Below are 121,896 nucleotides of genomic sequence, written 5' to 3'. Positions count from 1 at the left end.
TGAAACTTTTATTTTGCTTACACTTATTTTCAGCTTGGAAGAATATTGCAAGGGCTAAGATTATCACTCGTGTATCGTTTCGATCTCTCTTGTAAGACGAGAGAAGCTCTAAGAGAGATAGAGATAGAGATGGCGCAGAGATATTGAGAATACGATGAAGAGTCACCCGCACAATATTGTGTCTCCACACATCAAATATTTTCCCACGCATGAATGAGGCCAAGTCGCCACCGATCAGCCAACAAAAATAGATAGATACGTAGAAACATAACACAAGATTTAGAACATGGGGATAAAATAAATGGTATCTAGTGTTGGACGCAAAAGATAATTAGAAATAAAATATCAAACTCAACAGGGATGTTCTACTCGATAAAACTCCTAAAGAATATAAGTTGCCACAAATTTAAGATGATTAAATAGTACAGTCAGTATGCAATAGGTTTACAATTTGTCTCCAGGAAGCACTTGCAATCCTAATTTTCGGCCACATCGTGGGGCCTTCCCCGCACGGCAGCAACATAGGAATTATAGAGAGCAGTAAATTTCTCCTTGTGCCGGAAAAGAAATTTGTTTATGAACTTCTCGTCAGTTAGTACCAAGACAGACATAAGGCTATGTCCTTTATCCAGCAATTTATTCTGCTCAAGAAAATTCATAACTTCATACCGAGGTCTCATCCTCTTCTCCAAGCTACGTGAAAGAATCCCAGTGTGACGAATGATACATTGCAGCTCACAACCAGCTTCCTTCATCAGGAATGTAATCTTGTCAGATATGTTCTTCATTGAGAGTTTCAAAACACATGGGTTATTCCTGAGTATGGCAACGATGTCTGGCTGGGACCAACCAAAGCTCTTCAAGGTTGCAAAGGTAGCATCACACTTAGATCTGCTCAAGTTCAAGAGAGCAAGAAGTGCATAAGAAAACATTCCACAATCATGTGGCACACCCAACTCCACAACATGTTCAATAACTTCCTTAATAAATTTGTTTTTTCGAACAACAAAACCCGGATTCAACACCACCATACGCGCGATGCATTTATCACTGATGCCACATTCCCTTAAGAGAGATATATTGGGCTCTATCTTCCGAGCTAAGTTAGAAGTAAGAAGAAATCGGTTCCTACTGCAGGCTTTCAGTAACCTCTCATTAGAACCAAGTAGTGACTTCAAGAAGTTCAATTTCGGTTGGATATTCTGAAAGAGTATAGTCGGACATTTTGAAACCAACTGAACTATTTCAGTATCAGAAAATCCCATGTCCTGCAAAGATCTCATCCTGGGCTTCAGTGTAGTCTCTACCTTAGCACGCAGCAACTTGGGTGCCTTCTGGGTAAGTTTCATGACTTGTGCATCGCTCCAACCATTCTGCTTAAAGAACTCAATGGAAAGACTCGAAGAACTTTTATGACAGGTGTGATACTTGGCTGTTTTTGCAGCCTTTTCTGAGGAAAGTTCACATGATTGAAGGGGCTTGACCACTATCAAGTTGGAACTGTGCTCTGAACTTTCGTATTTGGCAGTGGAAAAGTTAAACAGGCTGCAAAGTTGATAGGAGGAAAGATAAACGGAGGAATTGTTACATGGGAAAAGGCAAAAGCGCATTTTTTGCATCAAAAACATCATCTTTTGAAGCAGTATCGTGTGCTGTTTGCAGAAAAAAACAAATAAACTAATCTAATCGCTGCCCTCTCTAATTCCCAACTCCTCTTCTACCTCAGATCAAGCACATCCAAACTAAATATATTTTCTGTATCTGCTTCCAACCAAAAGGAAGTTGGAAACTTCCAGCTGATCATCTGTATGAGATAAAATTCCTCACGTAAATCCACCTGCATTCAGTTCCCATAAACCATTTCTTTCAGAAAATGGTGTTTGAGTGTTGATTAAGAGTACCTTTGATCATTTACTTATTATCATGCTCACATCCAAGCAATTCTCCACCACTGAAATGATGTCTTGATATGACACATGCACACTGACACTACCTTCCACTATTTATCTATTGTAGTTAGTAGCTTCAGAAACTGCAAAGCACACTTTATCCCTGCAGATATTGAAAAATGATATCAAATGTATTTTCATCAAATATGCAGCATAACAGTGACAATGGCATTTACTATGTTGATTGTATACAGACGATATTCAAGTTTGTACTAATAGGTTGAACATCAGTCAAGGATTTGCAATACTTCAACATTCAGATTAGGCGGAAGATGCATAATGCTTTGTCTAACATCAGATTCACTAATGTCCTACAACGAAAACATGAAACATTTCAAATGAGCATTTCCAGAATAATTGATCCTTTTCATCATGAATGCAAAGAGATGATTCACTTATAGGTCTAACAAGACTGGCAAGTAGAAAAGACATTGTTTGAGAAATTTGTGGATTGGATCAAATTTGAGAGGATTAAGAGAAAGAACACTCTAATCAAGATGAACTAGAGACACCCAACCGTCATAATCATTCGACCAATGTGCAAAAGCAAAGGAATAGGCAAAGAGGAAGACAATAGCATCGGTCGCACCGTTGAAAAGAATCGTGTTGGACGACGAGACACCTTCTCAATCGCATTCAACAATCCGCTCCATCCAAAGACATGATAGCGACGTAGACAGAGTACCTCGACCGATGATGGCAGCAACGCCAGAGATGGTCACATCTACACAATTTGAGGGTGGTGCATGAACTGAGAAACAATATTTTACACATATCACTCAGGATTCAAATCATTAAGCTCGACGAGATATTGGTCATGTTTACACATAGAAAGGAAAGTGAAAAACAGTGGATGGTTTTCAATAGATGCGATAGAGCCTACACGACATAGACACAACGCAAAGCTCATCATATGCATAGCCATCATATTATGAAGAATCTTACAGCCAACAACAATACAATCATGGCTGGTCATTCTTCTCCGAGCAATAATGCGATGATCGATCTAATGACACGAAACAACAAATCAGTGGCGAAAGTAGAAGTTCTAACATTCTCCATGCTCCACACCAATATATGTCACAACAATCCTTGCCTCAAGAGCTGCCTCAAACACATGATTCAAGACAATCAAACTACGACCAAACCACATTAATGCACTAATGGCATACGGTGTATCAGTATACTATGTCGCGGGATCAATTTTAGGATTGGGTCTAACAAACATATCAAATTTATATATAGATATAGAGGATTGAAGACCCCGATCCACAGTCAGTGGAATCCCGTCGTTCTTTTTGGTGGTAGAACCAAGTATATCCATCGATTGATTACTTGATTCAATTGAATCTTAAAGTTTAAACTGTTTAACTAAATAATCTAACAATTCATCGATTAATTACTTGATTCATTTGAATCTTAAGGTTTAAGTTGTTTAAATATCTAAAAAATCAAATCATTTCTTTATAAATAATTTAATATTAACATAATGACGTTTGAGAACGTACCACAAAGATATTCCTTAAGGCACGAAAAAGATGTCACTATTGTTTCTTAAATTAGATTATTTTTGCTAAAATTATAGTAAATTTAAATTTATTTTCAACTTAAAAACTTTAATCTAACTTTTTATATTTTTGAGCTATCTTCGATAATTTTTCTATATCATCAATATGCCCCATCGTATCGACATGTGCTGACATATAATATCTTGGCACATACCATACCGATGATCAATTGATACACTAGTATAGATCGGTAAAGTGAACCTTGGTTCATGGTATCAAAGCTTGGTTTCAACAGAAATTGTTTTTCTTCTTTCAATCAACCTTAATTGTTAAATTTTTTTTCCTCTATTCTGCCACACTCCAGATTAGCCCCAACTGTTCCTTCTTCTCCGTTTGTTTATGAGAAACCTACGCTACAATGTCTAGAGGAGAGAAAATTGAAACCAATGCTTCCATCTCCAACAAACAGCTTAGGTGGCAATCCATCCTTGCTGATTATAATACATAAACTCAACAGAGAGAACTTTCTTCATTGGTCTTAGTCTGTAAAACTGTATATCTGAGGAAGAGGAAAGATCAACAATTTGACCAGATCAATGACACCTGCAGAGGATGATCCCAAGTTCAAAGTATGCGATTATGAAAATTCCATAATCACATCATCATTGACAAACTTTGTGAAACCATAAATTTAACAAACTTTTATATTTTGACCAATACAAAGGAGTTATGGGATAACGTGATCGAGACATTCAAATAGGGAATTCAACCCAAGTATTTGAGATTACAAGTAAGATCAAAGACCCAAAAGAAGGTAATACTAGTGTTGCAAAACACTTTAATACCTTGAAGACACTCTCCAAGAGCTTGATATTTTTTATGATATTGAGTGGTCATGTGCTACTGATAATGTTCAAGATATAAAAATGCTTGAGAGGGCCAGAGCCTTTCATTTTTTGACAAATTTAAACAAAGAACTAGCTGAAGTTCATGAATGAATATTGGGAGAGGATCCATTGCCATCCCTCCAAGCTATATTATCTGAAGTTAGGAGGGAGGAAAGTCTAAGACAGGTCAATATGGGATCTCCCACTCCACCTATATTCGAGGAAGACGATTGACGGTGCTAAAGAGAGTGTAGGACCTTATTATCTTGAAGAAGACGTTACATGAAGTAGATTGATATTTCATAAAGGAGAAAATTAAAGAAGGAATTGTCTGCATATCTTATATTCCTACAAAGAAGCAACTAGCAAATATTTTTACTAAAGAGCTTCAAAGATTTTCTTATTAGGATCTAACTAACAACCTAAGAATGATTAACATTTTCGAACCAGCTTGAGGGGGAATATAGAAAATTCCATAATTAAGCATTTTATAATAACATAATTAAGGGAATTTATCCCCTATTTTGGACCACTCAATCAATATTACATCCGCCCACATTACAGGAAAAGAATTAGAATAAAAAATTGTATGGAATCAATTTGCTTAGCTGTACAGCTTGTAATCAACCTATCTATATCTTCCTTTGTATAAAGAAAAGATTAATGAATGAAATAAATTATATTCTCTTGTGTTCATCTTAGATATATTTATAAGTAAAACGGATGTGGAATTGTCAGACTTATACATGATTCTATTGACAAAATAATATAATTTTCTTTGGCCAGCGACCCAATTACCATCTCTGCTATCTCTTGTTCTATCTTTTCCATGCATTTTTTTCCGTCAAAAGAGTGTCCAATTCTATTTGCTCTCTTTAAAAGCAGCACTTCTCCTGTTGTCTTTGTTATCAACATTATTCACCTTGTAGCTTGCTATTTCTCCAAAGTAAATTCTCATACATGACATGCATGCATTTTCAGAACATTCCAAGAACCAGAAATTAATCGTCAGTTGTCAAAAAAAAAACATCATTGGAGATATTGTATGATAAGAAAATTGCAAAAACTGAGCACCATATATGACCACAGTACCTGGCTACAATCAAGTTACGTTAATCTAAATTAATATATCAAAATTATTTTTTATGTCCTCCTTAATGTGTTTCAATGATCAGGAAATGAGTATGTAAAAAAGATCACTTGTTCCATGCTACTGTACCAATGTTTAAGATAGTATTGTTAAAGGCACTCGCCCAAGCTCCGCAAAGAACTACCCAATATAAAATAATAAAAAATATAATTAACAAAAAAGCCAGGCATTAAAATAAAAATTAGAGAAAATGAGTTTAATCTAATTTCATATTCAAATCATCACCACTAAATATCAAATTACATTGATTTAACCATGTAGAAAACATTAAAGTGCTAAATTATCCTAATCTAATAATAAGATAACTATAAAAAAGAAGATTAACATCAAAAATGACATTTTCATAATTATAGTAAAAAATAATAATTCAAAATTAAAGCAGTCACAAATACAGAAAGGAGTAGTGAGGAGGAGGAAGAAGACGAGGCTGTGGTCTGGGAGCAGCGAGGAGGAGGGGAAGAGGGAGAAGAGGTCTGCTAAGGGGGTTACGACGTGGCGAGGGGGCGAGCTTGCGACGAAAGGGGGAGAGGGAGGAGGGATCGGGGAAGGGGGGGGGGGGTGGCGCGCGTGGGGCGTGGTGGGGGCGGGGGCTGCGATGAACAGAGGGGAAAGAGGGAGGAGAAGGGAGTGTTCGATGGCGAAGGAGGAAGAGAAAGAGAAAGAGAAAGAGAGATACCGGGAGGGGAAGACGCCACCGCCAACTGTCGCTGTTTCCCGATGGAGAGGAAGGCAGCCGTCGTTCACTGAGGACACGCCGCAGTCGCCGAAGAAAAAGAGAGTTTGGCGGTCGCTTCGATTAGGGCAGGGGTGCGCCGCGGGGGTTTGGGTGGGGTTCGAAATATGACTCGGGTTCGATCCGGATTTTAATCATTCGGGCGCCGGACCCGTCGAACCTTCTCCAGTTGAATTCGTGGGGCTCTCACCCCACTTATCGGATGCTCGTGTAACAAAACAGTCGATGCCATACTAAAATTGAAATGTCAGATTAAATTATTTTGGTTGCCAAAATAACTAATGCTTCAGTGAAGCCACAGTCTTACTCTGACCGCTGAGGCACATATCGACCGTCTCGTAGGAAATAAATGAAAAGAAGAAAAAATGAAGAAGAAAATCTATCAATGTATTATTTATTATTTTAGGTTTGTGACTGTTTCCACACTCGTTCTTCCAATTTCTGAGTCAACATCAGTACGAACAAGCCTCTAAGTAGCTGAGATAGTTGCTTTCAGCACTACAGCAGAGAACACACTATGCTGACATAAAGGTTGTAAGGTTATACCTAATCAAATACATTGAGATTTTGGATCGATTTTCGGGTTTGGAGATCAAGTCAAATTCTAGTTGCTTATCCAACTTGTACTTTAGTGTGAGTCAAGTCCTTCGGACCATTTGTTAGACCCAACCGAGGGTTTAATTTATGTGCAACACCACTCGGGTGTCCAATGTCTGGTGCTCAGCATATGCATCTGCTCGTCGAAACGTCACATGAATAAAAAAGCATACAAGATGTACATGTGAGTCAAATCCTTCAGACCATTTGTTAGACCTAATCGAGAGTTTAATTTATGTGCAACATCACTCGGGTGTCCAATGTCTAGTGCTCAGCACGTGCTCGTCGAAACGTCACATGAATAAAAAAAGCATACAGAATGTGCATGTAAGATGCTCAAGCTTTGCCTCACCTGAGTGATTAGGCGAGCGCCGAACGCCCAGTATTTAGGTTAAATAAAACTAAGACAATTTAACTTAAAATTCATGATATTTAATATATACATATATATATGTATATATATAAATATAAAATGACAACTTCTCTATCTTGTTATTATCAATGCATCATTGCATATATTGTCAACTACCCTTGTCGTGTACTTGATTCCAAATTTTCCGAGCTTGTTGGGGACTGCTCTCCAAGTTAGATTTCAAATGTTTCGTCGCTGCTGTGATGTTATGATATTTCAAGTGGTTGAACCTTTAATTTTGCTTACACTTCATTTCAGTTTAGAAGAATATTGAAAGGGCTAAGATTATCACTCATGTATCGTTTCGATCTCTCTTGTAAGACAAGAGAAGCTCTAAGAGAGAGAGAAATGGCGCAGAGATATTGAGAATATGATGAAGAGTCACTCGCACAATATTGTTTCTCCACACATCAATTATTTTCCCACGCATGTCTGAGGCCAAGTCGTCACCGATCAGTCGAGAGAAATAGCTACCTACCGTAGAAACATAACACAAAAGCTTTAAAACATCCGTAAAAAATAAAAAGGTATCAAAAGATAATTAGAAATAAAATATCAAAATCAACAGTGATGTTCTACTCAGAAGAAACTCCTGAAGATTATAAATTGTCACAAATTTAAGATGATTAAATAGTGCAGTCAGTATGCAATAGGTTTACACTTTTGTCTCGAGGAAGCACTCGCAATCCTAATTTTCAGCGACAACATGGTGCTTTCCCTGCACAGAAGCAACATAGGCATCATAGAGAGCAGTAAATTTCTCCTTGTACGGGAATAGAAATTGGTTCATGAACTTCTGCTCGGTTAGTGGCATGACATATAAAAGGCTATGTCCTTTATCCAGCAATTTATTCTGCTCAAGAAAATTTATAACTTCAAGTCGTGGTCTCACCCTCTTCTCCAAGCTATATGAAAGAATCCCAGGATGGCGAATGATATACTGCTGCTCACAACCAGCTTCCTTCGTCAGGAATGTCATTTTGTCAGATATGTTCTTCTTTGAGAGTCTCCAAACACATGGGCTCTTCCTGAGTATTGCAATGATGTCTGGCTGGGACCAACCAAAGCTCTTAAAGGTTGCAAAGGTAGCATCGCACTTAGATCTGCTCATGTTCATGACAGAATGAAGTGCATGACGGAACATTCCACAATCCCGTGGCACACCCAACTCCTCAACATAATCGATAACTTCCCTAATAAATTTGTTTTTTCGAACAACAAAACCCGGATTCAACACCACCATACCCGCGATGCATTCAGCACTGATGCCACATTCCCTTAAGAGAGATATATTGGGCTCTATCTTCCGAGCTAAGCTAGAAGTAAGAAGAAATCGGTTCCTACTGCAGGCTTTCAGTAACCTCTCATTAGAACCAAGTAGTGACTTCAAGAAGTTCAAATTCGGTTGGATATTATGAAAAAGTATAGTCGGACATTTTGAAACCAACTGAACTATTTCAGTATCAGAAAATCCCATGTCCTGCAAAGATCTCATCCTGGGCTTCAGTGTAGTCTCTACCTTAGCACGCAGCAATTTGGGTGCCTTCTGGGTAACTTTCATGACTTGTGCATCGCTCCAACCGTTCTGCTTAAAGAACTCGGTGGAAAGACTTGAAGAATTTTTACAACAGGCGTGATACTTGGCTGTTTTTGCAGCCTTTTCTGAGGAAAGTTCACATGATTGAAGGGGGTTGACCACTATAAAGTTGGAACTTTGCTCTGAACTTCCGTATTTGGCAGTGGAAAAGTTAAACAGGCCGCAAAGTTGATAGGAGGAAAGATAAATGGAGGAATTGTTACATGGGAAAAGGCAAAAGAGCCTTTTTTGCACCAAAAACATCATCGTTTGAAGCAGTATCGTGTGCTGTTTGCAGAAAAATACAAGAAAACTAATCTAATCGCTGCCCTCTCTAAGTCCAACTCCTCTTCTACCTCAGATCAAGCACATCCAAACTAAATATATTTTCTGTATCTGCTTCCAACCAAAAGGAAGTTGAAAACTTCCAGCTGATAATCTGTAACGGATAAAATTCCTCACGTAAATCCACCTGCATTCAGTTCCCATAAACCATTTCTTTCAGATTTAAGTCTCTAAATGGTGTTTGAGTGTTGATTAAGAGTACCTTTGATCATTTACTTATTATCATGCTCACATCCAAGCAATTCTCCACTACTGAAATAATGTCTTGATTTGACACATGCGCACTGACACTACCTTCCACTATTTATCTATTGTCGTTAGTAGCTTCAGAAACTGTGAAGCACGCTATATCCCTGCAGATATTGAAAATGATATCAAATGTATTTTCATCAAATATGTGGCATAAGAGTGACAATGGCATTTGCTATGTTGATCGTATACAAACGATATTCAAGTTTGTACTAATAGGTTGAACATCAGTCAAGGACTTGCAATAGGTACTTCAGCATTCAGATTAGGTGGAAGATGCATAATGTTTTGTCTAACATCAGATTCACTAATGTCCTACAACGAAAACCTGAAACATTTCAAATGAGCACTTCCAGAAAAATTGATCATTTTCATCAAGAATGAAAAGAGATGATTCACTTCTAGGTCTAACAAGACCGGTAAGAAGAAAAGACATTGTTTGAGAAATTTGTGGATTTGATCAAATTTGAGAGGATTAAGAGGAAGAATGCTCTAATCAAGATGAACTAGAGACACTCAACCGTCATAATCGTTCGACCAATGTGCAAAAGCAAAGGAATAGGCAAAGGGGAAGACAATATCATCAGTCAGACCGTTGAAAATAATCATGTCGGACGACGAGACACCTTCTCAATCGCATTCAACAACCCACTCCGTCCAAAGACATGACAGCGAAGGAGACACAATACCTCGACCGATGATGGCAACAAAGCTTGAGATGGTCATGTCTACACAATTTGAAGATGGTGGATAGACCGAGGAGCAGAATTTTACACATACCACCCAAAATTCATATCATTAAGCTCAACGAGATATTGGTCATGTTCATACATAGAAGGGAAAGGGGAAGACGGTAGATGGTTTTCAGTGGATGCGATAGAGCCTACACGACATAGACACAACGCGAAGCTCATCGTATGCACGACCATCATATTATGAAGAATCTTACAGCGCGAAGCTCATCGTATGCACGACCATCATATTATGTGGATTGGATCAAATTTGAAAGGATTAAAAAGAAGAACACTCTAATCAAGATGAACTAGAGACACCTAATCGTCATAATAGTTCGACTAATGTGCAAAAACAAAGGAATAGACAAAGGGGAAGACAATAGCATCAGTTGCACCGTTGAAAAGAATCATGTCAGACGACAAGACACTTTCTCAATTGCATTCAACAACTCACTCAGTCCAAAGACATGACAACGACGTAGACACAGTGCCTTGACCGATGATGGCAACGATGCCAGATATGGTCACATCTACATAATTTAAGGGTGGTGCATGAACCGAGAAGCAGCATTTTACACGTACCACCCAGGATTCTGATAATTAAGCTCGATGAGATATTGGTCATGTGTATACATATAAAGGAAAGGGGAAGACAATGGATAGTTTTCAGCAAATGCGACAGAGTCTACACGACATAGACAAAGCGTGAAGCTCATCATATGCACAGCGATCATATTATGAAGAATCTTACAGTCAACAGTAATACAATCTTGGCTAATTATTCTTCTCCGAGCAACAATACGATGATCGATCTTATGACACGAAACAACAAATTAGTGGCGAAAGTAGAAGTTTTGATATTCTCTATGCTCCACACATATATATGTCACAAACATCCTTGCCTCAGAAGCTGCCTTGGACACATAGTTCAAGGCAATCAAACTGCGACCAAACCACATTAATACACTAATGGCGTACAGTGCATCAGTATACTATGTCGCGGGATCAATTTTAGGTTTGGGTCTAACAAATATATCAAATTTATATATATATATATAGAGGATTGAAGACCCCAATCCACAGCCAGTGGAATCCAATCATTCTTTTTTGTGATAGAACCATGTATATCCATCGATTGATTACTTGATTCATTTGAATCTTAAAGTTTAAGTTGTTAAAATAAACAATCTAACAATTTATCGTTAATTACTTGTTTCATTTGAATCTTAAAGTTTAAGCTGTTTAAATAAACAATCTAATAATTCAAATCATTTTTTTGTAAATAATTCAATATTAACATAAGGACGATTAAGTACGTACCACAAAGATATTCCTTAAAGCTCGAAAAAGATGTGTCACTATTCTTTCCTAAATTAGATTTTTTTTGCTAAAATTATAGTAAATTTAAATTTATTTCCAACTTAAAAACTTTAATCTAACTTTCTTCCTTTTTTTTGAGTTATTTTCGATAATTTTTCTAAACCATCGATATGCCCCATCATACAACACATACCGACATACAATACCTTGGCACTTACCATACCGATGATCGATCGATACACTAGTATAGATTGGTAAGGTGAACCTTGGTTTATGGTATCGGAGCTTGGTTTCAATAGAATTTGTTTTTCTTCTTTCTCTCAACCTTAATTGTTAAAAAAAAATTCCTTTGTTCTACCACTCTCCAGATTAGCCCCAACTATTTCTTCTTCTTCGTTTGTTTGTGAGGTACCTATGCTATTATGTCTAAAGGAGAGAAAATTGAAACAAATGGTTCCATCTTCAACAAACAGCTTAGGTGGCATCCATCCTTGCTGATTATAATACAAAAACTCAACAGAGAGAGCTTTCTTCATTGGTCTCAGTCTGTAAAACTGTATATCCGAGGAAGAGGAAAGATCAACAATTTGACCATATCAATGACGCCTGCAGAGGATAATCCCAAGTGCAAAGTATGCGATTATGAAAATTCCATAATCATATCATCATTGACAAGCTTTGTGAAACCAATCAGGCATGGTCCTTTGTATAAAGAAAAGATTAATGAATGAAAGAAACTATATTCTCTTGGGTTCATCTTAGATATATTTATAAGTAAAACGGATGTGGAATTGTCAGCACTTCTATTTGCTTAGCTGTACAGTTTGTAATCAACCTATCTATATCTTCCTTTGTATAAAGAAAAGATTAATGAATGAAAGAAACTATATTCTCTTGGGTTCATCTTAGATATATTTATAAGTAAAACGGATGTGGAATTGTTAGGCTTATACATGATTCTATTGACAAAAGAATATAATTCTCTTTGGCCAGCGGCCCAATCACCATCTCTGCTATCTCTTGTTCTATCTTTTCCATGCATTTTTTTCCCCTCAAAAGACTGTCCAATTCTATTTGCTCTCTTTAAAAGCAGCACTTCTCCTGTTGTCTATGTTATCAACATTATTCAACTTGTATGCATTTTTAGAACATTCCAAGAACAAGAAATTAATCGTCAGTTGTCAAAAAAAAAAAAACATCATTGGAGATATTGTATGATAAGAAAATTGCAAAAACTGAGCACCATATATGACCACAGTACCTGGCTACAATCAAGTTACGTTAATCTAAATTAATATATCAAAATTATTTTTTATGGCCTCCTTAATGGGTTACAATGATCAGGAAATGAGTATGTAAAAAAGATCACTTGTTCCATGCTACTGTACCAATGTTTAAGACAGTATTGTTAAAGGCACTCGCCCAAGCTCCGCAAAGAACTAGCCAATATAAAATAATAAAAAAATATAATTAACAAAAAAGCCAGGCATTAAAATAAAAATTAGACAAAATGAGTTTCATCTAATTTCATTTTCAAATCATCACCACTAAATATCAAATTACATTGATTTAACTATCTAGAAAACATTAAAGTGCAAAATTATCCAAATCTAATAACAAGATAACTATAAAAAAGAAGATTAACATCAAAAATGACATTTTCATAATTATATAAAAAATAATAATTCAAAATTAACAATTCAAAATTAAAGCAGTCACAAATACAGAAAGAAGTGAGGAGGAGGAAGAAGACAGGCTGTGGTCTGGGAGCAGCGAGGAGGAGGGGAAGAGGGAGAAGGGGTCTGCGAAGGGGGGTTGCGACGAGGCGAGGGGGCGGGGGTCTGCGATGAACAGGGGGAAGAGGGAGGAGGAAGGAAAGGGGAGGGGGAGGATGGTATCGAGGAAGAAAAACAAAGAAAACTTGGAGGAAGAGGGAAGAGAGAGGAAGGAGGTGGAGGATGGTGTCGGGGAAGGGGGCGAGCTTGCGACGAAAGGGGGAGAGGGAGGAGGGATCGGGGAAGGGGGCTTGGCGCCCGTGGGGCGTGGTGGGGGCGGGGGCTGAGATGAACAGAGGGGAAAGACGGAGGAGAAGGGAGTGTGCGATGGCGAAGGAGGAAGAGAAAGAGAAAGAGAGATACCGGGAACGGAAGACGCCACCGCCAACTGTCGCTGTTTCCCGATGGAGAGGAAGGCAGCCGTCGTTCACTGATAAGACGCCGCAGTCGCCGAAGAAAAAGAGCAGTCGCTGCGATTAGGGCAGGGTCGCGCCACGGGGGTTTGCGTGGGGTTCGAAATGCGACTCAGGTTCGATCCGGATTTTAATCATTCGGGCGCCTGACCCGTCATAAGCAGCAAATTTTCTGGAACTAATTTAGTTCAAAAACTGATACAGAAAAATGTGAGATCCATTTGTTTTTTTGTTGTGCAAAATCTTACATATCTTTTATGTCTATTCAAAAAATTTTAAAAGAATTTTACACCGTTCAATATCATTATCGATTTATAATCAATGATTTATAATCAATAGTTACCCCACAATCATCCAATAATCTTCTTTGTCCACTTTTTTGAGAATCTTTCATTAAATTAAAATTTTAATAACTAAACATATTACTAAAAAAATAATGATATTGTTCCTTATTTTGAAGACACCAAAATAGTACTTACATGAAAATAAAAATAAAAATTCAACAAAATTTCTGACAAATGATTGTACCAAGTTAAAATTAGATATCTTTAATATCCTTTCAAAATTTCTGACAAGAATTTTATTCTCTGCAACATCATTGTCAGCTTATAATCAGTAGTCGCTCCACAACCATTCAACAATCTTCTTTTCAGTACTCGACCACAACTATCTAATAATCAACTAAACATATTGCTAAAAAATTAATGATAATGTTTCTCATTTTTAAGATACTAAATAATTCACAACTAACTATAGATATATGCCATAGATGTGTTCATTTTATCACCTACCTGGTAATTGTTCTCTTAATTTAATTCAACTATTATTATCAAAAATTAAATATGCAACCAATGTAGCTCAAATTCAATAATCTTTCTGGACCTGTGATGGGTGCTCAATTTGGTTACCTGTCTGAAGTAATTGACTTTCCCCCACACCAATTTCTGAGACATCAGCACAAAAGAATCAGTACCTTTTGTTGTAGAAAAAATAAATAGAAGAACAATCACCATATCAACATGGAAGTTATACTCCAACAAACTCTTGGAGAATTAAAATTGTCACAAATATAAAATGATTAATTTGCAATCAGCATGCAATAGGTTGACACAGTCTTAAGGAAGCACTTGCAATCCTAGTTTTCCGCAACAATGTGGGGCTTTCCCTGAACAGCAACAACATACGAATCATATTGAGCAATAAATTTCTCCTTGCCAAGCAGGAAAAGGAATTTGTTTCTGAACTTCTCTTCAGATAGCAGCATGACAGATAGCAGGTTATATCCTTTATCCAGCAATTTATTCTGATCAAGAAAATTCATAACTTCATATCGAGGTCTCAACCTCTTCTCCAAGCTATATGTAAGAAGCACGGGATGGCAAATGATATATGCAAGCTCACAACCAGCTTCCTTTGTCAGGAATGTCACCTTGTCAGATATGTTCTTCTTTGAGTAATTCCAAATGACTGGATGCTTCCTGAATGCAGCAAGGCTGTCTGGTTGGGACCACCCAAAGCTCATCAGGGTTGCAAAGGTGGCATCAAACCTGGACCTGCTCAGGGTCAAGACTGTTGAAATTGCATGAGGGAACATTTTACAGTCACGTGACACACCCAACTCTTCAACATGTTTGATAGATTCGTTGATACATTTGTTCGTTCGACAAAAAAACCTCGGTAGTGCCACCACCATCTGCATGATGCATTGCTCACTGATGCCGCATTCCCTCAAGAGAGATATATTGGGCTCAATCTTTCGAGCCAAGCTAGAAGTAAGCAGAAACATGTTCCCCCTGCTGGCTTTAATTAACCTCTCATTAGAACCAAGAAATGACCTCCAGAAGTTGATCCTCGGTTGGATGTCACGTAGAAGGAGCAGACCCGGACATGATGAAACCAGCTGAACTATTTCAGTGTCAGAAAATCCCATGTCCTGCAAAGATCTCATCCTGGGCTTCAGGATAGTCTCTACATTAGCAAATATCAACTTGGGTTTCCTCTGGGTAAGCTTCATGACTTGTGCATCACTCCAACCGCGCTGCTTAAAGAACTCAATGGAAGGACTTGAACTTGATAGTTTGTTTTCACAGATGCGATCCTTGGCCCTTTTTGCAGCCTCTTTTGAGGAAAGTTCACATGACTCAAGGGGGTCGACCAATGTAAAGTTGGATCTATGATTTGAACTGCGCTCTTTGGCAGTGGAAAAGCTAAACAGACTGCAGAGTTGATAGGAGGAAAGATAGATGTCGGACTTGTTACAAGAGAGAAGGCAAAGGAGCCTCTTCTGCACCGGAAACATTAGTCTTTTGAGGCAGTATCCCATACTGTTTGCAGAAAAATACAAGAAAAGTAGTCTTATTTCTGCCCTCTCCAAGTCCAAATTCCTCTTCTACCTCAAATCAAGGACGTTGAAAACTTTCAACTAATCATCTGTCTCAGACAACATTCCTTTACCACTCATGTCAATCCACATGCATTCAGTTCCAATCAGCCATTTCTTTCACAGATAAGTCTCTAAATGGTGTTTGAGAATTGATAAAGAGTACCTATGATTAGTTACTTATTATCATGCTCACATCCGAGCAATTCTCCACCACTGAAATAATGGCATCATATAACACCAGAGCACAGACACAATCTTCCACTTATTTTTCCATTGTAGTTGGTGGGTTTAGACACTACCAAGCATCCTATATCCCTGTAGCAATTTAAAAACCATATCAAATGTATCTTCATCAAATATGCTGCATAAGAGTGGCAAAGGCATTTACCATGTTGATCGTATACAGATGATACTCATGTTTATACTTGTAGGTTGAACATTAATAACTTGCAAATGGTACTACAGAATTCAGAATAACAGGAAGATGCATAATGTTTTCTCTAACATCAGATTCACCATTGTCCTATAACTAAAACCTGGAACATTTCAAATGAGCACTTCCAGAATAATTGATCCTTTTCATCAAGAATGTAGAGAGATGATCTAGTTATAAGTCTAGCAAGACTGGTATGTAGAAAAGACACTGTTTAATTAATTAACAACAGTAATTTGTGAGGTTCAACATGCTAAAAAAGGCATTGTTGATGATGATGAGCAACTTAACAAAAAAAACAACATAGCTGGAAGACCAGAGAAAGGCAATAAATTTTCTGAAAAATGAATAAAGAGATACGAAAACTGCCTCAATCAAGAAATGCTACTAGTTTATTTGGTTCTATGCTGATAAAAGAACTTAATTTATGATAAAGATTGTTCAGGTAAATAACTTCAACTAAAGTAAAAAATTATATGTAGCGTCAGCTACATATCATTAATGAAGAAAAAAAAGCCTAGATCAGTGAGAATTTGCCAATAAAACCAGCAAGTGCAAACAACCACAATAATAACAAAAGCCATGATGTCCAAACTATTCATGATCAGCCATATGGATCTTCTGCATCATTGAACTCTGTGTAAGAAAATATCTGTAGTTAAATGAAGAGCATTAAAATCTCTTTCTATTGTCACCTGCAAAATCTCCTTCAAATCACCAACTAAACCAGCAAATACAAGATTTGACATTCCAAATATAAGCAGGCCTGTGTGTTTTGAGGTGCCAACAAGCCTCAAGTAGCGGAGATAGTTGCTTTCAGCACTACAGCAGAGAACACTATGTTGACATAAAGGTGTAAGGCTATACCTAACCAAATACATTGAGATTTTGGGTCTATTTTCGGGTTTGGAAATCAAGTCAAATTCTAACCAAATACATTGAGGTTTTGGGTCTGTTGTCGGGTTTCGAAATCAAGTCAAATTGTAGTTGTTTACTCAACTTGTACGTTAGATTGAGTCGAGTCCTTTGTATGATTGAGTCAAGTCCTTTGTATCATTTGGGGTTTTGTGTTGAAATTTTCTGATGTGCTTGAAAAGGAAACTGCAAAGCAGTAAAGATAATAAGAAAACTAAGAGGTTTGATGAACCAAACGCTTCATCAAAATAAGCAGTAGCTGTTGAGAGAGCTTCTTTTGGGAAACCTAGTTAGATTAGTATTATCTTAGGTATATTTTTATTTAAAATGCTTCACATAAGGAATAGTCAGACTTGTGCATGATTATATTGACAAATAATTATGATTTTCTTTGGACAGTGACCCAATTATTGTCTCTGCTATCTCTTGTTCTATCTTTTCCGTGTTTTTTTAATCTTTTTCTCTAAGACTCCCCAATTCGCTTTGCTCTTTATAAAAGCAGCACTTCTCCTGCTGTCTATCTTAACAACAGTATTTAACTTGCATACTGTGACTTGCTATTTCTTTGAAGTAAATGCTCATGACATGCTGCTGACTGCTTGTTGGGAGGGTAGCGGGTAACTATCGGGGAGTAGGAAAGGGGAGGGGAAGATGTATAGAGAGGGCGAAGTGGGGTGTAGAGGAGGGAGATGGGGGCTGTCGGGGCCGGAGCAAGATAATGGAGAGGGGGCTGTCGGGTCCGGAGTAGGAAAACGGAGAGGGGACCGTTGGGATCGAAGTAGGAAAACGGGGGGCGGGGACTGTGATGAAGTGGAGGAGGGGGAGGGATCGGGGAAGAGGGGCGGGGGGCTGCGATGAACGGGTGAAAGAGGGAGGAGGGAGGAGAAGGGAGGAGCAGGATGGTGTCCGTGAAGCGGGAGAGCTGCGACGAAAGGGGGAAGAGGGAGGAGGAGGGAGGAGAAGGGATTGTGCGACGGAGAAGGAGGAGGAGGAGTAAGAGAGAGATAGCGGGCGCTGTACCGTTCGCTGAAGGAGAGGAAGCCGCAGCATCCACCGTTCTCCGAGGAAAACGCCGCAGCGATAAGAGCCCAGCGGAGGAAGATGCCGCCGTTGCTGCCGCCTTTCGCCAAGGAAAACGCCGCAGTCGCGGTCGCTGTAGAGAAGGAGACAGTTTCACCGCTGCAGTTAGGGCGCAGGTGCGAATTTTGAGGATGCCGTTCTCATCTGGTTCAATCGAACCAGAGATCCAAATTGACTCGACTCGTGCTCGACGCAACCTGAATCAGGCGGGCGCCTGGGCTGCACCCGGTTGAACTCGCTTCGCCCGGCCCATTTGTCGGGCGGCCGGTGACATCAACAGTGAAGTGATGGCTTCCACTTGCCAATAAAGCCATCGGATTTCACTTGCCATCGGTGGTGAAGTGATAGCTTCCACTTGCCATCGGATTAAGAAAAGAGCATCGGAGTGTTCAAACTTCAATAAGTGCTTAACAAATGATGCGATAAATGATAAAAGATTTTTGGGGTATCTATAAGGTTTTTAATTTTTTTTCTTCTAAAATTTCTCGATAACTAGTTATTATTTGCTTATTGGAAGGACTAGTTTATTTTCTAATTTTTAATATTTTAATTATAAAATAACTAAAGTACCCCTAAATATAGTTATTTATATGGGAGAGGTAAATTGGTCATTTGACACTCCTTCGATTGTTGGGCGAAGCACAGATTATTGGGCCCAATTGTTTAAGCTCAATTATCCATCGATAACCTATTTGATCGAGGTTTATTTTTTATATAAAATATCATCAAATCGATGGCTTAAATAGGAAGCAGAATCATCAATTCCGTGATCGTTGATTCTAATTTTTTGAACCTAAGAACTTGAAATAAATCTTGGTCGATTTCGATTTAATTTGCAATCAACGAACTCTCGATTCTGGTTTGATTCAATTCAAATCCGTCGTATTTATACCTGACTAAATGCATTGTGATTTTCCATAAATGAGTTACACTATATTTGTTCAGCACATTTAGATCGTTTGGGGTTTTGCTATGTGTTTGAAAAAGGAAATCATAGAAAGGTAGGGAAGATAAGGAAACTAAGAGATTTGATGAACCACACACTTCATCAAAATAAAGCTTATCCTTTTCGTCGGCCACCAGTTTCCTTGTCGCCTATCTCATTTTTACTTTCAAATGCAGATTCATTCATAATGGATTTGAATCCAAGTGAAATCAAATTAGTTTACAAATCAAATGAGCACTTGAATCCAAGTGAAATCAAATTAGTTGACTTAAGCTCGGTCCAACTAAAGTTGAATCAGATGAATGTTTGACCTGCCCAACACTTCTCGAGTCTCATGACAAGGCGCCTAGGTGAAAGAAAGAGTAAGTGACTTCACTTGTTTCAATAAAAAAATTATATATAGCTTTAGCTATATTTCTATTTTTATTGAGAAACATCACTAGCATTATATTGATGGAGAATTTGTCGATATAATCTACAAGTGCAAACAATCATAATAATAATAATAAAAGTCATGATGTTGGAACTATTTAGCTATATGAATCGTTTGCACTCTTATGTAAGACAATGTATTTAGTCAAATTAAAATCACTAAAATTTTATTGATTTTAATTTGACTACATATATGTTGTCTTACATAATTCTCCTTCAAATCACCAACTAAACTCTCAAATATAATATTTGATTATCAAAATATAAGCTGAGCAACTTATGCTTAAGATAGATATTTATTTCAAATACCATAGAACACATTGATCCATGGCGCAAGGTTGCGTGTTTGAATCACATGGGGTTTAAACCCCTCTTTTTTTCTTTTTTTTTTTACTGTTTAGAACATTTTATCATCATAATTCTCAGCTTTTCGTTTTACTTCACGGAATAATGAATTTGTTATCTAGACTCTCGATGAGATAGAGTAACCAATGTGTCTGTAATGTAATAATTTTATGTTGACACTGTTGTGTTGTCTTATATAGTCAACAAATTCTCATTATCATATTTTATAGCAATATCCTAACCAGATTATATAACTAACTACGAGTTCTGTAGAGAAATAGTAGTGCTCAACTTTTTTAACTTCAACATTACATCAGTTTCTTAGTTGATCATCTGCAATCCAACTTTTGTAGAGAGCATATGAACACTACATCATGAATTCAGCTCTTAGTTCTTGAATTATAAAAAAATCTCTAGCATTCTTTTATCAATTTGATTCTAATACGATAAATAGACAAGAAAAAACAGCTTTGTTGTTGGCTATAGAGCTTCGATAGATATCCATAGATTATCTCCACCAATAGCTAACCTTTTAGAATTTGAGCGATTAATCTATTAGTAAAATTGCTCTAGATGGATGCTGGTAGCCACCTTAGCTAGCTGACTTGGTCGCCCATATTTGAACATCAAGTTGCCGTGATGCCTCCTCCAAAAACTTCTAAGCTGGTTCATGAGAGAGGATGAGTCGCCCTTGGGGGAGCTAAGGGCACGAAGACATTGGAAGTAGTCACCCAAGGCAAGCATCCTCTGTGCTAATTGGCGACTTATGAGGATGTTGTACATTTGCTATGAGGCCTGTTGTCGAAGGTGATATGCATGTTTCAATAAATGAAGTCAATGATGATTTCACAATAAAGAAAATATGTAGTAACAAATTCACAAGATAAACTAAGTTGTCATATACTTAGTTTTTATTGGTGTATATGAACTTTTAACAAAGACACATATTATGAAAAGAATAATGAAAAACCTACTACTGACATTAGAGTTGATATTTGCATTATGCATAACTACTGATGTTATGCATCATATGCCCAACAGAGAGAGTGAAATATAAAAAAAGTTTGTAATTTTATGTAAATAGGTAATGCAAACTCTTGTAGAAAAGGATAGATAACTTACGGATGCATCCCAATAGGAGTAGTCTGTCATAATCACTTTCAAGCATCTTACTTAGATAGATAATGATTTTATTAACCTTACAGAAAAATGATTTTTATCAAGGCCTAACGAGAAAGGAGAAAAGACGAAAGTAGTTAGATGATGTTGCAAAATAAGAGATCTTTCCGATGATCAAACACATAAGCGAAGAGTGCTAGAAAAATAATTTAATAAGATAATTATTCAAAGTACTAAAAGTTGTTACTCGCGGTTTCCACAAACCTTTCTAATTGAAAGCTTCAGGCTAAAGGGCCTAGAAGAAAAAGATCTTTTTTTTTGAACTCGAGTTCCTCTCGGGGGTGAAATATTTTGTTAGCAATTTATTTTATTTTTTATTTTTAAAATAAATAATCATGTCATCAAATAAATAAATCATACTTATTCATTATGATAAACATAAGAGAAGAAAAAATGATTGTCAATGACTTATGGAAGGGACTTGTCAATGAATTATTGACTAAAAAGAAATATGTTGTCATAGAGTTTTTAATGAGTCAGAATAACTTGAATACATAAACCTTGACATTTTCTAATTTTTCAATCATCGGAAGGAAGAAGAGTATCTTATGTATAGCATTATCATCCATTCGACTAGGACATAAGCATCAAATTTTCTAGAATTTGTTTGGTTCAAAAACTAATGCAGAAAAATGTGAGCTCCATTTGTTTTGAATAGATATCTTTTATGCCTTTTAAAAAAAAATTATACTCTTCAGCACCATTATCAACTTATAATCAATAGTTGCCTCCACAACTAAACAACAATCTTCTTTGTCCAATTTTCGAAGTTCTTTCTCTTACAATCTTTCATTAAATTGAAATTTTAGTAACTAAACATATTACAAAAAAAAAATAATGATACTGTTCTTTATTCGACACCAAAATGATAATAAAACGTTACAGGAAAAAAATGAAGCTTCATAACATATGTAACAAGCAAAAATTTCAGATACTATACTATCCTCTTGACAAACTAAGAATTAGTAGTCAATATTTATATATTTTTAAAAATAAGTAATAGATATCTTTTATATGCTTTCAGAACTTTTGAAAAGAATTTTATATTCTTTAACATCATTTCTAGCTTATAAGAAAAAGTATAATTATTACTAAAAAAATAATGATACTTTTTCTTATTTTTCAGACACGAAAATGATAATACAACATTACAATAAAAAAAAGCTTCATAACTAATTGCAGATATATGTCATAGATGTGTTCATTTTATTACCTACCAACTAATTGTTCTCCTAATACAATTAAACTGTTATTATAAAAAAAAAACTAAAGATACAACCAACGTAGCTCAAATTCAATAATTTTTCTGGACCTGTGTGCTCAATTTGGTTCAGATGAATTCAAACATACAAATAAATGCACGACTGTGGCAAAATGCATGGGTCTTAATAATTAAATGAAACCAAACGCGGGAGACATGTTGGGTCTATTAGATCGCACAAGCAAAGTCAAACATATAATCTAATTATATAACAATACAGATGTGTATCAAATTTAATATAGATCTGTTGTTTAATGCGTTAAATTAAACGTATTGCTCTTAATTTTTTAATGTGAGTCTGGATATGACCAGAACAAATATGTTAATAGTCATATCCACATCTGTTGTTTCCTTTCAAGTATGTTCCGTCCAAGCGGCTCTTACATAATTCTTTGAGATGTCCGCCTTCAAAAGAAAGGTGTCCTTATTACTTAGATCACAATCATCTAAATGATAGCACAGTTACCAATATGCCTTCACAACAATTAACCTGACCGAGACAAAGTTGACACTGATCGATGGACTCGCAGAATTAGCCAAATATGGTAGAAACAGAACACATAAGCTTGATATTTTGGTTACCTTTCTGAAGTAATTGACTTTCCCCCACACAAATTTCTGAGACATTAGCATAAAAGAATGAGTACCTTTTGTTGTAGAATAAATAAATAAAAGAACAATCACCAAATCAACGTGGAAGTTCAATTCCAAGAAACTCTTGCAGAATTTAAATTGTCACAAATATAAAGTGATTAATTTGCAGTCAGCATGCAATAGGATGACACTTTGTCTTAAGGAAGCACTTGAAATCCTAGTTTTCCACAACAACGTGGTGCTTTCCCTGCACAGCAACAACGTAGGAATCATATTGAGCAATAAATTTCTCCTTGCGTAGCAGGAAAAGGAATTTGTTTCTGAACTTCTCTTCAGACAGCAGTATGACAGATAGCAGGTTATATCCTTTATCCAGCAATTTATTCTGATCAAGAAAATTCACAACTTCATATCGAGGTCTCAACCTCTTCTCCAAACTATATGTAAGAAGCACGGGATGGCCAATGATATATGTCAGCTCACAACCAGCTTCCTTCATCAGGAATGTCACCTTGTCAGATATGTTCTTCTTTGAGTAATTCCAAATGCCTGGATGCTTCCTGAATGTAGCAAGGCTGTCTGGTTGGGACCACCCAAAGCTCATCAAGGTTGCAAAGGTAGCATCAAACCTGGACCTGCTCTGGGTCATGACTGATAAAAGTGCATGAGGGAACATTTTACAGTCCCGTGACACACCCAACTCCTCAACACGTTTGATAGATTCGTCGATATATTTGTTCGTTCGACAAAAAAAACTCGGTTGTGCGACCACCATCTGCGCGATGAATTGCTCACTGAAGCCACACTCTCTCAAAAGAGATATATTGGGCTCAATCTTTCCAGCCAAGCTAGAAGAAAGGAGAAACATGCTCCTCCTGCTGGCTTTAATTAACCTCTCATGAGAACCAAGAAGTGACCTCCAGAAGTCGATCCTTGGTTGGATATCACGTAAATAGAGCAGACACGGACATGATGAAACCAGCTGAACTATTTCAGTGTCAGAAAATCCCATGTCCTGCAAAGATCTCATCCTGGGCTTCAGGATAGTCTCTACGTTAGCACGTAGAAGCCAGGGTTCCCTCTGCATAAGCTTCATGACTTGTGCATCACTCCAACCACTCTGCTTAAAGAACTCAATGGAAAGACTTGAACTTGAAGATTTTGTGTGACAGGTGCGACACTTGGCTGTTTTTGCAGCCTTTTCTGAGGAAAGTTCACATGATTGAAGGAAATTGACCACGGTAAAGTTGGATTTATGATCTGAAATTTGGTCTTTGGCGGTGGAAAAGCTACTAAACAGTCTGCAGATTTCATAGCAAGAAAGATGGACGGTGGACTTGTTACATGGGAGAATGCAAAAGAGCCTCTTTTGCACCAAAAACATTATATTTTGAAGCAGTATCACACACTGTTTGCAGAAAAACACAAGAAAAGTAGTTTTATTGCTGTCCTCTCCAAGTCCAAATGCCTCTTCTACCTCAAATCAAGCACATCCGAACTAAATATATTTTCTGTATCTGCTTCCAACCAAAAGGAAGTTGAAAGCTTCCAACTAAACATCTGTATCGGATAACATTCCCCTACCACTCACGTAAATCCACCGGCATTCAGTTCCCATTAACAGTTTCTTTCAGATGTAAGCCTCTAAATCGTGTTTGAATGTTGATTAAGAGTACCATTGAACATTTACTTATTACCATGCTCACATCCAAGCTATTAACCACCACTGAAATAATGTCTTGATAAGACACATGCACACTGACACTACCTTCCGCTATTTATCTATTGTAGCTAGTAGCTTTAGAAACTGTGAAGCACACTATATCCCTGCAGATATTGAAAAATTATATCAAATGTATTTTCATCAAATATGCTGCATAAGAGTGACAATGGCATTTACTATGTTGATCGTATACAGATGATATTCAACTTTGTACTAATAGGTTGAACATCAGTCGATGACTTGCAATGGGTACTTCAGCACTAAGATTAGGTGGAAGATGCATAATGTTTTGTCTAACATCAGATTCACTAATGTCCTACAACTAAAACCAGTAACATTTCAAATGAGCACTTCCAGAATAATTGATCCTTTTCAACAAGAATGTAAAGAGATGATTTTGTTATAGGTCTAACTCGACTGGTAATTAGAAAACACACAGTTTAAGAAATTAACAACAGTAATTTTCTGATGATGTGCAACTTGACAAAAATTACAACAACATAGCTGGAAGACCAGAGAAAGGCAACAAATTTTCCGAAAAAAGAATAAAAATGTAAGAAAACTGCCTCGATCAAGAAAAACTACTAGTTTATTTGGTTCTATGATGATAAAAAAAACATAATTTAAGAGGAAGACTGCTCGTGTCAATAACTTCAGCTACAGTAAAAAATATGTATCCTCAGCTATTTATCATTAATGAAGAAAAAAGAAAGTCTTTTATTTGAGAAGCTTCACTGGCATAACCTAGATCAGTGAGAATTTGCCAATAAAACCAGCAAGTGCAAACAACCACAATAATAACAAAAGCCGCGATGTCCAAACTATTCATGATCAGCCACATGGATCTTCTGCATCATTGAACTCGGTATAAGAAAATATCTGTAGTTAAATTAAGAGCATTCAAATCTCTTTCTGTTGTTACTGGTAAAGGCCCCTTCAAATCACCAACTAAACCAGCAAATACAAGATTTGACAATTCAAATATAAACAGGCCTGTGTGTTTTGAGGTGCGAACAAGCCTCAAGTAGCGGAGATAGTTGCTTTCAGCACTACAGCAGAGAACACACTATGCTGACATAAAGGTGTAAGGTTATACCTAACCAAATACATTGAGATTTTGGGTCTATCTTTGGGGTTTGGAAATCAAGTCAAATTCTAGTTGTTTACTCAACTTGTACTTTAGGGTGAGTCGAGTCCTTGTATCATTTGGGGTTTTGTGTTGAAATTTTCTGGTGTGCTTGAAAAGGAAACTGCAATGCAGTAAACATAATAAAGAAAACTAAGAGGTTCGACGAAACAAACACTTCATCAAAATAAACAGTTGTCATTGAGATAGTTTCTTTTAGGAAACCTAATCAGATTAGTATTATCTTAGGTATATTTTTAATTAAAATGCTTCACATGAGGAATAGTCAGACTTTTGCATGATTCTATTGAAAAATGATTACGATTTTATTTGGACAGTGACCCAATTATAGCCTCTTGTTCTATGTTTTCCGTGCTTTCTTTTTCTCTAAGACTTCCCCAATTCTCTTTGCTCTCTCGAAAAGCAGCACTTCTCCTGCTGTCTGTCTCAACAACCGTATTTAACTTGCATACTGTGACTTGCTATTTCTTTAAAGTATGCTCATGACATGATGCTGACCGTTTGTCCGGAGGGTAGCGGGTAACTATCAGGGAGTAGGAAAGGGGAGGGGAAGATGTATTAGAGAGCGCGAAGAGGGGTGTAGAGGAGGGAGATGGGGGTTGTCGGGCCCGGAAAAGGATAATAGAGAGGGGGCTGTCGGGGCCGGAGAAGGAAAACGGAGAGGGGGCTGTTGGGATCGGAGGAGTCGGGGGATGGTGTCGGGGAAGCGGGAGAGCTGTGTCGAAAGGGGAAGAGCAAGGAGGGATTAGGGAAAGGGGGCAGCGACGAGGCGGGGGCGTCGGTGGGCTGCGATGAACGGGGGAAGACGGAGGGGAAGGGATTGTGCGACGGCGAAGGAGGAACAGGAGGTGGAAGAGGAGTAAAAGAGAGATACCGGGCGCTGTCACCGTTCGCCGACGGAGAGGAAGCCGCAGCATCCACCGTTCTTCGTGGAAAACGCCGCAGCGAAAAGAGCTCGACGGAGGAAGATGCCGCCGCTGCTGCCGCCTTTCGCCAAGGAAAACGCCGCAGTCGCGGTCGCTGTGGAGAAGGAGACGGTTTCACCGCTGCATTTAGGGCACGGGTCCGACTTTGAGGATGCCGTTCTCATCTGGTTCAATCGACCAGAGTTCCAAATTGACTTGACTCGGGCTCGACTAAGCCTGAATAAGGCGGTCGCCTGGGCCGGACCCGGTTGAACTCGAACCCCCGGCCCACTTATCGGGCGCTCAGTGACTTCAATTGCTTCAGCTATTAATCTAAATCAGTGAGAATTTGCCAATAAAGCCAACAAGTGCTAACAATCACACTAATAACAAAAGCCATAATATCCGGACTAACTTTTTAAATAAATCCAACTTTTTCACCAAAATAAAAAATAAATATTTAACAAAAATAAATATAGCTAATGTTTCACAATTTTTTCAATAGAAAAATAAAAAGTGATATTATTAGGGTACCCAAAAATTTATGATGGATGTTTCTTCACAATATATTTTCTGAATGTTTCATATCTTCGTTATTCTTTCAAATATTTTTGATATGTTGGTTTTCATGAATTACACATATCGGATTTCCAAAAGCTTCCTCGGTGTTGAAGTAATAAAAGAGCATCAAAGCATTCAAACTTGAATTAGTGTTGAATCAATGATGTGAGAAAGGATAAAAGATTTTTTTGGAGTATCTATAGGGTTTTTAATTATTTTTTTCCTAAAATTTCTCCAGAACTAACTATTATTTGCTTATCAGAAGGACTAATTTATTTTTAATTATTAATATTTTTAATTAGAAAATAACTAAAATACTCTTAAATATAGCTATTTATATGGGAGAGGCAAATGGTTCATTTGACACTCCTTCGATTGTTGGCGTAATTGTTTAAGTTTAGTTATCTATCAACAACCTATTTGATCGAGGTTTTTATATATAAAACACCATCAAATTGATTATTTAAATAGGAAGGAGAATCGTCAATTCCGGGATCGATGATTCTAATTTTTCAAACCTAGGAATCAGAATTAAATTACCCATGTCCGATTCCGATTTGATTTGCAATCAACGAACCATCGAGCTGGTTTGATTCAGTTATGATTTACACTATAGTTGTTCAGCATATTTAGATCATTTAGACAAGATAAGGAAACTAAGAGATTTGATGAACCACACACACCATCAAAAGAAAGCTGATCCATCTTGTCGGCCACAAGTAAATCATTTTTACTTTCAATGCAGATTCATTCATAACGGACTACATGAGGTAATTACAATCCAGATTCATTTATGGTTTTGACTGATGCAAATTCATATGTTATATTATACTATAATCATTTTCTTAGGTTCGAATTTATTATTTACAAATCAAATTGGCACTTGAATCCAAGTGAAATCAAATTAGTTTGACTTAAGCTCGATCCAACTAAAGTTGGATAAGATGAACGTCTGATCGGCCCAACAATTGAACCCGGGTGAGTGCTTGGACCATTTAGCTATAACCTGCCGGTGCAAACAATCATGATAATAACAAAAGTCATAATGTTGGAACTATTTAGCTATATGAATCTTTTGCACTCTTATATAAGACAACGTAGTATGTCGTCAAATTAAAATCATTAAAATCTCTTTTTATTACTAGTAAATTCTCATTCAAATCACCAACTAAACTATCAAATACAATATTCGATCATTGAAATATAAGCTAGGCAACTTTTTTTTTTTAATATGATTTTTTAATGGGCTGTATGAGGTTACGAGATAGATTGATCCTTTGCCAATAAGTATTACAATGTTACTGTACAACTTAGACGAGAACAATTACGTTCCTAGCAATACGTAGGGAAGAAGAGATCTTTTGACTCCCCTAAAAATAATAAATATAAATATTACACTATGAAAGCCTATACATATATTGTTAGATAGACATTTGATGACCGAGAAACCTTGGATAGCAAATTAAAATAATTATGTAACATCAAATTTTTATGCTAAAAAAATATCTAAACAATTTGTGGATCCAAAAGTCTCCTTTTACAAAATAAATCTAGTATCATAAGTTATGTTACACTAGATGTAACATTATTCTAAGGTTTGACTAGAATAATGTTGGTATCCATCTTGGGCAATTGACTTGGTCGCCCGTATTTGAATATCAAGTTGTCGTGGTGCCTTCTCCAAAGATTTCTAAACTAGTTTATGAGAGAGAACGAGTCACCCATAGGGAGCTAAGGGCCGAAGGCATTGGAATTAGTCACCCAAGACAAGAAATCATGGTGCTGATTAACGAGTTGTGACGATGTTGTACATTTGCTGCAAAGCCTGCTGCCAAAGGTGATATGCTTGTTTCAAAAATTAAGTCCGGGATGATTTCACGATCAGACGAATATACGATAGCAAATTCCATGTATGATAAACTAAATTGTCATATACTTCATTTTTTATGAGGTCGATAAATTTTTAACAAAAGTACATATTACGAAAGGAATAATGAGACATACTACATTAGAATTAATATGATATTTATTATTTGTATTATGCTAACTGCTGATGCTATGCATCATATGTCTTGCTGAGAGAGTGCAATGTAAAAGAAGTTTGTGAATTTATATGTATATTAGGTAATGCAAACTCAGGTTAGAAAAGGATAGATAACTTACAGATTTATGTCAACAGAAGTAGTATTTCATAACCACTTTCAAATTTCTTACATAGATGATAACTTTGTCAATCTTATGGAAAGATAGACAATTTTTGTTGAGACCTAATGAGGAAGGAGAAAAGACACAAGCAGTTGATGATGCCGCAACTTAAGGTCCTTCCCATGATCAAACACGTAAGTATAGAGTGCTCGAGAAATAGTTTAATAAGAAAATTATTTTTTCAAAGTACTAAAGCTTGTTACTTGTGGTTCCCACGAACCTTCCTAGTTAGAAGTTTCATGCTAAAGTGCCTTCATGAAAAAGGCTTTATTTGATGAACTTGAGATCCTCTCAAGGTGAAATCTTGTGTTAGCAATTTATTTTCTTCTTTTTTTTAATAAATAATGATATTATGAAACAAACAAATCATACATGTCCACCATGACGAGAAGAAAAAATGACTACCAAGGAACTTGTCAGCGAATTATTAAGGGGAACTTGTTGAAAAATAAATGGGAACAAAAGCAGCAAATTTTCTGGAACTCATTTGGTTCAAAAAATAATACAGAACAATGTGAGCTCCATTTATAATCTTTTTTATTATCCAAAATTATATAAATAGATATCTTTTATGTCTTTTCAAACCATTTGAAAAGAATTTTACACACTTCGATATTATCATCGATTAATAATCAATAGTTGCCACCACAACCATCCAACAATCTTCTTTTTCTATTTTTCCGAGTCTTTTTTCGAATCTTTTATTAAATTAAAATTTTAGCAATTAAATATATTATTAAAAAATACTGATACTGTTACTTATTTTGAAGACACCAAAATAATAAATACATACGGGAAAAAAAAGGAAAATTCATAACACAAATCAAGTTGTACCAAGCAAAAATTACAGATACTAACCTCTTGATAAATTAAGAATTAGTAATCAATATTTATATAACGATACAACGTGTTATGTAATTATTGTTATATAACAATAATCATATGACAATAAAGATGAGTATCAAATTTAATATAGATCAGTTGTCTAATGTGTAAAATTATACGATTAAAATTGACGTATTGGTCTTAATTTTTTAATGTGTGAGTCTGGATATGACTAGAACAAATATGTAATAATCATATCCACATCTTTTGTTGCCTTTGAAGTATTTTCCGTCCAAGCGGCGCTTACATAATTCTTTGAGATGTCCCCATTCAAAAGGAAGGTATCCTTATTAAATTAGATCACAATCATCTAAATGATAGCACAGTTACCAATATGCCTCCACAACAATTAACATGACCGAGACAAAGTTGACACCGATCGATCGACTCGCAGAATTAGCCAAAAATGGTAGAAACAGAACACAAAAGCTTGATATTTTGGTTACCTTTCTGAAGTAATTTACTTTCCCCCACAACAATTTTTGAGACATCAGCATAAAAGAATGAGCACCTTTTGTTGTAGAAAACATAAATAGAAGAACAATCACCAAATCAACATGGAAGTTATACTCCAAGAAACTCTTGCAGAATTTAAATTGTCACAAATATAAAGTGTTTAATTCGCAGTCAGCATGCAATAGGTTACACTTTGTCTTAAGGAAGCACTTGCAAGCCTAGTTTTCCGCAATAACGTCATGCTTTCCCTGCACAGCAACAACATAGGAATCATATTGAACAATAAATTTCTCCTTGCGTAGCAGGAAAAGGAATTTGTTTCTGAACTTCTCTTCAGTTAGCAGGATGACAGATTGCAGGTCATGTCCTTTATCCAGCAATTTATTATGATCAAGAAAATTCATAACTTCATATCGAGGTCTCAACCTCTTCTCCAAGCTAAATGTAAGAAGCCCGGGATGGCCAATGATATATGTCAGCTCACAACCGGCTTCCTTCATCAGGAATGTCATCTTGTCAGATAAGTTCTTCTTTGAGTACTTCCAAATGACTGGATACCTCCTGAATGCAGCAAGGCTGTCTGGTTGGGACCACCCAAAGCTCATCAAGGTTGCAAAGGTAGCATCAAACTTGGACCTGCTCATGGTCATGACTGTTAAAAGTGCATGAGGGAACATTTTACAGTCACGTGACACACCCATCTCCTCAACATGTTTGATAGATTCGCCGATACATTTGTTCGTTCGACAAAAAAAACTTGGTCGTTCCACCACCATCTGCGCGATGCGTTGCTCACTGATGCCACACTCCCGCAAGAGAGATATACTGGGCTCAATCTTTCGAGACAAGCTAGAAGCAAGGAGAAACATGCTCCTCCTGCAGGCTTTAATTAACCTCTCATTAGAACCAAGAAGTGATCTCCAGAAGTTGATCCTCGTTTGGATGTCACGTAAATGGAGCAGACACGGACATGATGAAACCAGCTGAACTATTTCAGTGTCAGAAAATCCCATGTCCTGCAAAGATCTCATCCTGGGCTTCAGGATAGTCTCTACGTTAGCACGAAGAACCCTGGGATCCCTCTGCATAAGCTTCACAACTTGTGCATCACTCCAACCGCTCTGCTTAAAGAACTCAACGGAAAGACTTGAACTTGAAGATTTTGTGTGACAGGTGCAACACTTGGTTGTTTTTGCAGCCTTTTCTGAGGAAAGTTCACATGATTGAAGGGAATTGACCACGGTAAAGTTGGATTTATGATCTGAAATTTGGTCTTTGGCGGTGGAAAAGCTACTAAACAGACTGCAGATTTCATAAGAAGAAAGATGGATGGTGGACTTGTTACATGGGAGAATGCAAAAGAGCCTCTTTTGCACCAAAAACATTATATTTTGAAGCAGTATCACACACTGTTTGCAGAAAAACACAAGAAAAGTAGTTTTATTGCTGTCCTCTCCAAGTCCAAATGCCTCTTCTACCTCAAATCAAGCACATCCGAACTAAATATATTTTCTGTATCTGCTTCCAACCAAAAGGAAGTTGAAAGCTTCCAACTAAACATCTGTATCGGATAACATTCCCCTCCCACTCACGTAAATCCACCGGCATTCAGTTCCCATTAACAGTTTCTTTCAGATGTAAGCCTCTAAATTGTGTTTGAATGTTGATTAAGAGTACCATTGAACATTTACTTATTACCATGCTCACATCCAAGCTATTAACCACCACTGAAATAATGTCTTGATAAGACACATGCACACTGACACTACCTTCCGCTATTTATCTATTGTAGCTAGTAGCTTTAGAAACTGTGAAGCACACTATATCCCTGCAGATATTGAAAAATTATATCAAATGTATTTTCATCAAATATGCAGCATAAGAGTGATAATGGCATTTACTATATTGATCGTATACAGATGATATTCAACTTTGTACTAATAGGTTGAACATCAGTCGATGACTTGCAATGGGTACTTTAGCATTAAGATTTGGTGAAAGATGCATAATGTTTTGTCTAACATCAGATTCACTAATGTCCTACAACTAAAACCGGAAACATTTCAAATGAGCACTTCCAGAATAATTGAACCTTTTCAACAAGAATGTAAAGAGATGATTTTGTTATAGGTCTAACTAGACTGGTAATTAGAAAACACACTGTTTAAGAAATTAACAACTGTAATTTGTGAGGTTCAACATGCTTAAGAAGCCACTGTTGATGATGTGCAGGGAAAGCACATATAATTAACGGCGAAGGAGGAAGAGGAGGAGGAGTAAGAGAGAGATACCGGGCGTTGTAACCGTTCACCGACGGAGAGAAAGCTGCAGCATGCACCGTTCTCCGTGGAAAACGCCGCAGCGATAAGAGCTCGACGGAGGAAGATGCCGCCGCAGCTGCCGCCTTTCGCCAAGGAAAATGCCGCAGTCGTGGTCGCTGTCGAGAAGGAGACAGTTTCACCTCTGACGTTTAGGGCACGGGTGCGAAGTTGAGGATGCCGTTCTCATCTGGTTCAATCGAACCAGGGATCCAAATTGACTTGACTTGGGCTAGACCAAACCTTAATCAGACGGGCTCCTGGGCCGCATCCGGTTGAACACGCCCGTCCGGCCCACTTATCGGGCGCTCAGTGACTTCAATTGCTTCAGCTATTAATCTAAATCAGTGAGAATTTGCCAATAAAACTAACAAGTGCAAACAATAACAATAGTATCAAAAGACATAATATCCGGACTAACTTTTTAAATAAATCTAACTTTTTCACCAAAACTAAAAAATAAATATTTAACAAAAATGAATATAGCTAATGTTTCATAATTTTTTTTATAGAAAAATAAAAAGTGATATTATTAGGGTACCCAAAAATTTACGTCTTATGATGGATGTTTCTTCACAATATATTTTCTGAATGTTTCATATCTTCGTTCTTCTTTCTATTTTAAAAAAGAATTTGGCTACGATAATTTATTGTGATGTGCAAGGTGTCATCATTGTTTCAAATATTTTTGAAGTATAACTTGAAGATATCTAACTTGAGTTTTCATGTTGATATGTTGGTCTTCAAGAATTACACAGATCGGATTTCCAAAAACTTTCTCAATGTTAAAGTGATAGCTTCCGCCTCTCCGTAACTAGCTATAGGATTAAGAAAAGAGCATCAAAGCATTCAAATTTCAATTAGTGTTGAACCAACGATGCGAGAAAAGGATAAAAAAAAATTTGGGGTATCTATAGGGTTTTTAATTATTTTTTCTTAAAATTTCTCCATAACTAGCTATTATTTGCTTATCGGAATGACTAATTTATCTTCTAATTATTAATATTTTTAATTATAAAAATAACTAAAGTATTCCTAAATATAGCTATTTATATGGGAGAGACAAATCGTTATTTTCACACTCCTTCGATTGTTGGGCCAAGCATTCACTATTGGGCCTAATTGTTTAAGCCTGGTTATCTATCGCCAACCTATTTGATCGAGATTTTTCTATATAAAACACCATCAATTACGGAATCGATGATTCTAATTTTTCAAACCTAAGAAACATAATTAAATTACCCATGTCCGATTCCGATTTGATTTGCAATCAATGAACCGTCGAGCTGGTTTGATTCGGTTGTGATTTAAACCAGTCGTAGATAACGACTAGTAATACCTAACTAAATGTATCGAGACTTTGGGACTATTTTGGAGTTAGAAATGAGTTACACTATAGTTGTTCTGCGCACTTAGATCATTTAGACAAGATAAGGAAACTAAGAGATTTGATGAACCACACACACCATCAACAGAAAGCTGATCCATCTTGTCGGCGACAAGTAAATCATTTTTACTTTCAATGCAGATTCACTCATAAGGGTAATTACAATCCAGATTCATTTATGGTTTGACTGATGCAAGTTCATATGTTATATTATACTATAATCATTTTCTTAGGTTCGAATTTATTATTTACAAATCAAATGGGCACTTGAATCCAAGTGAAATCAAATTAGTTTGACTTAAGCTCGATCCAACTAAAGTTGGATAAGATGAACGTCTGATCGGCCCAACAATTGAACCCGGGTGAGTGCTTGGACCATTTAGCTATAACCTGCCGGTGCAAACAATCATGATAATAACAAAAGTCATAATGTTGGAACTATTTAGCTAAATGAATCTTTTGCACTCTTATATAAGACAACGTAGTATGTCGTCAAATTAAAATCATTAAAATCTCTTTTTATTACTAGTAAATTCTCATTCAAATCACCAACTAAACTATCAAATACAATATTAGATCATTGAAATATAAGCTAGGCAACTTATTTTAAGGTACAAACAAGCCTCAAGTTGCCGAGATAATGACTTTTAACACTGCAAAGAAGAGAATATAGTGAGATAAAGATGTAAGGTAATACCTAACCATATGCATTGAGATTTTGAGTTTATTTTTGAGTTTGGAAATAAGTTACATTATAGTTTTATTTGACTCCTTTGCATCATTTGGTGTTTTGATGGTGCTTGAAATGAAAATTATAAAGTGGTACATAAAATAAGGAAATACTAATTTTTTTAATATAATTTTTTAATAGACTGTATGAGATTACGAGATAGGTTGATCCCTTGGGAATAAGTATTACAACGTTACTGTACAACTTAGACGAGAACAACTACATTCCTGGCAAAACATAGGGAAGAAGAGATCTTTTGACTTCCCTAAAAATAATAAATATAAATATTACACTATGAAAGCCTATACATATCTTGTTAGATAGACATTTGATGAGCGAGAAGCCTAGGATAGCAAATTAAAATAATTATGTAACATCAAATTTTTATGCTAAAAAAATATCTAATCAATTTGTGGATCCAAAAGTCTCCTTTTACAAAATAAATCTAGCATCATAAGTTAAGTTATGTTACACTAGATATAACATTATTCTAAGGTTTGACTAGAATAATGTTGGTATCCATCTTGGGCAATTGACTTGGTCGCCCGTATTTGAATATCAAGTAATCGTTGTACCTCCTCCAAAGATTTCTAAGCTAGTTTTTGAGAGAGAACGAGTGATCCATAGGGAGCTAAGAGCCCGAAGGCATTGGAATTAGTCACCCAAGGCAAGAAACCATGGTGCTGATTAGCGAGTTATGATGATGTTGTACATTTGCTGCAAAGCCTGCTGCCAAAGGTGATATGCTTGTTTCAAAAATTAAGTACGGGATGACTTAACAATCACACGAATATACGATAGCAAATTCCATGTATGATAAACTAAATTGTCATTTACTTCATTTTTTATGATGTAGATGAACTTTTAACAAAAGTACATATTATGAAAGGAATAATGAGACATACTACTGACATTAGAATTAATATGATATTTGTTATTTGTATTATGCTAATTGCTACTGCTGACATTAGAATTAATATGATATTTATTATTTGTATTATGCTAACTGCTGATGCTATGCATCATATGTCTTGCAGAGAGAGTGCAATGTAAAAGAAGTTTGTAAATTTATATATATATCAGGTAATGCAAACTCAGGTTAGAAAAGGATAGATAACTTACATATTCATATCAACAAAAGTAGTATTTCATAACCACTTTCAAATTCCTTACATAGATGATAACTTTGTCAACCGAAAGATAGACAATTTTTGTTGAAACCTAATGAGGAAAGAGAAAAGACAGAAGCAGTTTGATGATGCAGCAACTTAAGAGGTCCTTCCCATGATCAAACACATAAGTATAGAGTGCTCGAGAAATAGTTTAATAAGAAAATTATTTTTTCAAATTACTAAAGCTTGTTACTTGTGGTTCCCACGAACCTTCATAGTTAGAAGTTTCATGCTAAAGGGCCTTCATAACTTGAGATCATCTGAAGGTGAAATCTTGTGTTAGCAATTTATTTTCTTCTTTTTTTTTGAAATAAATAATTATGTTATAAAACAAACAAATCATAACTGTCCATCGTGAAGAGAAGAAAAAATTGACTATGAAGGAACTTGTCAGCGAATTATTAAGGGGAACTTGTTGAAAAATAAATGAGAACAAAAGCAGCAAATTTTCTGGAACTCATTTGGTTCAAAAAATAATATTATTTTTTATTATCCAAAATTGTATAAATAGATATCTTTTATGTCTTTTCAAACCATTTGAAAAGAATTTTACACACTTCGATATTATCATCGATTAATAATCAATAGTTGCCCCACAACCATCCAACAACCTTCTTTTTCTATTTTTCCGAGTCTTTTTTAGAATCTTTTATTAAATTAAAATTTTAGCAATTAAATATATTAATAAAAAATACTGATACTGTTACTTATTTTGAAGACACCAAAATAATAATTACATACGGGAAAAAAAAGGAAAATTCATAACACAAATCAAGTTGTGCCAAGCAAAAATTACAGATACTAACCTCTTGATAAATTAAGAATTAGTAATCAAAATTTATATAACAATACAACGTGTTATATAATTATTGTTATATAACAATAATCACATGACAATAAAGATGAGTATCAAATTTAATATAGATCAGTTGTTTAATGTCTAAAATTATACGATTAAAATTGACGTATTGGTCTTAATTTTTTAATGTGTGTGTCTGGTTATGACTAGAACAAATATGTAATAATCATATCCACATCTTTTGTTGGCTTTGAAGTACGTCCAAGCGGCTCTTACATAATTCTTTGAGATGTCCACATTCAAAAGGAAGGTATCCTTTTTAAATTAGATCACAATCATCTAAATGACAGCACAGTTACCGATATGCCTCCACAACAATTAACATGACCGAGACAAAGTTGACACCGATCGATCGACTGGCAGAATTAGCCAAAAATGGTAGAAACAGAACACAAAAGCTTGATATTTTGGTTACCTTTCTGAAGTAATTGACTATGAGACATCAGCATAAAAGAATTGAGTACCTTTTGTTGTAGAAAACATAAATAGAAGAAAAATCACCAAATCAACATGGAAGTAATACTCCAAGAAACTCTTTCAGAATTTAAATTGTCACAAATATAAAGTGTTTAATTTGCAGTCAGCATGCAATAGGTTACACTTTGTCTTAAGGAAGCACTTGCAATCCTAGTTTTCCGCAATAACGTCATGCTTTCCCTGCACAGCAACAACATAGGAATCATATTGAACAATAAATTTCTCCTTGCGTAGCAGGAAAAGGAATTTGTTTCTGAACTTCTCTTCAGTTAGCAGGATGACAGATAGCAGGTCATGTCCTTTATCCAGCAATTTATTATGATCAAGAAAATTCATAACTTCATATCGAGGTCTCAACCTCTTCTCCAAGCTAAATGTAAGAAGCCCGGGATGGCCAATGATATATGTCAGCTCACAACCGGCTTCCTTCATCAGGAATGTCATCTTGTCAGATAAGTTCTTCTTTGAGTACTTCCAAATGACTGGATACCTCCTGAATGCAGCAAGGCTGTCTGGTTGGGACCACCCAAAGTTCATCAAGGTTGCAAAGGTAGCATCAAACCTGGACCTGCTCAAGGTCACGACTGCTAAAAGTGCATGAGGGAACATTTTACAGTCACATGACACACCCAACTCCTCAACACGTTTGATAGATTCGTCGATAAATTTGTTTCTTCGACAAAAAAATCTCGGTTGTGCCACCACCATCTGTGCGATGCGTTGCTCACTGATGCCACACTCCCTCAAGAGAGATATATTGAGCTCAATCTTTCGAGCAAAGCTAGAAGCAAGGAGAAACATGTTCCTCCTGCAGGCTTTAAGTAACCTCTCATTAGACCCAAGAAGTGACTTCCAGAAGTTGATCTTCGGTTGGATGTCACGTAAAAAGAGCATATTCGGACATGATGAAACCAGCTGAACTATTTCAATGTCAGAAAATCCCATGTCCTGCAAAGATCTCATCCTGGGCTTCAGGATAGTCTCTACGTTAGCACGTAGAAGCCTGGGTTCCCTCTGCATAAGCTTCATGACTTGTGCATCACTCCAACCACTCTGCTTAAAGAACTCAACGGAAAGACTTGAACTTGAAGATTTTGTGTGACAGGTGTGACACTTGGCTGTTTTTGCAGACTTTTCTGAGGAAAGTTCACATGATTGAAGGGAATTGACCACGGTAAAGTTGGATTTATGATCTGAAATTTGGTCTTTGGCGGTGGAAAAGCTACTAAACAGACTGCAGATTTCATACCAAGAAAGATGGATGGTGGACTTGTTACATGGGAGAATGCAAAAGAGCCTCTTTTGCACTAAAAACATTATATTTTGAAGCAGTAGCACACACTGTTTGCAGAAAAATACAAGAAAAGTAGTTTTATTGCTGTCCTCTCCAAGTCCAAATGCCTCTTCTACCTCAAATCAAGCACATCCGAACTAAATATATTTTCTGTATCTGCTTCCAACCAAAAGGAAGTTGAAAGCTTCCAACTAATCATCTGTATCGGATAACATTCCCCTACCACTCACGTAAATCCACCGGCATTCAGTTCCCATTAACAGTTTCTTTCAGATGTAAGCCTCTAAATCGTGTTTGAATGTTGATTAAGAGTTCCATTGAACATTTACTTATTACCATGCTCACATCCAAGCTATTAACCACCACTGAAATAATGTCTTGATATGACACATGCACACTGACACTACCTTCCGCTATTTATCTATTGTAGCTAGTAGCTTTAGAAACTGTGAAGCACACTATATCCCTGCAGAGATTGAAAAATTATATCAAATGTATTTTCATCAAATATGCAGCATAAGAGTGACAATGGCATTTACTATGTTGATTGTATACAGAAGATATTCAACTTTGTACTAATGGGTTGAACATCAGTCGATGACTTGCAATGGGTACTTCAGCACTAAGATTAGGTGGAAGATGCATAATGTTTTGTCTAACATCAGATTCACTGATGTCCTACAACTAAAACCGGTAACATTTCAAATGAGCACTTCCAGAATAATTGATCCATTTCAACAAGAACGTAAAGAGATGATTTTGTTACAGGTCTAACTCGACTGGTAATTAGGAAACACACATTTTAAGAAATTAACAACAGTAATTTTCTGATGATGTGCAACTTGACAAAAATTACAACAACATAGCTGGAAGACCAGATAAGGGCAACAAATTTTCCGAAAAATGAATAAAAAGGTAAGAAAACTGCCTCGATCAAGAAAAACTACTAGTTTATTTGGTTCTATGATGATAAAAAAACATAATTTAAGAGGAAAACTGCTCATGTAAATAACTTCAGCTACCACAAAAAAATATATGTATCCTCAGCTTTTTATCATTAATGAAGAAAAAAGAAAGTCTTTTATTTGAGAAGCTTCGCTGGCATAACCTAGATCAGTGAGAATTTGCCAATAAAACCAGCAAGTTCAAACAACCACAATAATAACAAAAGCCGCGATGTCCAAACTATTCATGATCAGCCACATGGATCTTCTGCATCATTGAACTCTGTATAAGAAAATATCTGTAGTTAAATTAAGAGCATTCAAATCTCTTTCTGTTGTTACTGGTAAAGGCCCCTTCAAATCACCAACTAAACCAGCAAATACAAGATTTGACAATTCAAATATAAGCAGGCCTGTGTGTTTTGAGGTGCAAACAAGCCTCAAGTAGCGGAGATAGTTGCTTTCAGCACTACAGCAGAGAACACACTATGCTGGCATAAAGGTGTAAGGTTATACCTAACCAAATACATTGAGGTTTTGGGTCTATTTTCGAGTTTCGAAATCAAGTCAAATTGTAGTTGTTTACTCAACTTGTACTTTAGATTGAATCGAGTCCTTTGTATGATTGAGTCGAGTCCTTTGTATCATTTGGCGTTTTGTGTTGAAATTTTCTGATGTTCTTGAAATGGAAACTGCAATGCAGTAAACATAGTAAGAAAACTAAGAGGTATGATGAAGCAAACAATTCATCAAAATAAGCAGTTGCTGTTGAGAGAGTTTCTTTTGGGAAACCTAGTCAGATTAGTATTATCTTAGGTATGTTTTAAATTAAAATGCTTCACATGAGGAATAGTCAGACTTCTACATGATTCTATTGACAAATGATTATGATTTTCTTTGGACGGTGACCCAATTATTGTCTCTGCTATCTCTTGTTCTATCTTTTCCGTGCCTTTTTTTTCTCTCTAAGACTTCCCCCAATTCTCTTTGCTCTCTCTAAAAGCAGCACTTCTGCTGTTTATCTTAACAACAGTATTTGACTTGCATACTGTGACTTGCTATTTCTTTAAAGTAAATGCTCATGACATGCTGCTGACTGTTTGTCGGGAGGGTAGCGGGTAACTATCAGGCAGTAGGAAAGGGGAGGGGAAGATGTATAGAGAGGGCGAAGAGGTGGGTAGAGGAGGGAGATGGGGGCTTTCGGGACCGGAGCAGGATAATGGAGAAGGGGCTATCGGAGCCGGAGCAGGATAATGGAGAGGGGGCTGTCGGGGCCGGAGTAGGAAAATGGAGAGGGCGCTGTTGCGGTCGGAGGAGTCGGAGGATGGTGAAGGTGGCTGTGGTGAAGTGGTGGAAGGGGGAGGGATCGGGAAGAGGGGCGGGGCGCTGCTTATGAACAGGGGAAAGAGGGAGGAGGAGGATGGTGTCGGGGAAGCGGGAGAGCTGCGGCGAAAGGGGGAAGAGTAAGGAGGGATCGGGTAACGGGGGCAGCGACGAGGCGGGGAAAGAGTGAAGAGGAGGGAGGAGAAGGGATTGTGCGACGGCTAAGGAGGAAGAGGAGGAGAAGGAGTAAGAGAGAGATACCGAGCGCGGTCACCGTTCGCCGACGGAGAGGAAGCCGCAGCATGCACCGTTCGCCGAGGAAAACGCCGCAGCGAAAAACACTCGATGGAGGAAGATGCCAACGTTACTCCCGCCTTTCGCCAAGGAAAACGCCGCAGTCGCGGTCGCTGTGGAGAGGGAGACAGTTTCACCGCTGGATTTAGGGCACGGGTGTCGATTTGAGGATGCCGTTCTCATCTGGTTCAATCGAACCAGAGATCCAAATTGACTCGACTCGTGCCTGACGCAACCTGAATCTGGCGGGCGCCTGGCCTGCACCCGGTTGAACTCGCTCGCCCGGCCCATTTGTCGGGCGGCCGGTGACATCAACGGTGAAGTGATGGCTTCCACTTGCCAATAAAGCCATCGGATTTCATTTGCCATCGGATTAAGAAAAGAGCATCGGAGTGTTCAAACTTCGATAAGTGCTTAATCAAATGAGGTGATAAATGATAAAAGATTTTTGGGGTATCTATAAGGTTTTTAATTTTTTTTCCTAAAATTTCTCGATAACTAGTTATTATTTGCTTATTGGAAGGACTAGTTTATTTTCTAATTTTTAATAATTTTTAATTATAAAATAACTAAAGTACCCTAAATATAGCTATTTATATGGGAGAGGTAAATTGGTCATTTGACACTCCTTCGATTGTTGGGAGAAGCACGGATTATTGGGCCCAATTGTTTAAGCTCAATTATCCATCGATAACCTATTTGATCGAGGTTTATTTTATATAAAATACCATCAAATCGATGGCTTAAATAGGAAGCATAATCGTTAATTCCAGGATCGTTGATTCTAATTGTTTGAACTTAAGAACCTGAATTAAATCAACCTTGGTCGATTCTGATTTAATTTGCAATCAACGAACCATCGATTCTAGTTTGATTCAATTCAAATCCATCGTATTTATACCTAATTAAATGCATCGATTCAGTTGTGATTCAAACCCGTCACAATGGGTTCGTTGTGATTCAGTTAGGACTAGTTATACATGACTAAATGCATTGTGATTTTTCAGAAATAAGTTACACTATAGTTGTTCAGCACATTTAGATCATTGGGGGTTTTGCTATGTGTTTGAAAAAGGAAATCATAGAAAGGTAGGGAAGATAAGGAAACTAAGAGATTTGATGAACCACACACTTCATCAAAATAAAGCTGATCCTTTTTGTCGGCCACAAGTTTACTTGTCGCCGATCTCATTTTTACTTTCAAATGCAGATTCATTCATAATGGACTACTTAAGGTAATTACAATCCAAATTCATAAAATTTATGATTTCACTTATGCATATTCATATGTTATGATAATACAACATTACAATAAAAAAAAAGCTTCATAACTAATTGCAGATATATGTCATAGATGTGTTCATTTTATTACCTACCAACTAATTGTTCTCCTAATACAATTAAACTGTTATTATAAAAAAAAAACTAAAGATACAACCAACGTAGCTCAAATTCAATATTTTTTCTGGACCTGTGTGCTCAATTTGGTTCAGATGAATTCAAACATACAAATAAATGCTCGACTGTGGCAAAATGCATGGGTCTTAATAATTAAATGAAACCAAACGCGGGAGACATGTTGGGTCTATTAGATCGCACAAGCAAAGTCAAACATATAATCTAATTATATAACAATACAGATGTGTATCAAATTTAATATAGATCTGTTGTTTAATGCGTTAAATTAAACGTATTGCTCTTAATTTTTTAATGTGTGAGTCTGGATATGACCAGAACAAATATGTTAATAGTCATATGTTTCCTTTCAAGTATGTTCCGTCCAAGCGGCTCTTACATAATTCTTTGAGATGTCCGCCTTCAAAAGAAAGGTGTCCTTATTACTTAGATCACAATCATCTAAATGATAGCACAGTTACCAATATGCCTTCACAACAATTAACCTGACCAAGACAAAGTTGACACTGATCGATGGACTCGCAGAATTAGCCAAATATGGTAGAAACAGAACACATAAGCTTGATATTTTGGTTACCTTTCTGAAGTAATTGACTTTCCCCCACACAAATTTCTGAGACATTAGCATAAAAGAATGAGTACCTTTTGTTGTAGAATAAATAAATAAAAGAACAATCACCAAATCAACGTGGAAGTTCAATTCCAAGAAACTCTTGCAGAATTTAAATTGTCACAAATATAAAGTGATTAATTTGCAGTCAGCATGCAATAGGATGACACTTTGTCTTAAGGAAGCACTTGAAATCCTAGTTTTCCACAACAACGTGGTGCTTTCCCTGCACAGCAACAACGTAGGAATCATATTGAGCAATAAATTTCTCCTTGCGTAGCAGGAAAAGGAATTTGTTTCTGAACTTCTCTTCAGACAGCAGTATGACAGATAGCAGGTTATATCCTTTATCCAGCAATTTATTCTGATCAAGAAAATTCACAACTTCATATCGAGGTCTCAACCTCTTCTCCAAGCTATATGTAAGAAGCACGGGATGGCCAATGATATATGTCAGCTCACAACCAGCTTCCTTCATCAGGAATGTCACCTTGTCAGATATGTTCTTCTTTGAGTAATTCCAAATGCCTGGATGCTTCCTGAATGTAGCAAGGCTGTCTGGTTGGGACCACCCAAAGCTCATCAAGGTTGCAAAGGTAGCATCAAACCTGGACCTGCTCTGGGTCATGACTGATAAAAGTGCATGAGGGAACATTTTACAGTCCCGTGACACACCCAACTCCTCAACACGTTTGATAGATTCGTCGATATATTTGTTCGTTCGACAAAAAAAACTCGGTTGTGCGACCACCATCTGCGCGATGAATTGCTCACTGAAGCCACACTCTCTCAAAAGAGATATATTGGGCTCAATCTTTCCAGCCAAGCTAGAAGAAAGGAGAAACATGCTCCTCCTGCTGGCTTTAATTAACCTCTCATGAGAACCAAGAAGTGACCTCCAGAAGTCGATCCTTGGTTGGATATCACGTAAATAGAGCAGACACGGACATGATGAAACCAGCTGAACTATTTCAGTGTCAGAAAATCCCATGTCCTGCAAAGATCTCATCCTGGGCTTCAGGATAGTCTCTACGTTAGCACGTAGAAGCCAGGGTTCCCTCTGCATAAGCTTCATGACTTGTGCATCACTCCAACCACTCTGCTTAAAGAACTCAATGGAAAGACTTGAACTTGAAGATTTTGTGTGACAGGTGCGACACTTGGCTGTTTTTGCAGCCTTTTCTGAGGAAAGTTCACATGATTGAAGGGAATTGACCACGGTAAAGTTGGATTTATGATCTGAAATTTGGTCTTTGGCGGTGGAAAAGCTACTAAACAGTCTGCAGATTTCATAGCAAGAAAGATGGACGGTGGACTTGTTACATGGGAGAATGCAAAAGAGCCTCTTTTGCACCAAAAACATTATATTTTGAAGCAGTATCACACACTGTTTGCAGAAAAACACAAGAAAAGTAGTTTTATTGCTGTCCTCTCCAAGTCCAAATGCCTCTTCTACCTCAAATCAAGCACATCCGAACTAAATATATTTTCTGTATCTGCTTCCAACCAAAAGGAAGTTGAAAGCTTCCAACTAAACATCTGTATCGGATAACATTCCCCTACCACTCACGTAAATCCACCTGCATTCAGTTCCCATTAACAGTTTCTTTCAGATGTAAGCCTCTAAATCGTGTTTGAATGTTGATTAAGAGTACCAATTGAACATTTACTTATTACCATGCTCACATCCAAGCTATTAACCACCACTGAAATAATGTCTTGATATGACACATGCACACTGACACTACCTTCCGCTATTTATCTATTGTAGCTAGTAGCTTTGGAAACTGTGAAGCACACTATATCCCTGCAGATATTGAAAAATTATATCAAATGTATTTTCATCAAATATGCAGCATAAGAGTGACAATGGCATTTACTATGTTGATTGTATACAGATGATATTCAACTTTGTACTAATAGGTTGAACATCAGTCGATGACTTGCAATGGGTACTTCAGCACTAAGATTAGGTGGAAGATGCATAATGTTTTGTCTAACATCAGATTCACTAATGTCCTACAACTAAAACCAGTAACATATCAAATGAGCACTTCCAGAATAATTGATCCTTTTCAACAAGAATGTAAAGAGATTATTTTGTTATAGGTCTAACTCGACTGGTAATTAGAAAACACACAGTTTAAGAAATTAACAACAGGAATTTGTGAGGTTCAACATGCTAAAGAAGCCACTGTTGATGATGTGCAGGGAAAGCACATATAATTAACGGCGAAGGAGGAAGAGGAGGAGAAGGAGGAGTAAGAGAGAGATACCGAGCGCAGTCACCGTTCGCCGACGGAGAGGAAGCCGCAGCATGCACCGTTCGCCGAGGAAAACGCCGCAGTGATAAGAGCTCGACGGAGGAAGATGCCAACGCTGGTCCCGCCTTTCGCCAAGGAAAACGCCGCAGTCGCGGTAGCTGTGGAGAAGGAGACAGCTTCACCGCGGCATTTAGGGCACGGGTGTCAATTTGAGAATGCCGTTCTCATCTGGTTCAATCGAACCAGAGATCCAAATTGAATTGACTTGAGCTCGACGCAACCTTGATCAGGCGGGCGCCTGGGCCGCACCCGGTTCAACTCGCACGCCCGGCCCATCTTATCGGGCGCTCATTGACTTCAATTGCTTCATCTATTAATCTAAATCAGTGAGAATTTGCCAATAAATCCAACAAGTGCAAACAATCACAATAATAACAAAAGCCATAATATCCGAACTATTTATTCTATGTGTAAGAAAACATATGTAGTCAAATTTAAAGCATTCAAATCTCTACCTAAACTAGCAAATATAAGATTTGATAATTCGAATATAAGGCAATGTGTTTTAAAGCTACGAACAAGTCTCAAATTGTCAAGAGAGTGACTTTCATAAGGTTATATCTATCCTAAGTAAATGGGTTTCAATTCGAAATTTTAGTTTGTCAATATTTAGAATCAAAATCGTTGTTGGGTTGGTTCCAATTTGATGGATTTTTTTTATTTTTTATTAAAAATATAAAATTATAATTTTATTTTTAAATTTTAAAAAATGGATGTACAACTATAATTAATGTAAATGTATAATGATATTATAAAAAATAATATATAATTATAAATATTTAATCCCTTCTGATGTCGGATATTCCGATCGTTAGGACATCATTGTCCTCGTAAATGATCTTTTGGTTCTATTTTATCTTTAGGTTTTGTTCTACAATTATTCTCTACATAAAGTTATAAATATCTATCGCTAAAATTATAAATATTATTATATAATATATCCATTAGTCCAGTATATAAAACTTTAGTACTGTCACCAAATTTATATGTTATATTATACTATAACCATTTTTATAGGTTCAAATTTATTATTTACAAATCAAATGGGCACCTGATTGCCCAACACTTGAACCCGATTAATCTAGGTCAAATGAATGTTTGACCTGTCCACTCAAGTGAGTGCTTGGACTATGGCCGATTGAACTCACTCACTCTTGGGCCTCATCACATAGGATGGGTGAACGAAAGAGTAAATGACTTCACTTGTTTTAATAAAAAAAATTATATGTAACTTCTGTTAATGTAAAATTTATAATGCGAAAATTTTTTTATGCTAGAATATGAAATTAAATAAAATTAGATCTAATATTATTACGATATGTACTTTTTATTGTTGTTTAGAAGAATAAACCTTATCTGATCTATAAGTATATCATCATCATATCAATATGTAAGAAGAACAAGACATTCATTCTCCTATCTTTTTACATGATCACTTAGATTGATGGATTAGGGAGATTAGGAGAAAAATCTTAATCTCTCAACTACGTTGAGATGCATCTTTTTAGCCCCTAGAAATTATATCTATTTATAAGCGAGAGCAAAGAGTATAGCATCCCTTAAAGAATTATATTATAACATAAATTTTTTTTCTATTGATCAATAACAATAATCAGAATCTAATTATATTTATAATATATCTTACCTAATTAAATAGAACCACATAATCTATCTTCAACGCTACATATCAATGATGAAAAAATATATTTTTATTTTTATTGAGAAGCATCATAGATGGAGAATTTGTCGATATAACCTGTACGTGCAAACAATCATGATAATAACAAAAGTCATAATGTTGGAGCTATTTAGCTCTTTGAACCTTTTGCATTCTTACGTAAGACAAACCTTTTGCATTATTAAAATCTCTTTCTATTACTAGTAAATTCTCCTTTAAAACACCAACTAAACTAGCAAATACAATATTTGATCATTGAAATATAAGATGGGCAACTTGTTTTAAGGTACCAAGATAATGACTTTTAACACTACATAATAAAGTGAGATGGTGTAAGGTTATACGTAACCAAATATATTGAGATTTTCAGTTTATTTTTGAGTTTGAAAATAAGTTACATTATAGTTTTATTCGGCTCCTTTGCATCATTTGGTGTTTTGATGGTTCTTGAAATGAAAATTATAAAACGGTACATAAAATAAGGAAATACAAATTTTTTAATATAATTTTTTAGTGGACCGTATGAGGTTACGAGATAGGTTAATCCTTTCCGAACAAGTACCACAACGTTACTATATACCTTAGATGAGAACAATTACTTTCCTGGCAATAGGTAGGGAAGAAGAGATCTTACACAATGAAAGCCTATACATATCTTGGTAGACATTTGATGATAGAGAAGTATAAGATAGAAAATTAAAATAATTATGTAACATCAACATTTTATGCTAAAAAAATATCTAATCAATTTGTGGATCCAAAAGTCTCCTTTTACAAAAATATATCTAGCATCATAAGTTATGTTACACTAGATATAATCTTATTCTAAGGTTTAACTTTATGATTCACGTACCCAATGGTTTGACAAGATGCTATTATCATTTAAGAAAAGTATTCAATTCGTGGTTTAGAAATATTGTATGAATTACTAGAGAAAAATATACGAAACCCTAAATATATACAGTTTAATCTTGCATATATGTTAAGTTCATACTACAAGACTCACTTAACAACCACTGAAAGAAGAATAACTTCAATAACACAACCATTAGAAGTAGAGCATAAAAAATAGAAAAAAACGAAGGTTTTATGGTTCATCAAGAATAATGTATTATGTCAAAAAAATATTGAAAAAGTATCGTAGCCAACAATGAATAAAATTTACTGATAAATCATCTAATACAAAATTCTTTTATTATTTGTTGATCACCCGGATTTGAAGGAAGTGTTAAAAGTTAGAAGTTATATTTTATTGTTTTTGGCGTCTGTAGTATCTAGAAATCTCTAGTCCTAAAATAATGATGGTCATTCCCATTATGCTTAAGATATTTATTTCAAATACATCAAAAAAAATAAAACACAACTTGTTCGAATCACATGAGATTTAAACCCTTTTTTTTATTGTTTAGAATATTTGATCGTCATAATTCCTAGCTTTTTGTTTTATGTCACATGAGAATTAAGTTCTTTTTTGACTCCCGATGAGATAGAGTAACTAATACGTTTGTAACACAATAGTCTCTTGTCGACACTTCTGCCTTCCATAGTCTATGAATTCTCATCAGGTTTTACCACAATAGCCTAATTAGATTATACAATTGTCATTAAGTTCTGTAGAGTAATAATAGTGCTCAATCTTTTGACTTCAACGTTACATTAGTTCCTTAGTTGATCATCCACAATCCAACTTCTATAGAGAGCATATGAACACTACACCATGAATTCAACTCTTAGTTCTTGAATTATAAACAAATCTCTAACGTTCTTTAATCTGTTCAATTCCAATATGATAAACGGAAAAGCAAAAGCAACTTTGTTGTTGGCTATAGAGATTCGAAAGATATCCATAGATCATCTACACCAACAGCTAACCTTTTATAATTTGAATAGTTAATCTATTAGTAGAATTACTCTGGATGGATGTTGCTAGCCATCTTAGCCAGCTGATTTGGTCGCCCATATTTGAATATCAAGTTGCCATGTTGCCTCCTTTAAAGATTTCTAAGCTGGTTTACGAGGGAAGACGAGTCATTTATAAGGGAGCTAAGGGCATGATAGCATTGGAGGTAGTCACCTAAGGCAAGCATCCTTTGTGTTGATTGGCGACTTGTGAGGATGTTGTTATCATAGGTGATATGTCTTTTCAATAAATGAAGTCAATGATAATTTCACACTCAGATAAATATACAATAGCAAATTCCAAGCAAGATAAACTAAATTGTCATATACTTAGTTTTTATTGGTGTTTATGAACTTTTAACAAAAGCACATATTATGAAAAGAATAATAAAAGATCTGCTACTGACATTAGAGTTGATATTTGCATTATACATAACTGTTGATGCTATGCATCATATGCCCTACAGAGAGTGAAATATAAAAAAAGTTTGACTTTCTGTATATCAAGTAATGCAAAATCTTATAGAAAAGGATTAGATAACTTACGGATGCATCCCAACAGGAGTAGTATGTCACAACCACTTTCAAGCATCTTACTTGAATGATGACTTTATTAACCTTACAAAAAGACAGACGATTTTTTGTTGAGGCTTAACGAGGAAAGAGAAAAGACAGAAGCATGCTGCAACTTAAGAGGTCTTTCCTATAATCAAACACATAAGCGAAGAGTGCTCGAGAAACAGTTTAATAAGATAATTATTCAAAATAATAAGATTATTGCTTGTGGTTTTCACATACCTTTCTAATTGAAAGTTTCATACTAAAGGGCCTTGAAGAAAAATGTCTTCTTTAATGAACTCGAGATCCTCTCTGGATGAAATCTTGTGTTAATCATTTTTTTAAATAAATAATTATGTTATTAAACAAATAAATCATATCTATTTATCATGATAAACATAAGAGAAGAAAAAGTAATTGTCAGTGACTTATGGAAGAGACTTGTCGGTGAATTATCGACTAAAAAGATAACTTAAATACATAAACCTTGACATTTTCTAATTTTTTAATCGCGGAGTATCTTATGTATAGCATTATCATCCATTCAACTTGGTCTATTAATGTATGATAGAAAAATTACTGAAAAAGACATGAGGACATAATCAGCAAATTTTTTAGAACTTGTTGGGTTAAAAAACTAATGCAGAAAAATATGAGCTCCATTTGTTTTGAATAGATATCTTTTATGTCTTTTCAAAAATTTTTAAAAAAATTTTATACTCTTCCAACACCATTATCAACTTATAATCAATAGTTACCTCGCAACTATCCAACAATCTTCTTTATCCAATTTTCAAAGTTCTTTATCTTAGAATCTTTCATTAAATTAAAATTTTAGTAACTAAATATATTACAAAAAAAAATAATGATACTGTCCTTTATTGGACACCAAAATGATAATACAACGTTACAAGAAAAAAAATAAAGCTTCATAACACATGTATCGAGCAAAAATTTCAGATACTATACTATACTCTCGACAAACTAATAATTAGTAGTCAATGTTTATGTGTTTTCCAAAATAAGTAATAGATATATCCTACATGCTTTTAGAACTTTCGTAAACAATTATATATTCTTCAACATCATTTCCAGCTTATAATCACTACTTGCCCCCACAACCATCTAACAATTTTCTCTATCCACTCTTCTTAGTCATTCCTCTTAGAATCTCTCATTAACTTAAAATTTTGTTTACTAAACATATTACTAAAAAAACCTTTATAACTAATTTAGATATATGCAATAGATGTGTTCATTTTATTACCTACCTGCTAATTGTTCACGTAATATAATTAAACTGTTATTATAAAAAAATCTAGAGATACAACCAAAATAGCTCAAATTCAATAATCTTTCTGGACCTGTGATGTGTGCTCAATTTGGTTCAGTGAATTCAAACAAAATACATGGGCCTTAATAATCAAATGAAACCAAACGCGGGAGAGTCTATTAGAACGAACGTATTGCTCTTAATTTTTAATTAAACAGTTTAAATGGATGTACTGCACTTAATTTTTTAATGTGTGAGTCTGGAAATGAGTAGAACAAATATGTTAATAGTCATATCCACATCTGTTGTTGCCTTTCAAGTATGTTTCGTCCAAGCGGCTCATACATAATTCTTTGAGATGGCCCCCTTCAAAAGGAAGGGGTCCTTATTAAATTAGATCACAATCATCTAAATGACGGCATAGTTACCAAAATGCCTTCGCACCAATTAACAAGACCGAGGCCAAGTTGACACCGATCGATCACAAAGAATTATGTAGAAACAGAACACAAAAGCTTGATATTTTGGTTACCTTTCTGAAGTAACTGACTTTCCCCCACCAATTTCTGAGACATCAGCATAAAAGAATCAGTACCTTTTGTTGTAGAAAAAATAAATAGAAGATCAATCACCAAATCAACATGGAAGTTACTCCAAGAAACTCTTTCAGAATTTAAATTGTCACAAATGTAAAATGATTAATTTGCAGTCAGCATGCAATAGGTTGACACTTTGTCTTAAGGAAGCACTCGAGATCCTAGTTTTCAGCAACAACGTAGTGCTTTCCCTGCACAGCAACAACATAGGAATCATATTGAGCAATAAATTTCTCCTTGCGTAGCAGGAAAAGGAATTTGTTTCTGAACTTCTCCTCAGAAAGCAGCATGACAGATAGCAGGTTATATCCTTTATCCAGCAATTTATTCTGATTAAGAAATTTCATAACTTCATATCGAGGTCTCAACCTCTTCTCCAAGCTTAAAGTAAGAAGCACGGGACGGCAAACGACATATGTCAGCTCACAACCAGCTTCCTCCATAAGGAATGTCATCTTGTCAGATAAGTTCTTCTTTGAGAAATTCCAAATGCCTGGATGCCTCCTGAATGCAGCAAGGCTGTCTGGTTGGGACCACCCAAAGCTCATCAGGGTTGCAAAGGTAGCATCAAACCTGGACCTGCTCAGGGACATGACTGTTAAAAGTGCCTGAGGGAACATTTTACAGTCACGTGACACACCCAACTCCTCAACATGTTTGATAGATTCATTGATACATTTGTTCCTTCGACAAAAAAACCTCGGTAGTGTCACCAACATCCGCGAGATGCATTGCTCACTGATGCCACATTCCCTCAAGAGATATATATTGGGCTCAATCATTCGAGCCAAGCTAGAAGAAAGGAGAAACATGTTACTCCTGCTGGCTTCAATTAACCTCTCATTAGAACCAAGAAGTGACCTCCAGAAGTTGATCCTTGGTTGGATATCACGTGAATAGAGCAGAACCGGACATGATGAAACCAGCTGAACTATTTCAGTGTCAGAAAATCCCATGTCCTGCAAAGATCTCATCCTGGGCTTCAGGATAGTCTCTACGTTAGCACGTAGAAGCCTGGGTTTCCTCTGCAAAAGCTTCATGACTAGTGGATCACTCCAACCGCTCTGCTTGAAGAACTCAATGGAAGGACTTGAACATGAAAGTTCTTTTTCACAGATGCGATCCTTGGCCCTTTTTGCAGCCTCTTTTGAGGAAAGTTCACATGACTCAAGGGGGTCGACCAACGTAAAGTTGGATCCATGATTTGAACTGTGCTCTTCGGCAGTGGAAAAGCTAAACAGACTGCAGAGTTGATAGTAGGAAACATGGACGGTGGACTTGTTACACGAGAGAAGGCAAAAGAGCCTCTTCTGCACCAAAAACATTGTCTTTTGAGGCAGTATCACGTACTGTTTGCAGAAAAATACAAGAAAAGTAATCTTATTTCTGCCCTCTCCAAGTCCAAATTCCTCTTCTGCCTCAAATCAAGGATGTTGAAAACTTTCAACTAATCATCTGTCTCAGACAACATTCCAATACCACTCGTGTTAATCCACATGCATTCAGTTCCAATCAACCATTTCTTTCATAGATAAGTCTCTAAATGGTGTTTGAGAGTTGATAAAGAGTACCTATGATTAGTTACTTATTATCATGCTCACATCCAAGCAATTCTCGACTTCTGAAATAATGGCATCATACAACACCAGCGCACAGACACAATATTCCACTTATTTTTCCATTGTAGTTGGTTGGTTTAGACACTACCAAGCATCCTATATCCCTGTAGCAATTTAAAAACCATATCAAATGTATCTTCATCAAATATGCTGCATAAGAGTGGCAAAGGCATTTACCATGTTGATCGTAGACAGACGATACTCATGTTTATACTTGTAGGTTGAACATCAATGACTTGCAAATGGTACTACAGAATTTAGAATAACAGGAAGATGCATAATGTTTTCTCTAACATCAGATTCACTAATGTCCTACAACTAAAATCTGAAACATTGGGGAGTAATTGATCCATTTCATCAAGAATGTAAAGAGATGATCTAGTTAAAAGTCTAGCAAGACTGGTAAGCAGAAAAGACACTGTTTAATTAATTAACAAGGGTAATTTGTGAGGTTCAACATGCTAAAAAGGGCATTGTTGATGATGATGAGAAAGTTGACAAAAAAAAAAAACATAGCTGGAAGACCAGAGAAAGGCAATAAATTTTCTGAAAAATGAATAAAGAGATAAGAAAACTGCCTCAATCAAGAAATGCTACTAGTTTTTTTGGTTCTATGCTGATAAAGGAACTTAATTTATGAGAAAGATTCCTCATGTAAATAACTTCAACTACAGTAAAAAAAATTATATGTAGCATCAGCTACATATCATTAATGAAGAAAAAAAAACCTAGATCAGTGAGAATTTGCCAATAAAACCAGCAAGTGAAAACAACCACAATAATAACAAAAGCCTTGATGTCCAAACTATTCATGATCAGCCATATGGATCTTCTGCACCATTGAACTCTGTGTAAGAAAATATCTGTAGTTAAAGAAAGAGCATTCAAATCTCTTTCTGTTGTTACTGGAAAAGGCCCCTTCAAATCACCAACTAAACCAGCAAATACAAGATTTGACAATTCAAATATAAGCAGGCCCGTGTGTTTTGAGGTACAAACTGGCCTCAAGTAGCAGAGATAGTTGCTTTCAGCACTACAGCAGAGAACACATTATGCTGACATAAAGGTGTAAGGTTATACCTGACCAAATACATTGAGATTTTGGGTCTATTTTCGGGTTTGGAAATCAAGTCAAATTCTAGTTGTTTACTCAACTTGTAGTTTAGATTGAGTCGAGTCCTTTTTGTCATTTGGGGTTTTGTGTTGAAATTTTCTGATGTGCTTGAAAAGGAAACTGCCATGCAGTAAACATAATATGAAAACTAAGAAGTTTGATGAACCAAACACTTCATCAAAATAAGCAGTTGCTGTTGAGAGAGCTTCTTTTGGGAAACCTAGTCAGATTAGTATTATCTTAGGTATATTTTTAATTAAAATGCTTCACATGAGGAATATTCAGACTTGTGCATAATTCTATTGACAAATAATTATGATTTTCTTTGGACAGTGACCCAATTATTGTCTCTGCTATCTCTTGCTCTATCTTTTCTGTGTTTTTTTCTTTTTCTCTAAGACTCCCCAATTCCCTTTGCTCTTTATAAAAGCAGCACTTCTCCTGCTGTCTATCTTAGCAACAATATTTAACTTGCATACTGTGACTAGCTATTTCTTTAAAGTAAATGCTCATGACATGCTGCTGACTGCTTGTTGGGAGGGTAGCGGGTAACTATCAGGGAGTAGGAAAGGGGAGGGGAAGATGTATAGAGAGGGCGAAGAGGGGTGTAGAGGAGGGAGATGGGGGCTGTCGGGGCCGGAGCAAGATAATGGAGAGGGGGCTGTCGGGTCCGGAGTAGGAAAACGGAGAGGGGACCGTTGGGATCGGAGTAGGAAAACAGGGGGCGGGGACTGTGATGAAGTGGAGGAGGGGAAGGGATCGGGGAAGAGGGGCGAGGGGCTGCGATGAACGGGTGAAAGAGAGAGGAGGGTGGAGAAGGGAGAAGGAGGATGGTGTCAGGGAAGCGGGAGAGCTGCGACGAAAGGGGGAAGAGGGAGGAGGAGGGAGGAGAAGGGATTGTGCGACGGCGAAGGAGGAGGAGGAGGAGGAGTAAGAGAGAGATACCGGGTGTTGTACCGTTCGCTGACGGAGAGGAAGCCGCAGCATCCACCGTTCTCCGAGGAAAATGCCGCAGCGATAAGAGCTCGACGGAGGAAAATGCCGCCGCCGCTGCCGGCTCTCGCCAAGGTACACGCCGCAGTTGCAGTGGCTGTGAATAAGGAGACAGTTTCACCGGTGCATTTAGGGCATGGGTGCGAATTTTGAGGATGCCGTTCTCATCTGGTTCAATCGAACCAGAGATCCAAATTGACTTGACTCGGGCTCGATACAACCAGAATCAGGCGGGCCGCAGCGGGTTGAACACGCATCCCAGGCTCACTTCTCGGGCGGCCGGTGACATCAATAGCTTCAGCTGTAGTAAAGAACTTTCTCAAGAAAGCCATGATCTAAATCAGTGAGAATTTGCCGATAAAGCCAACAAGTGTTAACAATCAAAATAATAACAAAAGCCATATAATATCCGAACTATTTATGCTCTGTGTAAGAAAACATTTGTAGTCAAATATAAAGCATTCAAATCTCTTTCTACTGTTTATTGGATGTTTTTTTTATAATATACTTTCTTCGTATATTTTTTTCTCTTTGAATTTAAATTTTTTTACTCTAATAATTCCATATGATATGGAACGAGAGATCGATGTTTCAAGAATTTTTAAAATACAGTTTGAAGATTTTTTTCGGCTCATATCCACGCTTTATGGAATTATAAATATCAGGTTTTCGAAAGCCTTCTTGGTGGGAAAGTTAGTAGCTTCCACTTATCATCGTATTAAAAAAAGAGCATAAGAGTATTCAAACTTCCATGAGTACTTAATCAATGATGTGATAGAAAATTAGATATTTTAAGAGTATTTATAGGGTTTTTTATTTTTTCTTAAAATATCCCCGTAACTAACTATTATTTGGTTGTTGAAAGAATAAATTTATTTTTTAAATTTTTAATTAAAAAAAAAGATAAAAGACCCCTAAATATAGTCATTTATATCACTGTCTAAAAGGGCAAACAAACCATTTTCCTCTCTGATTATTAGGCTAAGCGAAGATTATTGGGCTCGATCATTTGAGTCCAAAAATATCAAATCAGAAATAATTATAAAACATTAGATTTTTATACTATAAAAAAGCTAACCAATCTCAACATGAGTGGATCCAAAAAGTCTCCTTTTACAACACATCTAATGAATTTCTCAACAAATATAGCATCGTAAGTTATGATACACGAGATATGCATCCTTTTCTAAGGTTTGATTTTATGATTGAAGTACCCAATAGTTTGACAAGATCCTATTATCACATAAGAAAAGCTTTCAATTTGTTGTTTAGAAATCTTACATGAGATACTAGAGAAAAATACACGGGACCCCAAATATACACAGCTTAACCCCAATTTTGAACTCTTAACAGTAGAAATGATGGTCATTCCAATTATCTTTGGATCTGTGGCGCAACAATAGAGCCTCTCAGAAGGTATAAATTAAAATTAAATAACTAAACAAAAATGTTATTAAAAAAATAATTAAAATTTGGAGTTTCACACTTACATGTTTGAGAAGGTACAAATTATATGACAGAGAATTGTATCCTTATAGCTGGCGAGATGGTGAACTAAGCAGACATTGGATCAAGGAATTCCATATCAATATGGCTCTTCCACAACATTAAAAACTCAACAAATTAACATTCTAAGATGACTTCACAAGTTCCAACATAACCATTAATAAAGTTTCTTTTGTAACACCTCACACCAATTAACGTACACTGGTCAGCTGATAGAAACTAGCTGGCTATGAAAGAAACATAACACAAAAGCTTGAGAAAATTTGGGTTACCTTTCCGCGGAAGGGACTGTTTCCCCACTCGTTCTTCCAATTTCTGAGTCAACAGCAATATCAAAGAATCCTTAAATTTTGTTGTAAAAAAAATAAATAATAAAAAAAGAATCTCAAAATCATCACGGATGTTATACAACAAGAAACTCCTGGAGAATTTATAATGTCACAAAATTTGAGATGATTAAATAGTGCCGTCAGTATGAACTTGATCTTTTTAATATAAAGTTTCAATTTCAAGTAACAACATATGGCTTTCCCTGCACAGCAGCAAGATAGGAATCATAGAGAGAAGTAAATTTCTCCTTGTGCTGGAAAAGATATTTCTTAATGAACTTCTCCTCGGTTAGTTGTATGACGGATAGCAGATTATGTCCTTCATCCAGCAATTTATTCCGCTTAAGAAAATTCAAAACCTCATATCGAGGTCTCAGCCTCTTCTCCAAGCTACAAGTAAGAATCACGGGACAGCGAATGATAGATTTCAGCTCAAAACCAACTTCCTTCATCAGGAAAGTCATCTTGTCACATATGGTCTTCTTTGAGAATGTCCAAACGTATGGGCACTTCCTGAATACAGCAACGATGTCAGGCTGGGAACACCCAAAGCTCATCAGAGTCGCACTGGTAGCATCAAAACTAGATCTCTTCCTGCTCATGACTACATGAAGTGCATACGTATATAGTCCAGAGTCACGTGGGATACCCAATTCCTCAGTATATTTGATAACCTCCTTTAATTTGTCTATTCCACAAAAACAGCCAGGCACTGTCAACACCATATGCGCAATACGCTCGTCACTGATGCCATGTTCCCTCAAGAGAGAGATACTGGGTTCTATATTCCGAGCCAAGCTAAAACTAAGAATAAACATGTTCTTCTTGCAGGCTTTCAGAAGCCTCTCATTCGAACCTAATCGTGACCTCCAGAAGTTCATCCTCGGTTCGATGTCACGTAAAATGAGCACACACGGACATGATGAAACTAGCTGAACTATTTCAGAGTCAGAAAATCCCATGTCCTGCAAACGTCTCATCCTGGGCTTCAGGGCAGTCTCTACATTAGCATTCAGCAAATTGGGTGCCCTCTTGGTAAGCTTCATGACTTGTGCATCACTCCAGCCGCTCTGCTTAAAGAACTCAATGGAAGGACTTGAAATTGGAAGTTTTTTTTCACAGATGCGATCCTTGGCCATTTTTGCAGCCTCTTTTGAGGAAGGTTCACATGACTCAAGGGGTTCGACCAACATAAATTCGGATCTATGATTTGAAAACAGACTGCAGAATTGATAGGAGGAAAGATGGATGGAGGACTTGTTACATGAGAGAAGGCAAAAGAGCCTCTTCTGCACCAAAAACATTGTCTTTTGAGGCAGTATAACGTACTGTTTGCAGAAAAATAAAAAGAAAAGTAGTCTTATTTCTGCCCTCTCCAATCCAAATTCCTCCTTTGCCTCAAATCAAGGATGTTGAAAACTTTCAACTAATAATCTGTCTCAGACAACAGTCCTCTAGAACTCATGTTAATACACAATCATTCAGTTCCAATCAGCCATTTCTTTAAGAGATAAGTCTCTAAATGGTGTCTGCGAGTTGATAAAGAGTAACTATAATTAGTTACTCAATCTCACGCTCATCCAAGCAATTCTCCACCGCTGAAATAATGGCTTCAAATAACACCTGCGCGCAGACAATAAATTACACTTATTTTTCTATTGTAGTTGGTGGGTATAGAAACTACCAAGCATCCTATATCACTGTAGCAATTTAAAAACCATATCAAATGTATCTTAATCAAATATGCTGCATAAGAGTGGCAAAGGCATTTACCATGTTGATTGTTTACAGACGATACTCATGTTTATACTTACAGGTTGAACATCGATGACTTGCAAATGGTACTACAGAATTCAGAATAACTGGAAGATGCATAATGTTTTCTCTAACATCAGAGTCACTAATGTCCTACAACAAAAACCTGAAACATTTCAACTGAGTACTTCCAGAGTAATTGATCCATTTCATCAAGAAGGTAAAAAGATGACCTAGCTATAAATCTAGCAAGACTGGTAAGTAGAAAAGACACTGTTTAATTAATTAACAACATAGTGGGAAAATTATCTAAATTTATGACAATACGACTGCTATCAATATTGCTCATAGTCCAATGCACCATGAAAGAACAAAGTATGTTGAAGTAGATTGATATTTCATAAAGGAGAATATTAAAGAAGGAATTGTCTGCATATCTTATATTCCTACAAAGAAGCAACTAGCAAATATTTTTACTAATGAGCCTCAAATATTTTCTTATGTGGATCTAACTAACAACCTAAGAATGATTAACATTTTTGAACTAGCTTGAGGGGGAATATACAAAATTCCATAATTAAGCATTTAATAATCACATAATTAAGGGAATTTATCCTCTATTTTGGGCCACTCAATCAATATTAAATTAGCCCATATTACAGGAAATGAATTAGAATACAAAATTGTATGGAATCAATTTCCTTAGTTGTACAGTTAGTAATCAACCTATCTATGTCTTCCTTTGCATAAAGAAAAGATTAACGAAAGAAACTATGTTCTATTGTGTTCATCTTACATTTATATATAAGTAAAACGGATGTGGAATTGTCAGACGTATACATGATTCTATGGACAAAAGAATATAATTTTCCTTGACCAGTGACCCATTTACCATCTCTGCTATCTCTTGTTCTATCTTCTCCATGCATTTTTTTTCTGCAAAAGACTGTCCAATTCTCTTTGCTCTCGTTAAAAGTAGCACTTCTCCTGCTGTCTATCTTATCAACATTATTCAACTTGTAGCTTGCTATTTCCCCAAAGTAAATTCTCGTACATGACATGCACGCATTTTCAGAACATTGAACATCTGAGACTGATAAAACTCACAATCTGAGGTCAGTGAACCAGCTGATATCCAAGAACCAGAAATTAATTGTCAGTTGTCAAAAAAAAAAAACATCATTGGAGATATTGTACAATAAGAAATTCCAAAAACTAAGCACCATATTTGACCACAGTATCTAACTACAATCAAGTTACGTCAATCTAAAGTAATATATCAAAATTATTTTTTATAGCCTCCTTAATGGGTTACAATGATCAGGAAATGAGTATGTAAAAAAGATCACTTGTTTCATGCTACTGTACCAATGTTCAAGACAGTATCGTTAAAGGCGCTCGCCCAAGCTCGGCAAAGAACTAGCCAATATAAAATAATAAAAAATATAATTAACAAAAAAGCTAGCCATTAAAATAAAAATTAGACAAAATGAGTTTCACCTAATTTCATATTCAAATCGTCACCACTAAATATCAAATTACATTTATTTAACTATCGAGAAACCATTAAAGTGCTAAATTATCCGAATCTAATAATAAGATAACTAAAAAAAGAAGATTAACATCAAAAATGACATTTTTCAAAATTATAGTAAAAAATAATAATTCAAAATTAACATCAAAATTAACAATTCAAAATTACAGCAGTCACAAATACAGAAAGGAGGAGTGAGGAGGAGGAAGAAGACGGGGCTGTGGTCTGGGAGCAGCGACGAGGAGGGGAAGAGGAAGAAGGGGCCTGCGAAGGGGGTTGCGACGAGGCGAGGGGTCGAGGGACTGCCATGAACAGGGGGAAGAGGGAGGAGGGAGGAGGAACGAGAAGGGAGGGCGAGGATGGTGTCGAGGAAGAAAAACGAAGAAAAATTGGGGGAAGAGGGAAGAGGGAGGAAGGAGGAGAAGGATGGTGCCGGGGAAGGGGGCGAGCTTGCGACGAAAGCGGGAGAGAGGGGCGGGGGGCTGCGCTGACCGGGTGAAAGAGGGAGGAGGGAGGAGGAGGATGGTGTCGGGGAAGCGGGAGAGCTGCGACGAAAGGGGGAAGAGGGAGGAGGAGGGAGGAGAAGGGATTGTGCGACGGCCAAGGAGGAGGAGGAGGACTAAGATAGAGATACCGGGCGCTGTCACCGTTCGCCGACGGAGAGGAAGCCGCAGCATGCACCGTTCGCCGAGTAAAACGCCGCAGTGATAAGAGCTCGACGGAGGAAGAAGCCAACGCTGGTCCCGCCTTTCGCCAAGGAAAACGCCGCAGTCGCGGTAGCTGTGGAGAAGGAGACAGCTTCACCGCTGCATTTAGGGCACGGGTGTCAATTTGAGAATGCCGTTCTCATCTGGTTCAATCGAACCAGAGATCCAAATTGAATTGACTTGAGCTCGACGCAACCTTGATCAGGCGGGTGCCTGGGCCGCACCCGGTTCAACTCGCACGCCCGGCCCATCTTATCGGGCGCTCATTGACTTCAATTGCTTCATCTATTAATCTAAATCAGTGAGAATTTGCCAATAAATCCAACAAGTGCAAACAATCACAATAATAACAAAAGCCATAATATCCGAACTATTTATGCTCTGTGTGAGAAAACATATGTAGTCAAATTTAAAGCATTCAAATCTCTTTCTATTGTTACCAGTATTATATTCTCCTTCATGTCACTAACTAAACCAGCAAATATAAGATTGGATAATCTAAATATTGGCAAGGCATTGTATTCTGAGTTAAGAACAAGTCTCAAATTATCGAGACACTGGCTTTCATCAGTGTAAGGCTATATCTAGCCTAAGCAAAATTTAGAATAAAAAATCGAACCTGTAAGGGTTGTTTCCAATTTGATCGATTTTGATATAATTAGAACTGATTTTTTCAATTATTTATTTTAAAAATTATAATAAAAAATCATAATTTTATTTTTAAATTTTGCAAAATGAATGTACAACTATAATGAGTTTAAATGTTTAATGATCTATTAAAAATTTAATATAAATTTATAAATATTTAATCCCTGTTGGACATTCCAATCATCATTTCAATTGATATATTTAATAGAAGATCATTGTGCTCGCATAAGATAAGATGTATTGGTTATGTTTCGTCGCTTTTATCTATTAATTCATAAATATTTAATCCCTTTTAATGTTAAACATTTCAATCGTCCTTTTAATTGATATGTTTAATAAGAGATCATTGTCCTATTTCATAGTTTTTGTCATACTTAAATATCAATTGATTCGAGGGTGACACTAAATCTAGTTTCATATAAAACATATCCTCACTCCATAAGTATCATTAACATTAAAGTTACGGGTATTAAACATTAAAATTGATAAAATTGAAAATATTATTATGTATCATGTCCATCATTCCATAATAGAAAACTTTATACCTATAATGTTGTCACCAAACTTTAAAAAAGTTGTTAGAAATATATTAAACTTAGAAGTTTGAGCTTGACGATCCATTTGATTCTTTTAAATCTTTCTAATAATAGTTTTTCTCCCTTACCTTCCCTAACTTAAAGTTTAAAAGGTTGCCTAATATAATTAGCACTATAACGGTTATATAAGTTAATAATTAATTTTTTAATATCTCTAATCTTATCACTAATATCATCAACTTCTAAAGTTTCATAATAAGTGGTTAAATAATTACTGAAGTCATTTAATCTAGTACAAGGATTAAAACATATATAACTAATTAAATTAATAAAAATAATAATTTATCTTTTTTGATTTTGTAGCCCTTAGTGTCATATTTAAATTATTATCACATTGATATTCTTATAATGCACCAACCATATTAATGCAAACAACTTTAAAAAAAAGTACAGTAACATAATAAACACTAGTCAAAGTATATGTTACCTTTTTAAAAGCTTTTAAAATTTTTAAAAATCTTTCACATAAATTCCAATATTGTCGATATAAACTAACTTTTGTAATATTATTTATAATAAAAATAATAATAATTCTTTATTAGAATTATTAAATGAAACCAAACGCAGGAGACATGTTGGGTCTATTAGATCGCATAAGGAAAATCAAACACTAGATTTAATTATATAACAATACAGATGTGTATCAAATTTAATATATACATGTTGTTTAATGCGTTAAATTAAACTGTTAATTTTGAAGTATGTTTCGTCCAAGCGGCTCTAACATAATTCTTTGAGATGTCTCCCTTCAAAAGGTTTCCTCACTAAATTAGATCACAATCATCTAACTAACAGCACACTTAAAAATACGCCACCACGCCAATTAACATGACCGAGGCCAAGTTGACACTGATCGATCAGCTGACAGAATTAGCTAAATATGGTAGAAACAGAACACAAAAACTTGATATTTCGGTTACACCTTTCTGAAGTAATCGACTTTCCCCCAAACCAATTTCTGAGACATCAGCATAAAAGAATCAGTACCTCTTGTTGCAGAAAAAATAAATAGAAGAAGAATCACCAACATGAAAGTTATACTCCAAGAAACTCTTGTAGAACTTAAATTGTCACAAATATATAATGATTAATTTGCAGTCAGCATGCAATAGCTTGACACTTTGTCTTAAGGAAGCACTTGCACTCCTAGTTTTCCGCAACGACGTGGTGCTTTCCCTGCACAGCAACAACATAGGAATCGTATTGAGCAATAAATTTCTCCTTGCGTAGCAGGAAAAGGAATTTGTTTCTGAACTTCTCTTCAGATAGCTTCGCGACATATAGCAGGTTATGTCCTTTATCCAGCAATTTATTCTCATCAAGAAAATTCATAACTTCATATCGAGGTCTCAACCTCTTCTCCAAGCTTAATGTAAGAAGCACGGGATGGCCAATGATATATGTCAGCTCACAACCAGCTTCCTTCATCAGGAATGTCATCTTATCACATAAGTTCTTCTTTGAGTAACTCCAAATGGATGGATGCCTCCTGAATGCAGCGATCCAATCTGGTAGGGACCACCCAAAGCTCATCAGGGTTGCAAAGGTAGCATCAAACCTGGACCTGCTCAGGGCCATGACTGCTAATAGTGCATGAGGGAACATTTTACAGTCACGTGACACACCCAACTCCTCAACATGTTTGATAACTTCCTTGATACATTTTTCTGTTCTACAAAATAAACTCGGTAGTCTCACCACCATCTGCGTGATGCATTGCTCACTGATGCCACATTCCCTCAAGAGAGATATATTGGGCTCAATCTTTCGAGCCAAGCTAGAAGTAAGCAGAAACATGTTCCTCCTGCTGGCTTTAATTAACCTCTCATTAGAACCAAGAAGTGACCTCCAGAAGTTGATCCTCGGTTGGATGTCACGTAGAAGGAGCACATTCGGACTTGATGAAACCAGCTGAACTATTTCAGTGTCAGAAAATCCCATGTCCTGCAAAGATCTCATCCTGGGCTTCAGGACAGTCTCTGCCTTAGCACACAAAAACCTGGGTTCCCTCTGCATAAGCTTCATGACTTGTGCATTACTCCAACCGCTCTGCTTAAAGAACTCAATGGAAGGACTTGAACTCGAAAGTTCTTTTTCACAGATGCGATCCTTGGCCCTTTTTGCAGCCTCTTTTGAGGGAAGTTCACATGACTCAAGGGGGTCGACCAATGTAAAGTTGGATCTATGATTTGAACTGTGCTCTTTGGCAGTGGAAAAGCTAAACAGACTGCAGAGTTGATAGGAGGAAAGATGGATGGTGGACTTGTTACATGAGAGAAGGCAAAAGAGCCTCTTCTGCACCAAAAACATTGTCTTTTGAGGCAGTATCACGTACTGTTTGCAGAAAAATACAAGATAAGTAGTCTTATTTCTGCCCTCTCCAAGTCCAAATTCCTCTTCTACCTCAAATCAACGATGTTGAAAACTTTCTACTAATCATCTGTCACAGACAACATTCCTTTACCACTCATGTTAATCCACATGCATTCAGTTCCAATCCACCATGTCTTTCAGAGATAAGTCTCTATATGGTGTTTGAGAGTTGATAACGAGTACCTATGATTAGTTACTCATTCTCATGCTCACATCCGAGCAATTCTCCACCACTGAAATAATGGCATCATATAACACCAGCGCACAGACACTATCTTCCACTTATTTTTATATTGTAGTTGGTGGGTTTAGACACTACCAAGCATCCTATATTCCTGTAGCAATTTAAAAACTATATCAAATGAATCTTCATCAAATATGCTGCATAAGAGTGGCCTATGCATTTACAATGTTGACCGTATACAGACGATACTCATGTTTATACTTATAGGTTGAACATCAATGACTTGCACATGGTACTACAGAATTCAGAATAATAGGAAGATGCATAATGTTTTCTCTAACATCAGATTCACTAATGTCCTATAACTAAAATCTGAAACATTTCAAATGATCACTTCCAGAGCAATTGGTACATTTCATCAAGAATGTAAAGAGATTATCTAGTTAAAAGTCTAGCAAGACTGGTGAGTAGATAAGACACTGTTTAATTAATTACCAAGGGTAATTTGTGAGGTTCAACATGCTAAAAAGGGCATTGTTGATGATGATGAGCAACTTGACATAAAAAAACAACATAGCTGGAAGACCAGAGAAAGGCAATAAATTTTCTGAAAAAATGAATAAAGAGATAAGAAAACTGCCTCAATCAAGAAATGCTACTAGTTTATTTGGTTCTATGCTGATAAAGGAACTTAATTTATGAGAAAGATTGCTCATATAAATAACTTCAACTACAGTAAACAAATTATATGTAGCATGAGCTACATATCATTAATGAAAAAAAAAAACCTAGATCAGTGAGAATTTGCCAATAAAACCAGCAAGTGCAAACAACCACAATAATAACAAAAGCCATGGTGTCCAAACTATTCATGATCAGCCATATGGATCTTCTGCATCATTGAAATCTGTGTAAGAAAATATCTGTAGTTAAAGTAAGAGCATTCAAATCTCTTTCTGTTGTTACCGGAAAAGGCCCCTTCAAATCATCAACTAAACCAGCCAATACAAGATTTGACAATTCAAATATAAACAGGCCTGTGTGTTTTGAGGTACGAACAAGTCTCAAGTAGCAGAGATAGTTGCTTTCAGCACTACAGCAGAGAACACACTGTGATGGCATAAAGGTGTAAGGTTATACCTAACCAAATACATTGAGGTTTTGGGTCTATTTTTGGGTTTCGAAATCAAGTCAAATTGTAGTTGTTTACTCAACTTGTAATTTAGATTGAGTCGAGTCCTTTGTATGATTGAGTCGAGTCCTTTGTATCATTTGGGGTTTTGTGTTGAAATTTTCTGATGTTCTTGAAATGGAAACTGCAATGCAGTAAACATAGTAAGAAAACTAAGAGGTATGATGAAGCAAACAATTCATCAAAGTATGTTGAAGTCCAATGCAGCATGAAAGAACAAAGTATGTTGAAGTAGATTGATATTTCATAAAGGAGAAAATTAGAGAAGGAATTGTCTGCATATCTTATATTCCTACAAAGAAGCAACTAGCAAATATTTTTACTAATGAGCCTCAAATATTTTCTTATGTGGATCTAACTAACAACTTAAGAATGATTAACATTTTTGAACTAGCTTGAGGGGGAATATACAAAATTCCATAATTAAGCATTTAATAATCACATAATTAAGGGAATTTATCCTCTATTTTGGACCACTCAATCAATATTAAATCAACCCATATTACAGGAAATGAATTAGAATAAAAAATTGTATGGAATCAATTTCCTTAGTTGTACAGTTAGTAATCAATTTCCTTAGTTGTAAGATAAGAAATTCCAAAAACTAAGCACCATATTTGACCACAGTATCTGGCTACAATCAAGTTACGTTAATCTAAAGTAATATATCAAAATTATTTTTTATAGCCTCCTTAATGGGTTACAATGATCAGGAAATGAGTATGTAAAAAAGATCACTTGTTTCAAGACAGTATCGTTAAAGGCGCTCGCCCAAGCTCGGCAAAGAACTAGCCAATATAAAATAATAAAAAATATAATTAACAAAAAAGCTAGCCATTAAAATAAAAATTAGACAAAATGAGTTTCACCTAATTTCATATTCAAATCATCACCACTAAATATCAAATTACATTTATTTAACTATCGAGAAACCATTAAAGTGCTAAATTATCCAAATCTAATAATAAGATAACTAAAAAAAGAAGATTAACATCAAAAATGACATTTTTCAAAATTATAGTAAAAAATAATAATTCAAAATTAACATCAAAATTAACAATTCAAAATTACAGCAGTCACAAATACAGAAAGGAGGAGTGAGGAGGAGGAAGAAGACGGGGCTGTGGTCTGGGAGCAGCGACGAGGAGGGGAAGAGGAAGAAGGGGCCTGCGAAGGGGGTTGCGACGAGGCGAGGGGTCGAGGGACTGCGATGAACAGGGGGAAGAGGGAGGAGGGAGGAGGGAGGAGGGAGGAGGAACGAGAAGGGAGGGCGAGGATGGTGTCGAGGAAGAAAAACGAAGAAAAATTGGGGGAAGAGGGAAGAGGGAGGAAGGAGGAGAAGGATGGTGCCGGGGAAGGGGGCGAGCTTGCGACGAAAGGGGGAGAGGGAGGAGGGATCGGGGAAGGGTGGGGTGGCGCACGTGGGGCGTGGTGGGGGCGGGGGCTGCGATGAACAGAGGGGAAAGAGGGAGGAGAAGGGAGTGTTCGATGGCGAAGGAGGAAGAGAAAGAGAAAGAGAGATACCGGGAGGGGAAGACGCCACCGCCAACTGTCGCTGTTTCGCGATGGAGAGGAAGGCAGCCGTCGTTCACTGAGGAGACGCCGCAGTCGCCGAAGAAAAAGAGAGTTTGGCGGTCGCTTCGATTAGGGCAGGGGTGCGCGGCGGGGGTTTGGGTTGGTTCGAAATATGACTCGCGTTCGATCCGGATTTTAATCATTCGGGCGCCGGACCCGTCGAAGCTTCTCCGGTTGAATTCGTGGGGCTCTCACCCCACTTATCGGATGCTCGTGTGACAAAACAGTCGATGCCATACTAAAATTGAAATGTCAGATTAAATTATTTTGGTTGCCAAAATAACTAATGCTTCAATGAAGCCACAGTCTTACTATGACCGCTGAGGCACATATCGACCGTCTCATAGGAAATAAATGAAAAGAAGAAGAAAATCTATCAATGTATTATTTATTATTTTAGGTTTGTGACTGTTTCCACACTCGTTCACAATGGCTTGAGAAAATTTAGATTATCTTTCTGAGGTAGTGACTGTTTCCACACTCGTTCTTCCAATTTCTGAGTCAACATCAGTACGAACAAGCCTCCAAGTAGCGGAGAGATTATTTTGCTTCACTTATTTTCAGTTTAGAAGAATATTGGAAGGGTTAAGATTATCTCTCATGTATCGTTTCGATCTCTCTTGTAAGACAAGAGAGGCTCTAATAGAGATAGAGATGGCAGCAGAGATATTAATAATATGATGAAAAGCTCTCCTGTAAGAAGAGAGGCTCTAATAGAGATAGATATGGCGCAGAGATATTGACAATATGATGAAGAGTCAATCGCACAATATTGTTTCTCCACACATCAATTATTTTCCCACGCATGTCTTGAGGCCAAGTCGCCACCGATCAGCCGACAGAAATAGCTAGCTACCATAGAAACATAACACAAAAGATTTAGAACATCGGTATAAAATAAACGGTATCTTGTGTTGTACGTAAAAGATAATTAGAAATAAAATATCAAAATCAACATCAATCAGTATGCAATAGGTTTACACTTTGCCAGTCTCGACGGAGCATTTGCAATCCTAATTTTCAACGACAACATGGTGCTTTCCCTGCACAGCAGCAACATAGGAATAATAGAGAGCAGTAAATTTCTCCTTGTACGGGAAAAGAAATTTGTTTATGAACTTCTGCTCAGTTAGTGTCAAGACATATATAAGGCTATGTCCTTTATCCAGCAATTTATTCTGCTCAAGAAAATTTATAACTTCACGTCGAGGTCTCAACCTCTTCTCCAAGCTAAGTGAAAGAAGTACAGGATGACGAATGATATACTGCAGCTCACAACCAGCTTCCTTCATCAGGAATGTCATCTTGTCAGATACGTTCTTCTTTGAGAGTTTCCAAACAAATGGGCTCTTCCTGAGTATGGCAATGATGTCTGGCTGGGACCAACCAAAGCTCTTCAAGGTTGCAAAGGTAGCATCACACTTAGATCTGCTCACGTTCATGACAACAAGAAGTGCATGAGGGAACATTCCACAATCACGTGGCACACCCAACTCCTCAACATGTTCAATAACTTCCTTAATAAATTTGCTTTTTCGAACAACAAAACTCGGCATCGTCACCACCATAAGCGCAATGCGTTCATTGCTGATGCCACATTCCCTTAAGAGAGATATATTAGGCTCTATCTTCCGAGGTAAGTTAGAATTAAGAAGAAATCCATTCCTCCTGCAGGCTTTCAGTAACCTCTCATTAGAACCAAGTAGTGACCTCAAGAAGTTCAAATTCGGTTGGATATTATTAAAGAGTATAGTCGGCCATTTTGAAACCAACTGAACTATTTCAGCAACAGAAAATCCCATGTCCTGCAAAGATCTCATCCTGGGCTTCAGTGTAGTCTCTACCTTAGCACGCAGCAACTTGGGTGCCTTCTGGGTAAGTTTCATGACTTGTGCATCGCTCCAACCGTTCTGCTTAAAGAACTCAATGGAAAGACTCGAAGAATTTTTACGACAGGTGTGATACTTGGCAGTTTTTGCAGCCTTTTCCGAGGAAAGTTCACATGATTGAAGGGGGTTGACCACTATAAAGTTGGAACTGTGCTCTGAACTTTCGTATGTGGCAGTGGAAAAGTTAAACAGGCCGCAAAGTTGATAGGAGGAAAGATAAATGGAGGAATTGTTACATGGGAAAAGGCAAAAGAGCCTTTTTTGCAACAAAAACATCATCTTTTGAAGCAGTATCGTGTGCTGTTTGCAGAAAAATACAAAAAAACTAATCTAATTGCTGCCCTCTCTAAGTCCAACTCCTCTTCTACCTCAGATCAAGCACATCCAAAGTCCAAACTAAATATATTTTCTGTATCTGCTTCCAACCAAAAGGAAGTTGAAAACTTCCAGCTGATCATCTGTATCAGATAAAATTCCTCACATAAATCCACGTGCATTCAGTTCCCATAAACCATTTCTTTCAGATTTAAGTCTCTAAATGGTGTTTGAGTGTTGATTAAGAGTACCTTTGATCATTTACTTATTATCATGCTCACATCCAAGCAATTCTCCACCACTGAAATAATGTCTTGATATGACACATGCGCACTGACACTACCTTCCACTATTTATCTATTGTAGTTAGTAGCTTCAGAAACTGTGAAGCACACTATATCCCTGCAGATATTGAAAAATGATATCAAATGTATTTTCATCAAATATGCGGCATAAGAGTGACAATGGAATTTACTATGTTGATTGTATACAGATGATATTCAAGTTTGTCCTAATAGGTACTTCAGCATTCAGATTAGGTGGAAGATGCATAATGTTTTGTCTAACATCAGATTCACTGAAATTACTTATGCTCATGCTCTGCAATGTAATCAAAGAAAGGGAAATGAGAAAAGCCAAGTATGGTTTTGCAATAAACCAAGACACGCAAACGAAACTCGTTGGAAGATACATGAAAAACCAACAAATTGGAAGAACAATCGAGTTCAGAGCTTGTAAGATAACTAAAAAAAGAATATTAACATCAAAAATGATATTTTTCAAAATTATAGTAAAAAATAATAATTCAAAATTAACAATTCAAAATTACAGCAGTTACAAATACAGAAAGGAGGAGTGAGGAGGAGGAAGAAGACGGGGCTGTGGTCTGGGAGCAGCGAGGAGGAGGGGAAGAGGGAGAAGGGGTCTGCGAAGGGGGTTGCGACGAGGCGAAGGGGGGGGGGGACGGGACTGCTATGAACAGGGGGGAGGAGGGAGGAGGAAGGAGAAGGGAGGGGGAGGATGGTATCGAGGAAGAAAAACAAAGAAAATCGGGGGAAGTGGGAAGAGGGAAGAGGGAAGAGGGAAGAGGGAGGAAGGAGGAGGAGGATGGTGTCGGGGAAGGGGGCGAGCTTGCGACGAAAGGGGGAGAGGGAGGAGCGATAGGGGAAGGGGGGCTGCGACGAAGGGAGGGGGGTGGCGCGCGTGGGGCATGGTTGGGGCGGGGCTGCGATGAACAGAGGGGAAAGAGGGAGGAGAAGGGAGTGTGCGATGGCGAAGGAGGAAGAGAAAGAGAGATACCGGGAGGGGAAGACGCCACCGCCAATGTCGCTGTTTCCCGCTGGAGAGGAAGGCAGCCGTTGTTCACCGAGGATACGCCGCAGTCGCCGAAGAAAAACAGACACTTTGGCGGTCGCGGCGATTAGGGCAGGGGTGGAGCCGCGGGGGTTTGGGTGGGGTTCGAGTGTGACTCGGGTTCGATCCGGATTTTAATCATTCGGCCGCCGGACGCGTCGATGTTCTCATACTAATTTTTTCTGTCTTATTATGCTTATATTTCAATTAAGACTTCTTAATATGATTAATCATATTATTTCATGTGACAATGGCTCCTCATCGCCACTTGATTATAACAATAGAACCTTTAACAAAAACTTAGATGACTGACATAAGAGGTTGAGAAATGATGAGTATTCGATGAATGAAAGTCCTCACACAATTAAATTTCTATCAATTTATAGGGCTTAGATAATAATTTTAATACCAACATGACATCCATAATTCTATCCTTATTCATACGATATATCATACTTTATTTAAATAGATCAAAAACGTTTAAATGATAGTTCAGCTACCAAGATTTCACATATTACAATAAAATTAATAATAACGTAATCAACATCAATTAAACATGATTGAGGCCAAGTTGACACGAATCAGACAGAATTCGTCAACTATGATAGAAATATAATATAAGAACTCGAGAATATTTTGATCATCTTTATGAACTAATGAACTTGTACCCATTTATATCGATATAAAAGATTTGATATCGTTTGTAGCATGAAAAACCTTATAGAAAACGAATCTCAAAATCAACAAGGATGTTATACTCTAAGAGGTTCCTTCTTCGATAGTTACGGAGAATTCAAATTTTCATAAATTTAAGATGATTCAATAATACAATCAGTACGCAATCGGGGGATTGGATTCAGAAAATGTTAATGTAGAGTTCATAAACTTTTGCTGTTAGATTTTAAATAACTAAACAAAAATAACTAAACTTACAACATGTTTCAGAAGGTATAAATTATATGGCAGACAATTGTATCCTTATAGGTGGCGAGATGGTGAACTAAGCAGAGATTGGATCAAGGAAATCCATATCAATATGGCTCTTCCACGAGGCAATGGTGAACTAAGCAGACACTTCACACCAATTAACCTGACCGAGGCAAAGTTGACACTGATCAGCTGACAGAACTAGTTGGCTATGGTAGAAACATCTAAGTTTCCACCCCAGCTAACATTTTAGAATTTGAGCGGTGGTTAATCTATTCATAAAATTACTTCGGATGGATGCTAATAGCCATCTTGGCCTGCTAACTTAGTCGCCCGTATTTGAACATTAAGTTACCATAGTGCCTCCACCAAAGAATTTTAAATTGATTCACGAGGGAGAACGAGTCATCCATTAGGAGCTAAGGACGCGAAGGCATTGGAAGTAGTCACCCAAGCCAAGCAACCTCTGTGCTGATTGGTGACCTGTGAGGATGTTGTACATTTGCTGCAAAGCCTGTTGTCGAAGGTGATTCGCTTGGCAAATATGCAATAGCAAATTCCAAGCAAGATAAACTAAAGTGTCAGATACTTTGTTTTTGTTGGTGTAGATGAACTTTTAATAAAAGCACATATTATGAAAGGGAATAATGAGAGATCTATTGCTAACATTAGAATTGTTATTTGCATTATAGATAACTGCTGATGCTATGCATCATATGCCCTGCCGAGTTAGTGAAATGTAAAGGAAGTTTACGACTTTATGTATCCCAAGTAATGCAAACTTAGGTAGAAAAAAGATAGATAACTTATGGATGCATTCAAACAGGAGTAGTCTGTCATAACAACTTTCAAGTATCTTACTTAGATGATGATTTTATCAACCTTTGAGAAAGATAGACGTTTTTTATCAAGACCTAATGAAGAAGGAGAAAAGACAGAAGCAGTTAATGATGTTGCAACTTAAAGAGGTCCTTCCCATGATCAAACACGTAAGTGCAAAGTACTCGAGAAATAATTTAATAAGATAATTATTTTTTCAAATTACTAAAGGTTGTTGCTTGTGGTTTTCATAGACCTTTCTAATTAGAAGTTTTATATTAAAGGGTCTTCAGGAAAAAGGTTTTCTTTGATGAACTCGAGATCCTCTCTGGGTGAAATCTTGTTTTAGTCATTTATTTTTTTTAAAATTTTTTTAAAATAAATAATTATTTCATGAAACAAATAAATCATACCTGAGCATCATGATAAACAGAAGAGAAGAAAAAAAAAGTGACCATCAATGACTTCTGGAAAGGACTTATCAGCAAATTATTAATGCATAACTGAGGACTTGTTGAAAAATAAATGAGGACATAAGCAGCAAATTTTCTGAAACTAATTTGGGTCAAAAACTAATGCCAAAAATGTGAGCTCCATTTGTTTTGTTTTTGTTGTCCAAAATATTCCAAATAGATATATTTTATCTTTTTAGAACTTTTAAAAAGTATTTTACATTCTTCAGCATCATTACTAACTTATAATCAATAGTTGCTCCACAACTATACGACAATCTCCGTTGTCCAATTTTCTCGGTCCTTCCTCTTAGAATCTTTAATTAAGTTAAAATTTTAGTAACTATATATATTACTAAAAAAAATAATGACACTTTTCCTTATTTTGAAGACACCAAAATGATAATACTACATTAGAAGAAAAAAAATGAAGTTTCATAAAACAAACCAAGTTGTACGAAGCAAAAATTACATATACTATTCTCTTGACAAATTAAGAATTAATAGTCTACATTTATATATTCTTTAAAAAAAGAAATCAATATTTTTTTATATTCTTTTAGAACTTTGAAAGGAATTTTACACTCTTCAACATCATTGTCAGCTTATAATAATTAGTCGCTCTACCACCATCCAACAATATTCTTTGTCCACTCTTTTGAATCTTTTCTCGAATCTTTCATTAAATTAAAATTTTATCAACTAAACATATCACTAAAGAAAATAATAATACTATTTTTTATTTTTAAGACACTAAAATAATAATACAACATTATATATATATATAAAGCTCCATAACTAACTGTAGATATATGCACATTTTATTACCTACCTGCTAATTGTTCTCTTAATACAATTAAACTATTATTATAAAAAAAACTAAAGATACAACCAACGTAGCTCAAATTAAATAATCTTTCTGAATTTGTGATATATGCTCAATTTGGTTGAGATGAATTCAAACATACACATAAATACCGGAGCGTGACAAAATGCATGGGTCTTAATAATTAAATGAAACCAAACGCAGGAGACATGTTGGGTCTATTAGATCGCATAAGCAAAATCAAACACTTGATTTAATTATATAACAATACAGATGTGTATCAAATTTAATATAGATATGTTGTTCAATGCGTTGAATTAAACTGTTAAAATGGACGTATTGCTCTATATTTTTTAATGTGCGAGTCCGGATGTGACTAGAACAAATATGTTATAGTAACATCCACATCAGTTGTATCCTTTGAAGTATGTTCAGTCCAAGCGGCTCTTACATAATTATTTGAGATGTCTCCATTCAAAAGGTTTCCTCACTAAATTAGATCACAATCATCTAAATGACTGCACAGTTACCAATTAACATGACCGAGGCCAAGTTGACACTGATCGATCAGCGGACAGAATTAGCTAAATAAGGTAGAAACAGAACACAAAAGCTTGATATTTCGGTTACACCTTTCTGTAGTAATCGACTTTCCCCCGAACCAATTTCTGAGACATCAGCATAAAAGAATCAGTACCTCTTGTTGCAGAAAAAATAAATAGAAGAAGAATCACCAAATCAACATGGAAGTTATACTCCAAGAAACTCTTGCAGAATTTAAATAGTCACAAATATAAAGTGATTAATTTGCAGTCAGCATGCAATAGGTTGACACTTTGTCTTAAGGAAGCACTTGCAATACTAGTTTTCCACAACAACGTCGTTCTTTCCCTGCACAGCAACAACATAGGACTCATATTGAGCAATAAATTTCTCCTTGCCTAGCAGGAAAAGGAATTTGTTTCTGAACTTCTCTTCAGGTAGCGTCACGACAGATGCCAGGTTATGCCCTCTATCCAGCAATTTATTCTGATCAAGAAAATTCATAACATCATATCGAGGTCTCAACCTCTTCTCCAAGCTATATGTAAGAAGCACGGGATGGCCAATGATATATGTCAGCTCACAACCAGCTTCCTTCATCAGGAATGTCATCTTGTCACATATGTTCTTCTTTGAGAGTGTCCAAATGGAGGTGCACTTCCCGATTAAAGCAATGATGTCAGGCTGGGACCACCCAAAGCTCATCAGAGTTACCGACATAGCATCAAACCTGGACCTGCTCACGGTAATGACCACATTAAGTGCTTTAGTGTATACTCCAGAGTCTCGTGGGACACCCAATTCATCAATATATTTGATAACTTCCTTTAATTTGTCTATTCTACCAAAACCGCCCGGCATTGTCACCACCATATGCGCGATCCGCTCATCACTGATGCCATGTTCCCTCAAGAGAGATATACTGGGTTCTATATTCCGAGCCAAGCTAGAAGTAAGAACAAACATGTTCCTCTTGCAGGCTTTCAGAAACCTCTCATTAGAACCAAGTAGTGATCTCCAGAAGTTGATCCTTGGTTGGATATCACTTAAACGGAGCAGAGTAGGACATGATGAAACCAGCCGAATTATTTCAGTGTCAGAAAATCCCATCTCCTGCAAAGATCTCATCCTGGGCTTCAGGATAGTCTCTACGTTAGCACGTAGAAACCTGGGTTCCCTCTGCATAAGCTTCATGACTTGTGCATCACTCCAACCACTCTGCTTAAAGAACTCAATGGAAGGACTTGAACTTGAAAGTTTTTTTTCACAGATGCTATCATCAGCCGTTTTTGCAGCCTCTTTTGAGGAAAGTTCACATGACTCAAGGGGGTCGACCAATGTGAAGTTGGATCTATGATTTGAACTGTGCTCTTTGGCAGTGGAAAAGCTAAACAGACTGCAGAGTTGATAGGAGGAAAGATGGATGTTGGACTTGTTACAAGAGAGAAGGCAAAAGAGCCTCTGCTGGACCGAAAACATTAGTCTTTTGAGGCAGTATCCCGTACTGTTTGCAGAAAAATACAAGAAAAGTAGTCTTGTTTATGCCCTCTCCAAGTCCAAATTCCTCTTCTACCTCAAATCAAGGATGTTGAAAACTTTCGACTAATCATCTGTCTCAGACAACATTCCTTTACCAATCATGTTAATGCACATGCATTTAGTTCCAATCAGCCATTTCTTTCAGAGATAAGTCTCTAAATGGTGTTTGAGAGTTGATAAAGAGTACCTATGCTTAGTTACTTATTATCATGCTCATATCCGAGCAATTCTCCACCACTGAAATAATGGCATCAGACAACACCAGCGCACAGACACAATATTCCACTTATTTTTCCAATGTAGTTGGTGGGTTTAGACACTACCAAGCATCCCATATCCCTGTAGCAATTTAAAAACCATATCAAATGTATCTTCATCAAATATGCTGCATAAGAGTGGCAAAGGCATTTACCATGTTGATCGGAGTAGGAAAACAGGGGGCCGGGACTGTGATGAAGAGGGGCGAGGGGCTGCGATGAACGGGTGAAAGAGAGAGGAGGGAGGAGAAGGGAGGAGGAGGATGGTGTCAGGGAAGCGGGAGAGCTGCGACGAAAGGGGGAAGAGGGAGGAGGAGGGAGGAGAAGGGATTGTGCGACGGCGAAGGAGTAGGAGTAAAAGAGAGATACCGGGCGCTGTACCGTTCGATGACGGAGAGGAAGCCGCAGCCTCCACCGTTCTCCGAGGAAAACCCCGCAGCGATAAGAGCTCGACGGAGGAAGATCCCGCCGCTGCTGCCGCCGTTCGAGAAGGAAAACGCCGAGTCGCGGTCGCTGTGGAGAAGGAGACAGTTTCACCTCTGCATTTAGGGCACGGGTGCGACTTTCAGAATGCCGTTCTCATCTGGTTCAATCGAACCAGATTTCCAAATTGACTTGACTCGGGCTCGACTAAACCTTAATCAGGTGGGCGCCTTGGCCGCACCATGATGAACTCGACCGCCCGGTGTCGTCAATTGCTTCCGCCATCGGAAGAACTTTCGTCAACCTATCATTGACGAAGAAAAATTACTTTTTTTATTGAGAATCTAAATCAGTGAGAATTTGCTAATAAAAACAAACAAGTGCAAACAATAACAATAAAAACGAAAGCCATAATATCCGAACTATTTATGCTCTCTGTAAGAAAACATATTTAGTCAAATTTAAAGCATTCAATTCTCTTTCTATTGTTAGTAATACATTCTCCTTCGAGTCACTAACTAAACCAGCAAATATAAGATTTGATAATCTAAATATTGGTAGGACATTTTGTTTTGAGTTAAGAACAAGTTTCAAATTGTCGAGAGAGTGGCTTTTATAGATGTAAGGTTTAATCTAGCCTAAGTAAATTGATTTCAATTCTGGACTTATCATTTGGCAAAATTTAGAATAAAAAATCGAACCCCTAAGGGTCGGTTCAAGTTTGATCGATTTTGATTCTAGTTTGAACTGATATTTTTAATTATTTTTTATTTTAAATATTATAATAAAAAAATCATAATTTTATTTTTAAATTTTGAAAAATGAATGTAGTAAATGTGTAATGATATAATAAAAATTAATATAAAATTATGTAAAATTATAAATATTTAATCCCTTCCTCTAATATTGGATATTTCAATCATCCTTTCAATTGATATGTTTAATATGAGATAATTATCCTTGTAGAAGATGTATTGGTTTAGTTTCATCGTCTTTGTCTATTAATGCATACTTAAACATCAATTGATTCGATTCGAGGGTCATACTCAATCTAGTTTCATGTAGAACGCATCTTTTGAAGACTCACTCCATAGGTATCATCGACACTAAAATTGTTAGTATTAATCGAAAATGTTATTACGTATCATATCCATTATTCTAGAATAGAAAACTCTCTACCGATAGTGCTATCACCAAACTTTAAAAAGTTATTAGATACATATTAAACTTTAAGTTTTAGCTTGACATTTCCTTTGATTCTTTTAAATCTTTGTAATGATAGTTTTCGTCCATTGCAAATTTTATTATCTTTGCTAGTTTGATCCATGATAAGTTTCAAAGGTATCGTGTTGTCTACGATAGTTAGCACTATAAAGGTTATATAAGTTAATAATTAATTTTTTAATATCACTAATCTTATCACTAATATCATTGACTCTTAAACTTTCAATAATAATATTTTATCTTTTTTTTATTTTGTAGCCATTAATGTCATATTTAAATTATTATCATATTGATATTCTTATAATGCACCAACCATATTAATACAAACAACTAAAAAAAATGTACAGTAACATAATAAACACTAGTCAAATTATATGTTACTTTTTTAAAATCTTTTAAAATTTTTAAAATTCTTTCACATACGTTCCAACGTGGTAGATATAAACTAACTTTTGTAATATTATTTATAATAAAATAAATAATAATTTATTATCTTTAAATAATTCATATATATAGAATTTCATCAGATAGAAAAATCCATAGAAAATCTTTTGGATCTTTTATTATTTAAATTATAAAATCTGACTTATTTTTTCATTCCTTGTAAATGACCCATAAGAATGAAATAGTTTACCTTGTTAGGAAAAGAGTCGGCATTAAGAGGGGGGATGAATTAGTGCAGCGGTAAAATACGTCGGTTCTGAAATATTCTCGTACGATAAAACCAAACTCGGAAATGTTTAACTTGAAAGCATGTTCGTAAATGTATTAAAGGCAGTAGGCAAGTAAAATGATTTGTAATAAAGTAAATTGCTCAATGAAATGCAAACCAAATTTTAGAGTGGTTCGGTCGTCATGACCTACATTCACTTCGCTGATTCCTCTTCCGTCAAGGTCACCGGTATCCACTATCGATCTTTCTTTAACAGGCGAATATTAACCTTCTTCTTACACCCCTCTTTTCCTTTTCACAGGTTTACGAGTCAACTTTTACAAGTACACACACTCCTCTTTAAACATAATTCTAAAGTTAGATCTAGAGGAGGGATTTCTCAAGTGATTTTTACAGCGTTTTCTCACTTTAAAATCTCTATGCTTATGTTTGTTAACAAGGGATGAGAGGGGTATTTATAAGTTTCAAGTTGATTTAAACTCGGAGCCTAAAAAAATCTCATCCCAGGTTTCCTGGGTACTGATGGGACCACCGTCGTTCCTTAGTGGTACTACAACAGGATCTACTGTTGGGCGGTACCACCGTCGGCAAATTGTTCATTTGACACTCCTTCGATTGTTGAGCCAAGCACGGACTATTGGGCCCAATTGTTGAAGCCCAATTATCCATTGTAACCTATTTGATATAAGTTTTTTTCTATATAAAACACCATCAAATTGGTGATTTAAATAGGATGCAGAATCATTGATTCTGAGATCATTTATTTTAATTTTTCAAACCTAGGAACTAGAATTAAATCACCCCTAGTCGATTCCGATTTGATTTCCAATCAACGAATCATCCATTTTGGTTCGATTCAGTTGTGATTCAAACCTGTCCTAGATAAGGACTAGTTATTATACCTAACTAAATGCATTAAGATTTTAGGTCTATTTTGGAGTTAGAAATGAGTTACACTATACTTGTTCAGCACATTTAGATCATTTGGGGTTTTGCTATGTGTTCGAAAAAGAAAATCGTAGAAAGGTAGACAATATAAGGAAACTAAGATATTTGATAAACCACACACTTAATCAAAATAAAGCTGATCCATTTTGTTTTGCTTGTCGCCAACCCATTTTTAGTTTCAATGCAGAGTCATTCATAATGTGCTACGTGAGGTAATTACAATCCAGATTGTTTGACTTTTGCATATTAACATGTTATGTTATATTATAACCATTTTCTTAGATTTCAATTTATTATTTACAAATGAATTAGGCGCTTGACCCCCTCAGCACTTGAATCCAAGTGAAATCAAATTAGTTTGATTTAAGCTCAATCCAACTACAATTGATTTAAGCATAAGTGACCACTTGTTTCAGTAAAAAAAATTATATGTAGCTTCAGCTAAACATCAAAATATATTTCCATTTTTGATGGAGAATTTGTCAATATAACCTGCAAGTGCACAATCATAATAGTAACAAAAGTCAAGATGTTGGAACTATTTAGCTATATGAATCTTTTGCACTCTTATGAATGACAATAGTCAAATTAAAATCTCTTTATATTTTTAGTAATAGAAAGAAAATTTACTAGTAATGGAAAGAGATTTTAATTATTTTAATTTGACTACATACGTTGTCTTACATAATTCTCCTTCACATCACCGACTAAACTCTCAAATACAATATTTGATCATTGAAATATAAGCTGGGCAACTTGTTTTAAGGTAAGAACAAGCCTCAAGTTGCCAAGATAATGACTTTTAACACTGCAGTAGAGAAGAGAACATAGTGAGATAAAGGTGTAAGGTTATACCTAACCAAATGCATTCAGATTTTGAGTTTGGAAATAAGTTACATTATAGTTTTATTCGGCTCCTTTGCATCATTTGGTGTTTTGATGATGCTTGATATGAAAATTATAAAGCGGTACATAAAATAAGAAAATATTAATTTTTTTAATATAATTTTTTAGTGGACTTAATGAGGTTACGATTGATCCTTTGAAATAAGTATCACAATGTTACTGTACAACTTAGACGAGAACAATTACGTTCCTAGCAATAGGTAGGAAAGAAGAGATTTTTTGACTCCCCTAAAATAATAAATATAAATATTATACTATGAAAGCCAATACATCTCTCGGTAGACATTTGATGATAGAGAAGCCTACGAAAGCAAATTAAAATAATTATGTAACATCAAATTTTTATGCGAAAAAATATCTAATCAATTTGTGGATTAAAAAGTTGTTAGGACTCTAGCTAGGCATTCATGTAAAATCTACTTCTAACCAATTTATAGAGTTGGTTAGAAGTAGAAGTCTTGAGTAAGAGTCCTATTAGGAGTTGAGGTTTAGAAGCCTTATAAATAGTCATGTATTCATCCTCTTTTAATAAGAAATAGATGAATATTTTTAGCAGCAACTTGGAGGAAGAACCCCTATAGAGTTCCAAGAAGGTTGATCCCCTAAAGAGATCAACCACAAGCTCAGAATCCACGATGGTTCTATCAAAAGTCTCATTTTATAAAATAAATCTAGCATCATAAGTTATGTTACTTTAGATATAACCTTATTCTAAGATTTGACTTTATGTTTCAGGTACCCAATGCTTTACAAGAACTTATTATCGAAAAGCATTCAATTCTTTGTTTAGAAATATTATATGAAATACTAGAGAAATTTGTATGAACCCCAAGTATACACAGCTTAATCTTGCATATCCGTTAAGTTCTTACTAAAAGAATCACGATAATAAACTTAATAACCACTTGATTAGAAAGAAACAGTTCTTACTACAAGACTCACAATAATGAAGGTAAGAATTAAGTATTATGTTGAAAAAGCATTAAAGAAGTATCGTAGCCGACGAAAAATAAAATTTATTGACAAATCATCCAATACAAAATTCTTCTATTATTTCTTGATCACTAAGATTTAAAGGAAGTGTTAAAAGTTTGAAACTATATTTTATCTTGTCTTTGGCCTCCGTGGTGTCTAGAAATCTCTAGCCCTAAAATGATGACGATCATTTCTATTATGCTTAAGATATTTATTTCAAATACACTATAGAATGCTTAAGATATTTATTTCAAATACACTATAGAACACAATGATCCATGGTGCAAGGTTGTGTGTTTGAATCACGTGGGGTTTAAACCCCCTCTTTTTTCTTTTTTTTTACCGTTTAAAATATTTTGTCATCATAATTCTTAGCTTTTCGTTTTACTCGTTTTACTTCACAAATAATAAATTTATTTTCTTGACTCCCAATGAGATAAAGTGTAACCAATGTATCGATAACACAATAATTTTTTATTGACACTGTTGCCTTTCTTAATCTACAAATTCTCATCATCAAATTTTTGGGTTCGGCAGAGAAATAGTAGTTCTCAACCTTATTAACTTCAACATTACATCAGTTTCTTAGTTGATCATCAGCAGACCAACTTCTATAAAGAGCATATGAACACACTACACCATGAATTTAGCACTTGGTTCTTGAACTAGAAACTAATATCCAGCAATCTTTTATTTGGTTACCTTTCTGAAGTAATTGACTTTCCCCCACACCAATTTCTGAGACATCAGCATAAAAGAAACAGTACCTTTTGTTGTAGAAAAAATAAATAGAAGAACAATCACCAAATCAACGTGGAAGTTATACTCAAAGAAACTCCTGCAGAATTTAAATGGTCACAAATAAAAAGTGATTAACTTGCAGTCAGCATGCAATAGGTTGACACTTTGTCTTAAGGAAGCACTTGCAATCCTAGTTTTCCACAACAACGTCGTGCTTTCCATGCACAGCAACGACATAGGAATCATATTGAGCAATAAAATTCTCCTTGCGTAGCAGGAAAAGGAATTTGTTTCTGAACTTCTCTTCAGATAGCTTCACGACAAATTGCAGGTTATATCCTTTATCCAGCAATTTATTCTGATCAAGAAAATTCATAACTTCATATCGAGGTCTCAACCTCTTCTCCAAGCTATATGTAAGAAGCACAGGATGATAAATGATATATGTCAGCTCACAACCAGCTTCCTTCATCAGGAATGTCATCTTATCACATAAGTTCTTCTTTGAGAGATTCCAAATGACTGGATGCCTCCTGAATGCAGCAATGCAGTCTGGTTGGGACCACCCAAAGCTCATCAGGGTTGCAAAGGTAGCATCAAACCTGGACCTGCTCAGGGTCATGACTGATAATAGTGCACGAGGGAAGATTTTACAGTCACGTGACACACCCAACTCCTCAACGTGTTCGATAAATTCCTTGATACATTTTTCTGTTCGACATAAAAATCTTGGTAGTTTCACCACCATCTGCGCAATGCGTTGTTCACTAATGCCACATTCCCTCAAGAGAGATATATTGGGCTCAATCTTTCGAGCCAAGCTAGAAGTAAGGAGAAACATGCTCCTCCTGAAGGCTTTAATTAACCACTCATTAGAACCAAGAAGTGACCTCCAGAAGTTGATCCTCAGTTGGATGTCACGTAGAAGGAGCACCCTTGGACATGATGAAACCAGCTGAACTATTTCAGTGTCAGAAAATCCCATGTCCTGCAAAGATCTCATCCTAGGCTTCAGGATAGTCTCTACGTTAGCACGTAGAAACCCGGGTTCCCTCTGCATAAGCTTCATGACTTGTGCATCACTCCAACCACTCTGCTTAAAGAACTCAATGGAAGGACTTGAACTTGAAAGTTTTTTTTCACAGATGCGATCATCAGCCGTTTTTGCAGCCTCTTTTGAGGAAAGTTCACATGACTCAAGGGGGTCGACCAATGTAAAGTTGGATCTATGATTTGAACTGTGCTCTTTGGCAGTGGAAAAGCTAAACAGACTGCAGAGTTGATAGGAGGAAAGATGGATGTTGGACTTGTTACAAGAGAGAAGGTAAAAGAGCCTCTGCTGGACCGAAAACATTAGTCTTTTGAGGCAGTATCCCGCACTGTTTGCAGAAAAATACAAGAAAAGTAGTCTTGTTTATGCCCTCTCCAAGTCCAAATTCCTCTTCTACCTCAAATCAAGGATGTTGAAAACTTTCGACTAATCATCTGTCTCAGACAACATTCCTTTACCAATCATGTTAATGCACATGCATTTAGTTCCAATCAGCCATTTCTTTCAGAGATAAGTCTCTAAATGGTGTTTGAGAGTTGATAAAGAGTACCTATGCTTAGTTACTTATTATCATGCTCATATCCGAGCAATTCTCCACCACTGAAATAATGGCATCAGACAACACCAGCGCACAGACACAATATTCCACTTATTTTTCCATTGTAGTTGGTGGGTTTAGACACTACCAAGCATCCCATATCCCTGTAGCAATTTAAAAACCATATCAAATGTATCTTCATCAAATATGCTGCATAAGAGTAGCAAAGGCATTTACCATGTTGATCGTATACAGACGATACTCATGTTTATACTTGTCGGTTGAACATCAATGACTTCCAAATGGTACTACAGAATTCAGAATAACAGGAAGATGCATAATGTTTTCTCTACAATCAGATTCAGTAATGTCCTATAACTAAAACCTGGAACATTTCAAATGAGCAATTCCAGAATAATTTATCCTTTTCATCAAGAATGTAGAGAGATGATCTAGTTATAAGTCTTGCAAGACTGGTAAGTAGAAAAGACACTGTTGAATTAATTAACAACAGTAAATTGTGAGGTTCAACATGCTAAAAAAGGCATTGTTGATGATGATGAGCAACTTGACAAAAAAAAACAACACAGCTGGAAGACCAGAGAAAGGCAATAAATTTTCTGAAAAATGAATACAGAGATAAGAAAACTGCCTCAATCAAGTAATGCTATTAGTTTATTTGGTTCTATGCTGATAAAAGAACTTAATTTATGAGAAAGATTGCTCATGTAAATAACTTCAACTACAGTAAAAAAAAATTATATGTGGCGTCAGCTACATATAATTAATGAAGAAAAAAAACCTAGATCAGTGATAATTTGCCAATAAAAGAGGCAAGGGCAAGCAACCACGATAATAACAAAAGCCATGATGTCCAAACTATTCATGATCAGCCATATGGATCTTCTGCATCATTGAACTCTGTGTAAGAAATTATTGTTAGGACCCTTTTTCTGAGCTTTTGAATAATGTTTATTGAGTCTGTTTAGTCCATTTGTTTATTGAGTCGGTTTGGTTTAGTTAGAGTCAAGTAGAGGTTTATCTAATATTTATTTATTATTAGAGTTCAAGTCCTGATGGACTCTGGGTGGAACTCTATAAATAGGGATGTAACCGTTTCTTTTCAGTAATCTATGAAAAATATTATTCTGTCTTTGGACAAACCCTAGAAGGTCGATCCCCTCGAAGTGCTCAAGGAGGGCCGATCCCCTCGAAGAGATCAAGGAGGCCGATCCCCTCGAAGCGATCATTATCATCCTCATTTCTCCCCTTTCTTCCACGATAAGATTTTAGGGTCTTATCATTTGGTATCAGAGCGACGATAAGACCGTTAGGGTCTTATCATTTGGTATCAGAGCCACGATCCTTGGCGCAACCCGCCGCAACCTTGCTTCCCTTCTTCCCCACCACCACTACAAGGCAACTCTTTCTTCACCGTTGTCGCTGCTTCTCCCCGGCCAGCGACCTTCGACCACCGCTCGACCTCCTCGCTGCCCCATCTCGATCAAAAAAAAAAAAAAAAAAAAGAAAAGAAGAAACACGAGAGGAAGAAGAAGCCGCAGCCACCCCTGCGTCCCCTGCTTCCGGCCAACCCACCCGCCGCTGCTGCTCTCCGGCCAGCGCCCACCATCGCCCCGCTTCCCGGCCGACAACCACCGCCGCCGCTGTTCCCCGGCCAGGAGACGACGCTGCCAGCGTCCATCCCAACCCTACTGTCGTTGCCGCCTCCCCTTGGGTCGCAGCCGCAGCCGCTCGACCTCCCCTCGTCGGCGATCGTTGGTGACGCTGCTTCCAGCCACGCCACCACTGCTGCCTCCTTCTTCACTGCCGCACCGCCGTTGCCAGCATCGCCAGCGGCTCCGGCTGTGGTGCGATAGAAACAGAGCACCCTGTTTCCCTTCTCCAGCATCGCAACTTCCCGGCCAACGACGACGCTCGCTGCCTTTTTCTCCACTGCCGCCGCTGCTTCCCGATCGCTCGATCACCGCCGCCCGCCTCCCAGTCGTGCCCCCCCCTTGGGTCGCAACCGCAACCACCGGTTGCCGCAGCCCCTCGTTGCAGCGGTTGCAGAAACAGAGTTCCTCTGTTGCTGCAGCCCCTCGTCGATCGCAGCCGCGCCACCTCCAGCACTCCTCTTCCCCTCCAGCGCTGTCGCCGCCCAGCCGACCCATCACCGCTGCGGGCCACCGTGCGACGACTGCCGCTCGCCTCCTAGCCGCCGCTCCACGTTGCTCTGCATCCTTTGCAACCGAAACAGAGCACAGGCAGCTCACCTTGCTGCCCTTGTTTCCAACCGCACCACAGTCATGGGTCCCCTTGTTGCTGCGAACGCCGGCTACCGTCACTGTCGCTGCTACTGCCCAGCCAGTGACAACGCTGCTCGTCGCCCAGCCGTGATCCTCGTAGCCTCTCCCTTACTCTGGTAACAGAAACAAGGTAAATCACCAATTGCCTTTGTTCCCGCAGAGCCACCGTCGATTCCTATTCTCCACTGCAACCTCAACCCCGACCACTTCAACGCTGCCTCTCCCTTGCTCTGCCTCCACTGCTGCAGCCACCGGATGCCATCATCGCAGCCTCAACCTGACTATTTAGCGATCGCTTCCGTGAGTCACAACAGTTGCAGTCGTCGCCTTCTAGCCCCCGACGCTCTCATCTCACACAGCAACTGAAACACAGGGCAGCAACTCTTCCTCCGTCGCAGCCACCGCATCGGCGAGCCCTTGCCGATGCTGCCCCCAACCGCACCACCATCGCTACCTCTCAGTCCTCAGTAGCAGCGATCCCTCCACGTAGCAATTGTAACAAGCATCGTTGCCTCTCACCAGTGCCTCCTTCCGCAGTGTGATAGAGACAGAGCAACGCTGCCTTCCATCTGCGCCGTCGCAGCCATCGCAGCGGCGAGCCCTTGGCGGTGCTACCCCAGCCACACAACCATCGCTGCCTCCCAGCCCTCAGCAGTAGTGATCCCTCCACGCAACGACCACAGCAAGCATCGTTGCCTCCCATGCAGCGAACGCAGCTACATCCCCATATCCTCGCAGCAACCCTTCATTCCAATAGTGCTACCACCGATTGCATCACAACAACAACACCGAGTAGGGCAGTGATTTATGCCCTAGTCTTGACACCAAAAACAGGAGTTGAGATTACAGATTTGCGGTTTTACAAAATGGCCACCGATAACTCAATGAAAGCACAAATGGAAACATTGGAAATCAGAATTGAGAACCGATTGCATGAAATACTTAATGATTTCAAAAAGGACTTACTGGGGAGCCTTAGTAAATTTCAACAAGTGGGAGCTCAAATTCTATGTTGCACAGATATGAAAATACTGGAAAAAGGACCCAAGATTGTGACACAATCTACTCAGATATGAAGGCGGATGGAGAGCTCTCAAAAATTTGTCAGACTTCTACAGTGTTGGAATATCAGAGTAGGTTTGAAAGATTATCAAATCAAGCTAGAGATTGGTCGGAACGACAACTTCTGGATACATTTATTGAAGGTCTTATTCCAGAGATCCGGTGTGAAGTTAAGGCTCGTCAACCTCGCACTATGATAGCTGCAATCTCATTCGCACACCTACATGAGAAAAAAATCAACAGGGAAAATCATGGAAACAAAAGTGACAATAACCAGATGATTAGTAAGCTACCAGCCCTATCTATTCCCAACCAAAGCCTTGACAGACGAAGACTAACCCAAGAAGAACTTAAGGAAAGATCAGCAAAGGGTTTGTATTATGATGAAAAATGGAGTATGGAGCATTGATGTAAAGAAGGGCAACTTCTGATGATTGAACCAATTGGAGAGGAGCCGAAAGCGAAGAATGTGGACTCCGATCATGAAGGTATAAATTCTAATGAAGACGTTGAACCTACCGCACATATAATGCATACATTAGCCGATTACTCTAACCCGCAAACTATGGAAGTTGCCGGAACTCGAGAGCATCAGCCTATTATAGTTTTGATTGATACTAGTAGCACTAACAATTTTATGGACAGTGAGACTGTTGACCGATTGGCCCACCACATCGAAGACTATTACAGATTCGAAGTAAAGATCATTGATGGACGTATTTTCACTTGTGATAGCAAAGGTTCAAAGATAAAATTGATTATACAGGGCCAGAAGTTTCATGCAACGATTACTATACTGAAAAATCGACCTGTTGCTTACACTCTCAAAAAGTGGAGACCATACTTACTTGATCAACGGGTTGTGATGCGTTGCAGATAAGCTATGGCTAAAGTGCTGAAAGAGAAGCTCCCCGAGATTGATGCTGCTCAGCCTTGAGGACAAGGCTGATTTGAAGAGGGAGGAACTGTTAGGACCCTTTTTCTGAGCTTTTGAGTAATGTTTATTGAGTATGTTTAGTCCATTTGTTTATTGAGTCGGTTTGGTTCAGTTAGAGTCAAGTAGAGGTTTATCTAATATTTATTTATTATTAGAGTTCAAGTCCTGATGGACTCTGTGTGGAACTCTATAAATAGGGATGTAACTGCTTCTTTTCAGTAATCTATGAAAAATATTATTCTGTCTTTGGACAAACCCTAGGAGGTCGATCCCCTCGAAGTGATCAAGGAGGGTTGATCCCCTCGAAGTGATCAAGGAGGGCCGATCCCCTCGAAGCGATCAAGGAGGCCGATCCCCTCGAAGCGATCATTATCATCCTCATTTCTCCCCTTTCTTCCACGATAAGATTTTAGGGTCTTATCATTTGGTATCAGAGCGACGATAAGACCTTTAGGGTCTTATCAATTATCTGTAGTTAAAGTAAGAGCATTCAAATCTCTTTCTGTTGTTACTGGAAAAGGCCCCTTCAAATCACCAACTAAACCAGCAAATACCAGATTTGACAATTCAAATATAAGCAGGCCTGTGTGTTTTGAGGTACGAACAAGTCTCGATTAGCAGAGATAGTTGCTTTCAGCACTACAACAGAGAACACACTATGCTGACATAAAGGTGTAAGGTTATACCTGACCAAATACATTGAGATTTTGGGTCTATTTTCGGGTTTGGAAATCAAGTCAAATTCTAGTTGTTGACTCAACTTGTAGTTTAGATTGAGTCAAGTCCCTTGTGTCATTTGGGGTTTTGTGTTGAAATTTTCTGATGTGCTTGAAAAAGAAACTGCAATGCAGTAAAGATAATAAGAAAACTAAGACGTCTGATGAACCAAACGCTTCATCAAAATAAGCAGTTGCTGTTGAGAGAGCTTCTATTGGGAAACCTAGTCAAATTAGTATTATCTTAGGTATATTTTTAATTAAAATGCTTCACATGAGGAATAGTCAGACTTGTACATGATTCTACTGAAATAATTATGATTTTCTTTGGACAGTGACCCAATTATTGTCTCTGCTATCTCTTGTTCTATCTTTTCCATGTTTTTTTCTTTTTCTCTAAGACTCCCCAATTCCCTTTGCTCTTTATAAAAGCAGCACTTCTCCTGCTGTCTATCTTAACAACAGTATTTAACATGCATACTGTGACTTTCTATTTCTTTTAAGTAAATGCTCATGATAAGCTGCTGACTGCTTGTTGGGAGGGTAGCGGGTAACTATCAGGGAGAAGGAAAGGGGAGGGGAAGATGTGTAGAGAGAGCGAAGAGGGGTGTAGAGGAGGGAGATGGTGGCTGTCGAGGCCGGAGCAAGATAATGGAGAGGGGGCTGTCGGGTGCGGAGTAGGTAAACGGAGAGGGGACTGTTGGGATCGGAGAAGGAAAACGGGGGGCGGGGCCTGTGATGAAGTGGAGGAGGGCGAGGGGGAGGGGAAGAGGGGCGGGGGGCTGCGATGAACGGGTGAAAGAGGGAGGAGGAAGGAGAAGGGAGGAGGAGGATGGTGTCGGGGAAGCGGGAGAGCTGCGACGAATGGGGGAAGAGGCAGGAGGAGGGAGGAGAAGGGATTCTGCAACGGCGATGGAGGAGGAAGAGGAGGAGGAGTAAGAGAGAGATACCGGGCGCTGTACCGTTCGCTGACGGAGAGGAAGCCGCAGCATCCACCGTTCTCGGAGGAAAACGCCGCAGCGATAAGAGCTCGACGGAGGAAGATGCCGCCGCTGCTGCCGCCTTTCGCCGAGGAAAACGCCGCAGTCGCGGTCGCTGTAGAGAAGGAGACAGTTTCACCGCTGCATTTAGGGCACGGGTCCGAATTTGAGGATGTCGTTCTCATCTGGTTGAATCGAACCAGAGAACCAAATTTACTTGACTCGGGCTCGACGAAACCTGAATCATTCGGGTGCCTGGGCTGCACCCGGTTGAACTCGCTCGCCCGGCCCACTTATCGGGCGGCCGGTGACATCAATGGTTTCAGCCGTAGTAAAGAACTTTCTACTAGTATTGTCGCAACACTAAAAAAAAATTGTTAGATTGACCTTGATGATCCCTTTGATTTTTTTATCTTTGTAATAATAGTTTTTCTCTCTTACAATTTTTATTTTCTCTAATAACTTGATCTATTGATAGAGAAGTTTGGAAGGTTGTCTATTATAGTTAGCACTATAATAGTAATATAAGTTAATAATTAATTTTTTAATATTTCTATTATGATCGAAATTGGCACTAAGAAAGGAGGGTGAATAAGTATTTTTATAAAAATTACATCGATTCAAAATTTTTATTCGATAAATCTCATATCGAAAAGATGTTTAAATGTAGAGTACAAGCTAACGTTTGAATCAATAGGCAACAATAATTTAAAGTAGAATATAAAGTGCACATCGCGTTTATAGTGATTCGGTCATCGTAACCTACATCAATCCTGATTCTTCCTCCATCGAGGCCACCAACTTTCACTATCAATCGTCTTTCAATAGGCAAAGATTAAATACCCTATTACAATACTTTTCTCATGTTTAAAAGATAACCTTTATAAGTCACTCATCCCTCCCTTAAACAAAAATTGAGAAAATGAGAAAAATTCTCACTAAATTACAATAGCATTTTCTTACAAATTTATTCTCAATTCTTGTGTTAACCGAGCAAGGATGAGTAGGATATTTATAGACCTCAAATGGATTCAAATTTAGAGTCAAAACAGTCTCATCCCGGGTTTTCAAGGTACTAGCGGTTCCATTGTCAATACTGGGCGGTACCACCACCTACCGGACTGACAATTGGCGGTACCACCACCTATCAGTCTGACACTGGGTGGTACTATCGTCTATACACTATATGGTACTATCGCCTAGTCTCACATTAACACTAGTCAGTACCACCGCTTCACATAGTCTCGGAGATTTTGTTTGGGTGATATCACCACCCAGACACCTTATGAAGCTAAGCCTCAAGCGGTGCCACCGCTTGGGCCAGTTCAAGGTCACTGAATGGGCCTTCCACTTGGCCCAAAACAACCCCAACTTAGGCCCAATGAGCCCCTAATTGAGTTGCATTGTTTTATCCCAAAATTGACTCAATTAGATCTAAATTAACTTGATCTAAACACACAATTATAAGAATGAATCCCATCTTATCTAGCATATTATTGATTCATTTGATGCTTCATCTGGTCCTTTGATGCATCATCCTCTCTTTCAACATATTACCCAATCGACATGATAGACTCACGCAATTTTCGATTTTTTGACCCGATGCTCGAATTCATGGCACGAAATCCTTCCGATATATCAACCAGTCCTCCAGCATGACGTCCAATCTTTTGACATGTTCTACTTCAGCCCAACGTATGATTATTTCTTCTTTATTCGAATTACTTTTCCTTGATCGAGATTAATCTTACGTTATTGCATATTAAATCACAACTTCATCAATCGATTTTACCATAAAATTCGAGATTTAACAATCTTTAATTTTATGACCAATATCATTGACTCCTAAACTTTCATAATAAGTGGTTAAATAATTGAATAATTACTATAGTCACTTAATCTTCTACGAGGGTTAAAAACATATGTAATTAAAAAAATCGATAGAATTAAAAAATATTTTATCTTTTTTTAATTTTATAATCATTATTATAATATTAAAATTATTATCATATTTATATTCTTATAATTAACTAAGCATATTAATACAAACAACAAAAAAATATGCATAGTAAGATAATAAGCACTAGTAAAATATATATTAAATTATTAAAAAATTTAAAAATTTAAAAATTCTTTCACATGCATTCCAATGTTGTGAATATAAGTAAACTTTCATAATATTATTTGAAATAAAAATATATAATAATTTTTTATATTCAAAAGATTTTTAAAATAATTTATATATTGAATTCCATTAGGTAGAAACATCTCTAAAAAATATTTTGATCTTTTTATCATTTAATTTATAAAATTTAACTTATTTTTTCATTACTTATGGATGACTTCACAAGAATGAAATAGGTTGCTTAATAGGATATATAAAAGTTCAAAAAGATCTAAGTCCTTGTTGTGCACACAAATTCAAAATATGACAAGCACATCTAACATGAAAAAAAAAATCATGGAAAACAAGCTGACTAGCTTCTTGTAATTTCAAAATAAAAGCGGTATTTATCATTGTATTATTAAAATCGATGGAAAAATTTAAGAATCAAATAATATATTATAAAATTTATCATTTCATAAATATTATTGATTATATGCCATTCAACAAAAACTCTAAAAGCAATAATTTTTTATATATGGTCCAATTGCTATCAATCCAATGATAAGTGATTCCTATATATGTGTATATTTGTTAGTGATCACTCTAAATATCAAAATAAATGGAAACATAATATTTTTTTTATAAAAATTATATAATGTGTGAGCAAGTGTGGTAGGATTTAAAGCCTTGACAATAATCAATAAATCTAATTTTTTCATCGAAATTAAAAGATAAATATTTAACAAAACTTAATATAGCTAATGTTTCATATTTTTAATATAAAAAATAAAAAAAATGAATTAGTATGGTGCTAAAAAATGAATTAATATAGCTATTGGATGTTTTTTCCATAATGTTCTTATCTTTTTTCTTCTTTAAATTTAAAATTTTTAACTCTAATAATTCCATGTGATATGGAAGGAGTCATCGATGTTTTAGACATTTTTTAAGTATAGTTTGAATATGTCTAACTTGAGTTTAGTCATGATATCTGTTTCCTTCAGCTCAATATCCACATTAATGTGTTGGCTTTATTAAATTATAAATATCGAATTTTCAAACACCTCCTTGACGGTGAAGTTGTAGCTTCCACTTACCATCATGTTAAGAAAAAAGCATTAGAGCATTCAAACTTCAATGAGCCCTTAATCAATGATGTGAGACAGAATTAGAGATTTCAAGAGTATTTATAAGGTTTTTTCTTTTTTTCTTTAAAATATCTCCAAAACTATCGATTACTTGGTTGTTGAAAGGATAATTTTTTTAAAATTTAAATTATAAAATAACTAAAATATCCATAAATATAGTCATTTATATCACTGGGACAAACGAATCGTTTTCTTCTCCCTCGATTGTTGGGCCAAGCAAGGACTGTTGGGCCTTATCATTAGAGCCCAACAATTTTTTTTATATAAAAACGATCAAATTGATGATTCAAATCAGAATCGGAATCATTGGACCCATATTTTCAATTTTTCAAATCCAAGAACTATAATTAATTATCAATTTGATATAGTTATGATTCAAATTGGATCTAGATAAGGACTAGTTATACTTAACTAAATGCATTTAGATATTGGGTCTATTTTGGAGTTTGGAAATAAGTTATGTTATAGTTGTTTAGAATATTTCGATCATTTGGGGTTTTGTTGATTATTGAAATTTATTGGTGTGTTTGAAAAAGAAGTAAGGTAGATAAGATAAAGAAACTAACAGATTTGATGAACCAAACACTTCATCAAAATAGAACTGAACCATTTTGTAGACCACATGTTTATTGTTGCCAATTCATTTTTATTTTCTAATGCAGATTCATTCACAATGGACTATATGAGGTAATTACAATGCAAATTCATTTATGGTTTGACAGATTCATATGTTTTGTTACACTAGATATATAATCATTTTCTTAGGTTTGAATTTATGGTTTACCAATGAAATGGGCTCCTGACTCAGTTGAATCAGATGAGTGCTTGACCTACCTAGCACTTTTAAAATCTCTTAGTATTGTTACTAGTAAATTCTCCTTTAAATAACCAACCAAACCATCAAATAGAAGATTTGATAATTTAAATATAAGTAGTGCAACTTGTTTTAAGGTACGAACAAGCCTCAAGTTGCCGAGATAATGGCTTACAGTATTACAAGAGAGGAATACGCGGAGATAAAAGGTGTCAGGTTATACTTAATCAAATACATTGAGATTTTAGGTTTATTTTTGAGTTAGATAATAAGTCACGTTATAGTTTTATTTGGCACCTTTCGATCATTTAGTATTTTGATGATTGTTGAAATTTTCTAGTGTGCTTGAAAAGAATGTTATAATTAAATGACCAAATGTGACAATATGCATGGGTCTCAATAATTAAATGAAACCAAACACGTGAGCCACAAAGTCAAATACTTAACCTAAATATGTAACAACACAGGTGTGTACCAAAATTTAATATAGATATGTAGTTTAATGCGTTAAATTAAAGTGTAGGTCGTAAATTTTTAATGTTCCGTCCAAGTGGCTCTTACACAATTCCTTAACCTTCAAAAGGAAGGTGTCATTATTAATTAGATCACAAAATCAACATGGAAGTTCTACTCTAATAAACTCTTGGAGAATTTAAATTGTCACAAATGTAAAATGATTAAGTTGCAGTCAATATGCAATAGGTTTACACTTTGTCTTAAGGAAGCAATTGCAATCCTAGGTTACCGCAACAACATCGTGCTTTCCCTGCACAGAAATAAATTTCTCCTTGCGTAGCAGGAAAAGGAATTTGTTTCTGAACTTCTCTTCAGATAGCAGGATGACAGATAGCAGGTCATGTCCTTTATCCAGCAATTTATTCTGATCAAGAAAATTCAGAACTTCATATCGAGGTCTCAACCTCTTCTCCAAGCTATATGTAAGAAGCACCGGACGGCAAATGATATATGTCAGCTCACAACCAGCTTCCTTCATCAGGAATGTCATCTTGTCACATAAGGTCTTCTTTGACAAAGACCAAATGGATGGATGCTTCCTGAATGCAGAAACGCAATCTGGTTGGGACCACCCATAGCTGATCAGGGTTGCAAAGGTATCATCATGCCTGGACCTGCTCAGGGTCACGACTGTTAAAAGTGCATGAGGGAACTTTTTACAGTCACGTGACACACCCAACTCCTCAACATGTTTGATCGCTTCCTTGATACATTTTTCTGTATGACATAAAAAACTTGGTAGTCTCACTACCATCTGGGCGATGTGTTGCTCACTGATGCCACATTCCCTCAAGAGAGATATATTGGGCTCAATCTTTCGAGCCAAGCTAGAAGCAAGGAGAAACATGTTCCTCCTGCAGGCTTTAATTAACATCTCATTAGAACCAAGAAGTGACCTCCAGAAGTCGATCCTTGGTTGGATATCACGTAAATAGAGCAGACACGGACATGATGAAACCAGCTGAACTATTTCAGTGTCAGAAAATCCCATGTCCTGCAAAGATCTCATCCTGGGCTTCAGGATAGTCTCTACGTTAGCACGTAGAAGCCTGGGTTCCCTCTGCAAAAGCTTCATGACTAGTGGATCACTCCAACCGCTCTGCTTGAAGAACTCAATGGAAGGACTTGAACTTGAAAGTTCTTTTTCACAGATGCGATCCTTGGCCCTTTTTGCGGCCTCTTTTGAGGAAAGTTCACATGACTCAAGGGGGTCGACCAACGTAAAGTTGGATCCATGATTTGAACTGTGCTCTTCGGCAATGGAAAAGCTAAACAGACTGCAGAGTTGATAGGAGGAAACATGGACGGTGGACTTGTTACACGAGAGAAGGCAAAAGAGCCTCTTCTGCACCAAAAACATTGTCTTTTGAGGCAGTATCACGTACTGTTTGCAGAAAAATACAAGAAAAGTAGTCTTAATTTGCCCTCTCCAAGTCCAAATTCCTCTTCTACCTCAAATCAAGGATGTTGAAAACTTTCTACTAATCATCTGTCTCAGACAACATTCCTATACCACTCGTGTTAATCCACATGCATTCAGCTCCAATCAGCCATTTCTTCCAGAGATAAGTCTCTAAATGGTGTTTGAGAGTTGATAACGAGTACCTATAATTCGTTACTCATTCTAATGCTCACATCCGAGCAATTCTCCACCACTGAAATACTGGCATCATACAACACCAGAGCACAGACACTATCTTCCACTTATTTTTATATTGTAGTTGGTGGGTTTAGACACTACCAAGCAGCCTATATCCCTGTAGCAATTTAAAAACCATATCAAATGTATCTTCATCAAATATGCTGATTAAGAGTGGCATAGGCATTTACAATGTCGATCATATACAGACGATACTCAAGTTTATACTTATAGGTTGAACATCAATGACTTGCAAATGGTACTACAGAATTCAGAATAACTGGAAGATGCATAATGTTTTCTCTAACATCAGATTCACTAATGTCCTGCAACTAAAATCTGAAACATTTCAAATGAGCACTTCCAGAGTAATTGATCCATTTCATCAAGAATGTAAAGAGATGATCTAGTTAAAAGTCTAGCAAGACTGGTAAGCAGAAAAGACACTGTTTAATTAATTAACAAGGGCAATTTGTAAGGTTCAACATGCTAAAAAGGGCATTGTTGATGATGATGAGCAACTTGACAAAAAAAAAAAACACAACATAGCTGGAAGACCAGAGAAGGCAATAAATTTTCTGAAAAATGAATAAAGGGATAAGAAAACTGTCTCAATCAAGAAATGCTACTAGTTTATTTGGTTCTATGCTGATAAAGGAACTTAATTTATGAGAAAGATTGGTCATGTAAATAACTTCAACTACAGTAAAAAAAAAATATATGTGGCGTCAGCTAAATATCATTAATGAAGAAAAAAAAGCCTAGATCAGTGAGAATTTGCCAATAAAACCAGCAAGTGCAAACAACCACAATAATAACAAAAGCCATGATGTCCAAACTATTCATGATCAGCCATACGGATCTTCTGCATCATTGAACTCTGTATAAGAAAATATCTGTAGTTAAAGTAAGAGCATTCAAATCTCTTTCTGTTGTTACTGGAAAAGGCCCCTTCAAATCACCAACTAAACCAGCAAATACAAGATTTGACAATTGAAATATAAGCAGGCCTGTGTGTTTTGAGGTACTAACAAGCCTCAAGCAGCTGAGATAGTTGCTTTCAGCACTACAGCAGCGAACACACTATGCTGACATAAAGGTGTAAGGTTATACCTAACCAAATACATTTGAGATTTTGGGTCTATTTTCGGGTTTGGAAATCAAGTCAAATTCTATTTGTTTACTCAACTTGTAGTTTAGATTGAGTCAAGTCCTTTGTAACATTTGGGGTTTTGTGTTGAAATTTTCTGATGTGCTTGAAAAGGAAACTGCAATGCAGTATACATAATAAGAAAACTAAGAGGTTTGATGAACCAAACACTTCATCGAAATAAGCAGTTGCTGTTGAGAGAGCTTCTTTCGGGAAACCTAGTCAAATTAGTATTATCTTAGGTATATTTTTAATTAAAATGCTTCACATGAGGAATAGTCCGACTTGTGCATGATTCTATTGACAAATAATTATGATTTTCTTTGGACAGTGACCCAATTATTGTCTCTGCTATCTCTTGTTCGATCCTTTCCGTGTTTTTGTTTCTTTTTCTCTAAGACTTCCCAATTCTCTTTGCTCTTTATAAAAGCAGCACTTCTCCTGCTGTCTATCTTAACAACAGTATTTAACTTGCATACTGTGACTTGCTATTTCTTTAAAGTAAATGCTCATGACATGCTGCTGACTGCTTGTTGGGAGGGTAGCGGGTAACTATCAGGGAGTAGGAAAGGGGAGGGGAAGATGTATAGAGAGGGCTAAGAGGGGTGTAGAGGAGGGAGACGGGGGCTTGTCGGGGGCTGTCGGGGCCGGAGCAAGATAATGGAGATGGGGCTGTCGGGTCCGGAGTAGGAAAACGGAGAGGGGACCGTTGAGATCGGAGTAGGAAAACGGGGGGCGGGGACTGTTAGGAAGTGGAGGAGGGGGAGGGATCGAGGAAGAGGGGCGGGGGGCTTCGATGAACGGATGAAAGAGGGAGGAGGGAGGAGGAGGATGGTGTCGGGGAAGCGGGAGAGCTGCGACGAAAGGGAGAAGAGGGAAGAGGAGGGAGGAGAAGGGATTGTGCGACGGCGAAGGAGGAGGAGGAGTAAGAGAGAGATACCGGGCGCTGTACCGTTCGCTGACGGAGAGGAAGCCACAGCATCCACCGTTCTCCGAGGAAAACGCCGCAGCGATAAGAACTCGACGGAGGAAGATGCCGCCGCTTCAGCCGCCTTTCGCCAAGTAAAACGCCGCATTCGCGGTCGCTGTATAGGAGGAGACAGTTTCACCGCTGCAGTTAGGGCACGGGTGGGAATTTTGAGAATGCGGTTCTCATCTGGTTCAATCGAACCAGATGTCCAAATTGACTTGACTCGGGCTTGAGGAAACCTGAATCACGTGGGCGCCTGGGCTGCACCCGGTTGAACTCGCTCGCTCGGCCCACTTATCGGGCGCCCGGTGACATCAATGGCTTCAGCTGTAGTAAAGAACTTTCTCAATAAAACCATAATCTAAATCAGTGAGAATCTTCACTGGCATAATCTAAATCAGTGAGAATTTGCTAACAAATCCAACAAGTGCAAACAAAAACAATAACAACAAAAGCCATAATATCCAAACTATTTATGCTCTGTGTAAGAAAACATATGTAGTCAAATTTAAAGCATTCAAATCTCTTTTTATTGTTACCATATTATTATATTCTCCTTCAAGTCACTAACTAAACCAGCAAATATAAGATTTGATAATCTAAATATTGATAGGGCATTGTGTTTTGAGTTAAAGAACAAGTCTCAGATTATGGAAAGGGTGGCTTTCAGTAAGGTTATATCTAGTCTAAGTAAATTGATTTCAATTCCGGAATTATCATTTCTAGTTTGGCAAAATTTATAATAAAAAATCGAACCTGCAAGGTTCAGTTCCAGTTTGATCGATTTTGATTTTAGTTTGAACTGATATTTTTTTAATTATTTTATTTAAAAATTATAATTTTTTAATTTAAAAATGGATGTATAATGTTTAACGATATAATAAAAAAAGTTAATACAAATTTATGTAAATTTATAAATATTTAATCTCTTTTAATATTGGACATTCTAATCATCCTTTCAATTGATATGTTTAATAAGACATATTGGTTTTGTTTTATCGCTTTTATCTATTAATACATACTTAAACATCAATTGGTTCGAGGGTCATATTTAATCTAGTTTCACGTAGAACTCGTCCTCTTATATTGAAGGCTGACTCCACAGATACCATCGACACTAAAGTTACTAGTATTAATCCTTAAAACTGGAAATGTTATTAGGTATCATGTCCATTATTCAAGAATAGAAAACTCTATACTTAGAGCTATCACCAAACTTTAAAAACATTATTAGATACAAAATAAACTTGAAGTTTTAGCTTTAAGATCCTTTCGATGCTTTTAAGTCTTTGTAATAATAGTTTTTCTCCCTTACAAATTTTATTACCTTTGCTAACTTAAATCCAAGAAGTTTCAAAGGTATCATGTTGTCTGCTATAGTTAGCATTATGTAAGTTAATAATTAATTTTTTAATATCTTTAATCTTATCACTAATATCATCGACTCCTAAACTTTCATAATAAGCGGTTAAATAATTACAAAAGTCATTTAAACTATACAAAATTAAAAACCCATATAATTAAATAAATCAATAAAATTAATAATAATAATTTATATTTTTTATTTTGTAGCCATTATTATCAAATTTAAATTATTATCGTATTGATATTCTTATAATGCACCAACTATATCAATGCAAACAATTAAGAAAAAAAAATTACAGTAACATATAAACACTAGTCAAACTAGATGTTACCATTCTAAAAACTTTTAAAATTTTTAAAATTATTTCACAGACATTCCAATGTTGTAGATATAAATAAATATTTAACAAAAATAAATATAGCTAATGTTTCATATTCTTTTCAATAGAATAATAAAAAGTGAGATTAGTAGGGTATCCGAAAATTTACGTTTGATTTTTCACCGTACCAACTTGTGATGGATGTTTCTTCATGATATACTTTCAAAATATTCTATATCTTCTTTCCTCTTTGTATTTAAAAATTTAGAGTCAATAATTACAATATGGAAGGAGCCATCAGTGTTTCAGATATTTTTAAAGTATAACTTGAAGATATCTAACTTGAGTTTGATCATCATATCTTCTTTCTTCTATATTTTTAAAATATTGGACTGGCAGCCCACAAATTCAGCCCATAGTGGGCTTGGGCAGCTCACAGCTCACCCCCCTCTTAACCTAACCCTAATTAACATTAGGGGGGTGTGGTGGCTGTGTTTTGGAGACAGAAAAAAGCATAAATAGGCCAGAGAAGAACATAGCCACATGATTGTAAAGAAAATGAGGAAAAGAAAGCAGAAAATGAAGAGAAAGAAAGGGAAGAAGACAAGGATAATGTAGAGAGACTGTTCTCAATCATCTAGCAGTGTTCTCATCTCATATTAGATCAAATCTACAGTAGACTTTTGCTGTGATTACTTGGGAAGGTTTTAGATATCGTGGATAGTGATGTGATCCTTGTATCCCAGTTGTTCTCTTGTGATTGTTCCTAAGGTTTAGGGCAAGAGATTGAGATTTGTATATTCATTATTCTCATAGTAGATTATCTCTAGTTTGCTCCGTGGTTTTTACCCTTCATATTGGAGGGGGTTTCTACGTATATCTTGGTGTTATATTTTATTGTGATTTCATTTAATTCCGCTGCATATCATGGCCTGCTAGTATTTATTCATATACAAAGGTTATTTCGCTTTATATCCCCATCATAAAAGCCATGATATCAACATCTTAACATCAACATTGATATGTTGGCTTTCTTGAATTATCAAGATCATGTTTCCAAAAGCCTCCTCAACGGTGAAGTGATAGCTTCCACTTGCCATCGGATTAAGAAAAGAGCATCAAATCGTTCAAACTTCAACAAGTACTTAATCTGAGAAACAATAAAAGATTTTTTGGGGTATCTATAGGGTTTTTAATTTTTTTTCTTAAAATATCTTCATAACTAGCTATTATTTGTTTATTGGAATGACTAATTTATTTTCTAATTTTAATATTTTTAATTATAAAATAATTAAAGTACCCCTAAATATAGCCAATTTGACATTCATTCGATTGTTGGTCCAAGCACATACTATTGGGCCCAATTGTTTAAGCCCAATTATCCATCTACAACCTATTTGATCGGGGTTTTTATCTATATAAAACACCATCAAATCGATAGTTTAAATAGGAAGCGGAATAATCAATTATGGGATCGTTGATTTTAATTTTTCAAACCTAGGAACCTCAATTAAATTACCCCTGCTCGATTACGATTTGATTTGCAATCAATCGAACCTCCGATTCTGGTTTGATTCAATTCAAACGAGTCATATTTATACCTAACTAAATGCATTGATTCAGTTGTGATTCAAACCCGTCACAACAAATCAGTTGTGATTTAGTTAGAACTAGTTATAGTTAACTAAATGCATTGAGATTTTGGGTCTATTTTGGAGTAGTCTATCATAACTTACATATGCATCCCAACAGGAGTAGTCTGTATAATCCGTTTCAAGTATCTTACTTAGATGATGACTTTATCGACCTTACAAAAATATAGATGATTTTTGTAGAGACCTAATGAAAAAGAAAAAAAGACAAAAGTAGTTGATGATGTTGCAACTTAATAGGTAATTCCCATGATAAAAAACACCTAAGTACAGAGTGCTTGAGAAACAATTCAATAAGATAATTATTCAAAGTACTAAAGGTTATTGTTTGGTTCAAAAACTATTGCTGAAAAATGTAAACTCCATTTGTATTTTTTTATTATCCAAAATCTTACAAATACATATCTTTTATGTCTTTTCACAATTTTTAAAAAGAAGTTTACACTCTTCAGCATCATAACATCATGACTGATTTATAATCAATAGTTCCCCCACAATCATCCAACAATATATTTTGTTCACTTTTCTGAGTCTTTTCTCTTATAATTTTTTATTAAGTTAAAATTTTAGTAACTAAACATATCACTAAAAAAATAATGATACTATTCCTTATGTTGAAGACACCAAAATGATAATACAACATTATAAGAAAAAAATGAAACACACAATTAAACGGGAGCCATGTTGGGTCTATTAGATCGCACAAGCAAAGTAAAACACACAATCTAATTATATAACAATACAGATGTGTATCAAACTTAATATAGATCATTTGTTTAATGCGTTCAATTAAACGGTTAAACTGGACATAATTATTTAATGAGCTGAGTGTGGATATGACTACAACAAAAATGTTAGTCATATCCACATCTGTGGTTGCCTTTGAAGTATTTTCCGTCCAAGCGGCTCTTACATAATTCTTTGAGATGTCCCCATTCAAAAGGAAGGTATCCTTATTAAATTCGATCACAATCATCTAAATGACAGCACAGTTACCAACATGCCTCCACAACAAATAACATGACCGAGACAAAGTTGACACCGATCGATCGACTGGCAGAATTAGCCAAAAATGGTGGAAACAGAACACAAAAGCTTGATATTTTGGTTACCTTCCTGAAGTAATTGACTTTCCCCCACACCAATTTTTGAGACATCAGCATAAGAGAATAAGCACCTTTTGTTGTAGAAAACATAAATAGAAGAACAATCACCAAATCAACAGGGAAGTTATACTCCAAGAAACTCAAGGAGAATTTTAAATCGTCACAAATGTAAAATGATTAAGTTGCAGTCAGCATAAAATAGGTTTACACTTTGTCTTAAGGAAGCACTTGCAATCCTAGGTTACCGCAACAACATCGTGCTTTCCCTGCACAGCAACAACATAGGAATCATATTGAGCAATAAATTTCTCCTTGCGTAGCAGGAAAAGGAATTTGTTTCTGAACTTCTCTTCAGATAGCAGGATGACAGATAGCAGGTCATGTCCTTTATCCAGCAATTTATTCTGATCAAGAAAATTCATAACTTCATATCGAGGTCTCAACCTCTTCTCCAAGCTATATGTAAGAAGCATGGGATGACCAACGATATATGTCAGCTCACAACCAGCTTCCTTCATCAGGAATGTCATCTTGTCAGATAAGTTCTTCTTTGAGTAATTCCAAATGACTGGATACCTACTGAATGCAGCAATGCTGTCTGGTTGGGACCACCCAAAGCTCATCAGGGTTTCAAAAGTAGCATGAAACCTGGACCAGCTGAGGGTCATGACTGTTAAAAGTGCCTGAGGGCACATTTTACAGTCACGTGACACACCCAACTCCTCAACACGTTTGATAGATTCATTGACACAATTGTTCTTTCGACAAAAAAAACTCGGTACTACCACCAGCATCTGCGTGATGCATTGCTCACTGATGCCACATTCCCTCAAGAGAGATATATTGGGCTCAATCTTTTGAGCCAAGCTAGAAGTAAGGAGAAACATGTTCCTCCTGCTGGCTTTAATTAACCTCTCATTAGAACCAAGAAGTGACCTCCAGAAGTTGATCCTTGGTTGGATATCACTTAAACGGAGCAGAGTAGGACATGATGAAACCAGCTGAATTATTTCAGTGTCAGAAAATCCCATGTCCTGCAAAGATCTCATCCTGGGCTTCAGGGCAGTCTCTACATTAGCGAGCAACAACCTGGGTTCCCTCTGCAAAAGCTTCATGACTAGTGCATCACTCCAACCGCTCTGCTTGAAGAACTCAATGGAAGGACTTGAACTTGAAAGTTCTTTTTCACAGATGCGATCCTTGGCCCTTTTTGCAGCCTCTTTTGAGGAAAGTTCACATGACTCAAGGGGGTCGACCAACGTAAAGTTTGATCCATGATTTGAACTGTGCTCTTCGGCAGTGGAAAATCTAAACAGACTGCAGAGTTGATAGGAGGAAACATGGATGGTGGACTTGTTACATGAGAGAAGGCAAAAGAGCCTTTTCTGCACCAAAAACATTGTCTTTTGTGGCAGTATCACGTACTCTTTGCAGAAAAATACAAGAAAAGGAGTCTTATTTATGCCCTCTCCAAGTCCAAATTCCTCTTCTGCCTCAAATCAAGGATGTTGAAAACTTTCAACTAATCATCTGTCTCAGACAACATTCCTGTACCACTCGTGTTAATCCACATGCATTCAGTTCCAATCAGCCATTTCTGCCAGAGATAAGTCTCTAAATGGTGTTTGAGAGTTGATAACAAGTACCTATAATTAGTTACTCATTCTAATGCTCACAACCGGGCAATTCTCCACCACTGAAATAATGGCATCATATAACACCAGCGCACAGACACTATCTTCCACTTATTTTTATATTGTAGTTGGTGGGTTTAGACACTACCAAGCATCAGATATCCCTGTAGCAATTTAAAAACCATATCAAATGTGTCTTCATCAAATATGCTGCATAAGAGTGGCATAGCCATTTACAATGTCGATCGTATACAGACAATACTCATGTTTATACTTATAGGTTGAACATCAATGACTTGCAAATGGTACTACAGAATTCAGAATAACTGGAAGATGCATAATGTTTTCTCTAACATCAGATTCACTAATGTCCTACAACTAAAATCTGAAACATTGTGGAGTAATTGATCCATTTCATCAAGAATGTAAAGAGATGATCTAGTTAAAAGTCTAGCAAGACTGGTAAGCAGAAAAGACACTGTTTAATTAATTAACAAGGGTAATTTGTGAGGTTCAACATGCTAAAAAGGGCATTGTTGATGATGATGAGCAACTTGACAAAAAAAAAAAACATAGCTGGAAGACCAGAGAAAGGCAATAAATATTCTGAAAAATGAATAAAGAGATAAGAAAACTGTCTCAATCAAGAAATGCTACTAGTTTATTTGGTTCTTTGCTGATAAAGGAAATTAATTTATGAGAAAGACTGCTCATGTAAATAACTTCAACTACAGTTAAAATAAATTATTTGTTGCCACAGCTACATATCATTAATGAAGAAAAAAAAAAGCCTATATCAGTGAGAATTAGACAATAAAACCATCATGTGCAAACGACCAAAATAATAACAAAAGCCATGATGTTCAAACAATTCATGATCATCCATATGGATGTTTTGCATCATTGAACTCTGTATAAGAAAATATCTGTAGTTAAATTATGAGCATTAATATCTCTTTCTATTGTCACCTGCAAAATCTCCTTCAAATCACCAACTAAGCAGTTTCTGTTGAGAGAGCTTCTTTTGGGAAACCTAGTCAGATTAGTATTATCTTAGGTATATTTTTAATTAAAATGCTTCACATGGGGAATAGTCAGACTTGTGCATGATTCTATTGACAAATAATTATGATTTTCATTGGACAGTGACCCAATTATTGTCTCTGCTATCTCTTGTTCTATCTTTTCCGTGTTTTTATATTTTTCTCAAAGACTCCCCAATTCCCTTTGCTCTTTATAAAAGCAGCACTTCTCCTGCTGTTTATCTTAACAACAGTATTTAACTTGCATACTGTGACTTGCTATTTCTTTAAAGTAAATGCTCATGACATGCTGCTGACTGCGCGTTCTCCATAGCGACCGCGACAGCGGCGTTTTCCTTGGCGAAAGGCAGCAGCAGCGGTGGCATCATCCTCCGTCGAGCTCTTATCGATGCGGCGTTTTCCACGGAGAACGGTGGATGCTGCAGCTTCCTCTCCGTCGGCGAACGGTGACAGCGCCCGGTATCTCTCTCTTACTCCTCCTCCTCCTCTTCCTCCTTCGCCGTTAATTATATGTGCTTTCCCTGCACATCATCAACAGTGGCTTCTTTAGCATGTTGACTTATCGGGCGCTCGGTGACTTCAATTGCTTCAGCTATTAATCTAAATCAGTGAGAATTTGCCAATAAATCCAACAAGTGCAACCAATAACAATAATATAAAAAGCCATAATATCCGAACTATTTATGCTCTGCGTAAGAAAACATATTTAGTCAAAGCATTAAAATCTCTTTCTATTGTTACCAGTATTATATTCTCCTTCAAACTAAACCAGCAAATATAAGATTTGATCATCTAAATATTGGCAACGCATTGTATTTTGATTCGGAGAACAAGTCCAAGATTGTCGAGACAGTGGCTTTCATCTCCTACAGCAATATTCTTCGGCACTACGTGAGTGCCAACCAACGAGATTGGATGAAGTTATTGGACATTGCCCAAGTCTCCTATAACTTGAAGCGGAGCTCTGCATCCAACAAGAGCCAACAAGTGACCTCCAGAAGTTGATCCTCTGTTTGATGTCATGTAGAAGGAGCATAGTCGGACATGATGAAACCAGCTGAACGATTTCAGTGTCAGAAAATCCCATGTCCTGCAAAGATCTCAACTTGGGCTTCTTGGCAGTCTCTATGTCAGCACATAGAAACCTGGGTTCCCTCTGGGTAAGCTTCAAGACTCGTGCATCACTCCAACCGCTCTGCTTAAAGAACTCAATGGAAAGACTTGAACTTGAAGATTTTGTGTGACAGGTGAGGAACTTGGCTGTTTTTGCAGCCGTTTCCGAGGAAAGTTCACATGATTGAAGGGGGTTGGCCACTGTAAAGTAGGATTTATGATCTGAAATTTGGTCTTTGGCGGTGGAAAAGCTAAGCAGACTGAAGAGTTCATAGGAAGAAACATGGATGGTGGACTTGTTAAATGGGAGAATGCAAAAGAGCCTCTTTTGCACCAAAAACATTATATTTTGAAGCAGTATCACACACTATTTGCAGAAAAACACAAGTAGTTTTATTGCTGAACTAAATATATTTTCTGTGTCTGCTTCCAACCAAAAGGAAGTTGAAAGCTTCCAACTAATCATCTGTATCGGATAACATTCCCTACCACTCACGTAAATCCACCTGCATTCAGTTCCCATTAACCATTTCTTTCAGATGTAAGCCTCTAAATGGTGTTTGAATGTTGATTAAGGGTACCATTGAACATTTACTTATTACCATGCTCACATCCAAGCTATTAACCACCACTGAAATAATGTCTTGATATGACACATGCACACTGACACTACCTTCCGCTATTTATCTATTGTAGCTAGTAGCTTTAGAAACTGTGAAGCACACTATATCCCTGCAGAGATTGAAAAATTATATCAAATGTATTTTCATCAAATATGCAGCATAAGAGTGACAATGGCATTTACTATGTTGATTGTATACAGAAGATATTCAACTTTGTACTAATGGGTTGAACATCAGTCGATGACTTGCAATGGGTACTTCAGCACTAAGATTAGGTGGAAGATGCATAATGTCATTTAATCTATACAAAATTTAAAACCCATATAATTAAATAAATCAATAAAATTAATAATAATAATAATAATTTATCTTTTTTTTTTTTTATTTTGTAGCCATTATTGTCAAATTTAAATTATTATCATATTGATATTGTACAGTATCAATACGATAAACACTAGTTAAAGTATATGTTACCTTTTTAAAAACTTTTAAAATTTTTAAAATTATTTCACACACATTCCAATGTTGTAGATATAAACTAACATTCATAATATTATTTATAATAAAAATAAATAATAATTTATTATCTTTAAAGGATTTTTTAAATAATTCACATATGTAGAATTTCATTGGGTAGAAACACCCCTGGGAAATCTTTTGGATCTTTTGTTATTTAATTTATAAAATCTGACTTATTTTTTCATTACTTATGACCCATTAGAATGAAATAGTTTACCTAATAGGAGAAATAAAACTTTTAAGAGATGTGAGTCATTCTTATATGCATAAATTTAAAACATGACAAAGGAAAGTCCATAAACTTCTTGTAATTCCATAATAGAAGCGGTATTTACCATTGTATTACTAAAACCAATGAAAAAAAATTAAAAATCAAACAATATTTTATAAAATTTATCATTCTATAAATATTATCGACTATATGTCATTCAATAAAAACTCTAAAAGCAATAATTTATTTTGCATGGTCTAATCACTATCAACCCAATGACAATAATATGAGTACATTTGAACTCCAAATATCAATATAAATAAAAACATGATAATTATTTTTATAAAGATTATATAAAGTGCAAGCAAGAGTGATATGAAAATTCATTATGTGATATGATTTAAAGCCTATTGATAATAATCAATAAATCCAACTTGTTCATCAAAACTAAAAAATAAATATTTAACAAAAGTAAATATAGCTAATGTTTCATATTTTTTTAATAGAATAATAAAAAGTGAGATTAGTAGGGTATCTGAAAATTTACATTTGACTTTCACCGTATTAACTTGTGATGGATGTTTCTTCTTAATACACTTTCAAAATATTCTATATCTTCTTCCTTCTTTGTATTTAAAAATTTGATCTCAATAATTACATATGATATAGAAGGAGCCATCAGTGAGATTAGTATAACTTGAAGATGTCTACCTTGAGTTTGGTTATCATATCTTCTTTCTTCTATATTTTTAAAAACCATCATATCAACCTCGGTGGTGAAGTGATAGCTTCCACTTGCCATCGGATTAAGAAAAGAGCATCAAAGCGTTCAAACTTCAACAAGTGCTTAATCAATGACGTGAGAAAAAATAAAAGATTTTTGGGGTATCTATAGGGTTTTTTTAATTTTTTTCCTAAAATATCTTCATAACTAGCTATTATTTGCTTATTGGAAGGACTAATTTATTTTCTAATATTTAATATTTTTAATTATAAAATAACTAAAGTACTCCTAAATATAGCCAAATTGACATTCATTCGATTGTTGGTCCAAGCATAGACTATTGGGCCCAATTGTTTAAGCCCAATTATCCATCGACAACCTATTTGATCGAGGTTTTTATCTATATAAAACACAATCAAATCGATGGTTTAAATAGGAAACGGAATAATCAATTATGGGATCGTTGATTCTAATTTTTCAAACCTAAGAACCTCAATTAAATTACCCCTGGTAGATTACGATTTGATTTGCAATCAATGAACCGTCGATTCTAGTTTGATTCAATTCAAACCAGTCAGATTTTGCAAGATTTTGAGTCTATTTTGGAGTAGTCTGTCATAACAACTAAGTGTAGAGTGCTCGAAAAATTCAATAAGACAATTATTCAAAATACTAAATGTTGTTGCTTATTGTTTCCACAGATCTTCCTAATTGAAAGTTTCATGCTAAAGAGGCCTCGAAGAAAAAAACCTTCTTTAATTAACTCGAGATCCTCTCATGGTGAAACCTTGTGTTAGTCATTTATTTTCTAAAAAAATTAAAATAAATAATTATGTAATGAAATAAACAAATCATACTTGTCCAATAAACAGAAGAGAAGAGGAAGTGATTGTCAATAACTTGTGGAAAGGACTTGTCAATAAATTATTAACTAAAAAAATATGTCCCCATTCAAAAGGAAGGTATCCATAATTATTTATTTGAGATGTCCCCATTCAAAAGGAAGGTATCCATATTAAATTAGATCACAATCATCTAAATGACAGCACAGTTACCAAAATGCCTCCACAACAATTAACTTGAACGAGACAAAGTTGGCACCGATCGATCGACTGGCAAAATTAGCCAAAGAGGGTAGAAACAGAACACAAAAGCTTGATATTTTGGTTACCTTTCCGAAGTAATTGACTTTCCCCCACACCAATTTCTGAGATATCAGCATAAAAGAATCAGTACCTTTTGTTGTAGAAAACATAAATACAAGAACAATCACCAAATCAACATGGAAGTTATACTCCAAGAAACTCTAGAAGAATTTAAATCGTCACAAATATAAAGTGTTTAATTTGCAGTCAGCATGCAATAGGTCGATACTTTGTCTTAAGGAAGCACTTGCAATCCTAGTTTTCCACAACAACGTAGTGCTTTCCCCGCACAGCAACAACATAGGAATCATATTGAGCAATAAAATTCTCCTTGCTTAGCAGGAAAAGGAATTTGTTTCTGAACTTCTCTTCAGATAGCATCACGACAGATAGCAGGCTATGTCCTTTATCAAGCAATTTATTCTGATCAAGAAAATTGATAACTTCATATCGAGGCCTCAACCTCTTCTCCAAGCTATATGTAAGAAGCACAGGACGATAAATGATATATGTCAGCTCACAACCAGCTTCCTTCATCAGGAATGTCATCTTATCACATAAGTTCTTCTTTGAGTAATTCCAAATGACTGGATGCCTCCTGAATACAGCAAGGCTGTCTGCTTGGGACCACCCAAAGCTCATCAAGGTTGCAAAGGTAGCATCAAACCTGGACCTGCTCAAGGTCATGACTGCTGAAAGTGCATGAGGGAACAATTTACAGTCACGTGACACACCCAACTCCTCAACATGTTTGATAGATTCGTTGATACATTTGTTCGTTCGACAAAAAAAACTCGGTACTGCCACCAACATCTGCGTGATGCATTGCTCACTGATGCCACCTTCCCTCAAGAGAGATATATTGGGCTCAATCTTTCGAGCCACGCTAGAAATAAGGAGAAACTTGTTCCTCCTGCTGGCTTTAATTAACCTCTCATTAGAACCAAGTAGTGACCTCCAGAAGTCGATCCTTGATTGGATATCACGTAGAAAGAGCAGAGTCGGACATGATGAAACCAGCTGAACTATTTCAGTGTCAGAAAATCCCACGTCCTGCAAAGATCTCATCCTGGGCTTCAGGAGAGTCTCTACGTTAGCATGTAGAAACCTGGGTTCCCACTGCATAAGCTTCATGACTTGTGCATCACTCCAACCACTCTGCATAAAGAACTCAATGGAAGGACTTGAACTTGAAAGTTCTTTTTCACAGAAGCGATCCTTGGCCCTTTTTGCAGCCTCTTTTGGGGAAAGTTCACATGACTCAAGGGGGTCGACCAACGTAAAGTTGGATCCATGATTTGAACTGTGCTCTTCGGCAGTGGAAAAGCTAAACAGACTGCAGAGTTGATAGGAGGAAACATGGACGGTGGACTTGTTACATGAGAGAAGGCAAAAGAGCCTCTTCTGCACCAAAAACATTGTCTTTTGAGGCAGTATCACGTACTGTTTGCAGAAAAATACAAGAAAAGTAGTCTTATTTCTGCCCTCTCCAAGTCCAAATTCAACTTCTGCCTCAAATTAAGGATGTTGAAAACTTTCAACTAATCATCTGTCTCAGACAACATTCCTATACCACTCGTGTTAATCCACATGCATTCAGTTCCAATCAGCCAATTCTTCCAGAGATAAGTCTCTAAATGGGGTTTGAGAGTTGATAACGAGTACCTATAATTAGTTACTCATTCTAATGCTCACATCCGAGCAATTCTCCACCACTGAAATAATGGCATCGTATAACACCAGCACACAGACACTATCTTCCACTTATTTTTATATTGTAGTTGGTAGGTTTAGACACTACCAAGCATCCTATATCCCTGTAGCAGTTTAAAAACCATATCAAATGTATCTTCATCAAATATGCTGCATAAGAGTGGCATAGGCATTTACAATGTCGATCGTATACAGACAATACTCATGTTTATACTTATAGGTTGAACATCAATGACTTGCAAATGGTACTACAGAATTCAGAATAACTGGAAGATGCATAATGTTTTCTCTAACATCAGATTCACTAATGTCCTACAACTAAAATCTGAAACATTGTGGAGTAATTGATCCATTTCATCAAGAATGTAAAGAGATGATCTAGTTAAAAGTCTAGCAAGACTGGTAAGCAGAAAAGACACTGTTTAATTAATTAACAAGGGTAATTTGTGAGGTTCAACATGCTAAAGAAGCCACTGTTAATGATGTGCAACTTGACAAAAATTACAACAACATAGCTGGAAGACCGGAGAAAGGCAATAAATTTTCTGAAAAATGAATAAAGAGACAAGATAACTGCCTCAATCAAGAAATGCTACAAGTTTATTTGGTTCTATGCTGATAAAGGAACTTAATTTATGTTTATACTTGTAGATTGAACATCAAAGACTTGCAAATGGTACTACAGAATTGAGAATAACAGGAAGATGCATAATGTTTTCTCTAACATCAGATTCACTAATGTCCTACAACTAAAATCTGAAACATTGGGGTGTAATTGATCCATTTCATCAAGAATGATGATCTAGTCAAAAGTCTAGCAAGACTGGTAATTAGAAAAGACACTGTTCAAATAACCAACTAAACTAGCAAATACAAGATTTGACAATTCAAATATAAGCAGGCCTGTGTGTTTTGAGGTACGAACAAGCCTCAAGTAGCGGAGATAGTTGCTTTCAGCACTACAGCAAAGAACACACTATGCTGACATAAAAGCGTAAGGTTATACCTAACCAAATACATTGAGATTTTGAGACAATTTTCGGGTTTCGAAATCAAGTCAAATTCTAGTTGTTTACTCAACTTGTACTTTAGATTGAGTCGAGTCCTTTGTATCATTTGGGGTTTTGTGTAGAAATTTTCTGATTGCTTGAAAAGGAAACTGCAATGCAGTAAACATAATAAGAAAACTAAGAAGTTTGATGAACCAAACACTTCATCAAAATAAGCAGTTTCTGTTGAGAGAGCTTCTTTTGGGAAACCTAGTCAGATTAGTATTATCTTAGGTATAGATTTAATTAAAATGCTTCACACTAGGAATAGTCAGACTTGTGCATGATTCTATTGACAAATAATTATGATTTTCTTTGGACAGTGACCCAATTATTGTCTCTGCTATCTCTTGTTCTATCTTTTCCGTGTTTTTTTATTTTTCTCTAAGACTCCCCAATTCTCTTTGCTCTTTATAAAAGCAGCACTTCTCCTGCTTTCTATCTTAACAACAGTATTTAACTTGCATACTGTGACTTGCTATTTCTTTAAAGTAAATGCTCAAGACATGCTGCTGACTACTTGTTGGGAGGGTAGCGGGTAACTATCAGGGAGAAGGAAAGGGGACGGGAAGATGTATAGAGAGGGCGAAGAGGGGTGTAGAGGAGGGAGACGGGGGCTTGTCGGGGGCTGTCGGGGCCGGAGCAAGATAATGGAGAGGGGGCTGTCGGGTCCGGAGTAGGAAAACTGAGAGGGGACCGTTGGGATCGGAGTAGGAAAACGGGGGGCGGGGACTGTGATGAAGTGGAGGAGGGGGAGGGATCGGGGAAGAGGGGCGGGGGGCTGCGATGAACGGGTGAAAGAGGGAGGAGGGGGGAGAAGGGAGGAGGAGGATGGTGTCGGGGAAGCGGGAGAGCTGCGACGAAAGGGGGAAGAGGGAGGAGGAGGGAGGAGAAGGGATTGTGTGACGGCGAAGGAGGAGGAGGAGGAGTAAGAGAGAGATACCGGGCGCTGTACCGTTCGCTGACGGAGAGGAAGCCGCAGCATCCACCGTTCGCCGAGGAAAACGCCGCAGCGATAAGAGCTCGACGGAGGAAAATGCCGCCGCCGCTGCCGGCTCTAGCCAAGGTACACGCCGAAGTTGCAGTGGCTGTGAATATGGAGACATTTTCACCGCTGTATTTAGGGCACGGGTGCGAATTTTGAGGACGCCGTTCTCATCTGGTTCAATCGAACCAGAGCCTCAAATTGACTTGACTCGTGCTCGACAGAACCTGATTCAGGCATGCGCCTGGGCTGCACCCGGTTGAACTCTCTCGCCCGGCCCACTCATCGGGCTCTCATTGACTTCAATGGCTTCAGCTGTAGTAAAGAACTTTCTCTCAAGAAAGCCATAATCTAAATCAGTGAGAATTTGCCAATAAAGCCAACAAGTGCAAACAATCACACTAATAACAATAGCCATAAAATATCCGAACTATTTATGCTTTGTGTAAGAAAACATATATATATATATATATATATAGTCAAATTTAAAGCATTCAAATCTCTTTCTACTGTTACAAGTACATTGTCCTTCAATTCACAAACTAAACCAGCAAATATAAAATTTGATGATTTAAATATAAGTTATATTTAAGACTTAGTCACCATTTCAGAATCATCCATTTCAAAAATTGTGAATTCAAAATTTGGAATAAAAATCGAATCGGCAAGAATTGGTTTCGGTTTGATCCATTTCGATTCAAGTTTGAACCAATAATTTTTTATTATTTTATTTAAAAAATAATTTAAAAAATAATTTTTTAATATTTTTTAATATTTGAAGACAATGGATGTATGATTTTTTAATTTTATAAAAAATCGAATCCGCAAAAATTGGTTTCGGTTTGATCCATTTCGATTCTAGTTTGAACCAATATTTTTTTATTATTTCATTTAAAAATAATTTATAATATAAAAAAAAATTATATTTTTTAAAATTTTTGAAGACAATGGATGTATAACTATAATGAGTATAAATATATAATGATATAATAAATTATTTGATGTAAAATTATGTAACATTTTATAAATATTTAATCCTTATTTATAAATAAAATTTTTGTTTTCGCATATGGTCTCTTAGTTCTATTTCGTCGTCTTTATCTATTCATCAATATATGCTTGAGATTTAATTAATTAGATGGGCATGCTTAATCTACTTTCATCTATGATCCTTTCTTTTATGTTCAAATCTTGATCCATAACTATCATCGGTACTAAGGTTGCTAGTATTCATTATCGACATTGAAAATGATATTATATATCATGTCCATGATCTTATAATAGGAAACTCTATACTTATAGTATTGTCACCAAATTCAAAAGAAGTTGTTAGATACATATTAAGCTTGTGTTTGATGATCCCTTTGATTTTTTAATCTTTGTAACAATAGTTTTTCTCCCTTACAAATTTTGTTATCTCCGATGACTTGATCCATTGATGGAGAAGTTTGAAAGGTACCTTGTTGTCTACTATAGTTAGCACTATAATAGTTATATAAGTTAACAATTAATTTTTTAATATCTCTAATTTTATGACCAATATTATTGACCGCTAAACTTTCATAATAAATGGTTAAATAATTGAATAATTACTAAAGTCATATGTAATTAAATAAATCGATAGAAATAAAAAATAATTTATCCTTTTTTAATTTTCTAATCACTATTGTCATATTTAAATTATTATCATATTGATATTCTTATAATTCACCAAGCATATTAATGCAAACAACCAAAAAAATATGCACAGTAAGATAATAAACACCAGTAAAAGTATATATTACATTATTAAACAGTTTCAAAATCTTTAAAATTTTATCCCACACATTCCAATGTTGCAAATATAAGCGAACTTTCATAATATTATTTGTAATAAAAATATATAATAACTATTTATATTCAAAATATTTTTTAAAGAGTTTATATATTGAATTCCATCAGGTAAAAACATCGCTAGAAAATCTTCTAATCTTTTTTATCATTTAAATTATAAAATCTGCCTTATTTTTTTCATTAACTTCACAAGAATAAAATAGCTTGCTTAATAGGAGATATAGATGTGTGCATATTATTACCTACCCTGATAATTGTTCTCTTAATACAATTAAACTGTTACTATAAAAAAAAAAATAAAAAAATAGAGATACAACCAATTAAACTGTTACTATAAAAAAAAATTAGAGATACAACCAACAACGTAGCTCAAATTCAATAATAAGTCTGTGAATTAGCTAGATGTGGTAGAAACAGAACACAAAAGCTTGATATTTTGGTTACCTTTCCCAAGTAATTGACTCCCCCCAAACTCCAATTTCTGAGACATCAGCATATATGAATCAGTATTCTTTTGTTGTAGAAAAAGATAAATAAAATAAAAATCCCAAAATCAACATGGAAGTTCTACTCTAATAAACTCTTGGAGAATTTAAATTGTCACAAATGTAAAATGATTTAAGTTTCGGTCAGCATGCATTAGGTTTACACTTGCAATCCTAGTTTTCCGCAACAACGTGGTGCTTTCCCTGCACGGCAGCAACATAGGAATCATATAGAGCAATAAATTTCTCCTCGCCTAGCAGGAAAAGAAATTTCTTTCGGAACTCCTCTAAAAGCAATAATTTATTTTGCATGGTCCAATCACTATCAATCCAATAACAATAATATGAGTACATTTGAACTCCAAATATCAATATAAATAAAAACATGATAATTATTTTTATAAAGATTATATAAAGTGCGAGCAAGAGTGATATGAAAATTCATTATGTGATATGATTTAAAGCCTATTGATAATAATCAATAAATCCAACTTGTTCACCAAAACTAAAAAATAAATATTTAACAAAAAATAAATATAGCTAATGTTTCATTATTTTTTCAATAGAATAATAAAAAGTGAGATTAGTAGGATATCTGAAAATTTACGTTTGACTTTCACCGTGGATGTTTCTTGGTAATATACTTTCAAAATATTCTATATCTTCTTTCTTCTTTATATTTAAAAATTTGATCTCAATAATTACATATGATATGGAAGGAGCCATCGGTGTTTCAGACATTTTTAAAGTATAACTTAGAAGATGTCTAACTTGGTCATCATATCTTCTTCCTTCTATATTTTTAAAAGCCATCATATCAACATCTTAACATCAACATTGATATGTTGGTTTTCTTGAATTAACAAGATCTAATTTCCAAAAGCCTCTTATATGGTAAAGTGATAGCTTCCACTTGCCATCGGATTAAGAAAAGAGCATCAAACCGTTCAACCTTCAACAACAAGTAATCTGGAAAAAAATAAAAGATTTTTCGGGTATCTATAGGATTTTTAAATTTTTTTTCCTAAAATATCTTCATAACTAGCTATTATTTGCTTATTGGAAGGACTAATTTATTTTCTAATTTTTAATATTTTAATTATAAAATAATTAAAGTACCCCTAAATATAGCTAATTTGACATTCATTCGATTGTTGGTCCAAGCACAGACTATTGGGCTCAATTGTTTAAGCCCAATTATCCATCGACAACCTATTTGATCGAGGTTTTTATCTATATAGAATACCATCAAATAGATGGTTTAAATAGGAAGCAGAATAATCAATTATGGGATCATTGATTCTAATTTTTCAAACCTAGGAACCTCAATTAAATTACCCCCGGTAAATTACGATTTGATTTACAATCAACCGTCGATTCTGGTTTGATTCAATTCAAACCAGTCATATTTATACCTAAATAAATGCATTGATTATATTGTGATTCAAAACCGTCGTAACAAACTAGTTGTGATTTAGTTAGGACTAGTTATACCTAACTAAATGCAGTAGTATGTCATAACTTACATATACATCCCAACAGAAGTAGTTTGTCATAATTAGTTTCAAGTATCTTTCTTAGATGATAACTTTACCTTACAGAAATATAGATGATTTTTGTTGAGGCCTGATGAAAAAAAAAAAGAAAGACAAAAGTAGTTGATAATGCTGCAATTTAATAGGTTCTTCCTATGATCAAAAACACGTATGTATAAAGTGCTCGAGAAACAATTCAATAAGATAATTATTTAAAGTACTAAAGGATATTGTTTGGTTCAAAAACTATTGCTGAAAAATGTAAACTCCATTTGTATTTTTTTATTATCCAAAATCTTACAAATACAAATCTTTTATGTCTTTTCACAATTTTTAAAAAGAATTTTACACTCTTCAACATCATAACCTGATTTATAATCAATAGTTCCCCCACAATCATCCAACAATATATTTTGTTCACTTTTCTACTCTTTCCTCTTATAATTTTTTATTAAGTTAAAATTTTAGTAACTAAACATATCACTAAAAAAATAATGATACTATTCCTTATGTTGAAGACACCAAAATGATAATACAATAGTATAAGAAAAAAATGAAGTTTCATAACATAATAGAAGCAAAAATTACATATACTATTCTCTTGAATTCTTAGTAGTCAATGTTTATATATTCTTCAAAAGAATAGCAACAGTTATCTTTTAAATTCTTCGGGAACTTCTGAAAACAATCTTACACTCTTCAGCATCATTGTTAGCTTATAATCCGTAGTCGCTCAACAACCATCTAATAATCTTCTCTATCCAATCTTTTGAATCTTTCCTCTTAGAATCTTTAGTTAAATTAAAATTTTGTCAACTAAACATATTATAAAAAATAATAATACTGTTTCTTATATTTAAGACACTAAAATGATAATACAACATTACATTAAAAAAAAAAGAAGCTTCATAACTTACTGTAGATATATGCCATAGATGTGTTCATTTTATTACCTACCTAGTAATTGTTCTCTTAATATAATTCAACTATTATTATCAAAAAAATAGATATGCACCCAATGCAGCTCAAATTCAATAATCATTCTGGGTATGAACTCAAACATAAACATAAATGATCAAAAATGCATGGGCGTTAATAGTTAAATAAAACAAAATACGGGAGCCACGTTGGGTCTATTAGATCGCACAAGCAAAGTAAAACACACGATCTAATTATATAACAATACAGATGTGTATCAAACTTAAAATAGATCGGCTGTTTAATGCGTTCGATTAAACAGTTAAACTGTACTTAATTATTTAATGAGCGAGTGTGGATATGACTACAACAAAAATGTTAAAGAGTCATACCCACATCTGTGGTTGCCTTTGAAGTATTTTCCGTCCAAGCGGCTCTTACATAATTCTTTGAGATGTCCCCATTCAAAAGGAAGGTATCCTTATTAAATTAGATCACAATCATCTAAATGACAGCACAGTAATCAATATGGCTGGCAGAATCAGGTAAATATGATAGAAACAGAAAACAAAAGCATGATATTTTGGTTACCTTTCTTAAGTAATTGACTTTCCCCCACACCAATTTCTGAGACATCAGCATAAAAGAATGAGTACCTTTTGTTGTAGAAAACATAAATAGAAGAACAATCACCAAATCAACAGGGAAGTTATACTCCAAGAAACTCAAGGAGAATTTTAAATCGTCACAAATGTAAAATGATTAAGTTGCAGTCAGCATAAAATAGGTTTACACTTTGTCTTAAGGAAGCACTTGCAATCCTAGGTTACCGCAACAACATCGTGCTTTCCCTGCACAGCAACAACATAGGAATCATATTGAGCAATAAATTTCTCATTGCGTAGCAGGAAAAGGAATTTGTTTCTGAACTTCTCTTCAGAGAGCAGGATGACAGATAGCAGGTCATGTCCTTTATCCAGCAATTTATTCTGATAAAGAAAATTCATAACTTCATATCGAGGTCTCAACCTCTTCTCCAAGCTATATGTAAGAAGCACGGGATGACCAATGATATATGTCAGCTCACAACCAGCTTCCTTCATCAGGAATGTCATCTTGTCAGATAAGTTCTTCTTTGAGTAATTCCAAATGACTGGATACCTCCTGAATGCAGCAAGGCTGTCTGGTTGGGACCACCCAAAGCTCATCAGGATTGCAAAAGTAGCATGAAACCTAGACCAGCTCAGGGTCATGACTGTTAAAAGTGCCTGAGGGAACATTTTACAGTCACGTGACACACCCAACTCCTCAACATGTTTGATAGATTCGTCGATACATTTGTTCGTTCGACAAAAAAAACTCGGTACTGCCACCAACATCTGCGTGATGCATTGCTCACTGATGCCACATTCCCTCAAGAGAGATATATTGGGCTCAACCTTTCGAGCCACGCTAGAAGTAAGGAGAAACATGTTCCTCCTGCTGGCTTTAATTAATCTCTCATTAGAACCAAGTAGTGACCTCCAGAAGTCGATCCTTGGTTGGATATCACGTAAATAGAGCAGACACGGAGATGATGAAACCAGCTGAACTATTTCAGTGTCAGAAAATCCCATGTCCTGCAAAGATCTCATCCTGGGCTTCAGGATAGTCTCTACGTTAGCACGTAGAAGCCTGGGTTCCCTCTGCAAAAGCTTCATGACTAGTGGATCACTCCAACCGCTCTGCTTGAAGAACTCAATGGAAGGACTTGAACTTGAAAGTTCTTTTTCACAGATGCGATCCTTGGCCCTTTTTGCAGCCTCTTTTGAGGAAAGTTCAAATGACTCAAGGGGGTCGACCAACGTAAAGTTGGATCCATTATTTGAACTGTGCTCTTCGGCAGTGGAAAAGCTAAACAGACTGCAGAGTTGATAGGAGGAAACATGGACGGTGGACTTGTTACACGAGAGAAGGCAAAAGAGCCTCTTCTGCACCAAAAACATTGTCTTTTGAGGCAGTATCACGTACTGTTTGCAGAAAAATACAAGAAAAGTAGTCTTAATCTGCCCTCTCCAAGTCCAAATTCCTCTTCTACCTCAAATCAAGGATGTTGAAAACTTTCTACTAATCATCTGTCTCAGACAACATTCCTATACCACTCGTGTTAATCCACATGCATTCAGCACCAATCAGACATTTCTTGCAGAGATAAGTCTCTAAATGGTGTTTGAGAGTTGATAACGAGTACCTATAATTCGTTACTCATTCAAATGCTCACATCAGAGCAATTCTCCACCACTGAAATGCTGGCATCATATAACACTAGAGCACAGACACTATCTTCCACTTATTTTTATATTGTAGTTGGTGGGTTTAGACACTACCAAGCATCCTATATCCCTGTAGCAATTTAAAAACCATATCAAATGTATCTTCATCAAATATGCTGCATAAGAGTGGCATAGACATTTACAATGTCGATCGTATACAGACGATACTCAAGTTTATACTTATAGGTTGAACATCAATGACTTGCAAATGGTACTACAAAATTCAGAATAACTGGAAGATGCATAATGTTTTCTCTAACATCAGATTCACTAATGTCCTACAACTAAAATCTGAAACATTTCAAATGAGCTCTACCAGAGTAATTGATCCATTTCATCAAGAATGTAAAGAGATGATCTAGTTAAAAGTCTAGCAAGACTGGTAAGCAGAGAAGACACTGTTTAATTAATTAACAAGGGTAATTTGTAAGGTTCGACATGCTAAAAAGGGCATTGTTGATGATGATGAGCAACTTGACAAAAAAAAAAAAA

The 121,896-nt window shown here is 36.4% G+C and overlaps 11 protein-coding genes and 5 long non-coding RNA genes across 36 annotated transcripts in view; all 16 read right to left on the bottom strand.

The window, feature by feature from the left end:
* Window positions 1-293: 293 nt before the first annotated feature.
* On the bottom strand, window positions 294-6,353 carry LOC135581292 (uncharacterized). Of its 4 annotated transcripts, none has more exons than XM_065085157.1 (3): window positions 6,171-6,353; window positions 2,539-2,700; window positions 294-2,052 (listed from the first exon to the last, which is right to left on the bottom strand). In XM_065085157.1, exon 3 carries the CDS (start codon window positions 1,629-1,631, stop codon window positions 477-479), a length of 1,155 nt encoding a protein of 384 aa, XP_064941229.1. In that variant the 5' UTR covers window positions 1,632-2,052; window positions 2,539-2,700; window positions 6,171-6,353; the 3' UTR covers window positions 294-476. The 4 variants fall into 4 exon arrangements, with proteins under 4 accessions (XP_064941229.1, XP_064941230.1, XP_064941232.1 ...); XM_065085158.1 differs by having other exon boundaries at window positions 2,539-2,673; XM_065085160.1 differs by lacking the exon at window positions 2,539-2,700 and having other exon boundaries at window positions 294-1,804; window positions 1,902-2,052.
* Window positions 6,354-7,749: 1,396 nt separating this feature from the next.
* LOC135594699 (transcription termination factor MTERF2, chloroplastic-like) lies at window positions 7,750-13,758 on the bottom strand. 3 transcript variants are annotated; one of them, XM_065085155.1, is made up of 3 exons: window positions 13,599-13,758; window positions 9,360-9,510; window positions 7,750-9,284 (listed from the first exon to the last, which is right to left on the bottom strand). In XM_065085155.1, the coding sequence occupies exon 3, from the start codon at window positions 9,077-9,079 to the stop codon at window positions 7,925-7,927; it is 1,155 nt and encodes a 384-aa protein (XP_064941227.1). In that variant the 5' UTR covers window positions 9,080-9,284; window positions 9,360-9,510; window positions 13,599-13,758; the 3' UTR covers window positions 7,750-7,924. The 3 variants fall into 3 exon arrangements, with proteins under 3 accessions (XP_064941227.1, XP_064941228.1, XP_064941226.1); XM_065085156.1 differs by having other exon boundaries at window positions 7,750-9,251; XM_065085154.1 differs by having other exon boundaries at window positions 7,750-9,510.
* An 842-nt stretch (window positions 13,759-14,600) lies between these two features.
* LOC135581289 (transcription termination factor MTERF15, mitochondrial-like) lies at window positions 14,601-18,556 on the bottom strand. The gene is made up of 2 exons (XM_065085153.1): window positions 18,400-18,556; window positions 14,601-16,346 (listed from the first exon to the last, which is right to left on the bottom strand). The coding sequence occupies exon 2, from the start codon at window positions 15,969-15,971 to the stop codon at window positions 14,784-14,786; it is 1,188 nt and encodes a 395-aa protein (XP_064941225.1). The 5' UTR covers window positions 15,972-16,346; window positions 18,400-18,556; the 3' UTR covers window positions 14,601-14,783.
* A 4,754-nt stretch (window positions 18,557-23,310) lies between these two features.
* On the bottom strand, window positions 23,311-27,398 carry LOC135594698 (uncharacterized). Its single transcript, XR_010480201.1, has 2 exons — window positions 26,961-27,398; window positions 23,311-25,043 (listed from the first exon to the last, which is right to left on the bottom strand). It is a non-coding gene; the product is annotated as an uncharacterized LOC135594698 (long non-coding RNA).
* A 10,652-nt stretch (window positions 27,399-38,050) lies between these two features.
* On the bottom strand, window positions 38,051-42,059 carry LOC135594697 (uncharacterized). The gene is made up of 2 exons (XR_010480200.1): window positions 41,864-42,059; window positions 38,051-39,801 (listed from the first exon to the last, which is right to left on the bottom strand). It is a non-coding gene; the product is annotated as an uncharacterized LOC135594697 (long non-coding RNA).
* Window positions 42,060-43,995: 1,936 nt separating this feature from the next.
* On the bottom strand, window positions 43,996-46,388 carry LOC135594696 (uncharacterized). The gene is made up of 2 exons (XR_010480199.1): window positions 46,199-46,388; window positions 43,996-45,729 (listed from the first exon to the last, which is right to left on the bottom strand). It is a non-coding gene; the product is annotated as an uncharacterized LOC135594696 (long non-coding RNA).
* Window positions 46,389-52,302: 5,914 nt separating this feature from the next.
* LOC135586618 (uncharacterized) lies at window positions 52,303-56,102 on the bottom strand. 3 transcript variants are annotated; one of them, XM_065085152.1, is made up of 3 exons: window positions 55,929-56,102; window positions 53,822-53,973; window positions 52,303-53,705 (listed from the first exon to the last, which is right to left on the bottom strand). In XM_065085152.1, exon 3 carries the CDS (start codon window positions 53,573-53,575, stop codon window positions 52,412-52,414), a length of 1,164 nt encoding a protein of 387 aa, XP_064941224.1. In that variant the 5' UTR covers window positions 53,576-53,705; window positions 53,822-53,973; window positions 55,929-56,102; the 3' UTR covers window positions 52,303-52,411. The 3 variants fall into 3 exon arrangements, with proteins under 3 accessions (XP_064941224.1, XP_064941221.1, XP_064941222.1); XM_065085149.1 differs by having other exon boundaries at window positions 52,303-53,973; window positions 54,047-56,102; XM_065085150.1 differs by having other exon boundaries at window positions 52,303-53,973; window positions 55,941-56,097.
* A 1,841-nt stretch (window positions 56,103-57,943) lies between these two features.
* LOC135594693 (uncharacterized) lies at window positions 57,944-61,906 on the bottom strand. 6 transcript variants are annotated; one of them, XM_065085145.1, is made up of 3 exons: window positions 61,735-61,906; window positions 60,459-60,694; window positions 57,944-59,434 (listed from the first exon to the last, which is right to left on the bottom strand). In XM_065085145.1, exon 3 carries the CDS (start codon window positions 59,113-59,115, stop codon window positions 57,991-57,993), a length of 1,125 nt encoding a protein of 374 aa, XP_064941217.1. In that variant the 5' UTR covers window positions 59,116-59,434; window positions 60,459-60,694; window positions 61,735-61,906; the 3' UTR covers window positions 57,944-57,990. The 6 variants fall into 6 exon arrangements, with proteins under 6 accessions (XP_064941217.1, XP_064941220.1, XP_064941216.1 ...); XM_065085148.1 differs by lacking the exon at window positions 60,459-60,694 and adding an exon at window positions 59,626-59,719; XM_065085144.1 differs by having other exon boundaries at window positions 60,363-61,906.
* Window positions 61,907-64,023: 2,117 nt separating this feature from the next.
* On the bottom strand, window positions 64,024-68,481 carry LOC135594692 (uncharacterized). Of its 3 annotated transcripts, XM_065085142.1 has the most exons (3): window positions 68,325-68,477; window positions 66,824-66,924; window positions 64,024-65,759 (listed from the first exon to the last, which is right to left on the bottom strand). In XM_065085142.1, the coding sequence occupies exon 3, from the start codon at window positions 65,359-65,361 to the stop codon at window positions 64,198-64,200; it is 1,164 nt and encodes a 387-aa protein (XP_064941214.1). In that variant the 5' UTR covers window positions 65,362-65,759; window positions 66,824-66,924; window positions 68,325-68,477; the 3' UTR covers window positions 64,024-64,197. The 3 variants fall into 3 exon arrangements, with proteins under 3 accessions (XP_064941214.1, XP_064941212.1, XP_064941213.1); XM_065085140.1 differs by lacking the exon at window positions 66,824-66,924 and having other exon boundaries at window positions 68,325-68,481; XM_065085141.1 differs by having other exon boundaries at window positions 64,024-66,924.
* Window positions 68,482-69,284: 803 nt separating this feature from the next.
* LOC135586918 (uncharacterized) lies at window positions 69,285-72,025 on the bottom strand. The gene is made up of 2 exons (XR_010480198.1): window positions 71,879-72,025; window positions 69,285-70,981 (listed from the first exon to the last, which is right to left on the bottom strand). It is a non-coding gene; the product is annotated as an uncharacterized LOC135586918 (long non-coding RNA).
* A 3,669-nt stretch (window positions 72,026-75,694) lies between these two features.
* On the bottom strand, window positions 75,695-77,835 carry LOC135587014 (uncharacterized). Of its 3 annotated transcripts, none has more exons than XM_065085138.1 (2): window positions 77,677-77,835; window positions 75,695-77,377 (listed from the first exon to the last, which is right to left on the bottom strand). In XM_065085138.1, the coding sequence occupies exon 2, from the start codon at window positions 76,976-76,978 to the stop codon at window positions 75,818-75,820; it is 1,161 nt and encodes a 386-aa protein (XP_064941210.1). In that variant the 5' UTR covers window positions 76,979-77,377; window positions 77,677-77,835; the 3' UTR covers window positions 75,695-75,817. The 3 variants fall into 3 exon arrangements, with proteins under 3 accessions (XP_064941210.1, XP_064941211.1, XP_064941208.1); XM_065085139.1 differs by having other exon boundaries at window positions 77,451-77,832; XM_065085136.1 differs by having other exon boundaries at window positions 77,665-77,832.
* Window positions 77,836-83,196: 5,361 nt separating this feature from the next.
* On the bottom strand, window positions 83,197-91,035 carry LOC135594691 (uncharacterized). Its single transcript, XR_010480197.1, has 2 exons — window positions 90,746-91,035; window positions 83,197-84,938 (listed from the first exon to the last, which is right to left on the bottom strand). It is a non-coding gene; the product is annotated as an uncharacterized LOC135594691 (long non-coding RNA).
* A 4,422-nt stretch (window positions 91,036-95,457) lies between these two features.
* LOC135594690 (uncharacterized) lies at window positions 95,458-99,273 on the bottom strand. Of its 2 annotated transcripts, none has more exons than XM_065085135.1 (2): window positions 99,102-99,273; window positions 95,458-97,117 (listed from the first exon to the last, which is right to left on the bottom strand). In XM_065085135.1, the coding sequence occupies exon 2, from the start codon at window positions 96,718-96,720 to the stop codon at window positions 95,581-95,583; it is 1,140 nt and encodes a 379-aa protein (XP_064941207.1). In that variant the 5' UTR covers window positions 96,721-97,117; window positions 99,102-99,273; the 3' UTR covers window positions 95,458-95,580. The 2 variants fall into 2 exon arrangements, with proteins under 2 accessions (XP_064941207.1, XP_064941206.1); XM_065085134.1 differs by having other exon boundaries at window positions 99,090-99,272.
* Window positions 99,274-103,798: 4,525 nt separating this feature from the next.
* On the bottom strand, window positions 103,799-104,962 carry LOC135586166 (uncharacterized). Its single transcript, XM_065085362.1, has one exon. The coding sequence runs from the start codon at window positions 104,960-104,962 to the stop codon at window positions 103,799-103,801; it is 1,164 nt and encodes a 387-aa protein (XP_064941434.1).
* Window positions 104,963-110,650: 5,688 nt separating this feature from the next.
* LOC135594688 (transcription termination factor MTERF5, chloroplastic-like) lies at window positions 110,651-114,440 on the bottom strand. 2 transcript variants are annotated; one of them, XM_065085132.1, is made up of 2 exons: window positions 114,280-114,440; window positions 110,651-112,391 (listed from the first exon to the last, which is right to left on the bottom strand). In XM_065085132.1, exon 2 carries the CDS (start codon window positions 111,991-111,993, stop codon window positions 110,830-110,832), a length of 1,164 nt encoding a protein of 387 aa, XP_064941204.1. In that variant the 5' UTR covers window positions 111,994-112,391; window positions 114,280-114,440; the 3' UTR covers window positions 110,651-110,829. The 2 variants fall into 2 exon arrangements, with proteins under 2 accessions (XP_064941204.1, XP_064941205.1); XM_065085133.1 differs by having other exon boundaries at window positions 114,292-114,440.
* A 5,349-nt stretch (window positions 114,441-119,789) lies between these two features.
* The window catches only part of LOC103969665 (uncharacterized), a 7,049-nt gene continuing 4,942 nt past the window's right edge, over window positions 119,790-121,896 (bottom strand). For 2 of the 3 annotated variants that reach the window (XM_065085129.1, XM_065085131.1), the window contains exon 3: window positions 119,790-121,474. In XM_065085129.1, coding sequence (XP_064941201.1) covers window positions 119,914-121,077 — 1,164 coding nt within the window. In that variant the 5' untranslated portion in view covers window positions 121,078-121,474 and the 3' untranslated portion in view covers window positions 119,790-119,913. The other variant, XM_065085130.1, reaches the window with a different exon arrangement.

This window comes from Musa acuminata, chromosome BXJ1-10 (genome assembly GCF_036884655.1).
Source record: "Musa acuminata AAA Group cultivar baxijiao chromosome BXJ1-10, Cavendish_Baxijiao_AAA, whole genome shotgun sequence".
Taxonomy (NCBI): domain Eukaryota; kingdom Viridiplantae; phylum Streptophyta; class Magnoliopsida; order Zingiberales; family Musaceae; genus Musa; species Musa acuminata.
Note: the sequence above shows the minus strand (reverse complement) of the source record. Positions and strands in the feature narration are given on the sequence as shown.

Bases quoted from the DNA above. Each gene is read 5' to 3' on its own strand.
- LOC135594693 (XM_065085144.1), bottom strand. From the start codon at position 59,115: ATGTTTTTGGTGCAGAAGAGGCTCTTTTGCCTTCTCTCATGTAACAAG.
- LOC135581289 (XM_065085153.1), bottom strand. From the start codon at position 15,971: ATGGGATACTGCCTCAAAAGACTAATGTTTCCGGTGCAGAAGAGGCTC.
- LOC135581292 (XM_065085157.1), bottom strand. From the start codon at position 1,631: ATGATGTTTTTGATGCAAAAAATGCGCTTTTGCCTTTTCCCATGTAAC.
- LOC135594699 (XM_065085154.1), bottom strand. From the start codon at position 9,079: ATGATGTTTTTGGTGCAAAAAAGGCTCTTTTGCCTTTTCCCATGTAAC.
- LOC135586166 (XM_065085362.1), bottom strand. From the start codon at position 104,962: ATGTTTTTGGTGCAGAAAAGGCTCTTTTGCCTTCTCTCATGTAACAAG.
- LOC135594688 (XM_065085132.1), bottom strand. From the start codon at position 111,993: ATGTTTTTGGTGCAGAAGAGGCTCTTTTGCCTTCTCTCATGTAACAAG.
- LOC135586618 (XM_065085149.1), bottom strand. From the start codon at position 53,575: ATGTTTTTGGTGCAGAAGAGGCTCTTTTGCCTTCTCTCGTGTAACAAG.
- LOC135594692 (XM_065085140.1), bottom strand. From the start codon at position 65,361: ATGTTTTTGGTGCAGAAGAGGCTCTTTTGCCTTCTCTCATGTAACAAG.
- LOC135594690 (XM_065085135.1), bottom strand. From the start codon at position 96,720: ATGTTTTTGGTGCAGAAGAGGCTCTTTTGCCTTCTCTCGTGTAACAAG.
- LOC135587014 (XM_065085138.1), bottom strand. From the start codon at position 76,978: ATGTTTTCGGTCCAGCAGAGGCTCTTTTGCCTTCTCTCTTGTAACAAG.